This window comes from Arachis ipaensis, chromosome B9 (assembly GCF_059453495.1).
Source record: "Arachis ipaensis isolate K30076 ecotype BB chromosome B9, ASM5945349v1, whole genome shotgun sequence".
NCBI lineage: Eukaryota > Viridiplantae > Streptophyta > Magnoliopsida > Fabales > Fabaceae > Arachis > Arachis ipaensis.
Window position 1 is genome coordinate 159,134,050 of NC_142444.1, and position 140,765 is coordinate 159,274,814.

General features: G+C 35.0%; 19 protein-coding genes across 23 annotated transcripts in view; 7 read left to right on the forward strand and 12 right to left on the reverse strand.

Annotated features, from left to right (window-relative positions):
- Positions 1-15,087: 15,087 nt before the first annotated feature.
- LOC107617207 (uncharacterized) lies at positions 15,088-22,451 on the forward strand. Its single transcript, XM_016318964.3, has 8 exons — positions 15,088-18,126; positions 18,460-18,589; positions 18,703-18,791; positions 18,977-19,215; positions 19,989-20,075; positions 20,264-20,363; positions 20,458-20,650; positions 20,756-22,451. The coding sequence occupies exons 1-8, from the start codon at positions 15,895-15,897 to the stop codon at positions 21,604-21,606; spliced, it is 3,921 nt and encodes a 1,306-aa protein (XP_016174450.1). The 5' UTR covers positions 15,088-15,894; the 3' UTR covers positions 21,607-22,451.
- A 250-nt stretch (positions 22,452-22,701) lies between these two features.
- Positions 22,702-29,628, forward strand: LOC107617205 (uncharacterized). The gene is made up of 9 exons (XM_016318963.3): positions 22,702-23,025; positions 23,155-25,513; positions 25,805-25,937; positions 26,043-26,131; positions 26,314-26,552; positions 26,872-26,958; positions 27,270-27,369; positions 27,469-27,661; positions 27,754-29,628. Exons 2-9 carry the CDS (start codon positions 23,234-23,236, stop codon positions 28,590-28,592), a joined length of 3,960 nt encoding a protein of 1,319 aa, XP_016174449.1. The 5' UTR covers positions 22,702-23,025; positions 23,155-23,233; the 3' UTR covers positions 28,593-29,628.
- A 1,668-nt stretch (positions 29,629-31,296) lies between these two features.
- Positions 31,297-34,239, forward strand: LOC107617566 (imidazoleglycerol-phosphate dehydratase, chloroplastic). Of its 2 annotated transcripts, none has more exons than XM_016319346.3 (8): positions 31,297-31,682; positions 31,780-31,904; positions 32,144-32,248; positions 32,477-32,569; positions 32,954-33,028; positions 33,221-33,283; positions 33,600-33,709; positions 33,993-34,239. In XM_016319346.3, the coding sequence occupies exons 1-8, from the start codon at positions 31,448-31,450 to the stop codon at positions 34,018-34,020; spliced, it is 834 nt and encodes a 277-aa protein (XP_016174832.1). In that variant the 5' UTR covers positions 31,297-31,447; the 3' UTR covers positions 34,021-34,239. The 2 variants fall into 2 exon arrangements, with proteins under 2 accessions (XP_016174832.1, XP_020966884.1); XM_021111225.2 differs by having other exon boundaries at positions 31,321-31,682; positions 33,573-33,709.
- Positions 34,240-34,397: 158 nt separating this feature from the next.
- Positions 34,398-35,901, reverse strand: LPA19 (photosystem II 11 kDa protein-like protein). 3 transcript variants are annotated; one of them, XM_016319347.3, is made up of 4 exons: positions 35,798-35,901; positions 35,388-35,571; positions 34,885-35,297; positions 34,398-34,730 (listed from the first exon to the last, which is right to left on the reverse strand). In XM_016319347.3, the coding sequence occupies exons 2-4, from the start codon at positions 35,467-35,469 to the stop codon at positions 34,593-34,595; spliced, it is 633 nt and encodes a 210-aa protein (XP_016174833.1). In that variant the 5' UTR covers positions 35,470-35,571; positions 35,798-35,901; the 3' UTR covers positions 34,398-34,592. The 3 variants fall into 3 exon arrangements, with proteins under 3 accessions (XP_016174833.1, XP_016174834.1, XP_020966885.1); XM_016319348.3 differs by lacking the exon at positions 35,798-35,901 and having other exon boundaries at positions 35,388-35,766; XM_021111226.2 differs by lacking the exon at positions 35,798-35,901 and having other exon boundaries at positions 34,885-35,281; positions 35,388-35,524.
- Positions 35,902-35,997: 96 nt separating this feature from the next.
- Positions 35,998-42,917, forward strand: LOC107617565 (RNA recognition motif XS domain protein). The gene is made up of 3 exons (XM_016319345.3): positions 35,998-36,933; positions 38,802-39,109; positions 42,135-42,917. The coding sequence occupies exons 1-3, from the start codon at positions 36,107-36,109 to the stop codon at positions 42,491-42,493; spliced, it is 1,494 nt and encodes a 497-aa protein (XP_016174831.1). The 5' UTR covers positions 35,998-36,106; the 3' UTR covers positions 42,494-42,917.
- A 2,309-nt stretch (positions 42,918-45,226) lies between these two features.
- LOC107617774 (FRIGIDA-like protein 4a) lies at positions 45,227-48,630 on the forward strand. Its single transcript, XM_088498001.1, has 3 exons — positions 45,227-46,538; positions 47,023-47,198; positions 47,682-48,630. Exons 1-3 carry the CDS (start codon positions 45,626-45,628, stop codon positions 48,177-48,179), a joined length of 1,587 nt encoding a protein of 528 aa, XP_088354127.1. The 5' UTR covers positions 45,227-45,625; the 3' UTR covers positions 48,180-48,630.
- A 4,448-nt stretch (positions 48,631-53,078) lies between these two features.
- On the reverse strand, positions 53,079-55,198 carry LOC107616905 (geraniol 8-hydroxylase-like). The gene is made up of 2 exons (XM_016318786.3): positions 54,258-55,198; positions 53,079-53,901 (listed from the first exon to the last, which is right to left on the reverse strand). Exons 1-2 carry the CDS (start codon positions 55,140-55,142, stop codon positions 53,284-53,286), a joined length of 1,503 nt encoding a protein of 500 aa, XP_016174272.1. The 5' UTR covers positions 55,143-55,198; the 3' UTR covers positions 53,079-53,283.
- An 11,053-nt stretch (positions 55,199-66,251) lies between these two features.
- Positions 66,252-67,051, reverse strand: LOC107616734 (transcription repressor OFP11). Its single transcript, XM_021111228.2, has one exon. The coding sequence runs from the start codon at positions 67,031-67,033 to the stop codon at positions 66,428-66,430; it is 606 nt and encodes a 201-aa protein (XP_020966887.1). The 5' UTR covers positions 67,034-67,051; the 3' UTR covers positions 66,252-66,427.
- Positions 67,052-68,761: 1,710 nt separating this feature from the next.
- Positions 68,762-69,927, reverse strand: LOC107619719 (late embryogenesis abundant protein D-34). Its single transcript, XM_016322014.3, has 2 exons — positions 69,562-69,927; positions 68,762-69,470 (listed from the first exon to the last, which is right to left on the reverse strand). Exons 1-2 carry the CDS (start codon positions 69,880-69,882, stop codon positions 69,021-69,023), a joined length of 771 nt encoding a protein of 256 aa, XP_016177500.1. The 5' UTR covers positions 69,883-69,927; the 3' UTR covers positions 68,762-69,020.
- Positions 69,928-71,925: 1,998 nt separating this feature from the next.
- LOC107619157 (uncharacterized) lies at positions 71,926-73,049 on the reverse strand. Its single transcript, XM_016321397.3, has one exon. It carries the CDS (start codon positions 72,762-72,764, stop codon positions 72,174-72,176), a length of 591 nt encoding a protein of 196 aa, XP_016176883.1. The 5' UTR covers positions 72,765-73,049; the 3' UTR covers positions 71,926-72,173.
- Positions 73,050-88,132: 15,083 nt separating this feature from the next.
- LOC107616642 (C-8 sterol isomerase) lies at positions 88,133-90,004 on the reverse strand. The gene is made up of 3 exons (XM_016318595.3): positions 89,058-90,004; positions 88,825-88,974; positions 88,133-88,749 (listed from the first exon to the last, which is right to left on the reverse strand). Exons 1-3 carry the CDS (start codon positions 89,736-89,738, stop codon positions 88,468-88,470), a joined length of 1,113 nt encoding a protein of 370 aa, XP_016174081.1. The 5' UTR covers positions 89,739-90,004; the 3' UTR covers positions 88,133-88,467.
- Positions 90,005-95,395: 5,391 nt separating this feature from the next.
- On the reverse strand, positions 95,396-96,159 carry LOC107619521 (uncharacterized). The gene has a single exon (XM_016321816.3). It carries the CDS (start codon positions 95,938-95,940, stop codon positions 95,584-95,586), a length of 357 nt encoding a protein of 118 aa, XP_016177302.1. The 5' UTR covers positions 95,941-96,159; the 3' UTR covers positions 95,396-95,583.
- A 10,844-nt stretch (positions 96,160-107,003) lies between these two features.
- On the reverse strand, positions 107,004-111,011 carry LOC107618521 (Major facilitator superfamily protein). Its single transcript, XM_016320615.3, has 9 exons — positions 110,613-111,011; positions 110,016-110,254; positions 109,777-109,841; positions 109,507-109,669; positions 108,849-108,997; positions 108,501-108,755; positions 108,245-108,413; positions 108,053-108,145; positions 107,004-107,859 (listed from the first exon to the last, which is right to left on the reverse strand). The coding sequence occupies exons 1-9, from the start codon at positions 110,839-110,841 to the stop codon at positions 107,557-107,559; spliced, it is 1,665 nt and encodes a 554-aa protein (XP_016176101.1). The 5' UTR covers positions 110,842-111,011; the 3' UTR covers positions 107,004-107,556.
- Positions 111,012-112,533: 1,522 nt separating this feature from the next.
- LOC107618673 (NAD(P)H-quinone oxidoreductase subunit, putative (DUF581)) lies at positions 112,534-114,234 on the reverse strand. The gene is made up of 2 exons (XM_016320799.3): positions 112,927-114,234; positions 112,534-112,844 (listed from the first exon to the last, which is right to left on the reverse strand). Exons 1-2 carry the CDS (start codon positions 113,511-113,513, stop codon positions 112,760-112,762), a joined length of 672 nt encoding a protein of 223 aa, XP_016176285.1. The 5' UTR covers positions 113,514-114,234; the 3' UTR covers positions 112,534-112,759.
- A 1,667-nt stretch (positions 114,235-115,901) lies between these two features.
- Positions 115,902-120,041, forward strand: LOC148546935 (uncharacterized). The gene is made up of 2 exons (XM_088499446.1): positions 115,902-117,093; positions 118,348-120,041. The coding sequence occupies exons 1-2, from the start codon at positions 115,902-115,904 to the stop codon at positions 120,039-120,041; spliced, it is 2,886 nt and encodes a 961-aa protein (XP_088355572.1).
- A 12,797-nt stretch (positions 120,042-132,838) lies between these two features.
- Positions 132,839-134,281, reverse strand: LOC107616582 (non-specific lipid transfer protein GPI-anchored 26). Of its 2 annotated transcripts, none has more exons than XM_016318537.3 (3): positions 133,826-134,281; positions 133,307-133,336; positions 132,839-133,218 (listed from the first exon to the last, which is right to left on the reverse strand). In XM_016318537.3, the coding sequence occupies exons 1-3, from the start codon at positions 134,142-134,144 to the stop codon at positions 133,082-133,084; spliced, it is 486 nt and encodes a 161-aa protein (XP_016174023.1). In that variant the 5' UTR covers positions 134,145-134,281; the 3' UTR covers positions 132,839-133,081. The 2 variants fall into 2 exon arrangements, with proteins under 2 accessions (XP_016174023.1, XP_016174022.1); XM_016318536.3 differs by having other exon boundaries at positions 133,307-133,339.
- A 1,778-nt stretch (positions 134,282-136,059) lies between these two features.
- Positions 136,060-137,415, forward strand: LOC107616109 (non-specific lipid transfer protein GPI-anchored 20). The gene is made up of 4 exons (XM_016318108.3): positions 136,060-136,515; positions 136,687-136,713; positions 136,797-136,862; positions 136,945-137,415. The coding sequence occupies exons 1-4, from the start codon at positions 136,188-136,190 to the stop codon at positions 137,196-137,198; spliced, it is 675 nt and encodes a 224-aa protein (XP_016173594.2). The 5' UTR covers positions 136,060-136,187; the 3' UTR covers positions 137,199-137,415.
- On the reverse strand, positions 137,372-138,389 carry LOC107619575 (proteasome subunit beta type-2-B-like). Its single transcript, XM_016321869.3, has 2 exons — positions 138,023-138,389; positions 137,372-137,935 (listed from the first exon to the last, which is right to left on the reverse strand). Exons 1-2 carry the CDS (start codon positions 138,302-138,304, stop codon positions 137,597-137,599), a joined length of 621 nt encoding a protein of 206 aa, XP_016177355.1. The 5' UTR covers positions 138,305-138,389; the 3' UTR covers positions 137,372-137,596.
- A 1,068-nt stretch (positions 138,390-139,457) lies between these two features.
- Positions 139,458-140,765, reverse strand: part of LOC107617541 (allergen Ara h 1.0101) — a 2,447-nt gene continuing 1,139 nt past the window's right edge. Inside the window, exons 3-4 of the mRNA XM_088498002.1 lie at positions 140,543-140,623; positions 139,458-140,468 (exon numbers count right to left, since the gene is read on the reverse strand). Coding sequence (XP_088354128.1) covers positions 139,566-140,468; positions 140,543-140,623 — 984 coding nt within the window. The 3' untranslated portion in view covers positions 139,458-139,565. The remainder of the gene's footprint in view (positions 140,469-140,542; positions 140,624-140,765) is intronic.

Below are 140,765 nucleotides of genomic sequence, written 5' to 3' on the forward strand. Positions count from 1 at the left end.
CCCAAACCTCCCTCACTCCCTCACTCTCTTCATCAGATCCCACTCCCTCACTCCCTCACCCCCTCACCCCACTGCCGCCGCCCCTGCGTCCAACCCGCGCGACCCCTGCGTCCAACCCGCGCACCGCCGCCCCTGTGTCCAACCCGCCACCCTTCGTTCTTGCTATGTTTGTTTTTTCTTTTTTTAATTTTTGAAGAACATATACATGATTGATGATTATTGAACTTCTGCTTCTTCCTCTGCTCTACTTGAACTTCTGCTTCTGAAATTGTAACTTGATGATTATTGAACTTTTGGATCTGAAAACTAAAATTGTAGTTGATGATTATTGAATTATTATTTATTGAAATTGATGTGATTATTGAAATTGTTATGCTTCTTCTGCTTCTGATTTGCTGTTAATTTGTTTTGTGGGGTGATTGGGTGGATAGGGTGATAGGGTGATGGGTGATGGGTGAGGGATGAGGGGTGGGGGGTGAGGGGGTGGGCTGAAGGGGTTACAGGAGGGTGAGGGAGGGGGGAGGCGGGAGGGGTGAGGGTTGAGGGGTGGGGGGTGAGGGAGTGGGCTGATGGGGTTACGGGAGGGTGAGGGAGGGGGGAGGGGGAGGGTTGAGGGGTGGGAGAGGAGGGGATTTGTTTTAATTTTTTAATATTATTTTTAATTATTTTTATTAATAATAAAGGGTAATATGGTAAAAAAATAAAATTGAAGTGAAAAAGGACGATTTTATAACGTTTTATAACGTTGAGGATGATTTTAATAACAAAAAAAGGTCGGAGACGATTTTAATAATAATAATAATAATAATAATAATAATAATAATAATAATAATAATAATAATAATAATAATAATAACTTAAGATGCTAAATAATAAAACGTCTTACTTTATAAATTATATATAATAAAATATATCTTGAAAAAATAAAATAGATAAATAAATAATACAAGGAGGTTTTGTGATCACAATCATAAAACATAAATATAAATATGGGGATGATCTTATTTTATTGAGAAAAATATTTTTTTCTATAATGTTTGGTAAAAAATTTATTAAGTTTAGAAAAAATTATATCAAATTTGATCTAAAAAATTAGAAATAGTTACCAAATTCTTTTTTAAAAAGATCATTAGATTTTTTATGTAATCAAATTGTTAGTTTTTGTAGAATTAACGTTGTAAATGATCTGTAGAATCTAAAAAGAAAAAATTATAATTAAGTAAAATACTTAAATTTAAACGAAGTTGTTATAAGAGTTCTAAATTCATGTGCATGTATTTTTTTTTATTTATGTTGCTACTGTTTTTTTTTTTTTCTCATGTTGCTACTGTTTTTTCTTTTTTCCTCTTTTTTTTTATCTTTTGTTATTATCGTTGTCATTATCATCGCCTCATTCTCCTCCTCCTTTTTTATTTAAATTTCTTCTTCTTGTCCAACTTCATAATCAACATCATTATCATCATTGTTATCATCGTCGTCTTCTTCTTTTCCTCCTTTTTCATCATCTTTCTCTTTTATTATTATCGTCACCACCACCACGCCACTACCTCCATCTCATTCTTTTCTCATTTGAATTTTTTTTTATCTTCTCCTTCTTTAATTTGTCCTCTTCCACTTCCTACTCCATCATCATTATTGTTATCATCGTCGTCTTCTTTTTATATGTACAATAGTTCTGTTGACTAGATCAAATCAAAATCAGATTCCTAATTTCTTTCATGAATCTTTTATGTAAATAGAATTAGTTATAAATCTTTTCCTTTTTAGTTTAGCTTAATTTTAGGAATTTTATGATTAGAAATCTTTCTTTTATTTTAAACTAGTATTTTTCCCTTTTTTTTCATTTTTTAGTTATTTCTATTTATGTAATTCCTCTATAAAGAGGATGATTCTCTGTACATTTGACAGAACATTATATTCAAACACTTCAACTTGGTATCAGAGCAGGATCTCTGCACCGTGTCTCTAATTTATAGCTATGGCTGACGGTTCTTCAATCATTAATCCTGAAGAACATCACTCCTACTCCATCAAATTTAAAATCTGAACAACAGGTACTAGTTAGTGGTGATTTCTATTCATTTCAGATCATCACATTTTGACTTAATGGGTCAAACTACCTTAGGTGGTCTCAATCAATTCAGATGTATATCTGTAGAAGAGAGAAGATTGAATATCTCACCTGTGAGCGAAGCCAGCCTAACTCGCTGACCCACAATATAATGTGTGGGATACCGAAAATTTCATGGTGATGACATGATTGGTGAACTAAATGAAGGAGGATATTAGTAGTAACTACATGTACTACCACTACCAAAGAATTGTGGGATAGTGTCAAGGAGATGTATTCTGATCTTTAGAATAAATCCCAAATTTATGAACTTACTCTAAAAGTTAGAGAAATTCAACAAAGGAGTGACAATGTCATTAAATATTTTCACACATTGAAGCAGGTGTGGCAGGATCTTGACCACTTCAATAATTACAAGTGGAATTCAGCCGCTGATACTAAACACCACTAACAAACAGTGGAAGAAGAGAGGATATTCCAATTTCTTGCAGGCCTCCACGTGGAGTTAGATGAAGTTCGTGATAAAATTATTGGAAGAGCAATCTTACCCTCAATTGGAGAAGTATTTGCTGAAGTTAGAAGAGAGGAAACTCGTAGAGCTATGATGATGGAAAAAGGCAAGACTGAACATATTTTTTTGGAGTCTAATGCACTCTTAGTGGCACCTGCTGCACTTAAAAGTTCATCAAATCAGAAGCACCCCTCAAATCTTTAGTGTGACCACTACAATAAATCTCGTCACACCCGAAAAACCTGTTGGAAGATTCTTCAGCACATCTTAAAGGCAGCAAACCTGGTCCCAAAATACGTTCTACCCCAACTGCCTATGAGGCTGAAAAATCATTCTTGAGTAGGGAATAGGTTGAGCAGCTCATAAGACTGTTAAATTATTCCAGTTCTGTGTTTAGTACTCTTAGTAGTTCTTTGACTCAAATAGGTAATTTTAGTATTTCTATGTCCCTTAACTGCACCTCAAACTTGAATGCACTATGGATTGTCGATTCAGATGCATCTGACTATATGATCAGCCTCTCCCTTTTATTTAAAATTTATTTTCCTTGTTTTAGAAATGAGAAAATTAGAGTTGCTGATTGTAGTTTTTTATCTATTGCTGAAAAAGGTATAATTAAATTGTCCAAAAATATTGACCTAAGAAATGTCTTATATGTACCAAAGCTTTCTTATAATCTTCTCTCTATTAGTAAAATCTGCAAGGATTCCAATTGTGCTGTGACATTCTTTGACACTCATGATATTTTTCAAGACCGGACCTCGGAGAAGATGATTGAAAGTGCTAAGATGATAGATGAACTTTATCATTTTGAGAATATTTTGGAAGATAAAGTAGCTCAGAGATTTAGTAGTATAAGTTCTATATCTATAAAGGACCAAATAATGCTCTGGCACAATAGACTAGGATACCCTAGTTTCTCGTATCTCAAACATTTGTTTTCATGTTTGTTTAAGAATATTGATTCTTCCTTACTTAAATGTAAAAGTTGTATTCGTTCAAAAAGTCATAGAGTTCTTTATTACTCTCAACCTTATCATGCATCTAAACTTTTTCACTTGATTCATAATTATGTATGGGGTCCATCGAAAATAACAATTCAATTTAAAAAAAATGGTTTGTACCTGTTATCGATAACCACACACGACTATGTTGGATTTATCTTATGCATGAAAAATTCGAGGTTTCTAAAATTTTTCAGTATTTTTCAACAATGGTAGAAACACAATTTGACACAAAAATTTCAATATTAAGAAGTGATAATGGCACTAAATACTTTAATAAAAATCTTGGTGAATTTCTTCAAAAGAAAGATATTCAACTTCAATCTACATGTCCCAATACACCCCAACAAAATAGCATTGCTGAAAGGAAGAATAAACATCTTCTTGAAGTAGCACGTACCATTATGTTTGACGGTAATGTTCCAAAATATTTATGGGGAGATGCTGTCCTAACAGTAACCTATCTCATAAATCGAATGCCCACGTGTGTCTTAAATTACTGCACAACGTTGGATACTTTCAAAAAGAATTTTTCAGCATATAAGTTGCATTCTGACTTACCTTTAAAAGTATTTGGTTGCACTGTGTTTTTGCATTCACCTTCATATCGAAGTAAACTTGATTCAAGGGTAGAAAAATGTATTTTTATTGGCTATTTCCCAAGTCAAAAAGGTTATAAATGTTTCAATCCACACACCAAAAAATTTATGTAAACATGGATGTTACTTTTTTGGAACATAAAACCTTTTTTCAGAAAAATTTTCTTCGGGGGAGAGTCTAAGTGAAGAATTTTTTTTGTATGAATCTTTACCCACTCCTATCTTACATATTGAGGATACAACTTTCACTGATCAAGTAAATTCTAAAACAATTGCAAAACAAGATGTGACAACTAATTCTGAAATTGTGCCAGAATTAGTTGGAATCCAAACAGAAAAAGAAATACCACAATAAAAAAAGGAGCTTCAATATTATGTTCGAAAATATCCTAAGAAAACTAGAGACCAATCCATCATCTCTGTACCAACCCAATCTGAAAATCCGGAAGACGGCCCAACTATAGTACTTCAGGAACTTTCAGGTAAATCTGAAATTGTCACTTCTAATAATAACTTGTCAATAGCCTTTAGGAAAGAAATGAAGTGTTGATTAGATCAAATCAAAATTAGATTCCTAATTTCTTTCATGAATCTTTTATATAAATAGAATTAGTTATAAATCTTTTCCTTTTATGATTTTGCTTTATTTTTTAGGAATTTTATGATTAGAAATATTTCCTTTTTTTAGGCTAGTATTTTTTCTTTTTTTTTCATTTTCTAGTTATTTCTATTTCTGTAATTCCTCTATAAAGAGGATGATTCCTTGTACATTTGACAGAACATTATATTCAAACACTTCAACTAGTTCAAATTTAGAATGTACCGAAACTAAATCCAGAATGTACCAAAGTTACTGATGATACACGAACAAACTCGATTTAAAATAAGCACAGATCAAGTGCACCTTATTTAAATCTAGAATGTACCGAAATTATTTAATGATGACGTCACACAAACGAACTCAATTCAAAACAAGCACATACCAAAAATGCATTTTATTTAAATCTAGAATACACCAAAATTACTTAATGATAACTCAAAACTACTCCTCATTCTTCTTCTTCATTATCATCATTATCTTCTTTTCTTATTCATCTTTTCATTCTTGTTTTACCTTCTCATGATTTTTCTTGTTTTACTCTCTTAATAAGAATAAAAATAAGAAAAAAAACACATAATGCTATAAAATCATAAAGAAGAGGAAAAACCTAGATTTATTTACCTAAATAAGATTGCAATATATTACAAACATGTTCATTCAAGTCTAATATGAGAAGCAGTGCTCATAAAAGAAGAAATGAGAGTAACAGAAAAAAAGAAAGAAAGAAATAAGAATAAAAAGAAGAAGAAAAAAATACAGTATTAAAAAAGATATTTTTAAACTTTTATAACAAAATTTTGGTGTAAAAATTAATAACTTTATATATTATTGTTAAAAAATTTCGGTGTTATTTGTTTTGATAAATTCTGTATAATTCAAAACTCTTTCTCTTTCTCGTTCTCATTTTTTGCTATTTCTTCTTCTTTTTCATCTTTTTTTCTTCTTATTTTATTTTTTCATAATTTTTTTTGTTTCCTTCTCTTAAGAGGAATAAGACAAAAAAAAAAGAGAAAAAAATTAATGCTGCAAAATTATTAAGAAAAAAATGAGAAAAAGAAAAAAACGCAGCAACAACGACAATAGGGAGAAAACATACGAAGAAGGAGAAGAAACGTGAAGAAAAAAAGAAAAATGCAAAGAAAAAGGAATAACGCAAAAAAGAAAAAGGATATGAACGTTCACGTTCATGTATTCACGCTCTAAACTTATTTTTGTTGGATTTAGACTAATTTAATTGGATTTAATTGTCAAAAAAATTTAAATGTATAACAAGACTGATTGAATTTATTAGTTGCATATATTTTCATTGCCACAAGAAGTTAAAATTGAGACGACGATGAAGACAGCAGCAAGTGATGACTAACGGCAATGAAGGAGGCTGTCGAGATAGAGGAAAACAACAGAAAACGACAAGAAAGAGTAAAGGATGAGCACCAGCGGCGAGTAATGCCTCCGGCATGCGACACAGAAGAGGGATAGCGGTGGTGAATCACTGATAACATATGAGATCTGAGAAATGAGAAGAGAGAGTGAATTGCATTGCTTAGTTCACAGAGCCTTTTAGAAATTTTCGCTGTAAATACGTGTATAAAACTTGTTTTAGTTATGGTCATTGGGGATGCAATAAAGTTTTATGGCTAGTCAGTAATAATGCTATCCTAAACCGATTAGGAATTTATTCGGCGACATATATCTAAGAATTTTGAGTTGCATGCGGATGTAGAGGAATTAATACTCCATGTTCTCCGCAATTGTCCAAAACTCCAATAGCGAAGAATATTTGGATTAGCATTTGCATTAGCAATTTCCTTCAAACATTTTGGAGTTCACAACTCTTAAATTCGATTGATAACAATCTAAAAGAAGTTACTCCTAATTTCAATGGGGTTCTAATACCCCCCTCCCCCCCCCCCCCCCCTTTTTTTTTTGGGTATAACTTGTTATAACATTTGGTACTAACGTAAATGTCACATGTTTGAGAATTTAGATTGCTATCTGGACTCGTGTCTTTGTCAAAGTTTGAGTATGACCGAAAAATATGAGTCTTTGTTGGAGTGTTCGTATAAAAATAAGGTTTAAGTGTTTGAGTTTTCAATTATTCACATAACTTAATATCTTCTATCGAAATTTTGGATAAAAATCAACACATTGGATTAATTATAGGTTCGGGATTAGCATCATTTGGTAGCATCTTTTAGAATCACCATTACAATTTTATCGCAGCCTTTAGTGTAACTTTAGATTCTTCGGATTTATTTTTTTGACTTTTTATTTCTTTCCAATAACTACGCCTATGTTACACTTGCGATACATAACTGGTCCAAAACTAGATAAAGGAGGAGAGTTGTGCTAGGTATTCGACAATCAACATAAAAATTTAGTCAAATTTTTATAACATGGATCAAAAGCGTTATTGTACTAGAGTTAGGTCGTTACCCAGAAGCAACGCGTTGTATGGCTCGCGTACAGTGTCAAATGAGTAAGAGCCACTACATTGGTGTCCGGGTATAGTGTTAAATAAGCAAGGGTTTCTGTGTTTTTGTGAACGGACGAGGGCAAATAAGTTAGTTCACAAATAAAAAGGTAAAGGTCGAGGCGACAGAAGGTTGGGATTTAGGACATGGAACATAGGCACCGTAATAGAAAATTTATGGAGGTGGTGGATACCATGACAAAGAGGAAAATTAACATCATGTGCCTACAAGAAACAAAATAGGTTGCTGTGAATGTTAGGGAGTTGGATACTTTTGAGTTCAAACTTTGGTATACAGGAAAGATGAAGAATATGAATAGAGTAGGTATTATCATGGATAAGCAGTGGAAGAATAATGTAATGAATGTCAAAATGGTGGGAGATTGGATAATCTCTTTCAAACTTGTGGTAGAAGGAGGTACTTTTCATGTGATTAGCGCCTATGCACCGCAAGTGGGTTCGGAAGAGCAACACAAGATAATGTTTTGGAAAGATCTCAAGAGTTTGGTCCAAGACATACCTTGGAGATAAGATTTTTTTAGGAGGAGATTTAAATGGCCATGTTGGAAGAGAAGCGATTGGGTGTGGAAGTATTCACGGAGGCCATGGTTTTGGAGTGATCAATACCGAGTGTAAAACTATTTTGAATTTTTTCTTAATTTTTGATCTCTTCATTGCAAATACATGTTTTAAAAAAAGAGACGGACATCTTATAACCTATAAGAGTGGAATGACAAGCTCTCAAATCGACTTCTTCTTGTTGAGGAGAGTCGACAAAATTTTTTGCATTAATTGTAAAATTATTTCGGGAGAGAGTTTAACAACACAATATAGGATGCTTGTCATGGATTTTCAAATTGAGCAAAAATTGAAGAAAAGACATCATACGAAGAACCCAAGGACGAGGTGGTGGCAGATGAAAGGTGAAGAACAAAGAAGCTTCCTAAGACAGGTAGAAGAAGAGGCAAAGTGGGATGGGAACAAAAGCGCGAAGGAGATGTGGAGAGAGATAGTAGAAGTTATTAGAAGAACAGCAAAAGAAAGTTTTGGTAAATCTAGAGGGATAGGACTAAGAGATAAGGAGCCTTGGTGGCAAAATGCGAGGGTATAAGAAAAGATAAAGGCAAAAAGGGTGTGCTTTAAAGAGTAGTCTTTGTAGTGCAATGCAGATAATTAAAAAAAATGTAAGACGGCTAAGAAAGAAACAAAAGTAGCTGTAAGCGAAATAAGAATAGGAGCATATGAGAATCTCTATCAGTCCTTAGGCACGAAAGAAGGAGAAAAATGTATATATAGAATCGCAAAGAGCCGTGAAAGAATAACGAGAGACTTGGATCAAGTTAAGTGCATAAAGGATAAAGATGTGGAGGTGTTGGCTCAAGAAGAGACGATCAATGAAAGGTGGAAGAGCTACTTCTACGAGTTATTTAATGTCGAGTCTTGGTCGGTTATGCAAGAAGTAAGAAGATCAAAATTTCGACTACTATCTAAAGATTTGAGACTTCGAAGTAAAAGAGGCTCTAAAGTAGATGAAAAATGGCAGGGCAGTAGGATCCGACAATATCCCGATTGAAGTTTGAAAGGGTATTGGAGAGAAAGGCGTCAGTTGGTTAACCAAATTTTTTAATGAGATTTTAAGGTTTAAGAAGATGTTAGATGAGTGGAGAAATATCATCTTATTACCTATCTAAAAGAATAAAAGAGATATACAAAGTTGCGAAAACTATAGAGGGATTAAGTTCATGAGCCATACCATGAAGTTATGAAAAAGGGTGATAGAACGGGGAATGAGACAAGAGACACAAGTAACAGAGAACCAATTTGGTTTTATGCCAGACAAATCCACCACTGAAACAATGTACTGTTAAGAAGGATGATGAAGATGTATCATAGTAATAAAAGGATCTATATATGATGTTTATTGATTTGGAAAAAGTGTACGATAGGATGCCAAGGGAGGTCTTATGGAAGGTTTTAAAAAAGAAGAGAGTAAGGATCACATATATTCGTGCAATTAAAGACATGTATAATGGGGCTATAACTAGTGTGAAGACTCAAAGAGGTGTGACAAAGGAATTTTTTTTCTAGTGGTATAGAATTACACCAGGGATTATCCTTAAGTCTATACCTTTTTACATTAGTCATGAAAGTACTTACAGAGCATATTCAATAGTCTGTATCATGATGCATGCTTTTTGCCAATGATATCGTCCTTATGGGAGAGTCAAGGAAAGACCTAGATAAGAAGTTTGAGTTATGGAGAGAAGCTCTAGAAGTGTATGATATGCATAAGCCGTAGCAAGACGGAATATATGGAATGTAAGTTCGGCCTGCGAAGGAAAAATCCTAACATAGAGGTGAAGATTGGAGATAACATCATACGAAAAGTTAAGAGTTTTAAGTATCTTGGGTGCATCATATAGGATAATGGAGAGATTGAACATGATATAAATCATAGAATCCAAGCTGGTTAATGGCGGAGTGCGTTAGATTTTATATATGACAAAAAAGTGCCTTTAAAACTTAAAGGTAAATTCTATCACATTGCTATCAGACCAGCTATACTTTATGGTACAAAGTGTTGGGCAGCTAAAGAAGAGTACAAACATAAGTTAAGTGTGGCAGAGATGAAGATGTTCAGATGGATGAGGGGCTATACGCGATTGGATAGAATAAGGAATGAAGATATAAGAGAGAGAAAGTTGGAGTAGCATCTATTGTAGAAAATATGGTAGAATCGCGGCTTTGGTAGTTCAGACATGTGAGAAGAAGACCGACAGAACACTCAGTCAGGAGGGTGGATGAGATAGAAGATGGATAAGGGGTGAAAGACAGAGAAAGACTTAAGAAGACCATCTATGAGGTAGTAAAATGAGATCTACATGTAAATGACCTCTTTATAAAATAATAGAGTTTAATAACGTCATTTGATTCATGTAACCGATCTTAATTAGTGGGTCAAGACTTTATTGTTATTATTATTTATTTCTTTCTAATAAAGATATAGTAACATCCAAGTAGAAGTATATTCTAGAATAATCTTAAATTTTTGCTGAAATCATTTTGCGGCAAAATAATTTGGCTATGGGATTACAATTGGTGTTTGAATTTAAAATGGGTGCAGTGTGTGTCTTTGCAGTTGATGGTGTCAGAAGACACTTTCAACATGCGGGGGTACGTGTTGTTTGTAGACTGCAACACATGGGGGCGTGCTGAGTCAGCACATGGGTGGGCGTGAATGCCACTTGGCGAAGTTTGGTTGCACGAACCTGCAACACATGGGGGGCGTGCTGAGTCAGCACGGGGGGCGTGTTACACGTGTCGAAAGCTGGTTGGTTGGTGATCGCAACACGGGGGTAGGCGTGCTGAGTACTTTATCTATATAAGGCAACGTCCGGTACCATTTTCATTGCGAGGAAGAGTGTTCTTTGAGTATGTTGCCAGTGTAATGGAGGGTACCGCAAACGTGATAGTGTATCGTAATGGTGAGATTATACGAAATACTCATAAGGGAGTGAGGTTTGTGTGTCAGAAACTGTTTTCGTTTGTGGTTCCATGACCATGACGTTTATCGAGCTTCAAAATGGTCTCTGTCAAAGCATAGAGAACAGTATATTGAGGAAAGTGAGCAGTATATTGTACCAGAATTCAATTATAGTTTTTAGTGGTCTAATACAGTTTGATATCATATCGATCACTGACGAGGAGAGTATGCAAAATATGTTCCAGATTTACCGGCAAACTCAAATGCGACAGCCACAGATTGAGCTGTATATTGAGTTTGAAGACGTAGAGGCAGATGAGATTTAAAATGATTTAGATATAGAGGATGATAGAGCTGTAGTGTATGAAGGAATGAACAGTGACAGCGAAGAGGACTTCGAAGGCACTTATGAAGCTGGCAATGAAGACGATGATGGTGATGTGGGAGTCAAAGCAGAAATGGAGAATGTGGTGGTTCACCCCGCAGTCAGTCAACCGATGAACGTCCCACCTTTTATACGTAATTTGGATCTTGATGCGATGAATGCACCGGAATTTTCAGAATATGCAAACATAGGTACGTGATGAGTGAATAATATATTTTTGTAAATTTATATTTCGGATGGATTAATGAATGATGATTTCTGCTTTTTATAGGTGTTGTTGATCTTGAGGACGGAGAGTTCAGGATAGGAATGGAGTATAGTTCTAGAAAGTCTATCGTCGCAGCAATTAGAAGTTACACTATCTCTAGAGGAGTCGACTACAATGTTTTTGAGTCTGAACCATTGACTTTCTATGCAAAATGCAAGACGTATGGGCGTGGGTGCGACTGGCTTATCCGAGTCAGTTTGATACAGAAAAAGGTTGTTGGGGGATACAGAGATACAACGGCAGACACACATGCACCATGGGAACGATTTCATAAGATCATTCCAAGTTAGACTCGAACACGGTTGCTGAGGCTATAATGCCATTGGTTGAGAGTGAACTGTCCATCAAGGTCAAATCTATAATTGCAGAAGTTCAGTCAAGGTTTAACTACACCATCAGTTACCGAAAGGCTTGGTTGGCAAAGCAGAAGTCCATAGCCAAAGTTTTCGGTGGTTGGGATGATTCTTATCAAGCTTTGCCATGGTGGCTCTCGGTCATGACTTAGAAGATGCCTGGCTCAATAGTCCAAATAGAAATATGACCACTGTACAATGGGACTGAGGAGGCGGATGGTGTCAGAATATTTTACCACGTATTCTGGAGTTTCTATCCATGCATTAGTGCGTTCAAGCATTGCAAACCCACGTACCAATCCCGGTATTCCACCGACGGTCTAAAGTCCCAAGTCGGAAGGGGGTGTAGATCCCGCAACCAAGTGTTACGGCGGTTGCCCCATTCCTCTGTCCATCTCCCATGTAAAACTGTCCAATCATAAAGCTGCACTCTGCGAATAATGACACTATGCTCACTTAATGGAATTTTTCTTGCTACTGCCGGGGGGGCTGTGCATAGCCAAACTGACGCATCACTCGATTTGCAGGGTGCCATTCGACACACTCGAATGACAATAATGGAGCAACGATGTCACACACCTCAATGTGTCCATGTAACTCATCGAGTATGATCAACCCTTCGTACGACCGCCACACAAACTGCCAGATAATATTAGAATATTAATGTTTGGATACAACAATATTAAAGTTTGGATACGGTAATCACATGACCCTTAAATATTTACCTCATCCATGTTGTCTATCTCCTGCCTAAATACCTCTACGGTCTTTGATAACCAAGCTTTGCTCCGATATGGACGACTCCACCTGAAATACGGTTCATCGAAAAAATTAAAAAACATATCCCGTCAATCAAATATGCATTCTCAATATAATGCAGGACTAAAATAGAAATTGTTACCTCATGGCAACTGGTATCTCAACTGGTGGAAGGGACTGTCTGGGTACGGGCGCAATACACAGCAGTCGCTCCCATGCCCAAACAAACAACAAATTAAGAGGACCATCCATCTCTTTAGTATCATATCGTGATGCATGACATAGTGCTCTATAAAGATGTGCGAGACATGCTGACCCCAACTATAAGTATGTATCTGCTCGAAATCGCGAAGCAAGGGTAGATACTTCGCATGGGCATATGCGGTCGACTTATCCGTGAATAGGGTTGAACCCAACAAACAAAAAATCTGGCATCTGATATATCTTTTAATAGACTCCTCGGTATCCAATGGCTCTGAGTCTCTAATAGTTCGAACCCAATCCAACTTAATATAAGATTTCGAAGAACTACTGAGAGCCGGTTGGTGACCGAATATCGCAATGCTCTGGCTCTGTACGAAGTCGTTACTACTATCTGTCCATCCGCTCACAGGCTCTCCATCAATGGGTAAGCCAAATATATGAGTGACATTTTCCAGTGTTACAGTAACCTCACCCATTGGCAATATAAACAAATGAGTTTCTGGCCTCCACCTTTCTACCAAAACAGCTAATAAGGGGTAAAATCCTCTTATCAACCCAGTCCTAGAAACGTGGTAGAATCCCGTTGAGCGTAAGTAATTTTCAACCATCGGATTCCACGTCAGCGACAAATCCAATTTACGAACCATCAAATTCCTATTTGACTAGTTCAACAAAAACATATTTATTCACTAAATATTAATTTAAATAAATAAAAAATATTAAAAAATATATTTATAATTATAATTTACATAAATATAAAATATTATTATTTCTATTCATCCATTAAAAGCACTGGATGTCTCTTTTAAAAAATTAGTAAGTGTCTTTTAAAATTATTATTTTCAGTTTGATTTTTTTTATTACCTACCCAATAAAAATTTGGCAACTTAAAATAATACACCGAAATAAATAAAAAAGATGAAGCGCACTGAGAGAGACTTTTAAAAAACATTTCCTTATTTAAATATTATATATAATAATTAGTACAAATAATAATTTTTATTTTTAAAAAACATTAAAAACCAATATAATAATAATATTTATATTAAAAAATAAATGAACATATATAACATTTATATTAAAAAAAAAGTTTAAATAATATTTACATTTATATAAAATAAAACATATATAATTATATTTGAGAACTAAAAATATTATTCATAAATATTATTAAAAAAATGATTCCAAAATAATAATATTATATTTTCATATATTACTAACCATAACAAAAATAAAAAAATAATTTAAATACATAAAATAATAAAATTATGAACTTACATAGACTGAATGATCCAAATAATTGATGATATGATTCAGGTGTCGTATAATTACGTACCATTTCTAAACACTACAAATTAATAAATATATATATATATTTTTTTTTTCAAACAACCCTAACTCTAACACTCTTCTTCAGCCTCTCAACTTCTTCTCTCACGATCAAATTGTGAAGCATTCAACAACAACATAAAAAAAATTAACTCTTACACTTATTTTCACTCTCTCAACTTCTTCTCTCATAATGAACATATGAAGCATTCATGCATGAGAAATGGTTCCAAAAGTTCAATTTATAGAGAGACTTTGAATGAAACTTTGAACGTTGTTGATTACCGGAGTGGGAGACTCTCTCTTGTATGCAGACCACCTGCAACACGCCCTCCTGTGTTGTTCCAGACTCCTCGAAAAAGAGCAAAGACTCTGCTGACCTGTCAAGATTCAGAGACAATACGTCTCTTCCGTGTTGGCAAAACTGTGCCACACATCCCTCTAACTCACCTCACCACACCGACATGCGTATTTTCATTGCCTAACACGTCTCTGAGGCACTGTCAACACGCCTCCCACCGTGTTAAAATTGAATCCCACCATTCAATAATACACCTACATTCTCAATATTTAGTCAATACACCACCTTAACTCCCATAAAAAAATAATTTCTGTCATTTTGCACTACTCTTATGCAACTTTTTTATTTGTAGCGGTAATCCAAACTTGCTAACAAATGAGTGTAATGCTCAATCATGTTCATGTATGTAAAAAAAAGAATGATTGTGGGGATGAATTAGCTAAATTTAAACACACCAAAAATCTTCATTTAATTATTTATGATTCATTTTACAATCAGGTTTTTATTAATATTAAAAAAGAATAAAATTTCATATACAGTTATTTTTACATAAAATTAATAATTAAAAATTATTAAATAATAAATTAATTAAAAATTATTTAATAATTATTAACTATTAAATTTATATAAAAATAATTGTAAATGAATTTTTGCTAAAAAATAATTTTAAATAATTTCCTTTTCTTCCTTCTTTGAAAATTCATCATCATAGTACCCAGCATCGGATTTCCCATCGGCCAAACTGTTCGTGTAATAACTGCCTCCAACTCCATATCAGGACCGCTCCGATCATGCCACGTCACGCAAAAAGTCCAACATGCAGGGTCTACATGACGTGGTGCCATCAAGAGCGTCAACAGCGCCAGTAACCACTGAAGCAAACTTGGAAAATTGGAGGGGAAAATAGAATTCTACGTACTGCGCGTATTTTCTGTTTATTTTCCAAATTTCAATTCCACCGAATGCAAAGAAAGAAAAAGAAACGTAAAATAAAAGAGAAAAACAAAACCACTGTAAAGAAAAAGGAGGAAGGAGAGAGAGACAGAGATAGGTAGATAGAGAGAGAGCAGCGTAGTTCGGTAATTGCCAAACTTTTTTTTTACAGAAGAGCGATCACACTGCAAATCCGAACCTTAAATTATCTATTGGGTTTTTTCCCATCTTTCTTTCTCTGTGGGTCGCATTGTTCTTGAATTACGCTGCTGATCGACGTCACCGAGCGAGGTTTATTTTCTCGGTTCAATTTTCTGCCGAGGTAAGATTCTCGGCGCCTTGCCTCCCCAACAAAAAAAAAAGAGAACTCGCATTTTTGTTTTCTTTTTTTTTTCTTCCATTCTGGTAGGGTTTGGGGTTTTCTTTCTGGCGTGTGGGAGGCTTGGTTGCATTTTGATTGGTTACGATTCAGATCTGCTACTGTGTGCTGAGGGATTGCTGGTGACTTTGATTTAGGGTTTTCCCTTTAAGATTTTGTGGTGAATTATTGAGGATGATATTTTGGGGGATTTAAGCCTTTTTTTGTTTTGCTTAATTCGTATATTTTCCGCTTGGTCTGATGGAACCGGGCATGAGATCCGGTGGCCCTCCTGGGGTTTTTGTGAAGAACAGGAGTTCTTCAGGGTGTTTGATTGTTAGGAAGAAAGGTGATGGGTTGAGTGGTGGGGTTGGCAGCTCTTCGAGCTCCAGGAAGATGTATGAATCGAAGAAAGTGAAGAAGAGGCCCAAAGTTGAGCTGAGTAGAGATTCGGGATCAAGTGGTGATCTACCGATGCCACCTGCTAGAAGGCTTGGTCCTGAAACCATTCGAGTATGCAATGGTTTGAACGCATTCGAGCGAGGCGTGGCTGGTGGCAGTGAAATTGTCAGGAAGAGGGACAGGTTTGAGCAGATTAGGCGTAATGGGGATGATTTATCTGAGGAGGATGGGTTGGAGAGGATGGAAAGGAAGCGCAGTAAGATTGATGCGTTTGGTTCTGATCAATATGATGATGCTATGGACGTGGACATGATGAGAAGGAGGCATTTTGAAAATAATGGGGGTGGTTTAGGAGGAGGAAGGTTTGCTGGGGCAATGCATGCTGCTAGAACTGGCATTGATAGGGAGTTTGAATCTGGTTCAAGCAGACACACTATTGATAAGAGGAAAAACTCCTACCACAGCAGGGCAACTGGCTCATACCCAGGAGATAATGTTGACCATAATAGGTTCAAGATGAACAGGGATGCAGCTCAGCGCCCTCTGCCATTGCTGAGGGAAAAGTTTAACTGTGGAGAAACTATCAGGATTCAGGGGAAAAATGGGGTTTTGAAGGTGATGGTTAAGAAGGATAAGATGGGTGGGCCACTGGAACACTATGATAATCGCAAACCTGTAGAAAGCAGACAAAGTTTGAGGGCCGAGGGGATTGCCAAGAAGAATGTTCTGATACACCCTTCATCTTACTCGGAAGCAAAACCTATTGAGAAACAAGATTTAAATGTTAGGCCAGAGAAGAAACTGTTAGCAACAAGAAAATCATCGAGTAAGGACAGTAAGGGTGATGAGCAGGATTCAGATAACAGTGACACTTCATTGAATGTAGGCGTAAAAGGCAGTGAAGCTCCCAAGTCTTCAAAGAGAGTAGCATCTGAAGATGAACAGATTCCTAAGCATGAAAAACTCCAAACTACAGCAATTAAAGAAGGAAAAATAAGGCGTGGTAGTGGCACAGAAAAGCAGAAGCTTCGAGAAAAAATCCGGGAGATGCTTCTTAATTCAGGTTGGACCATAGACTATCGCCCTCGGAGGAATAGAGACTATCTTGATGCAGTTTACATCAATCCCGCTGGTACGGCCTATTGGTCTATCATCAAGGCCTATGAGGCACTTCAGAAGCAATTGAATGATGACGACCCTGGGGCCAAGCTCAAAGGGGAGAGCTCTTCTTTTGCTCCTATTGCAGATGATGTGCTTAGTCAGTTGACAAGGAAAACTCGGAAGAAGATGGAGAAAGAGTTAAAGAAGAAGAAGAAGGAAAGAGATAATATTGAGAGTGACAGTGAAAAAGAGCGTCAATTTAAGATATCTTCCAGCATCAAGCATGACATGAATGGCATGAATAGTGAAATCAATCCAGAGAAACTAAGCTCCTTTTTAAAGCAAGGAAGTAAGTCAATGAAAACTAAAATGATTGAAAATGCTGTCAACAGTGGTAGCTCTAAAAGCCAGAACATTGTCTCTCAACCGAATGATGGGACTGACAAATCATTTCCAGGAAACAATCCCCATGTCTTACATGGGAGGAAAAGTAGAAAAGACGGAAGATGCACTTTGTTAATTCGTAATTCTAACATAGGTTCAAGTTCAGAATCTGATGACTTTGTTCCATATACTGGGAAACGAACAGTGCTTTCCTGGTTGGTTGACTCAGGGGCTGTACAGTTAAGCCAAAAGGTTCAGTATCGTAGAAAGAAGCGAGTGATGCTGGAGGGATGGATCACAAGAGATGGCATTCATTGTGGCTGCTGTAGTAAAATCCTCACAGTTTCAAAATTTGAGCTTCATGCAGGAAGTAAATTGCGCCAGCCATATCAAAACATTTATTTAGACTCTGGAGATTCTCTTCTACAGTGCCAGATTGATGCATGGAGTAGGCAAGAGAAGTCTGAGAAAATCAGTTTCCATTCAGTAGATATTGATGGTAATGATCCAAATGATGATACTTGTGGTATATGTGGAGATGGAGGGGATTTGATCTGTTGTGATAGTTGTCCATCAACATTTCATCTGAGTTGCTTAGACATACAGGTATACATACATTTATCCAGCTATTTGCCATCTGGCATGATTCTTTAAATTCTGATTGTACAAGTCTCTCTGTCTCTCAGTGGGAGCAGTAGGGAATTTTAAAATATATTGTGTGAATAATGGTTTTAGTGGAAGAGAGACAGTTGGATCTCATTGTTGGGATCATCATTCTTTCTCAAATGTTTGGATGAAAGTTTTATTTATAATTGATAAAAGATGAAACAACTGTATTTTTTTTATTGATAGTGGTTATATTGGTAGCTTAATTTGGCTGCATAATAGTTTATCCTGGAGAATTGTTCCCATTCTGAGGAACCCGTATATTTGTTGCAGATGCTTCCCCCTGGTGAATGGCATTGTCCAAATTGCACCTGCAAATTTTGTGGAGTTGTCAGTGGACCTGTGAACAAAGATGAATTAACTATAAATGCCCTGCATATTTGCAACTTATGCGAGAAAAAATGTATGTAATTTCTATTTGTTTGTTTAGTTTTATAGTTTCTTTCAATATGCTATGATGTCCTTTTGGCACTTCTTTTTTTAATTGGTTTAGTATATGTGTTTCTGAATTCGTAGTTCATAAACGTTGTACAAAGGAGATGGACACCTTTCCTACTAACTCTGATTTCTCAGGGCCTTCCTTTTGCGGAAAGGGCTGCAAAGAGGTACCTTTACAGTTTCTTGTGCAGTAGTTTTTAAGTACATTTTATGAGTTGCAGGACCCTTCTTTCTAGGAAATATGTTTTTTAAATTCTTACATCAAAACTTGAAAAAAGAAGCAGCAGCACAATAGAAATTATTCAGGTAGCACTGAGACTTGATTCTGAGGTTTATGTTTATCCTTTTGCAGCTCTTTGAGCATTTGAAAAAATACCTTGGTACCAAGCATGAATTAGATGCAGGCCTCACTTGGTCTCTCATTCGTAGAACAGATGAAGACTCAGATGCAGCTAATAGGGGGATTAGCCAGAGGGTGGAATGCAATTCCAAGCTAGCTGTTGCACTCGCTGTGATGGATGAATGTTTTTTACCAGTTGTTGATAGGAGGAGTGGGATCAATATACTACATAATGTTTTATATAATACTGGGTAAGAACTAGTGAGCGTCAGGAATGCACCTAGTGCTTCCTTTTTCCTTCTTTTCCATATCTGAGTTACTTGGTTGCAAATTTAATTAGTTAGAAAGAGGATTGATAGATACATAAAATGGTTTTACCAGATGCATATTGTTTCACAAAATTTCAGAATTGCTTAAATATACCATCCGTTGCTGAACTTTAAATATTAACTCTTGCCGCAGTACAAACAGTAGGAAATGCTTTACATTCTGTTGTGTTAGAATTAGTTTTCTCATGATAAAATAAATCGTTAGAAAGAACAGAAAGTGGGAGGATAAGATGTTGTCAAGGCGTAGAAAGATGAGCAAATCTCTGAATAAGAAAGACAAGCCCACTTGGAATGGCTTTAAGCTGAGAATACAGAAGCCTTGAACATAAGCCTTCTTTAAAGCAAATTTATGGTGAATTAGATACTGCTTAATAGGGCATGGGATACAGTATCAGCAGTACAATGTTGGCTTTTGATAGGGTGTAACCTATTGCCAGGGCCAGTGAAATATGTCTTATGCTGAAACCTAGATAGCTGGGACATGCTACTGCAATCGCAACCTTCAATCTGTGCTCAAGACAGTCATCGTGACAGACTTTAAGGGATAACATTGTATTTGTGTAAACATTTCTTCACTGTGTTACAGATTTCCATTAATTTTGTTTATATTCCATGGCATAGTTTGTATGATTTCTTTCTTGCAACATGCATACTTCTTAGCCTAAAGAGAATTTCTGCCTTCTTTTCTGTTGTAGGTCAAACTTCAGTCGGTTGAATTATACTGGTTTTTATACTGCTATTTTGGAGCGAGGGGATGAAATGATTTCCGCCGCATCAATCAGGTATTATGCTTCAGACCCTGCCTTTCATTATCTATGAAACTTTACAGAGCCTTATACTCATACAGTGAATACTTTTCCTGTTTTTTATATATAGTCTAGGGGTTAATATGTTGAGTTTTCTTATTCATTACTGCGAAAAAAATAATCAGACTGAAGTTACCCGTGGGCTATTTCTTGTACTGTCTTAGGTTCCGTGGGACCAAGTTAGCTGAGATGCCATTCATTGGAACTCGCCATATGTATAGGAATCAGGGGATGTGCCGCCGGCTCTTTTGTGCAATTGAATTGGTAAAACTTGATGTTTACTATGTGACTTACTTTCAATATCTATATAAAATTGTCTTACATTCTTCTCTTTACCTCTCTACTTTCCTGTTGGAAGGTTCTTTGCTCTTTGAAGGTTGAGAAACTGGTTATTCCAGCGATTTCTGAACTCATTCATACATGGACAACAGCTTTTGGCTTCACGCATCTTGAGAAATCACTCAGACAAGAAATGAGGTCATTGAGTATGTTGGTCTTCCCTGGTATAGATATGTTGCAGAAGCTGCTAGTGGAGCAAGGAAAACTTGAGGGTATTATATTATAACCTTGGAAAATGCTTTTTTTTGTTTTCTTTTTCTACATTCAGCAAATTATTTGTTTTACTATCCACATGTTTGACTTTTCTTTTCCAACAGGTTTTGAGAGAATTAAAAATAGAGATGAGGTTAATACTAATCCCAGTATGGCTAGTAGGTTGGACATGAATTCCTCAGCCCTGCAAACTCCTCATGGAACCGATGATGCTAGTTCAAATCCTGACAATGACATAAGCAATGAATCTAGTGATGCTTCTCAAGAACAAAGCAACAAAATCTTGGTTGACAGGAATGTGTGGTCAAAATCTCATTCTGAGGATAGGTTATCTGATTCTGCTTCAGATAAATGCGTTTCATCTTCTAGTACCAGTGATGATGTGCTAGAATCGAACAATAAAATAGTGACAGCCTCTCCTGGTAATGATAAATTGCATCCTTCTGCGAATTTTCAAAAGGACAATTGTATGAGTACTCCTCCAATAGATGCTTCAAATTGCCATGAAAATCCAGTTTTGGGTTCCGAGAATGCTTTTTCTGACCCTGATTCTGCAGAAAATATGGTTGAACCTGTTTCTGCGTGGAAATGTCACTCATACACTGATATGAATTGTGATCCCTCGGAGCATGGTATCAATCCAGCATTGGATTTGCGTGTGGGGGGTAATGCTTTGTCTTTTAGAGAGTTTGATATGAATGATGCCCATGATGAGGCTTTTGAAGCTGATCCATCAGTGAATTTGCTTGAGGAGAATAATAAACACGTGGATATCTCTTGTTCTATTCTTAATCAAGGTGGTGAGAGTTCTTTGCGAGTAAGATATGATTTGAATGATGAAAATGCTCGTGAGGATGAACAAAATTTCGACAAAGGATTTACTTCACGGGAAATGCATATGAATGATACTGAGCTAAGTGCATCTGGTGATAGTTCTGAGACTGATCCAGCATAAAAAAATGGCCGAATCCGGTCCTGCTGATAATTTATTTTCTTCTGCTCATACTACTTTCCCCACAAGCTTTCTTCCAATGATTTAATCGCCTTGTGTGCAATCAATTTCAAGGCTTTTTTGGTCATGGCTTAATCTGGATAGTATGAATAGTTTCTATTGATTCAAGTGAAGTATAAATTGGTCCATTTTGCCTTTTTGCTTAGGATGGGTCTCAATCAAATGGTTCAAGTTGCTGTCCTGTACTTGCAACAATTCAGTAGACCCTTTGTACTGACATTAGAAGAATATTGCTGATGCTCTTCATTCATACGAGTCTTCATGATATGGATTTGGCTTTCTTCCCAAGCTGTGTGCCATTCACTATTTGGCCAAATCAATTCATCACATGACATCAGCAATCGGAGATGGCTAGATCAATTTTCGGTTTTGATTGGCAGAATTGTTTTATTGGCTTGTCTACATTTTGACGGAGGCAAGAAACTTAGTTTTTATGTTTTATTTTTATGTAATTGTTATTGGAAGATCAGCATCTTTTCTATCCATCCGTGTGATCTGTCTGCCCCAGTTCCTCCTACCAAAATTGAAGGCATTGAAATAAGATTCTCGGATAGAAACCGGAACCTTATCTTCCGGTGCACTTTGTTTGCCTCTATGATGTAAAGGGATGTTGTATGGGGTGGGGAAAGTGTTGGTTTTGTTCTGTTTCCCTCTGTAATTAAGTTAAGGTGGAGGTAGAGTTGGTGTTTGATGTCGAAATGGCACTAGATGCCGTCTCCAATAAATATTATTCTTGTAGTACTTTCTATCCTTGTTTACAATTATAGCTCCTTTGTCCTTCCTTGTAATACTTCCATTTCATTCTTCTCTCATTTTTTTTACAGTGCCTTCTAATCATATATTATATCATATTTGAAGTTTTGTTATTGTTATTATGTATTTATGTTAGCAAATTAAAGATAATCTGTGGAAAAAAATTAATTTATTTTGTCTATGCTCCAAAAAAAATTTCATGTGAAAAAAAATGGAGCAGTACGTACGAAGTACTCCTGGAATTCATAAGAACTCGGAAGTACTGTGCTTGTACGGCCGAACCAATCTAAACCAAACTGCGTGTCACGTCATCATAAAAGTCCAAAAGACCAAAACACTGCAAGACACAGTTAACGTGGCGCCATCATAAACAGCGGTAATTTCCCATATTCCACTTACATCGAATGCAAGGAAAAAAAAAAAACAATACTGTAAAGAACGTAGCTTCGTATTTGCCCTTTTTGTTTTCCATAAAAGCAGCAGTGCAAATCCCAATCTAGAAAAATAAAAATCTTTCTGTCCTCGTCTTTGTATCAATCTGGCGAATTGCGTCATCGTTTAGCATCATCCGGCAAGGCTTTCCTTTTTTCTCGGTTCGTTTCCGGCGAGGTAAGACTCTCGCCCAAACACCCCCCTCCCCAAAAAAATTTCAAATTCTACCATTTTGGCTGGGTTTAGGGCTTTCTCCCTTTGGATCTGGGGCTCTGTGCTGAGGCATCTGTTTTGCCTTTGATTTAGGGTTCTCCAGTTAGGATTTTGCGGTGAATTACGAGGGATGGTGCGTTTTGGAATTTAGGGTTTTTATTCTCTTGGTTGGATGGAACCGGGCATGAGATCCGATGGCCCTTCTGGGGCTTTGGTGAAGAACAAGAGATCTTCAGGGTGTTTGGTTGTTAGGAAGAAAGGTGATGGATTGAGTGGTGGGGTTGGTAGTTCTTTCAGCTCCAGGAAGTTGAATGCATCAAAGAAAGGGAAGAAGAGGCCCAAGGTTGAGTTAAGTAGTAGCGATTCGGAATCGAGTCAGGAGCTATTGATGCCACCTTCTAGAGGGCTTGGTCCTGAGACCATTCGAGTATGCAATGGTTTGACAGCTGTTAAGCGGGACGAGGCTGGTGATGGTGGAACTGGAAGGAAGCGGGAGAGGTTTGAGGACGTTAGTCATAACGGTGATGAGATGGGGGAGGGAAATGGTTCAGAGAGGAGGGAAAAGAAACTTAGTAAGATTGATGTGTTTGATTTCGATGAATACGATGCTATGGATGCAGACATGATGAGAAGGAGCCATGTAGATAGCAATGGGGGCGGCTTTGGAGGGGAAAGGCTTGGGGGAGCAATGCATGCTGCCAGAGGTGGCACTGATAGGGAATTCAAAACTGGTTCAAGCAGACACACCCTTAATAAGAGAAAGAACTCCCATTGTGATAAGGCAAGTCACTTGCACCCAAGAGATAGTAAATTAAAGAAGTGGGATGCAGCTCAGCATCCTCAGCCCATGCCGAAGGAGAAGTTTAAGTCTGATGAATCCATTAGGGTTCAAGGGAAAAATGGTGTTTTAAAGGTGATGGTTAATAAGAAGATGTGTAAGCCATCAAAGCACGTTGATAATCGCAAACATGTAGAAGGGCAACGAAGTTTGAGGGCTGAGGGCATTGCCAAGAAGAATGTTCTGATCCATCCTTCATCTTGCTTGGAAAAAAGCCCTGTTAAGAAACAAGGTTTACATGCTAGGACAGAGAAGAAATTGGCAGCAAGAAGAAAATCTTTGTCAAGTAACGACAGTAAGGGTGATGACCAGGATTCAGATAACAGTGGCACATCATTGAATGTGGGAGTGAAGTGCATTAAAGCTTTCAAGTCTTTAAAGAGGGGGACCTCGGACGATGAACAGACTCCTAAGCATGAAAAGACCCCAACCACAGCAGGAACTAAAAAGGAGAAAATAAAGCATGAAAAGACCCCAACTACAGCAGGAACTAAAAAGGAGAAAATAAGGCGTGGTAGTGGCACAGAAAAGCAGAAGCTACGAGAACAGATACGGGAGATGCTTCTTAATGCAGGTTGGACCATAGACTATCGTCCTCGGAGGAAGAGAGACTATCTTGATGCAGTTTACATTAATCCTGGGGGTACAGCCTATTGGTCCATCATCAAGGCCTATGAGGCGCTTCAGAAGCAATTGAGTGCTGACGACCCTGGGGCCAAGCCCAAAGGGGAGTGCTCTTCTTTTGCTCGTATCAGAGATGATGTGCTTAGTCAGTTAACAAGGAATACTCAGAAGAAGATGGAGAGAGAACTAAAGAAGAAGAAGAAGAAACAGAAGAAGGAAAGAGATGATAGTGAGAGTGATAGTGGAAAAGAACCTCGCATTAGGAGATCTTTAAGCAACAAGCGTGATATGAATGGCATGGAAAGTGATAGTGATGAAGAGAAATTAAGCTCCTTTTTAAAGCGGGGGTGTAAGTCGATGAAAAATAAAATGATTGAAAATACTGTTAACAGTTGTAGATCTACAAGCAAGAAAGTTGACCTTCACACAAATGAAGGAACTGAAAAATCACTTTTAGGAAATGATCCTCATCAACTACATGGGAGGAAAAGTAAGAAACATGGAAGGTGCACTTTATTGGTTCGTAATTCCAACATAGGGTCAAATTCAGATTCTGATGACTATGTTCCATATATGGGCAAACGAACGGTGCTTTCCTGGTTGATTGACTCTGGAGCTGTACAGTTAAGCCAAAAGGTTCAGTATCGTAGAAGGAAACGTGTAATGCAGGAGGGATGGGTCACCAGGGATGGGATTCACTGTAGTTGCTGTAGTAAAATACTCACTGTTTCCAAGTTTGGGCTTCATGCAGGAAGTAAATTGCGCCAGCCATATCAAAACATATATTTGGATTCTGGAGATTCTCTTCTACAGTGCCAGATAGATGCATGGAATAAACAAGAGAATTCTGAGAAAATTGCTTTCCATGCAGTAGATATTGATGGTAATGATCCAAATGATGATACTTGTGGTATATGTGGAGATGGAGGGGATTTGATCTGTTGTGATGGTTGTCCATCAACGTTTCATCTGAGTTGCTTGAATATACAGGTAATATGTCATGTCAAGGTTATTCTTTATTGCCTAATCTATCGTTCTCTGTACAGTTTATGCTTTCCTTCTTTTTTTCCCCCTTCTTCTTCCACTTCATCAAAGATCCCAATAATTGGATTTCATGGACACTCTTCCACCAAAGAAGATATATCTTAAAATGTTCCCTACAACCCTGTTCCTTCCAAAAAGAAGGAAGAAGAAAGAAAAGAAAAGAAAACTTCAGATAGCTTAGTTTGGCATCACAGATAGCTTCTTTCCCATTCTGAGCAACTTCTATAATTGTTGCAGATGCTCCCCCCCGGTGAATGGCATTGTCCGAATTGCACATGCAAATTTTGTGGAGTAGTCCGTGGTCCTGTAAACAAAGAAGATGAATCAACTTTAAATGCCCTACATAGATGCAACTTATGCGATAAAAAATGTATACAATTGCTCTCTCTTTGTTTGGATTGGAAGTTCCTTTCGATATGCTCTGTGCTCTTGTCATTTTTTTAAAGGTTTAATATACGTGTTTACAATTCTGTAGTTCATGAATGTTGTGCTAAGGAGATGAAAACCCTTCCTACTAACTCCGATATGTCAAGCCCTTCCTTTTGCGGAAGGGACTGCAAAGAGGTACCCTTTACAGTTTGTCGTGCAGCAGTTTATAAGACTTTACATTTTAAGTGTCGGAGAACTCTTCTTTCTAGGAATTTATATATTTTACGTTTTAACAGCAAAGAAGCAGTGAAACTGACAGAAATAACTCAGGTAGCACTATGGCTTGATTCTGAAGTATACTTTTAATGCTTTGACAGCTTTCTGAGCACTTGAAGAAATACCTTGGTACCAGGCATGAAATAGATGGAGGCTTCACATGGTCTCTCATTCATAGAACAGAAGATGACTCGGAGGCATCTAGTAGGGGAATTATGCAGAGGGTTGAATGGAACTCCAAGCTAGCAGTTGCACTGACTGTGATGGATGAATGCTTTTTGCCAGTTATTGATAGGAGAAGTGGGGTCAATTTAATACATAATGTTTTATATAATAGTGGGTAAGCAATAATATGCATATTCTTTTTTATATAATATGCATATAGTTTTGATTTGTGAGCACTTCATTCTTCTGACGTGATTTTTTCTTTTAAGAAAAAAATTATATTCATACAGTTTCTAAAACTTCAAATAGGAAGGGGTTGGTCAATCTACAAAAATGATTTTACCAAGTGGATTGGTCACTACAATCTCTATATCCCTGTTTACCATTGACCATAGTTTGCTTTGTTCCCTCTAGCTGAGTTCATATTGTTTGCTGCAACATGCTCACTTTTGCAGTTTACTTAATAGACTTATTTGCTGTCTTATTTCTTGTAGGTCAAACTTCAGCCGGTTGAATTACACTGGCTTTTATACTGCGATTTTGGAGCAAGGCGATGAAATAATTTCTGCAGCTTCTATCAGGTGCATGCTTCAGACTGTCTTTTGTATTTGGATAAACTTTAGATCCTTATTAACTCATGGGGAATGCTAGGGGACCAAAAAAGTGAAAAAAAAAAAAATGGGGAGTTGGCTAGTGTTGGTTCAATGTAGGAAAATACAAGGGAAAAATGTTAGTCCCTTAAATCTACTGTGAAGACCAAAATCGCTAACGACATGCATATACTTTTTCCATATTTATGGTGATTTCGGTTAAAAGTGTTCAGTTTGTCCTTATTTATTACTGTGAAAAAGGAGACTGAACTAACTATAAGCCATTTAATATGCTGTCTTAGGTTCCATGGGACCAAGTTAGCAGAGATGCCATTCATTGGAACTCGCCATATGTATAGGCATCAGGGGATGTTGCGCAGGCTTTTTTCTGCCATTGAATTGGTAAACATGGAAATTTTCTGTGATTTTCCTTTTATCCAATGTCTATACAAAAGTTTGACTTACATTCTTCTTTTCCCCTCTCTATTTCCCTATTTGAAGGCCCTTTGCTCTCTGAAGGTTGAGAAATTGGTTATTCCAGCAATCTCTGAACTGATTCATACATGGACAACAGTTTTTGGCTTCATGCATCTTGAGGAATCACTCAGACAGGAAATGAGGTCATTGAATATGTTGGTCTTCCCTGGTATAGATATGTTGGAGAAAGTGCTAGCCAAACAAGGAAAACTTGATGGTATTATAACCACTGCATTTTCTTTTGAACTCTAATTTCAGCTAATTACTTTTATTTGATGGTACCCATGTTTCACTTATCTTTCTCATCAGGTGTTGAGAAAATGGAAACTAGAGATGAATTTGTTACTAAGCCTAATATGGCTGGTAAGTTGGATATGAATTCCTCAGCTCTGGAAGATCCTGAACGAAGTGATCATGCTAATTCAAATCCTGACAATGAGATAAACGACGACTCTAGTGATGCTTCTCAAGAACAGGATAATCACATTTTGGTTGACAGCACCAAATCTCATTCTGCAGATAGATCATCTGATTTTGTTTCAAATAAATGTGTTTCTCCTTCTAGTACCAGGGATGATGTGCTAGAAACAAACAATAAAACAGTGACAGCTTTTCCTGGTAATAATAAATTGCATCCCTCTGTGAAATGTCAAAATCACACTTCTTTGAGCAGTCCTCCATTAGTTTCTCCATCTCCAGATTGCCATGAACTTGCTGCTTTGTATTCGGTGAATGTATGTTCGGACCCTGATTCTGCGAAAAATCTGGCACAACCTGTTTCTGATGGACAATGTCACACGCACACTGATGACGTTAATCCAGGGTTGGATTCTCAAGTGGGAGATAATGCTTTGTCTTCTAAAGAGGTTGATATGAATGATGCCCGTGATGAGGTTCTTGAAGGTGATCAATCAGTGAATTTATCTCAGGGTAAAATTACGAAGGAGAAAAATGAAGTCGTGGATGTGTCTGGTTTTGTTCCCAATCATGCTGATGAGAGTTCTTTGCAAGTGAAATCTGATTTGAAGGATGAAATTGTATTAGAGGGAGAAAAGAATTTGGACAAAGAGGTTGCATCACGTGAAATGTGTGTGGATGAAACTAGCCCAAGGGCATCTGGTGCTAGTTCTGAAACTGATCCAGCTTAAAACATTGATCTAGTCTGGTGCTGCTGATGTTTTGAGTCTACTACTGCCCATGCCACTAATCTCACAGGTTTTCTTCAAAAGATTCAATGCCTTGTAAGCAATCAGTTTTCAAGGCTGAATAGCTTCTCTATTGATTCAAGGGACAGATAAAATAAATTGATCCTTGTATCAACAAGTACGAACTAATTAAGGTTCCAAGTTGACCTCATCTCATGTCAATTATCCTTTTGCCATAATGCTTCAAGGAGCTGTTTGCACAGGATGTGTGCTTTTAGCTGAAGAGGCGTGTCAATCAAATGGTTGAGGTTGCCGACCTGTAATATGCGATGATCCTCTGTACACCTGCAGATCCTTTGTAGATGATTATGATTCACAACATTTATATCTGATGTCTGAGTCCGTAGGAGTTTATTAGTCTTCCTTCTCAACCTTTGTGTGGCATTCACAATTTGCTCACATGACATTGTCAGTTGGAGATACCTAGACTAGGTTTTGGTTTTGGTTGGCAGCATTTTTTATTGACTTGTCTTCATTTTGATGGGCCATTTACTGAAAGCAAGACACCAAAAGTTCTTTTTCCAATCCACAGCACCTTCTGCTCATTTGTTTGATCCATGTCTGCCCAAGTTCCTCATCCAGAAATTTTGTCTATATGTTCCTCAAAAGGTCTGTGCAATTCAAAATGAAGACTTAAATGGGATTTTCGTATAAAACACGAACTTTATCCTTTTGTGTACTGTGTTGCTGTAGATAACATCCTCTGACTGTATGATGTTAAGAAGTTTCTTAGCAAAGGGGATGTTTGGATGGGTTGGGAAGGTTTTGTTTTTTGTTCTTTTTTCTTTCTGTAACCAATGTAAGGTTGATGTTTGATGTAGAATTATATTGTTGTAACACTTTTATGGTCGTTTAGGATAGTAGCTCCTTCCTCATTTTGAGAGCTTTTATGTACATTATTGTTGCTCAAGAGCTGGTGGAATTTTGAAATGAACATGCTGCAGCTGCAAGTGCCAATTTTGTGGTATGGACGCACAAATAGGATTCTCTGACTTTCCCTTTCTTTTTCTTTTTCATTTGTCTGGATCTGGTATAAGGGTTTTAACTTTCAAGAGTATATTTGCATTAAAAAAAATGACATATTGATCAATGAAAAAAAAAATGACTTGTATTTTGGAGCTTGGAATAAGCTGTAGAAAGGGAATATAAAAATATTCCTATAGAATCTTGAGGAACGGGAGAATTTAATCGTAAATATCGACTAATTCTTACGAAGTACAAATCAAAAAGAAGTCTAAAAAAAAGATCAATTTCATCTATATCGAATTTGAATATCAGAATAGTAGATATAGTTCTGATTCAATGGGTTAGGTCCACTTACTTTTTTTTTAATGTTTCGAAATTTTATTATTGGAATAATCGAAAATAGCAATATAAAGAAGATATCATTATTCATTAAATAAAAAAAAGAGACTGATAAAAATGTTCTACTTTATAAATAGACTAAGTACTAAATAGACTAAGTAGAAATTGTTTACTAAAATTTGATTATCATTCTAATGAATGATAACAATAGTTTATTACAATTCAGAATTCTATTTTCTACTGAAATTAGACTCTTAGTTTTTTTTTTCGAAAAAAGAACAACAACAATATCTCTATTCTGCCTTCAAATACGAAAACTACAAAAGACCAATACTACTGCTAAAGTTTTTCCGAAATGTCTGCGATCGAGTAAATAGCTCTACGAACGAATGGATCGAATCGAATTGGAAAATGGAAAGATTTGTACAAGTTATACCCTTCGTCACCACTTTGCGGAAAATGGTTAGATATCAATATGTTAGATACCTGTGACTCGATTGGTGGAATAGTATCTCTCTCCAAGAAAGCATGTTTTTTTTACCGCCGCACAAAGAAAATATTTTGTTCCGAATGAACAAGATTTTGAGGAATTGTCCATACGTAAAATAATAATTATTGATACAGGCCCTTTCCACAAAAAAAGAGAATCTTTTGTTACAATAGAAACAGAAGTGATATTGATTATTCAAGAATCGAAGTCGATTTGCTTTAAAAAAAGAGGATATCAATGAACTTCTATGAAATGGTTTCACGGGATTCAGCCAATTGTCTTGATCGTGGGATATCATTGAAACGGTATGCGAACATTTAAATTTATGAGGATTTGAAAATACATGTAAGTTTTTTACTTCTTCAAAATTTGGACACATTAATTCTTAGGTCTAATTTGTCTCATTTTAAAAACTCTCCCATATAGGCATTTGTATCGGGTCTTAGGTTTGACAAACTCAAGTGAACAGTAGAAATCAATGTGTTCAAGTTTTGAGAAGATTAGATACTTAAATGTATTTTCAATTCTCGAAACCCAAATGTCCATAGACCAAAAATAAGGAGATTGAACCACAACCTTATAGATAAGTATAGAGAGTTAAAGACTTATTTATTATTTTCTCAAAAACAAAAAAACAAAAAAAGTAAAAAGTTTTAAAATACTATAATTTCACAGATAAATTTGTCATTTTAAGGCTTTACCTAATCTATGTTTGTGGCTTTACCTAATCTTTGTAAGGAATGATCTAAAATATTTTTAATGAATTAGAAATTTTAATTCCTTTTTTTAAGAAAAATTCCCAATAAATTATTAAGGACGCTATTTTAGAACTCTTATTTTAATGAATAAATTATTTAATGCATAATTAATTGATAGGATACTGTAATGATGACAAGTGGAAAACTGGAAATCCTCTTGCAAACAGAGGAACCGGTGAATAAATATTGAAAAATGAAAAATCACGATTTGAAAATTGCGATTTTCTCCGTCCTCTGAAATCTGAATGGAGCTGTCTGCACCTCCATGTCTTCCAAAATGCCCATCATCCCTGCTTCTCAAATCTAGGGTTAGGTTTTTTCAGAGGACGCTGAATCCAACACCCCTACATTCCAAAGCTTCAATCTTTTCAGTGAATCACCGCAGTCTCACCCGAATGGACCCTCTCATAAACGTCTCTTGTGCTGCTTTGGTGAGAGACAACAACTCTCCAGCTACATCAGCTTTGCCAGTTGACTCAGGTCAACGCAAAACCTCAAGCTTTCTTCCTTTTACCTTTTTCTCTCCTCAAATGGTGGCTTTCCAATGAGTTTGAATGTCTTAATTCATCATTTTCAGGTGCTAGAACAGGTGAGGTGAAAAGGGTCACTAAGGAGACTAATGTCTCAGTCAAAATAAACCTGGATGGTTGTGGAGTTGCTGATAGTAGTACTGGAATTCCCTTCCTTGATCATATGCTAGATGTCAGTAATTTCAATTTATGTTTGCTTCTTTGGTAGAATGTTATTTGAAGTTTCAGTTACTGCTCAAGCACACTTCCTGTTAGCCCACAGCTTCAGAACTGTTGATAAAGATTTGTTCTAAATTTCATAATTGATTTTGTCCATAAAAAGTTTGCTTCCTTCTAACTTGGAAATAAAAATCATGGCTGCTAAAAATGAGTCACATGAACTAAACATGGTTATGACTTGTGCTTTTTCAGCAACTTGCTTCACATGGGTTGTTCGACGTTCATGTCAAGGCTACAGGTGACACACATATTGATGATCATCACACAAATGAAGATGTTGCTCTTGCTATTGGAACGGTACTGCAAACACCAGCTATATGAACTGTGTTTTCATTTTTTTTGGTCTGTTCCTAGAAACTGTAACATGCTTCATTATATGATATTTGGCAACAGTATATATGTTAGTTCTCAGTTTCTTACCTTATAATAGTTAGATTTATAATTATGCACTTTTTTAAAAAAAAAATGATATTTGCATTTAACTATTATGTTTAATCTAAGTGTTGTCTATTACTCCATCTTCAGGCTTTGCTACAGGCTCTTGGCGATAGAAAGGGTATTAATCGGTTTGGTGACTTCTCTGCTCCACTTGATGAAGCATTAATACACGTTTCACTGGTAATTCGCACACCAATTGCAGAAATGATCATTAGGCATTAGTCAAAGTTTAAATTTAAACGGTGTGAATAGGATTTCATTATAGAACACATTGATGTTAATCCATGTATCAATCCCATATAGTGGAACAATGCTTAGTTGTTTCTTATTATTAGGGGAGAAGGTGTGATGTTTTCCTTGCTTAGGCATATGATAATTGGAGTAGGTTTGGTATTACATTTGCAAATTCAACAATCCGATATTATCATGCTGATTAATGTACATAAAAATAATTTGGGACTATTGAAGTGTGTGAATTATGTTCCCATTTGTTGTAAGCTTATTTTTCTCAAATAAATTTTGCTTGTTCTTAATACTTACATCCTTCTTCCTAACCTTGTCCAGGATTTATCTGGCCGGCCACATTTAAGTTATAATTTGGATATCCCTACCCAGAGGGTTGGGACATATGATGCTCAGGTAGTGCACTTTCATTTGATTATTTCATCATTGAGCTTAGAATTTTATTGAATAAGCTTTAGACTGTTGAGCCCCTAATTTTTCCAGCATAGATTTATTTTAATGTGACACTCTATTGTATTTTCTGTTGGCTATACTTTTCCCTTTATTTCTATTCTTCATTGATGAGTACTCTTGGTATCCTGTATGTAGTTGGTGGAGCATTTCTTCCAGTCCCTGGTGAATACTTCTGGCATGACACTCCACATTCGGCAGGTATTGAGACATCGGCTCTTGGTCGTTTTAATCAGCTATAGAAATTGCATTTGGAAGTATAGTTCTGCATATCGTCACAGAAGTATAATTATTATAGATGTTGTACTAGGTGGCTAGGCCTCTCAATTAGTCCTTAGCTACATGGGTTAGAAAATATAGGTTCTTTTTGCCTCATGGCTCTTTCTATGGTCTTCATTTGTTGAGTACATTTTCAAACTTCAAATTTCTCTGGTTTTATTCTTTTTCTAGTCGGTGTTCTTTTATTACAAATCTAACAACCTGTTAACAGAATACATATGTATTCCTCTGTGAACAGCTTGCCGGAAAAAACTCCCATCATATTATTGAGGCAACCTTCAAAGCTTTTGCTAGGGCTCTTCGACAAGCAACAGAGTACGATCCACGTCGCCGTGGAACAATACCAAGGTCTGATATCTTTGGACCTGATTTTATTCTACTATGAATATCTTATTTATCCACTATATAACTCTGCTGGAATTTAGAAATCGTTCACATTTTTTTGCCTCGTCCTTTCATAAAACAATCATACTCCTCTAAAGCGAGAAAGTTGGTAAAGTAGTAAGGGTCTAATTAAAAATATGTTCTCAGTTCTCCGATCAATCGTACAGTTTATGTTTTATATCTGAATGAGATTATATCAAATTTACTTGTTAAATATGTTCATTATGCCTCCTCTTTATATATGCAGTTCAAAAGGAGTTTTGTCAAGAAGTTAATTGGATTGAGCTCCTACTATCTATATAAGCGGACTTCCATAGTTCTTCACACACTTTCATCCAAAATGAAGGTGCTTAGAATAGATGTCAAAGATGATAAGCGCCAGTGCTGTGTGCCTGTATTTGTCATAAAAGTTACTGGCCTCTGTAAAACCATATTGTAGCATCCATTTACTCTTGGAGATAGAAATAAAAATCTTCTTGTATTGCTTTTCTTAACTAGTGCGTGCAGCATACTCCTTTGTCTGTCATTTTGTATCCATTTAAAAACCTTTTGATTTGAATCTAAGAAATCAAGCATGTCGTGCCAAAGACAAGGTCTAGGCATAAGGGAAAAAAAAAGGGACATGAAATTGATTCTATTTTTTCCCCCGAGATATCTAAACAACACCTCTCATAAAGGTATAAAATTAAATTGACAATTTACATGCAGATTGTAATTATCTTTATGTAAAATTGATAGTTAAGAATGTTAGATGATTTTTTTATGTTTGGCTATATTATCATCTAACGATTCTCAAAGTAAATACTATATATCATAAGATGTTGTGGCTTGAAACGGTGTGATTTGTCTACAAAAATTCCTCAGCAATATTTAGGTAGTCCAATATCTCAGACTTAACCTCCTTCGGCAATGGTGCAGATGGCCCTGCCTTTGAGTAAAAATTCGCCAAAGATCTAATTGCCTTCTCCAGCATAACGTATGATTCCTGCAAGCAATAAACCCAAAACATGATGATATATTTGATAACAAGCAGTAATAGAATAACATGTAATTTGGGATGCATGATCTTATTAACGAAGGATCTACTTTTATACAAGACATGTAATAAAATGTACTTAGAGTTGAAAGAAAGTATATACTTCTTGAACAACAGTCTGCTTCCCCCTCCAACTCCCCAAATACTCTCTAATTGACTCTTTTGCTGAGTCTGCAGTTCTTCTAAATTTGGCAATGTCATCAGGTGGTTCATTCAAAGATTCACGCAGTGTTTTCACAACCTCTCTTGCTGACTTTAAGTAAGCCTTTGGCAACACCTTCCCTTTCTTTGTTTTCTCATTAGGATCAAACAATGATGTGATGTCCCCAACAATCCCTTTGTTATCATCATCCTCTTTGTCAGATGATTTCTCTTCTGCCCACCCCATTGATGGAGATAAACCATAACAACACGCCGTGGTAACCAATGAAGCGCCAGCACCGACTATAAGCTGCCTGCGACTCGACAAAGGTTCCGAAGGAGGCAGTGCAATATTAGACCTGGATTGCACTTTATCTGTTATATTGTAGAAGCTGTCAATAAATGAATGACCTATTGCTAAGGCCTAAGTGCAATTATGTTGTTGAGTTTTTAGCACACACATACCCTCAAAATCAAATGTTTTGATCGCTTGAGCTGGTTTGAAACTTGTAATGGAACACATGGTTGCTGCAAGGATAATTGCCATCCTTCTTTGTAAATAAATCTCAGAAATGTTAAGCTACATCCACCGAATACACAAGGCTGCAATGGTATCTTACAATCTTGCTAGCGAAGCATAGCATTTCACCTTGGTTGAGTCATGACAATGAAATTCATAAGTTTCATCCACTTTGTACTACACTAAATGATTGATAATCATGTATTTTAAGACATTAAGTAGAACTTATAATGCTGAAAAAATGAAAACATTAGAGAGGAACTGAAAACAGAAGCCCATCTGAATTGACAGCAAAAAATTGAAAGGGAGAATGAAGCCTACAACTTTGGATTTGGAAGAAACGAGAATGTCTTACCCAAAATCTCTCTGCCTCAACTTCATTGGTTTGCACTAACCATAACAGATGGCTTATCCAAAGCGACAAGGTCAAAATGGTCATTACATCATATGTTTCCAATTTTACAAAATGTACCCAAACCTTTTCTTAATAACAAATTTTACCTTTTTACTTTTCGGTTTTCACCACTCACCATTGTTTCCTTCTTCCTTTAAATACAGAGACTCAGAAAAGTTGATGCAAAAATCCTAACTTCAACGGCAAAAACTTGGCTTGCAGCTGCTATTGGCAACAAAGACTAGTGTCGATAGCGACAGCCGGATAGGGATGGCCGGCGGTAACCACCCCAAGCCTCCGCCCTCCTCCTCCTCCCACCGCAAATCCCGTTGGGAATCCAACGCCAACAATCTTAAATCTCCGGCGGATCCCCAACCAAATAACGATCCCAAGAATACCAAACCCTCCCCTAAAACCAAACCAAGCAACCCTAACCCTAACCATAATCATAATCCTAGCCCTAACAAACGCCCTTCCTCTGATCACCCACTCCTAATCTCTTTCCCGGAGCCTCCCGCCCTCCCTCCGCCCCCTCCCCCGGCCTACGGATTCCACATGCTGGAGCGCCGTACCATCGTCCTTGCCGACGGCAGCGTCCGATCCTACTTCGCCCTCCCACCCGATTACCACCACCTCCCTCCAGCTCGGCCCCCCATTGACCTCCCTTCCGCCGGCGGAGCTCCATTTGATAACCGGTTCCCTAGCCCGTCCTCTCGATTCGACCGCCCTAGGCACCCTGATTACCGGAACCTGCCCCCGGAAGCTTCCGGGAAGAGGAAGTTTGGTGACGAGGATGGTGGCGGCGGACGGGACGAGCTCGCCAAGCAAAGGGAGCAGCTCTTGCGGAACGCGAATCTCAATAATGGGTTTTCTGCTGCTGGTCCCAGTGAATTGAGGCCTAATAAGCAGATAAGGGTTGATGGGGTTGTTGCTGGTGGTGGTGGTTTGGGTGTGAAGCACCACCAGCAGGTTGGTCAGGAAAATTTGAAGAAGGCGTTTCTTCATTTCGTTAGGTTGATTAACGAGAACCCCAGCCAGAAGAAGTCTTACTTGGAAGATGGAAAGCAAGGGCGAATTCAGTGCATTGCTTGTGGCAGGTTTCGTAGAAAGGATTTAGCTGAGATTTTGCTTGTTACTTTTATACTTTTATGCTTGCAATTTGTTTATAGCATTAAAAGCAAATTAAGATAGCATCAAGGCCAAAGACTCTGATGCTAGGATGCAAAAAGTATGTTAAATGTCTTTTTCTTTTTCAATAATCTTTTTAGCATGCTTAGCAAGTTAGAAAATTGATCAGCATATGGGTTGTTTTGGTAGATTATATTACCAAGGCTCCAATGGTATGCCTTGCCTGAAGTAGAAAGGCATGCCTTTAAGCTAGCAAGAGATTCTGACCCCTTCTGATGCCTCACCTCTATGTCTTAAGCCAACTTTGACTACCCTTTTAGCTTAGGCATAGGAGAAAACAAAGGAAGTATTGATTTTTTGGGATGTCATTAGTTCTAAGTTCTAACTTCTTAAGAAATGAATCACCTTTAGTTGTAGAAAAAGCAGCTTTGCTTGCTCTGTAACATTTTTCAGCTCAGTCCGCTTAGCTATGTAGTGGGATTTAATTGCCTTTCTTCAGGTTAACAGCATTTCAGTTTTGTTGTTTAATCTTTATAGGGAGTTATTTCCATAAGTAAGCAGTAGCATCCATGTTGAACTAGAGCTTATATTTTTCTGCTGTTGCTATAGCCTCTGCATTAAAAATATTGGGTTTTGTCAGGCAAGCAGTGTTTGCAAACCTTACTTAGTTCATATGTAGTTAGTTGATGATTCTGTAGGATTAATGGATCGAAGAACTCGATTCTTTCAAGAGATATACTATTAATGTTATGGTTGCTGTCTGTCTGTAGTTTATATGGCACACTGATGATTTTAATGTAATTTAATGCTTTTGGTGACTGGCTATCTTTTGCTAGAGTCGTCATTCATTGGAGCTCTTTTGTGTTCTGCCATGGCTAGAGTTTTCTAACCTGGCCTTGCAAAACTTTTTGAGGAGTTGTTTTGCATTGGATCTCTTATTCAATGCCTATTAGCCATGGTTGCAGCCCTTTATTGCTTCTAATATAACAATGCTGCTATGTTCACCTTTTCTTTTTTCTTCTAATGTTGTACTTTTTCCTTGATTTATAAATTTGCTGACCCTGCCATCAATTTCTAACCTATAGAAGTAGTGTAGCCTTCCTTGTTCAATGTAGTTGGTGTCATTATGTTACTTCTGCATTGGTTACTAGCTCTTGTGACTATCTCAGATGAGGGTTATGGAGCTGCTCACCTTTTATTTGTTTCAAAATCGATAATTGATCTGCATATTTGAAGTCCCTTTTAGACTCTGTTCCGTGCGAAGCTTACCTCCCTCCTGTTAATGGGCTTAAGCACATTACTTCTCTATTGTTGTGTTTTGTGAATACCTCTGAATTGTGGATAATTTGTTACAGATTAGAACCCTCATTCGGTATCCTTAAAGTGAGAGCTTCATTAGAGTATGAATGTCCGTATAATCATCTACAATAAAATACTTATTATTTTTGTATACATACTATGCCTTTGCAACTCATGATTTGGGAAGGACAATGGATGCCATAAAATGTTTTCAATTTTGTAATTATACAATTTTGAGGTCTTCTGTGTTTTGGGCTATATATCCTTGACAAACGAAATTTAGGTACCTATAATAGTTCATTACTTGACCATGTTATGATACCGAATTGCGGAGATTTCACCACAATTGTTTTGGTTGCATGATGCCCTAATGTAACTTAGGACGTAGATTCTCTGTTTGCTTAGCACAACTAGATCTTTGTTAGCTGTAAATTTTAGGTGTTCAATGGTTCTATATTAGTTTTCCTTTTGTAACTTACAGGTTATGGTATGAAACCTGAAATATATTCTTCAATGCCCTTGATATGACAACTTTCAGGTCAGCTAAAGATTTTCCAGATACTCATGCTCTCATTATGCACACTTACAACTCAGATACTGCTGATTTGCGTGTTGATCATTTGGGGTTACACAAAGCTCTGTGTGTCTTAATGGGTTGGAACTACTCAAAGCCTCCTGATAACTCAAAAGCATATCAGTTTCTTTCTGCTGATGAAGCAGCAGCAAATCAGGATGATCTGATCATGTGGCCGCCACTGGTGATTATTCATAACACAAATACTGGAAAAAATAAAGAAGGACGTATGGAGGGTTTGGGAAACAAAACAATGGACAATATAATTAGAGGTAGATTGTTCCCCTCCATTCTTTTTTTATCTTCTCTTATAATTTCTCTCTTAAAAAGCCTGAGTAGTTCAGATAAATCTGCCTTGCATGCATGCATGCTCACTTATAGCAGTTTCTGCCAGAAATCCTCCGTGATCTTCCCCAATATGACTTGGTTAGCCAGATCTTTATTAAAAGACTCTTATGGCATTATCTCATTATAGACTAACGAGATAAGAGATCAGTTTGATTTGGTAGTTGCTTTAAGTTGAAATTAGGCCAACTTTGAGAAAGTTGAAGTTATGAACCACTTAAACCATCTTTGACACAAAAGAGAGTAGAGTTACATCTAGCTTTTGAAATGGTTGCCAATCAGCGTCTTCAGAGGGCTAAGATTTACTTTTTGTTTATCTATGCCCCCTTGTTGCTTGGACTATATTCTTAAACTGTCTTATTTGCTTGTTTGTTGCATTATGTAGCTGGTAAGCCAATATTGGCTTTGTATATCTGTCCATTTCAATATTTGATAGGAAGTCCGGTGTAGCTGGAATTCTGTGCACATAACCACCTTTCCCATCTAGTGGTATAAAGCCTGGTGGTGATTGTTATGACTCTGGTGTAATTACTTGTTATGGTTGCTTTATCACTTGACTAGTATAGTTGTTTTAATATTTTCTGCTTTTCACTTTATATTTTTTTGTTTTAGTCATGCATGCAGCTTCCAGATTATGAGGAATTGCGAGTCCAAAATAGTTTCTGTTCTTTTAAGAGTTCTTGGAGTTATTTCTCCAAGCTTATTTCTTTCATTTTATTACTATTTGTTCACTTTGGATGGAGTTGACCTGTATTATACGTTTTGCGTTCTTGCTCTGGTTTTGTTGTTGAGGTAACCAATTTGTTCTTATGCAAGGATGGATCATTTTGTTTGAGCTTTCATTAATACTCTTTTATGTCCGATTTATTCTTATGAAAGGCTGGTTCATTTTGTTTGACCTTTCATCAATTCTCTTTCATTGTGCTACTCATCTGCATTCACGGTTACAAGTCAAGGGACTGATTTAGGTTTAGAATACAATAATGTAAATCAGCTTTTTTGAAGCTGTTTATATTCTCCGATTTTCGTTTATTACTTCTTTGAACTACTCTGTAGGAGTTGATCTTGGTTTTGCAAGTTTCAATGTCTTCTTGACATGCTTCATCCTTTAATTATATGCTCTTACAGTCTCAATGACTGAAGCATAATTTACACAAACACTAACTTGTGACCTCTAGCAGTATTTGTGTACTGGCTTTTATAATTTTGAAGTTTCATTCTACTTTACCCCTTATTTACTTTGATAAGAATTTGGAAAATTTGACATATATGATGATTTGTTCATACATTTCACTTTTAGTAGAGTAGATGGATTGTAGTCGATAGAATCATTTTCGTACATTAGGTAATAGCCCAATTTCTCTGTAATTAATCAAAATACTAACTTTATGGGGGTTGTAGTCAGAAATGTTGATTTTGCACTGATAGGATGAATGCATCTCAATAGAATGATAGTCCTTTTATTGGGCACTTTGACAGTAGTCCTTGCTCTGTTAGAAATTTAGGATTAAGCTCCTCGATAAGATCAATCTTGAAATGAGAGATGTAGAAGCAATACGACTATGCCAGTCCTCCAGACTGGATTTGATTTGTTCATTTGATGATGAAGAATGGTACAATTGTGTAAGCCTTTTTGTGAAATGTTCACATAGATTTCCAGAATAGCAGTGTCCACTTGTGTCATCTGCAATTTGCTGCCATTGAATTTTAAGCAGATGACTTCTGGCATCAGTGGCATGTGGCCAAATCTGATGTAAACTTTGTAGAAAGTGTGGCTTTTACAATAGATATGGATGATGGAAAAAAAAATGGAGTGATATATAATAATTGAAGGAACTACCTGATCCCTTATTTGGATTATAGATGATCGTCAATAAATTAAAAGTGGACAGACATTTTGATGACGTTGATATTACATCCAACTAAGTTGGTGAACACTGACGATAATGTGGTAGTATTTAATACATTATTCTTGTTGATTCATAGCATTGAGGCTATATATTTTGTGAATTTTATATCTATTCAATATTATACTCTTGCGTTGATTTTAATTAATGGCAAGAAGGAAGTGATCTGAATTATAGGCTTTCTGACCTGTTTTTTTTTTTTTTTAATTGTTGTGATTGTCGTGAATCCTAATAATGCAAGTAGAGCAGGTATTGTTTTGCTCATTCTTGGATTCAGCCTGACCTGACTGTATTAAATTAATTTTCTCCTCTTTGATGAGTGAAATGGGAATTTTGTCTTTTGCATATTTGTTTTCTCCCTCTTGGGGGATTGTTGATTTCTTATTTAGTTATTCCCTTTATTAAATCCCCTTATCACGGGATCTGGGATCTGTTAAACCCTTTACATACCAGTAGGCAGTAGCTTTTGAGTTCAGCTGATTTTAGTGACTGACACTAATTTTATCGTAGTGCTTACCTGGTATTATTTAGTTGTTTTGAGTAGCATGCGAGTTAATTCGTTTATACCTGTTTACAGTCCTATGTTTTAGTCATACTATATATCTTGATATTTGTCCTAATGGGGACACTGGTGGATGGAAATTTGTTGAAGGTAGAAAAAAATCTGCATTTTCCTTGTAAGTTGTAGTACATTCTCTTTATCATCTAGTCATAGCATGATTTAGTATCTCCCACAGTTTTCCTCCTTTACTCCTTTTGCTTCCCTCGTTTATTCCTTCCATCAGTGTCTCTCCGATAGTTTTCCTAACAGACCATTATGCTGGGCTAAAGTCTACTCAATGATGCAAGTTGCTTGGAATAGCAACATTTTTTGGCCATTGCTGTTGTCATTCTTTCAACTTTCGGTTTGATATAACCGCCAATAACTTATTCTTAGGAAAAGCTAGCTGAATCATTGGGTTGTGGGAATCATCCAGTCAAATATTTGATAGTGAACTTTTGACAATATATATCTTCCATCTGATATTCATGCATAATTTTCCAGAGCTTGGATGTGTGAGTGGCAAATCAAAGTCATTATACGGAAGAGATGGTCATTTGGGCATAACACTGGTTAAATTTACTGGGGATCAATCAGGCCTTAAGGGGGCCACGCAGCTTGCAGAACACTTTGAGAAGGAAAAGCATGGGCGCAAAGATTGGGCCCGTGTACAGCCTGTCATAACATTTGGGAAGGAGGATGAGAACAATCCAAACCTTGTAAAGGTGGATGAGAAAAAAGGAGATAAAAGGAGGGTGTTGTATGGCTATCTAGGAACTGCTTTTGATCTTGACAAAGTTGATTTTGACACAAGGAAGAAGGCAGTCATAGAGAGCAGGAGAGAATACAAACAATCCGTGTAGTTTCTATGAATTATACATGGAATAGCAGTGCACTTGAATGAAAGAATTGTGGCTTCTTCTGGAAAAAAGTCTTTCCAGTTGAATGATAATTAGTCCTGATTCTTGAAGATGATAAATGCTGAATGTTATGTTATGTTGTATTGATCGTTTTCCAAGGCTGCAATAGGATGCCAAGTTGCCATCATTTTTTATTTAGTTCCCGGTGGTATATTCTTAATACTATTGAAGCATTAGGAAGATGTGTTTGCCTTTTCACCATTTGACACCGTGGAATGCACTCAATTTTAAGTCAAATGTTCGGAATTTTTAGACTTAGTATTGTCCTATCTTTTCCCCATGTTGGACGGGAACTGTTTGCTTTCGTTTTTGTTACCCATTTTGGTCATAATGTCATGGAAATTATTAGCTATGATTTCCCAGCCAATTTCTAGTTGATTTGCTTGCATGAATCCCTCTAATCACCTTAACCCTAGTTGATTTATAATTTAATTTTAATTTTTCCTTTTACTTCAAATTCTTGGAGGTGGCATTGGGAGTATACACTGGTGATGATGAATTGATGATGATGATGAATGATCCTTGTAGTCTAGTTTTGCATTTTAAGCTTTCCCTAGATGAATCCAATGTATAAATGGAATTTTTTTTTTTTTTTTTTTTTTTTTTTTGGATTCTGTGGCTGTTATATAGAGTCGCCTTTATATAATGTGTTCAAATGTGTTAAAGGATTATACCAAGATCATTGCATGTTGTGGTGTTCCATGCATGCTTATTAGTTATTACTCGTCTACAAAGTGGTTTTTATTGGTTTTCCGTGTAACCCAGTTATTGCCACATGGTGCTTATGGAACAGCAAATTACACACACGTAGATAATGGGTAGGAAGATTATTTTAATCTATGAACAACAGTGATTGGTGTAGAGAAGGATCATCACCACAAGAGAAGGATTATTGTTTTTTGTAATTTATATTCCTAAGGAGTCCAATTGGCCAATCTGGGTAAGTGGTTTCCCTACATCGGAGATGGACTTGGGCTATTATGTAATAGGTTTTAACCAATTATGGACTTGGGTTCTCCCCACTAACATGATCCAGTGCCCATGAATTCGTTATTACCATCCATCTATGTTAAATGAAGAGATTATTTTATCAATTAAAATGACCGAAATTCACCGGAAGAAAAAATTTTAGATGATGTCATATAAATAAGTCTGTAAATCGCAATAATATGCGGCACTTTTTAGCTTTTAAAAAATATATATGTATGTTACGTTGATTTTTCAAAAAATAAAAAGAAAATGTAAAATGTAAAGAGAGATGATTCTGACTTGTGAATCTCACATGTGTGTGTGACAGTGTGAGAGGTGGTGAATGATAGTGGCTTATCTGAAACAGGAACATTGCATTTGTACGCATGCCTGTGTCTGGTTGCAGGTTGCAGACACTGAGTTCCAGCACAATGTGTTTTGTTTTTTTAACCCTTTCAGATTAACTGCTTTAGATGCTGTTTCACTACACTTGCACCTCTCTTTTATTTTTACTTTTTCTTTTTCTGACTCTTCCCATGTGGCGCTCACCACTCTTGTCTTGTCCCACACACTCCCCACCCACCCATTCTCTCTCTTGATCTCTCTTCGATTTCCGCGAAAGTTCTATTACCACTCCTTTGCAATACCCTCGTACTACCCTTCCACATTATACTATTCCATATTCTTGTATACGCAACTCGTTACACGCTGCTATTAATCATTGTATTTTGTGTGTATCTTCTATTTTTCTTATTTCTTTATTCGTTATTCCATTCTGTTCTAATCTAATCTTGCCTCTTTTAAGGTTATCGCACATTTTTTTCCATATATTTTATTTGCACTACATTCTTTGCTATTATGACAATTTTTATTATTTTAGTACGACACAAGTATCTAACTGAATGCATCAAGGCTCAAGCTTAGTATATCCATAAATCGGGAATAAGTTGATACAACTCGTATTAGCTGGACTCTTACGTAATTAATTAATTATACATGTTATCCATGCATGATGAAAATCTTAATTCCAGGTTTCAAGAGTTAATGGAAGGAATTAATAGAAAAAAATAGTGTAGCCTTTTTATCTTGTTAAACATCTTAATATTCAAATCAGACATTTTTTATTTTAAAAAGTTTACAAGACGCATTAGCTTGACTATTACGTAACTAAAATTGATTATCGTACATGGTTAAAAATTATTAATACCAGTTTTCAAGAGTTAATCAATGTAGTCAAAACGAAAGAAAATAGCAAAGCAGATGTATAATTAGTTACATAGTTATGAGTTGAGTATAGTATGTCTATGATATGATATAAGACTATTAAAAATCTGAGGTGATGGCATATGATAGATATGATAATACTACCAAAGTGGAAACATAGGTTTATCCTCATCCCATATTGTGCTTTTACCAAATTAACCCCACCCTCCATATCCTATTCATATGTAATGAAAGGAGCGTTCAAAATCAATCCGAACTGAATAAATAATAACTACTAGTTTTTTTTTGGAACTGAATTCTAATTCCAATTACATAAAATTAGGAATATTTGATGGAAGTGTACAGACTAAATGTTTGTTAGTTGCTTACATTTTACTATTTTTTTATACTTTCAGTGTTGCTCTAACACTTCTTGCAATTTTTAGAATTTTTTTTAATTAATTAAAAAATCGAAAAAATCGAACCAAATTGAACTGCATAATTAAAATAACATTAGATTGAATGTGTTTTTGTCAAGATTCCGAACCAAACCAAAAATCGCAAACCGAACACCCCTGATGCACCACCCCTCTACTACCTAGACTGTACACCAAGGCCTCCAATGCGCACTAGCCGCGCATTCTAGCACCGCCCCTCAACTACCTTTTTCAGGACACATAACCACGTGTCCCCGTCTCTTCCGTCCACGTCACCAACCTTCGTTGTTCCCCAATTTCTCTCTCTCTCTCTCTCTAATTCCTACCTTTACTCTTTCTCTCTCTCTGTCACTTCTTTTCTCTTTCGTCGCTCGTCTTCTCTTCTTCTTCTCCATCTTCCTGTTTCAGCCACTCCAATTAGGGTTTCCACAGTAAGTCGCAAAGCGCAGAAACAACTACCACGGCCATGGGGTCCATCCCCGATCCCGGCGAGCTGAGCGAGGTTGCTCCTCCGCCGAGCTTCGACGAGTTCCAGCGTCAGACCTCACTTATGACCAGCTGCACACTCCTCTGGAAGGAGCTCTCCGACCACTTCTCCTCACTTGAGAAGGACCTAGTCAGCAAATCAGAAGCACTCAAGCTCAAGATTCGCACCTTCGACAACCACACCGCTCAGTCCCTAAAACTCCTTGACCACCGCGAGTCCTCCATCGAGGGAAGCGTCCAGATCGCCCTCCGCAAACTCGACAACAACCGGACCGCTGCGCTCTCCGCTCTTACCGACTCTGACTGCGGCGACTCCGCCGCCGGCGATGGTGAGGTGGACAATGGCGAGGGCCTAGTGCTGAAGCTGAAGTCATTCTGCCTGAGAATGGATGCGGTAGGGTTTTGGATGTTCGTGATCGGGAAGAAGAAGGAACTGGAGGCGCTGAGGTCGGAGATGCCGGTGGCGCTGTCGGAGTGTGTGGATCCGGCGAAGTTCGTGCTGGAGGCGATATCGGAAGTGTTTCCTGTGGACAAGAGAGGAGGGGAGAAGGTAGGTAGCGGGGACCTAGGTTGGGCGTGCGTGCTGGTGCTGGAGTCGCTGATCCCGGTGGTGGTGGACCCTGTGATAGGGAAGTCGAGGTTGATGGTGACGCCGGCAGTGAAGGAGAGGGCGAAGGAGATCGCTGAGACTTGGAAGGCGAGCCTTGAAGAGAGGGGAGGGATCGAGAACGTGAAGACCCCTGACGTGCACACGTTCTTGCAGCACCTTGTCACCTTTGGGATTGTCAAGAAGGATGACTTAGATTTGTACAGGAAGCTTGTCATTGGCTCCGCCTGGAGGAAACAGATGCCTAAGCTCGCTCTTTCCCTCGGTCTTGCTGATGAAATGCCTGGTACTCTCTCTCTCTCTCTCTCTCTCAAAATGAAAGATGACTATAGAAATGTCAAGTGATACTACACAGTGAGCAATATTGTATTTGTTTAGTTGAGTTTGATTTTCAGAAGATAGTTACAGAGTGTCTCCACTATTCTGTCACAGATTTCTGGTCTTCCTTCCTCATTCAGGGGAAAGACATGTAGCTGATCTCTTTCGTTTTGGCGCCATATTAATTTAGGAGGTCTTTAAATAACATGATTTTAAGTATTGTTTAACCTTTTTCTTTCACTTATGGAGTGACTCACGGAATTTTAGCCATAGGATGTTAAAATCAGTGTGCAAGGGAACAAATAAAAAGGTGCTGTTAGTTAAGCTATCTAGTGGTTAAGCTTATTCGATTTCTGCCTCTTGTGTTTTGTGCATAATGGCAATTGGTCATAACTATAGTCTGTAGTGCATGTGGTACTGAGTTCTAATGTTTGTTGATATATGCACTGCAGATATGATTGAAGAGTTAATCAGCAAAGGCCAGCAGCTTGATGCAGTGCACTTTACATATGAAGTAGGTCTTGTGGACAAGTTCCCTCCTGTTCCGCTACTCAAATCTTATTTGAAGGATGCAAAGAAAGTTGCATCATCTATATTGGAAGATCCTAATAATGCAGGCCGAGCTGCGGTAATTTACTTTTATGTTCTTAAGTAACCTACAACTTGTCAATATTTTTTCTTTTTGTAGTCTGCTTGTTTGATGTATTTTAAACCAAACTGTCGTTTTGTACACTGTTAATAGCATGTCTTTTTCCTCATTGAACTGCTGATTTCAACATCTTTTGATTTTGGATCACTGGTGTTATTGATAGAGGTCCAGAATTTTTCCTTTTCTTTTATGCATATAGTATGAAGTTTAGAAAGACTGCATTAGATGCATATCTTAGAAAGGGGAAGGGACTGTTAAATCCTTCAGAGTTCAGTGTGTTAATATTTATTCAGTATTGATTTAATTTCTGATTCTTCTCATTCATTTGTGCTGCTTTTTCTTATTTAGTTGGAAGAAAGGGCTCCAAGTGGTAAAAATGCCTTGTTATATTTTCTATACTTATCTGAAGCAGGTTCACTATTTAAATTGACTTCTTTCTATGTGCTTCATAAAATTTACCAGACCCTAGCTGCAAGAAAAGAGCAATCTGCCCTCAGGGCTGTGATTAAATGCATTGAAGAGTACAAACTTGAGGATGAGTTCCCTCCCGAAAATCTGAAGAAGCGACTTGATCAGTTGGAGAAGGTCAAGACGGACAAGAAGAAACCAGTTGTTGTCCCTGCCAACAAAAGAACAAGAGCAAGCAACAGCAATGGAGGCCCAATGCCTCCTGCCAAGGCTGGCCGTTTGACCAACGCATATGTGTCATCTTTCCCTGCTGCTCCGGCATTTGTTAGGTCTCCATCACACGGGCAATACCCAGCTGCTCTTCCAGCATATCCTTCCCCACCACACATGTACGGAAGCAGAAGCCCCCCAGCAAACCCCTATGCTGCTTACTCACCGGAGCCAGCACCAGCTATGGCAGGTTCATACCCAGCTGCATCAATGAACTACCCTGCATATGGTGGCTATGGAAATGTTATGGCACCAACTTATCAGCAGGCTTACTACCGATAGACATGACATCCCCAAAGATGGTAACCACTGATATGACGACCTTGATCCCATTTACTTTCTCAATGTTGTTTGTAATCACTAACCGTTTTAACGGTAGAAGTTCTGTGTGTTAATTATAACTACTGTCCCACTTCCTGCTCTGCATGGCGAGAAGTTGTATTTCTAATGTTGATCCCGTAGTACTAGGCGATTGTGGAAGTAACTAGGACGGCCAAGAAACATCAGAAAACTCATCTACCAATGTTCGGTTTAGTTGTAGAAAGACTTACTGTTACTATGTTTACAATTATATATGCTTATCCTGTGATCGAACTTGAAGGAAAAAGGAGAAAAAAAAATGAAAAGGAGGAGAGTAGGAACGTTCAATATGTTTCTTGGCAGCTGTTGACTAAGGTATAAAGATCTGTGAAGGAGATAAATGATGAAATCTCGTCTGAGTTTAATGTTTTTTAATTTCGGGTGCCCTACAATCATACTCTTCTTCCTCTAGCACTGTTATTTGTTTTTACATGCTACTTTTTGGCGTTCTTCCAAATGAAGGGTGATGATGATGTGGGATGAGAACCCTGTGTAACAAAGGCTAGGGAACAAAAGTTCGGAGAAACTTGCCAGCTAAATCCAGTATGTAATTTATAGTGGTTGTCAGAACAGGATGTGTCTTTCTTAAATATCGGGTAAAGAATTTGCGGGAATGAGTATTATGGTGGAAAACGAATTTAGTATCTCACACTTGATTCACACCAGAAATATATTTTATTTTTCAGGAATTTAACTAATTCCAACGACTCCAATCAAAAGGAATCAATGAGGGGCTTAGGTTTGGTGAACATAATATAATGTGTCGTGCCTAAAAGTCTACGCTAAACAAAACCTTAATGGTGGCCTCATCTTTTTTTAGCAATTACTCTGACTTTTAATCCCCCTTCGAAAGGGAAGCGGTTGGTAGGGGATGTGCATGGCCCGGTCCGATCTGAAGATTTGGTTCGGTCTGGTCCTGAACACTTTAGGGGCTATTTTTGTGTGATTTCACCGGGTCTAGGGTCGGATAAGGGTCTCAAAAATAGACCCGGTCATTATTTCGGGTCGGGTTCAGGCCATGACTCGGTTCACTATAGGTCGGTCCGGTGGCCTAGTCATCATACACAATTAATATTTTGTTATTAGTGATGGATGATGGCTATTCTTATGTGGAATTTAAGTATTGTAAACCTTAATATTTTGTATTATTAGTTATTATAAGACTATAAGTTAATGTTTTATGTTTAAAATGCATAAAATTTTAGACTAATGTATAATATTGTGTTATTTATATTGATTTAAATATTTGGTGTTATTAGACAATATTAGTATTGATTATGGATTTATGGTTATGCTTTAATTTTAGAGAAGAGTTGGTTCTTGTTATATTTTTCTAAGTGAATTTTACCATGTCAAATAATGGTTGGAGTCTTGGAAATTTGGATATTTTCACATGCTAGCTTATAAGAAGGTATCAAGGTAATATAATGTTAACGGCCCGATTTTTACCCGTATAACCGTGGCCCGAAAGTGTATAGGTTTCATCGGGTCTAGGACTGGGTTCGGGTCTAATAAATAGGCCCGGTATATATTTTGGGTCGGGTCAGTCACATCCAACCAGGTTTCACCCGACTCATGTACACCACTAGTGGCTAGCATCAGGAGCAAATCTTGTTCCTTGAATCCTTGCATTGAAGTAGCTTTTTGGTCGTAGATTTACTAGATTATATGGTAATTCCATGTTCTAGTTAGTATTCCGTGTTTTAAAAATTTGAAATTCCAAATCTCTCAGAATGAAATCATCTAAAAGAAAAAAGACAAGAGACGAAAGTGCTGAGGTCGCAAACAGGCGAATACTTTCAAATACAAGAAACTCCCTAAAGTTGATCAAGTCTCACAAGTGACGGAAGTGAGTGTTACACCCAAATAGTAGCCATTCCAGTTTTCTTCACTTTAGATTTCAAAAGCCTTATTTTGTGCTTGCTTTAATATGTTGATAAATCATAAGTGGTTGCTTCTAAACTTGGTGGTTGCTCCAAACCTCATGATCTAATTCATTCATGCGTAACTTATACCCCAAGCTAGGGAGAAAAACAACGGTAGCATCATATATCATTGATATTGACATCATATTAATGTGAAGAAAATTTTACATGGGAATAAGGTTCGTGTACGTGTTTCATAATTCAAAGCATTTGAAATTGGAACATCTTGATCGTGCTCATCAACCACTTTGAATGGTGTGAATTGAAATGTTTTCCAATATGGGGTGACATATGAGATATGACACGTGTGGTGCTGCTTAATTGGTGGGCTGATTTTTAACCTTTTTCGATAGATTTAATGTCCAAAATGGTCCTTGGATTTCAAATCGCTATTCAATTTAGTCATCGACTTTTTAAAATGACCAATTAAATTTTTGAAATTCGAAAAAGTGCATCTCCATTAGTCCCTTGCAGAAGTGTCGTCTAAACGTTGATGATGTGGCATTCCAACCATATGCTGATGTGTACCAAACTTGAATTTGATTCAAATTGGTACCTGAAATTACTTAATAATATCCAAATTAGTCCATTTTCAATTATAAAACCCTAAATCCTCAAATTATTGTCTTATCTTCTTCGATCTGTCTGCTGTCTTCTTCTCTTCTTCAACCTCTCCGCTATCTTCTTCTCTTCTTCAACCTCTCCACTATCTTCCGGTTCATCTTGTTTTCTCGTCTACATGAGTGATGATGGGTGGTGGGGAGAGAAGTCAAAGTAGCTCAAGTAGGAACAACTAACTCTGTAGGGAGACCTTATGGTAGCAAAAGAATGTGCAACAGGGGAGGTAAGAACGCCATTTTCTATAATTGCAGACTTCGGATGGTGATGAAGTACTCAACGACGACAGAGAATCCTGATAGACTATTTTATGGTTGTCCAAACTATGAGGTAAGGTTATGGCTTTAAAGAAAATGTTAAGATAGTTTCACTTTGAATTTAGATTCACATGCGTTTTTTTACTTTGCAGTATGGAATCAATTGTAATTTTTTCTGTTGGGTTGATGGAGGTGAAGAACCAGTTTGTGCAACACCCATTTCACAAAACATTTTGCATGAGTTCAATTGAAAAATGACAAACTTAGAAAGTGATGTTAAGACCTTGAAGATGATGACAATGGTTACCTTCTTAAAAGTGAAAAATATATTTTAGTTTAATAGACGAACCTGTAAGGATACATATAATTTAAATTTGTGTTGAACTTAAAATTAATCCAACTACATTAACTTGTAATTAAAATAGTTTTTAGGTAAGTGTACTGATGTTGTAGTTCAGATGAATATGAACTGGAAGATAGCGGAGAGGACGAAGAAGAGAAGAAGACAGTAGAGAGATCGAAGAAGGTAGAGAAGATAATAATTTGGAGATTAGGGTTTTATAATTGAAAATGGATTAATTTGAATATTATTAAGCAATTTCAGGTACCAATTTGAATCAAATTTAAGTTTAGTACACATCAGCATACAGCTGGAATGCCACATCATCAATGTTTAGACGGTATTTTTGCAAGGGACTAATAGAGATGCATTTTTTCGAATTTCAAAGATTTAATTGGTCATTTTAAAAAGTTGATAACTAAATTGAATAGCGATTTGAAATTCAGAGACCATTTTAAGCATTTACTCTTTTCCGATATAAGCATTATCAACATGCTTCTTTCTCAAGGAAATCTTCCATTCACTGCTATGGCAATTTACCCCTATTTTAGGGGTGTACATGGTCCGGCCCGGCCCGAAGACCCGGCCTGGTCCCAAACACTTTAGGGACTAATTTAGTGTGATTTCATCGGATCTAGGGTCGGGTAAGGGTCTCAAAGATAAACTCGGTCATTATCTCGGGTCGGGTCCGGGCCATAGCTCGGATCACCCGAACTCGGCTCGGTGGCCCGATCATCATACACAATTAATATTTTGTGTTATTAGTAATGGATGATGGCTATTCTTATATAGAATTTAAATACTGTAAACCTTAATATTTTGTGTTATTAGTCATTTATAAGATTATAAGTTAATGTTTTATGTTTAAAATGAATAAGACTTTAGACAAATACATAATATTGTGTTATTTGTATTGATTTAAATATTTGGTGTTAGACAATATTAGTATTGATTACGGTTACGCTATAATTTTAGAGAAGGGTTGGTTCTTGTTATATTTTTTTTAAGTAAATTTTACTATGTGAATTGTGAAATAAATGTTGGAGATTAGGTGATTTTTACATGCTAAAGACCCGGTTTTTACCCGGCCCAAAGATGCGTAGGTTTCATCGGGTCTAGAATCGGGTTATGATCCAAAAATTAGACCCGATCTATATTTCAGGTCGGATCTGGGTTAAGCCAAACCCGATGTGGCCCGGCCCATGTACACCCCTACCCTATCTCAATAGATTTTACTTTACTTCTTTAGGGGCAATGTGATTAAACCATATCCGATATCTCTGTCTTGCCCCTTTTTTTTCCCATAATGTATTGCAAGTACTAATCATATTATTCATTTTGTCAAAATTACGTAAAAATTATCTAAACACAAATTATAGATTAATCTAAGTTTAATAAAACACTAACATCCATTTGCAACTACTAATCCAAACACGTGCTCATTTTATTAGTTAATGCATTGCCGGCCAACATCACTGTTTTATTCAACAATGACATACTAGTATATATAGATAGGTACAGCTGGACCTCTAGTCAATTATTATTCTAGTGTCCATGGTGTAACGGGTCATGAAATATTTCAGCAGTTTATCTTAAATCTAATTTAGGATTTTTATTGAGTAAATTAAAGTTGGTGGATTTTTATTGACCAAGACTTAATGAAAACCCGAGATACTAATTTGAAGTTTGAAATCATTCTTTTACATTTCCAACTTATAACAACTGAATTATCATCTCTATGAAGAAATGATGGTTAAGATCAAGTAGAAGGAAATATAATTAAAATTAGCGAATAATTCTTACTTTATATTTTCTGTAATCAAAAGAATATAATTTTAAGAATAATAACACACCACATGCAAGCATCACAGCACAAACATTATTGATCAGTTGCTTATCTTGATTGGAAAAACTTTAAGTGGTTGAGCTTTTTGGAGGGTAATTCCAAATTTCTCAGTCATGTCAATATCTTCTAATCTCATTCCATGTTGAAGCTTCCAATCAAAGGAGTTGATCAATGAACCCAACATCAAATACAACATCCTATTAGCCAATTGTAATCCGGGACATATTCTTCTTCCAGCACCAAACGGAACCAGTTCAAAGTTCGTTCCTTTAACATCAATATCCGAACCTATGAACCTCTCCGGAGAAAACAATGTTGGATTGTCCCACAAGCTTGGATCCCTTCCAATGTTCCACACATTAACCATCACTTGAGCATCTTTTGGGATGGTGTAGCCACCAATGTCCACATCAATCTCAGCTTTTCGTGGCAACAAGAATGGAACTGGTGGGTGCAGGCGTAGCGTCTCTTTTATTACTGCTTGTAAGTATGGTAGTTTCGAAATATCTGACTCCTCAACAGGGACACTACCATTGTTGCCAACTATTTCTCCTAATTCCTCTTTAGCCTTTTCCATAACTTGTGGGTTACGAACTAACTCACTCATTGCCCATTCTAAGGTAGATACCGTTGTGTCTGTTCCGGCAACGAATATATCCTATCAAAAACAGTTATTCATTTGGTCAAAATGGTAATAAAAATTAAAAACTCAGATACAGTCAACTAACTTTATGAGAAGTTGACAGTCGAAAATTGTTAGATAATAATTTAGTTAAACTGCGAAATTATTTAATGATTCTTAGCTATAACTTCACGTAAAACTAAACTAAGGTGAAAATTCAGGTGCAGTCAACTTCACATGAAGTTGATACCTGAGAATCTTAGATGATTTGATTGATTTGACTAAATTTTCATCTAACAGGTATCAACTTTACATGAAGTCGACTTCACCTGAGTTTTCACCTTAAACTAAATGTCCTTAAATTTCCAAAAAAAATAAAATAGCACACTTACATGGAATAGATGTGCAATGAGTGTTTTATCAATCAACTTGTTGTCCTTGGAAATGGTGAGTAGAGAATCCAACATGTCATTTTTGCTATGAAAACCATTTTCTCTTAGCTTCAATCGTTGGTTAATCAAACGGTCGAAGATATCAAGAACCTTTGTTACGTTCTTAGCCTGCCTTCGGTTAATGCCTTGTGGGTCAATCGTCTTCAACATGGGGAAGAAATCAGCCAAGTTTGGTGTTCCAACAAGGTTTGTGATGTTGGTAACCAGATGCTTGAACTCTCCCGCTGCATCTGTAGAGTCAATCAAATCTATGGAGAAAATGGTGTTAGATAACAGATTTATGGTAGCCTTGAACCCTAGTGTTCCAATATCGACAGCTTCACCGATTTGGCTGCTATGGTGAACATCATTAAGGAGTTGTTGCATTTTGTTACGCCTAACATGTTGGCTATCATCAAGATTCTTGTGGGATAATAGTTGAGTGTTGCATATTTTTCTCATTTCGCGCCAAAGGGGGGAAATGGGAATAAATGCAAAGCTGTAGTTTTCATGGTTGAGAACCGACACGGATTGTGGAATTGGTCGGTTTGACAAGTGGTGGTCATGGGTTAGAAGTATCTCTTTCGCCATTTCGGCGGAAGAGACTACTACTGATGTCTTTTGTCCAAGCTGCAGACTCATTATTGGACCATGAATCTTCGCCAGCTTGGACAAAGACAAGTGAGGCTTTTCCCCCATGTCAAGGAGGTTTCCGATTATCGGAAGCCGGGAGGGTCCCGGAGGAAGCTTGTAGTTAGGCTTTGTGGATTTTGTAAAGAGTAAACAAAGTGCATGAATGGTCACACATGCCAATACAAAGATCATTGTACAACTTACAAAGTCCATTTTTGTGTATAGGATAATTCACAGGAGATGGAACGTTCGTTATTGCTTAGCTTAATTTATAGCTGATGATGATGACTGTTTGGAAAGATGAATTTGTGTGTAGACAAGACTCATTCTACCCGTTGATTTTCAGCCTTTAAACCACTCTACCAAATAAATATTGGTAGCAAAAGTACGATATAAATTGGTGGAAATTCAGATACAGTTGACTTCACGTGAAGTTGATTGTTGAGAGCTGTTGGAAATTCAGGTGCAGTTGACTTTACGTGAAACCCTAAATCCAAATCAGTCAAATCATCTAACAGCTCTCAATTATCAACTTCACGTGAAGTCGACTGTATCTGAGTTTTCACTTATAAATAAATACGTAAAAAGAATATAGCATGAAATTCAATCAAGTCTAAACCAAAAAGATTATAAGAGTTTAGAATGATGTTAAATTATTAATTTGACACTACAAATTAAATAACACGTCACTATGTCTGTTTGTGTGTGTTTTTTTCCTTAAAATTAAACCTGAATGTCTCAAAACAGAGACTGTGTACTGTTTGGATTAAAGAAATTATGCGAAGAATGTCGTCAACCCCCTTGTTCAACTTAATACGAATAAGATATATTTTTTTAAGAATAAAATTTAGTTTTTTTTAGTCAACCGCTAAGAAAATATAAGTTCGAGGTCTCATCAGAAACGGTCTTTCCCAGCAGGCTAAAGCATAACAATGAAATTCTTTTGTTGAAAAAACGCGCTAATAATAGCTAATTGCCGCTTTATATGAATGTGAGAAGTTGCACGGTTGCACCCTTGACCCTTGTATAAAGATAATAATTTAAATGTTTATAATATTAAAGATTATATTAAATAATTTAATTAAATTATCTAATAATTTTTAACTATCATTACTAATCACCGAAGGAAGCCCTTAGATAAAGATGTCAAAAACGTCTTTTTTTAAAGATGATTTTTAAAAATTTAAATTTAACATATATAATCAATTAAATTGTATTATTTTTATTAAAATTAGACTGGACAAATCAATTTAGCAAAAAAATTAATAAATTAAATTTTTAAACCGGTATAAATTAATATTTTTTATAAAAAATTACTATAATATTCCTATTATAAAACACAACTAAAATATTCCTATCATATATATATAAATTTTGAAAACTTTAAATTCTAACCCTACAACGATAGAGAAAAAAAGAGCTAAAATTTAGAATTCTCAAAATTAATATATATAATAAGAGTATTTTAGTCATTTTATATAATAGAGGTATTGTAGTCATTTTTTATAAAAAATAATATTAATTTAGACGAATTCAAAATTTAATTCATTATTTTTCGGTCAAATTAATTTATCTAACATAATTTTAACAAAAATAACATAATTTAAGTAATTATATGTGTTAAATTTTAATTATTAAAAATATCTTAAAAAAGACGTTTTCTGCGTCTTTATGGAGCATCCCCATCACCGAATTGTTATGCATAACTCCAAATATGTTGGTCATTAATAACCCAAGTGTTTGCAAGCAAATTCTTCCTTTCACTCTTTCGGTCAATACATTAATTAGTGGTGAGCACGGGTTGACTTGGTTTAAATTTAAATTGGTTCGAATTTAGAATAAAATTAGAATCGAATCAATTGAATAATAATAAATTTAGTTTGGTTCGAATTTACATTTTTTTTGTATATACCCAAACTAAATCAAACCGATTAAAAACGAATTAGTTCGGTTCGAATAATTGAATACCCGATAAAATATAAATTTATAAAATAAAAAAACAAAGTTTGTATCTTAAAAATTCTATAAGTACAATAAACATATAAAATTAATAGAAATAATCCAAACATATTAAACACTAAAGACATTAAAATTCTAACATATTAAAAAGCATATATTTCAAATTTTTATTTTTTTATTTAATTAATACATAATCAAATCTACGAATTGGTTCAAATTCTGTACTTTTAAAACCGTTATCTAAACCAATTATTAGAAAGAATCATTGGTTTGATTTTAATTATTAAAAAGAGTCATTACTTTAATTCGGATCGAACCCAATTACCTATTAATTCTAGAACCAATTTAATTAATTCTATTCGAATTCAGACAGATAATTAAGTACCTGCTATCTGTATTCAACCATAATATTAATGTTCAAAACAAACTTCTTCACAAACGCAACCAAATTCCTGTGTCTTCCGGGTCAATCCAATAACTATATTATAATATTCATTTTTCTAATCAAATTATAGTTTTTTTTTATAATTTTATCAAAAATAATATTCATCTATTAAAATTAGTTATGTATTTATATATAAATATATATAATATAATTTATTTTTTATATATATTTATATTCTTACATTTATTTTAAACTGACTTTAATAAATAGGTAATTTTAATATATATAGTATAATCGTAATATTATTAATATTATTTTCTAGTCCTTCCCACAATAATTAAATTCTTTATCTCACCGCAATCTCCATCTTCCTGTAACTTTCATTTTTTTTTTTTTGGCTCCACAAGAAGTCAGGTAGTCAACGTCATTTATAATCTGCCAAATTCTGTTCAACGATGTTGAAATGTTGCACAAGTCTTTGTAGCTTTGAAGTGTTACACACGTCTTATTAGTCTTTTGTATTAAAACGGGACTGCACACGTCTTATTAAGTTATTAGTTACTTCTGCAAAAATCTATATGCACCAGCCTAGAAGTTCTTTTTTTGTGGAAGAGAGGGAAGATACTAAAATGAACAGGTTTCTGTAGGGTATAGGGTATGGGCTACGAGCCCATGATAAATTTGTTTCTGACTCATCACCTCTATCCAATGTTTGGACTTTAACTTAGGCTTTTATTTGAAGTAAAACTATTTAGCAAGGAAAATTGTAAATTTGGACAAAACCAAAAATGAAAAATACAAAACTATGCTTTACAAATTGGGCTCATAACCCATACCAAAAGAAAAAAAGTAATAGACTAATAGGCCTAAAGATTGACTCATTTCATTTGAAATATGTATGTACTTCATGAACCCAAACAGGAACTAGAGGTGATGCTAACAGAAAATCTGATGTGGACTTCATAAACCAGATCGCGTCTTGATTCTAAACCTGAAGATCAATCGAAAAGTGAAATTAAACATCATGTCATGAAGGCCATAGGAGCTTGTCTTTTGGTGCTAGAATTCAACGCTTTGAGAGAGAAGATCGATTGGGGTTTGGGCGGGTTGGGTTATAGGTTCGAATAGGGTTTGGGCTTAGCCCTGAAATGTCCCAAAAAAAAAAAAAGAAATGTGTTGTATTGGTCATGGGAAGAGGATGGAAGTTACATAGTCAGAACAGGATATCATGTGGCTAAAACGGCAGGTCAAGAATTGAACCAAAGAAATTCGTCAACAAGTGAAGATAGAAGGGACCTATGGAAAGAAATATGGAAAATGGATGTCCCACCAAAAATAAAAATGCTGCTATCGAGAGCAAGTCAGGATGTATTGTCAGTGGATCACAACCTGTATAAGAGGAAGATAATACAAAGCCTAATTTGTCAAGTTTGTTCTAAAGAAGTGGAAACAGTACACACTTTCTTGCTATGCGATTAGGTAAGAGCTACATGGTTTGGGGCTGAATGTCAAAATATTCCAACTAGAGAGACAATCACATCTATTAGGAATTGATTGTTGAAAAATATAAGAAAAATTAGAGCAGTGAGAGGTGAAGAACAAGAGAAGAGAATCAGCAATTTTGGGTTCTTGATGTGGAAAATATGGAAGACCAGAAACGACAAACTATTTCAACATCTACAAATAAGTCCAATGTGGACAATAAAAAAAGCAAATATTATGAAAAATCTTTACTGGAAATCAAAAGAAAAACAAGCAGGAATGATGCTTAGAGAAAAAGAAAACAGAACAAACCTGGTAAGATGGAGACCTCCTCCAACTGGATGGCAGAAGGCAAATGTCGATGCTGCATTCAGGAAAGAAAAGAGTTCTGGTGCAATATCTGTGGTAGTCAGGGATAACAGAAAAAGAATTGTGTTAGGCTTCACAGGAAAAATTCAAGCAAATTCAAGCATTGCAGCAGAAGCAACAGCAGTTAGACAAGCCATAATCATAGTTAATAATCTCCAAATGGAAAAGACTCTAATAAAATCTGATAATTTGAAACTCATACAAGCAATTAAATTCAAGGGTTCAATAGAAAAAATTTCAGCAATTTTTCAAGACATTGATATGCTAATGAAGTAATTACCGAAAAAAAGGGTTAACTTGAACTCTCAAAAACAAGAATCTCCTCTCCCATGAAACAGCAGAAGTGGGGACATTACACCATAACTGAAGCACTCAACCACCTGCAGATATCCACAGAATCATCATAAGTGAATTCAATTTGATTAAAATTTGAGGATCAACAAAAAATTAAGCTTTAATAAAAAAGAAACAAAGTGCCATACAATTGAGGACCAAAACGGTACAGTGAATAGAAGCTTCTCGCAATGGCCATGGCAAAGCACTGCATCTCAGTTTAGAATGGATGATCGCAATCTTTGACGCACCAGATTCAGATGGAGTCCTAGCACAGTTGCACGAGTAGCATATTAAGTGGACATTGAAGGTGGTTGGCTGAGGGTACAATTCCAATTATAAAAGATGAAGGCAAGGTAGAAAAATAATTTTCTCTGGTTTATAGTTCAAAATGCGATAGTGTTAACATGGGAAGGGGTTAGATCTTGGTGTGTTTTTTTTTTTCCGAATCTTATGGACTCAAGTCCAAAAAAAAAATAGAAATGTGCATGGCAAAATTTTGATCTAATAGTCATCGTGTATGCATTGTAATAAGTATGCTCAAATTCAAAATTTAGCTAAATCAAATAGTAAATAGAATTTTTAAATATTGTGTGTAAGTGTGGTATGAGTGAATTTATAATGTCCAATTCATTTGACAAAAAAAAAAAAAAAACCAAACACACTCTTGAATGTATTATGAATACAAGAAAAATTAAAATAAAATAATTCATTAAACAAATCATCGATACAATGAAATCAGCAATGCAACTTGTACACACACAAAAATTAACAGAAAGAAAGACAAAGTTAGTTTTTTATTGTGTTTGATTCAACATGAAAATCAATAGAATCATGTTTAGAGAGAAAAATTAGCAACCTCCCTCTGCGTGCAAAGAAATTAAAAGAAAATAAAAAAATACGTGGCAAAAAGAAGTACCTACCTTAGATTTGTTAGATTTGTTTACACCGGTATAATATCGTCATCGACTTGCTACCTAAGGTGGAAGTCGTCTTAAATAGAAGAGTGGGGTGATTACTCTCATATTTAGGTATTGTTCTTGTGAGAGTAACATGGACGTGACCTCGGTTGGAGGAGTCTACGCCGAGTCGCCGAGTTATAAGCTGCGATAATTCAAGCTTTTTGTCCAGAGAGATACCATGTCACGGAGAATATGAATAAGGAGGGATGTACCTGCAAAAGGCATTTCGATGTTTAAATTAGTACTGAGAATTTAGTGTATTCGTTAAGGACAAGATATCATACTTTTGTAGGTTGAGCATAAAAGGTCGGTTACATTACCGTTGATCATCTGAAATGAAGAGTAGTTATTAGATTTTAATAAACAATAAATATTTGGTCAGATAATTTTATTCCATGATGTAGTCTGTTGAGTTCTGATTGTAACGCATAACACCGAGTTATAACGTAACTGTCGAATTATGGTGTGTAATGCCGAGTTATAACATAGAATTTGTAACGACCGTATCAGGTATAATTAAAGAAGTTGAGACATTCTAACAACTAGTATTGTTGTATTTATAAGATCATAAAAATAAATAAAAAAAAAAGTTCGTTTTTAAATTGAAGACAAAAATGAAGGCAAAAGATATTTGTATTTTTTAGGTCTTAATGTCAGTGAAATTAAATGATTTAATTGAGTTTATGATTTAAAAATAACTTTAAAAACTATTATAACTCATTAATAAATACAACAAAATAAACTAAAGTAATTTTTTAGATATTTTTGACAACTCGATGAAATGAAACTCTGTTTAAGAGTTCCATCAAATACTTTGCCTCCTTTATTTTATGAAGATAAATGGTGTGACTCTTAACATACAGTTTTACTTTATTTGTTTAGTCAATATACGATTCGTTGTCTAACAGTTTCGGAAAGGCGATGACTGAAAGATGGACCAAAATACAGTGACTATGCATGATATGATACATTCCATTCAGTGCCTTGTTTCAAAGATTGAAGTGACATGTCTCTCCAATTAATTTACAGGTGATGATCATCACATCTAACAATCATAACACACAGGGCGGCCACTGAGATTACCTGTCCGAATTCAAACCGAATTAATTAAATTGATTTTGGAATCAACGGATAATCGGATCCAACTCGAACCAAATCAATGACCTTTGTTAGTAATTGGTTCGAATATCGATTTTGGGGATGCGAAATCTAAACCAACTCATAAACCCGATCATATATTAATTAAATAAAAAAATAAAAATATATATATGATTTTTAGTGGCTTCTAGTGAGATTATTCACTATTAATATGTTTATAATTTAATGAGTTTAGTTTTTAATGTATTTGGTGTTTAACATATTTAGATTATTTATATTGATGTTACATATTTATTATACTTGTTGAATTTTTAAGATAAAATTTGATTTTTTTTATGAATTTCAAAGTCATCGGATATTCAATTATTCGAACTGAACCAATTCATTCTTAATCGGTTTGGTTTGGTTCGGATACATATACAAAAAAATACAAATCCAAACCAAACCGAACCAATTATATTTTAATCGATTCGATTCTAATTTTACCTTAAACCCAAACCAAATCGACCCGTGTTCACCCCTACATCCGTCACTGCACAGGGGAATGAAGCAAATAATACATAATAAGAATGAAATAGTTTACCGAAACTATTATTAAACATCTGCCGACCCTGCCTAGCGCCTTCAATTACGAATTTAAAAGCTTTATTTTATGGCTAATTGACAATTAGAAAATAAATTTTATATATTACCATAGCTGGATGCCATTATACATATTAATTAAGATTTTTAGATATGTGTTATTATAAAATTATTACATGTTACTTAAACAAGTTTGATTTGTCGGGCGACATACAAAATCAGAATAGCAAGAAACCAAAGCATGGATAGCAAGCATGCAATGTCCTTATGCATGCAAACAAAAACAGTGAGTGGCTATAAGTCTATCCCTTAACTATATAGAAGAAAATTGCTGTTGGAATATATATAATTATCTTATAGAGAGCACTCATTTCCCAAAGTCGTAACATACATAGATTAATAGCAATATATATATATTAATAAGAAGACAATGGCGTTTTTGTCACTTCCAATCTTGATGTCTAAGAAGTAATGCTCAGAATAAGAATAGTGCCTGCCTATATTGTTAAGATCAGCAACTTTTATATTTTGTAATCATCAATTGACTATTAATAGTATTTTTTAATGATGTGAGATTATATTTAATGATAAAAAATTACTTACTTTTCTTTTGATGGTTAAATACTAGTCACAAAACATAAAAATTGCTAACCCCTAAACTTTCTCTTAGAAAAAAATGAATTGACAAATTAATTAACAGACCAACCGAAATCTTTGCAATCAGCACCTATCATATAATATTTAAAAATTCTAATATTCTCGTGTAATAAAAAATGCTAATATTTTCATGTAATGAAGTTTATTTTAAAGAAAATGTTAGAGAATGAATATAATTTATTGTTTTTAATCAATAATTAACTAAAAATGTTTAAAAGTTTTTTAGATTACTAAATTAAAAAATTAAACTGATAATTAAAAAGATTCACAAAACATAATAAATTCTGTTGGGTCTTAACAATTTTTTTATTTTAAAATTTATCTGTAATTGATAAGTTAAATTAGTCACATTTAATTTGGTTTATATTAGTTTATATATTATATTATCCACAACCGCTAGATTTATTTTGTCATGTTCTACTCTTTTCAATTATTTATTGCATTAAGGCTTTGAAGAGTGTAGGTGAACGGATACATTTCTAATTCTGTATATATGTCCACAATATATGCGTTTATTAGAATATAATTGATTCTCAATTATATATCTTCAAGATAATTGGTCTTTTTATTTTACATTAGAGTAAAGTATCGTTTTTGTCTCCAACATTTGGGTAAGTCTTATTTATGTCTCTAACATTTAAATCGTCCTATTTGTATTTATAAAAGTGATTCAATGTTATCCTACTATCAATTATACTAACAAATCATATTATATTTTTTAATTATTCTCACTTGGATGTATCCATTCTCAATTAGATCTCACTTGAATGTGGTCGATTTTAATATTATACCCACTATTTGTGTTTAGATTCAATTATGTCCCTAGAAAAGTGAATTATGTAAATGTTGTAAGAATTAGTTTCAACATTTGATGAACTATTTTTCGGAGTAGATCATCGATTCTATCCCAAATATTTGTATTCTAATTTCAAAAAGAGATTTTTAAAACTTGCGCTCATGATGTGTTATTGACGGCAAGATAACATTGAATCACTTTTACAAACGTTAAGGATACAAATAAGACGATTTAAACGTTAGAGACACAAATAGAATTTACCCAAACGTTAGGGATAAAAACAATACTTTACTATTACCATTATTATTCTCAATTATTGGAGGAGTCATCACCATGTCAAATGCAGCCCAAATATCAACTTTTCGTGCTTTTATTTAAATAAAAAATATTAAATAAACTATTATTTATTTTATATTCTAATCAATACTGACTAATTTGTTTTATATCAGTCTCTATATATTTATTTATAAATATATATATTATTTAATTTATTTTTAATATATATTTTATACTAATAATTCATTTTAATAACTAATTTTGATATATACTGAGCATTAGTAGATATAGGAAAATACTTGCTTACTCATTTTTATAATTAGACTCCAACAAGCATTTTATGATTGAACATTTGAATCTTAGCTTTGATGCGCTGGGTTTCATCTTTGGTAATAGTAAAGTATTTAATCATAATCCAAATTCATTTTGATTAAGATACGGCGATAAACTCATACGCAAAGGTTTGGCTACCCCACTAGATCTATTGTCTTTATTTCCTAATTGGCGGTATCAAATGAAAATTGAAATGTTATTGTTTCATCACATCAGACCAACTTCTCAAATATAGTCGTAGTATTCATATATTACGAAAAAATTCGATAATTCAATTGAGCTATTTTTTTAAAATTAAAAATAAAAGAGACTCGAATTTATGACCTCTTAAATGAATATGGGAGACTATGTCAATTGAGTTATTACTTACGGATTAATATTAAATAACATAAAAGAGAAATGATAAGAGACCAACACCACCGATAAAAAAAATTTGATTAGTATTAATTTAAATATTAAAAAAAAAACAACCAAAAAAATATTGTCGCCTATAATGTTTCTATATATTTTGTTAAGTTCAAACTTGAAACACACGTTACTATGATAAAAGACAAAAATAATGCTTCTCCTATACCCATGCGAAAGGATTCCGAATTTGAACAAGAGAAAACAAAAAATATGAGCAAACAGAGTATAACATTTCATGTGAACTTTATCTTCTGTGTTAGTGGTTTGAAATTCACAGGAAACATGCATTCTTGTACCCCCTGCATTCTTTGTGCTGAAAACAAGAATATTAATCATAATATTAGAATCTTGTACACAAGGCCTTCCCTCTACTCATTGTCACTAATTATATATAGTTTATTCATAGTTCTATATATATAAATAACTGTTTCTATGTATATATAGTTACAAGCAGTCTTCATCATTCACTTTTTTATATGTAATAAATAACAATGTTCTTAATTAGTTCACCAAATGAGGCTTGAAAAACTATCACCCAATATATGATAGTTAATTAATGTGGCATATTAAACTCGATTATAATTCCAAATGAACATTGACATATAATAATTGTGCATACACATAAAGACAAATGGTCTGGTGATAGTATAAAACTACCTAAACCAACTACTACCTCTAATCTATATATAATTAAAAAGTTAAAAACACTTGCTTTAGCAAGAGTGTCCATTATTCTTTTGCCGTATATATGGTAGTTGTTGAAGTTCTCTCTTTGGATCCTCTTGCTTTGTCCCCAACTCTCCCCTACATGGCATATAAAATAAATAGCAATAATTAAGCAGAGTAAACCCAAAAGTTAATTTGCATTCTCGTAAGTCATAACACAGCCAAACATTTTTTATATTCAATGCAAATTGAGTTCTTCAAAGCTAGCTAGCTCCTTGCTTGTGCTGCCATTACCTACCTACCTTCAGCATTTGTTTTTGAAGATTTTATGTACCCAATTTGACGATAAGATTATTTAAATTTCAAAACAAAAATAGAGCTTGTTTAATTACAATTTGGCATATATATTAGTGCATGATAGGTAGAATGAAGCAGAGAAGAGAGAGTGAGCATGAATTGATCATGATTATTCATAATTGATTTTTGTTCATTTGGGGATTATTGGGTAAGCAAGCAGTGTTCCTTGATCACTAGTACTTCCTTTAATATTGGTTTTTGTTGTACTTGCCACCTCCAATAATATCAACTACTGCGCCTCCCAACGTTCATTAATAATCTCAATCTTATTTTTATTTGTTTCTACTTCTCCGGTGAAAACTCAGGTGAAGTGACTTCACGTGAAGTTGATATCTGAAAACCGTTAGATGAAAATTTAGTCAAATCAGTCAAATTATCTAACGGCTCTTAGATATCAACTTCACCTGAAATTGACTACACCTGATTTTCAATCCTACTTCCCCTCTGCAACCTAATTATGATATGACAATATAATTATGAAAATTAAAAAATAAAATTATAACTTTATAAGTAAAAACTCAGATACATTTATGTTTATTATATAAATTTATTAGTTAAATATAATTAAATAATTTGATATATTTAATTAAATTATTATTTAATAATTTCTAACCGTAAAAATAAATGTACATAAAAAGAGTACCATATATAGTTGCCAGTTGCCATTAATGGAGGAGCACAGAGACAGACACCTCTGCATCTGCATGTCACCTTCCCTTTTTCGATTTCTCAAACTCAATTAATTACATACATGCCATTACAGAGCGAAACCCAAAAGCAATTAATTAATTAATATTATAATAATCCATGTCATGCATGAATTGACTCATTGTTGCTACACCAACTGCCCTGAGAAACTAGAACTATGCCGATGGTTCTTGAGTCTCCGGCAAGACTTGGATTTCACTACCGGCGGTGAAGGCAACGACGACGAAGACGACAAAAGGTCAACGACGAGATCGGTGAAGGCGCGAACAATGTACCTGTGGGTGTGTGATGGATTGAGAGCCAGGTAGCACAAGAGAAGATCGTGGAGATAGTCCCAGTCTTTGTTCACATCCAAACCCCGCCGTCGTGAAGCAATCATTTCTTGCATTGAGCGGAAGAAATCCACGTAGGGGTCCACCGAGTACTTTGGAACCTTCACTCCGCCGCTTGGTATGGAGGCACGCGTGTCCGGGGACTCTATGATGGAGTTCGAGGTGCCCGGCGACGAGAAGAAGAACCTGTCGGAGGCGAAGAGTGAGGCCAAGTCAGGTGGGTCTTCGGAGGAGTGGGAGGTAGTTAAGTTGGAGGTGCTTGTGGGAGTGGACGGTGACGGTGACGGAGAGAGGATGGTTGGATGGTGCTTCAGCTTGAAGAAGCAGAGGTGAAGGTGCTTTGAGAACAGCTTTGACATCTTGGATCGTTTTGCAATCTTACACTCTCTCTCTTCCTTCATTCCTCTCTTATAAATACATACATCAAATTATGTTACAATATATATAATAAAAGGTAGAAACTCAGGTGTAATCGACTTCACGAAGTTGATAGTTGAGAGCCGTCACGTGGAAACTTAAATGCAGTCGACTTCACGTGAAGTTGATAGATGAGAGCTGTTAAATAAAAATTTAGTCAAATCAGTGAAGTCGACTGCACCTAATTTTCCATCATAATTTGTTAAATTTAACTAAATTTTGATCTAATAATTTTCGATTATTAATTTTAGATGAAGATAACTGTAAATTTGTTTCTGTCTTATTTTTATTATGTCTCAACATATATACAACAACTAAATATTGCAATAACCTATATACTTTTGACCTAACACTACTTTATCACATCATGCATTGCATCCAAGAATTTCTTAAAGTTTGTACTTATATTGATGGTAGTATGCAAATAATTGATGTTGATAGTAAAATTGATATCAGTGTACCGGTAACCGAGAGATACAGACAAGAACTAGGGATATGCATACATTTTAGGGAATATATGTTTGAATAATATTAGGTATTATATGTCTATACATTTTACGGTGAAAAATACGAACGAACGTATATTTGAAATAAAAATTAAAAAACGTGATCGCTACACAGGACTACTCATGCACATGGTGGTCCCTATTGAGGATTCAGAGACCGACCGATTCTTGTCCCTGTATATTATTTTGAATTAAATGGAATTATAACTTTGATTGATTATCACATATATGTGAAAATTTTGTTTGGATAAGTAGTAGTGAGTAGTAGTGTTTAATTTGAATGTACGTCCAATAATGAAATATATCAAGTAGTGTGTGGTCGCACCTATCTGTCATTTCAAATCTGATTGAAGAAATTTTGTGCGCATTTCCATGACCATACAATGCAAGAGTTTCAGTGCATTAATTCGATTGATCCAGGGATTCCTTTTTTGTGAATTTCCTAAGTGCATAATTACCATTTTAGCTGAGTTGTGATACTAAGATTGAAGATTGAATGATATTATATAGGCTTGGCCAAAATGAAAAGAAAAAAATAAAATAGCATGGATGGAGTGCATATCTGTGGGAGCAGGCAGGCATGCAATGCAAAAGTGTCTGAGTGGGATTCTAGGCGACAAAAATGGGCGAGTGAGTGTTCTGAATCTGAGGTGGTAGTTTTGTATTTGTATCATTCCCATGTGATATTGTAATCACGTGATCATCGTCCTTCCCATCATTTCCTACTTCTGCCTAATACTAGCAACTAACACAGGGTCCCCCCTCCTCTTCCAACTTCTAACCTTTTCTGCTCTTTCCACTTTCTTTTAAATTTTTATGACCTTGTTCAAATTGCCTAATAATGCAACTGTTTTTCAAAATGTGTATATGCTTAATACACCTTGTTGAATACTTAAACATAATGTAATGTTTGCATTACAATTCAGTGACTTATCAATAACATAATTCATTGTTTATCAAGTTGTATGTTAACTTCAGGACATATCTTCTGGTTTGGAAAAGTACAAAGGATTTAAGGCATCATTCATGTGATACCTTTTCAGCCTGTTTATTTTTCCTTCTCAATCTCATGGACCTGCAATAAGGTTTGATTACTAGGCCTATTGGATTGAGCCCTTCTTAGCTAGCTGAGTGTCAATGTTGCTTGGGCTTTTTCACTATGGTTTCAATTGAGGAAAAAAGAACAAGAAAAAGAAAAGCATGACCTTGGCTAATAGTAGAGGCAAATAGTTGATTAGAAATTAAGCAAGCAACAGAACATCAACATGTGACTACTACACACATGATATGATCATATATGATTACAAAAGCTCTCTAGCTTACAAACAAACAAAAATATATTTAGTCTGATGCTTGAAAGTACCTATAAAACCCAAAACATAACATAATACATATACACAGAAAGAGTACTAGAAACGAGTACTATACCATTACCGACCCCAACTTCACATATCGTTGTATTATATTAAACATTAACGTTCTCATTGAGCCGAGCAGCTGCAGCCACAGAAGCCGCCACGCCACCAGGGGTGGTGCCACCGGTGTTGTTCCTTGCCTCCGCACTCGCAACTCCTTCAGCATCCTGGTGCGTAGCAGCCTTATCAGCCGGCAGCTTCGCAGTGGCGCCGGTCAGGATGTCGGCCAGCTTGATCTTATCTCGGGGATTCCGGCACCCAGCATTGAAAGCCACCGCCGACTGAGCCATGGCAGCCAACCCTCCCGGCTGGATTACATTGCTCCCGGTTGCCCTCACCTCAGCCGCTTGTATTGCGGCAGCATCACTCTGCTCCACCGGCTTGCTCCCCACCGTCTGCGCGGTAGCCTCCAGCGCCTCCCCTATGGTTATTGCACTCTCTCGAACCGCGCTGGCCCGGCTAGACTGAACCGGTGTCGGCTCAACATACTGCCCGACAACCTTAAAATCGCAGGGGAAAAAAGACATGGATATAACAACATAAGTTGAAATCGAGATGAGGAGAGAAAATAATTAAAGATAAGAACAGAACCTGTCCACCAACTGATTCGGTTACAATGCGTCTTCCGGGGGCTTGCATATCAGTGACGGTGACACCGCGGTCTCCGGCGACCTCGTTGACATCATGGTGTCCGACGAGGCCAGCCTGCTCGTTCAGGGTGGCGGCGGATTGCATGGCTGCTGCTGCTCCTCCTGGCTGGGTCTTGCCGAGAACGCGGGTCTCAGCGCTCTGCATCATGGCGGCGTCTTCGGGTTTGACAGGCTTCTGTGCTAGTTCGCCGGAGACATTGAAAACGTCGCCGTATTTGATGGGGTCAGATTCTTCGGGGCGCCTATGCTGTTCCTGGCTCATTATTTTCACTAAAGTAGCTTCAAGCTTATATTATATGACATGCAATTTGCAGAATAAGTATATATATAGGTTTTGACGGAGGTCAAGAGGTGGAAAGGGGGTACACGTGGCACAGTATGACACCTGTCATCCATTAGAGTGATATGCTAATAGAACGTGGCATGCTCTTCTCGCACCCATCTAGCATTGGTGTTCTAATTTTTTCAAGACTGAATTCCAGAAGAGGATATATATGCACAATACCATTTACACTGACAAAGTTAATTTTTTTTTAAGAAAAATATAGGAAAAGAATAAAAATATAAACCATGTGAATAATAGATATATCGAATGCTCATTTTATTAGATGTATGAATAATTATTCTAATATTAAGATTTAGATAGATAATTTAAGAATGTAATATATTTTTATTTGATTAATAGTTGTTCAAATTGTTCAAACAAATTATTAGTTAACATAACCCTTTTTTTTATTATCATACAAGAGCCTCATTTCTAGCTGAATAGCCCTTCAACAGCACTTCGTTATGTGGTATTTAGTATTTTAAAATTTCATAATATAATATTTGTGAATTTGTAATATCTTATGTTTCTAATCATACTCATAAATGAATTGTAATATTTGAATAAATATTGGTGGAAATGTACAGGAAAAGAAATAACAGACCATTGTGATATTAAGCAAGAAAAGTATTGTGAGTTGAGTAATCATGGTTCTTTCAAGGAAAGTGTGTGATTGGGCTTGCAAGTTGCAACTAACGTGATTTCGTTGCATCTATATATGGCTCTGTTGAGTTTAATAACATCAAGGAAGTTAATCATCTACGATCATTATGCAAGAGAAAAAGCAATGCACCAAGACAAGATATAGTTCCCTTTTCCAACTACAATTCTAGGAAGGGGCATGATCTTCCCTTGGTGCCACATCACCATCCCCTTTGTTTCCACAAAGCAGAGGTGTTCATGGAGTATACTGGCAGAGTGGAGCAAAGTGACTGAATGCACTCTTCCCCATCACCAAGGGTGTTGTTTGACAAATCCGAACCAGAATTATGGAGTGACGATGGCGGACAGGTGCCAAACAGTGTCAAGCATAGGTGTTAAAATCGTGGATAAAATTGAGACATCGTTTATATTTATTACATATTAAATAATAAGTACATAACTTATAGTTAAGTACTTTAACCTCAATCACTGGTTTAGATTTTTAAAATACAGATTCAGTGACCAAAGTAGTCATATAACTCACTAATCCAGTAATCCCCACCGTAGTAGCCCCCGTAACAGATCAGAAGACCCGTGCTGTATGGCACTTGACATGTTAATATTGGTGTCTTCGCTCTGTTCTAAGCTGGTACAGCAAAATTCATGAATTGGTAAACATTAAGAAGAATAATTTTCACCTTCACCCAAGACATTCAGCGAATTAGCTTTCAAAACACATTCTTTCATAAAGATGTTTCCAACGCGGTGCAAAGAATATGCTTGGTGCTTTTGAACTAGACGAAGCAACAGAACTCTGTTTTTATGTGATGCCTTCTCTTTATGTGTGTACAGAGTAGTACTACTACTATTAGCCATTTTTGTGAAAAAGCACATAGCAAGCTGAAATAAATGTTACGTGCAATGTACTGAAAAAATAAAATAGAACTAACATACACCCATTCCCATTTAATCAAATGTTATATTTCATAATAATTGGACCTAATCAATCTTCAAGTGAACAAAAAATGATTAGTCTATAGACTAAAAGGGATAATATGTTGGCGTGAACAACAAACTTTGGGTGTCAGAAAAGCAACACAAATTCATGAGTGATCTTCTTTCTTGATCATTCAAATGTTCACCACCATCAAATATTAAATCACAAAAGTCTAGAGCTAATACCAATTCAACTTGCAGCAAGAGAAAAGCACTCAACTGAAGAACAAACAAAGTTAACTAGTCTGAGAAAACAGAGTTGCCTGTGTCAAAAAATATGCAGATAAATCCTAATTGAGAAACAATCAAACAGCATAGACACCGAATGAATGACATCATCCATTTAACTAATCACGAAGATTGCCATTGCCATGAATATGGCCATATAGACCATTCTTACAATGTGAAGAACCAAAGAAAAAAAGACAACCCTTTTTTCCCCTTCTGATTCAACAATAGCAACAATCAAATTCACAGAGAGAAACCAGTTCCAAAGATAACAACCTGAAAATCTAAACTCACATACTAAGGCCGCGTTTGGAAGGCACCTTTTATCATCATCATCATCACCACCATCAGAACCACCTTCATCACTGTACAAGCACAAGCCTACCACCATTACCCATGCCCCTACCGCCATCACTATCCTCAACATTCTCCGTCGCTTCCTCTTCTTCGTCTTCGCCCTTTGGCACCGTGACGATAAGCTCGCCGTCGACGAACACGGCGCTCGCAAGCTCCGGCCGCGTTGATTCCGGCAGCCGGAACCTCCACATGTCGAGCTGGAGATCGTCGAGGGAGAACTCCACTGGACTACCGTCTCTGACAACGATCTTGGTGACGCCGGGATGAATTTCTACGGCGTGCGCCCTCACGTCACCGATTCCGTCAGTCTCGGCGACAAAGCGAAAGCAATCGGGGGCCTCCTCGATGGCGACATCGGCGTCGGACCGAAACGGGAGCTCCAGGACGCGGCTGAAGACGTGCGGCAAGCGACGGAGCTTCTTTCCGGCGGCGGCTGCAGCGTCGACACCGAATTGAATGGTGATGTTGCGCTTTCGGGGACCAACGGGATGAACCTTCATGGTAGTAGCTCTGGATGGGAACGCAACAGAGGATTGCAGCGCCAAGATTAACAACAAAATCAACCAATACCGATGAAGAATCGGAGAAAGAACCATAAAGGAACAGTTTTTAATCGTTTCAGTTATTTTCCCCTCTTTCTTAATTTGGGGGAAGGGCTTCTTGGTGTGAAGAAGGCCTGAACAAACCCTAACCCTAATTTTCGATACGATCGAGTATTCTGAAGGGGGGGAAGTGGATTTTTTATTTGTATTTTTCTTTTGAGCGCAGAAAATTTTTGGGAGTTCGGAATTGTGTGAAGGGATGTGGTGAAGAGAATGGAGAGAGAGAAATAAGTGGCGAGATAAAGGAGAATGGATTGATTTGAATTTGATGTTACTGTGTTGCCCTTCTTCTTCTTCTAATTTACTAATAAATCTCTCCATCAATTATTATTAGCAATTATTGTTAGAAAAATAATTATCAATTAACTCAAAAAAGGAAACACCTTGCCCAATGAAAAACAGGAATTACTGTATTATTAGAAACAACTGATAATTCTAGATACTAATCATTATCAAGTCATTCCTTTTTACCAAATTAACAGCACTAATGTGTTACGATATTTAATTTAGAGCTGCTTGTTTTAATTCCACAAATTAAACTAAATTAATTAGTCGTCAGTTTCAGGATTTTCTTACTCCTATAAAATTTATGGATTTAGTATCTATTAGCACTTGGGGATTTAGAATTATCTATTAATGATGATCATAATAAATTTTAAAATTTTATGCATATATATATATATATATATATATATATATATATATATATATTAAATTAGCTAAATAAATTTTTAAATATTAGTTAAAACTTATGGTACTAAATTTCATAAGAAATCACAATTATTAAGTACAGTAAATAAAAATAAATTTTTTTAATTTTTTAATTAAAAATATAAAATATAATTTTTAACTTTTTATATTTTTTAATTTCATCTATAAAATATATAATAAGAGATTATACTTTATCTCTTCAAATAAAAAAATAATTGAAAACATCTAATTCCAAATAAATATGTCACTACCCTTTAAGTTAGAAATGCCTATACTCTATAACAACCACCAAATTAATAATATTGATCAAGTGGACGAGATCCTGGTGATAAAATAAAATCTATTTTTTTATTTTTTGTTTTATTAGTGAGACTATAGTTTAGTTTTTTTTTTTTCATAATTATAAATAAAAAGATTCAAATTTACAATTTTTAAATGAATATATAGAGATTATACCATTTAAATTATAATGGTTGACGACCAAATTTAAATGGTCAAGTTTGTTGAGTTTCATTTTAACATAAAGTATATGCTCGACTTTTTTACTCCTATCATTATTTACCTTTGAGACAAGAAAATGTAGTTTGCTTTAAACTAATTTTATTGCAATAGTACTGTGCTATCTTTTAATAAATAATAACACGTTGACTTTTGATCGAGTAAAAACATGATCCTATATACTAAAATTTAATTTATTAATGTCATCATATGATATCAACATAAAATACAATTTATATAGTGTTAGTAAATTGAACATTGAAGAAAAAGAAAGAGACGATTGAACATAATTTAGACTACTCTGTTTTACTGAACTCATTCAATTTTTTTCTCTTTTTCTTGAATTTTAAGTTGCAAATATACTCGTAAATATTATGTAGCTGCAATAATTTTCCTTACCACAGGATTGAAATATCCAGTTACAAATCATTCATCAATTTTTAATTACTGTATTTCCCAATAAACATTTTAATGCTAATCCATATGTGAATTAGTAATCACACATGGAGCCACATGGTACCAAATCTCCAGCTTAGAAGCTGGTGGATATTCATAAGTAAAAATGAAATCATATATTGAAACCTCTTATCAAGATTCTAAAGAAGAAGATAGGTGAGATTGTTGCTAACTGCATTAGAAAAAGATAGGTAGCATGAAAAAGGAAATAAAAATAATAATACTTCCCATTCATTCTTGCCAATTTCTTCTGTGGTCCTTTTCCAAAGTCAAGTTCTCCCATGGCATGTTTTCTCAGTTAATTCTAATTGTTTTTTTATTCATTATGGAGACATATTCAATTCAATATTAAAAACTATAAATTTTTACATGAATCAACTATGTTTTTGCTCACACACATGAAATCCAAAATAGTTGGTGTTATGTAAAGATATCAACTTTTCTATTATGCTAGTGATTAATTATTATTTCGACCTTTTTTAACACCAAAAATTACTCCCACGTTTAAGTTAATGTATATTTAAACAATCGTGTTAAATATATATTAAAAATTATTAGTATAAAATATACATTGAAATATAAAATATATATTAAAAATAAATTAAATTATATATTTATATATAAATATATAACGATAAATTTTAATGTGTAAATAATATTTTTAATATTTAAAATAGTCAAATTTATTTATTTCAATTTTTCGTAACCGATTTAAAATTGGATTTTATAGAATGTAATTTTCTGTTTCGTAGTTGTTCATATCTTGATCCAGAATATAAGCCAGGTCCAAATCAAGACAAGAGACCCAATCCAAAAGAATGGCCTTCACTTACTATCCGACATCCACTAAGAAGTCGGAGTCAACACCAGCAAAGTAGTCAGCACTTATCCAAGTGAGTAATTGCCTCCTTAAATCTCTCACCCACTTCTAGAAGAGAGATTCCAACAACCCTAAGATAAAGGGACGGTTATTCACCATCAGAAGTGGAACTACTTCAACGGTGGTTATTGGATACTCTCCATAAATACATTGTCTCACTCAGGTAAACCTAAGTTCCAGTACTCTAAACCTGCTTAACCCCTTGCTGACTTAGGCATCGGAGTGTCTTGCAGGTACCACGCCCCCACCTATTCTAACACATACATACAACTCGGACGGCGGCTCCTAGACGTGAACAAGTCGGAGACCACCCTCCTCTAGCGCTTGGGCCTTACCAACAAGTCCAACCACCATCCAGTTCTAGGTAAGCCATAGAACATTGGCGCCGTTACCGGGGACCTAGAAGAACAACCAGTGATGGCAGACGACCAGCATGAAGATGGACACACCGCATCGGAGTCTGTGTAAGAGTATCAAGATACAGTCAACAATGACAGAGCAATAATATCTCTGCAAGGAGCAGAAAGACAACATAGAGAGGGTCCCTCAGGCAGCGTCCAAGACTCAAGAAGAATCTCCTCTGAGGTGCACAAGGCAGAGAAAGAGGGACAACCTCACTCTGCCGATCTCATGGGGTTGCTACACGGCCACCAAAGACAGCTAGAACAAGAGATGGAACGACAGCGCGAAGCGGAGAGAAACCTAAGGAGAGAAGTCGAGCGACGAAAAGAGCTTGAAGAAAAGCTCTTAAGGCTGGAATCTAACCTCCGAGATAGGGGCTCTCGCCCTGATCGAGAAGACACCCCATTGGGGGGAGAAGATCCGTTCAGTGAAGATATCATGAGGGTTAAGGTTCCCAGAAGCCCTGACATGGATCTGTATGACGGAACTACCGACCCAAAGCACCACCTCAGCAACTTCAAAAGTTGGATGTACTTGGCCAACGCCTCAGATGCTACTCGCTGCAAAGTCTTCCCGACTACTTTAACGAAGGCGGCGATGAAGTGGTTTGACAGTCTCCCCCCAGGTTGGTAACTAGCTTTGATAACCTTTCACGTAAATTCCTTACACATTTTTAAATTCAGAAAGACAAAGTCAAGCATGCACCTAACCTACTAGGAGTAAAATAGGAGGTTGGAGAACCCCTGAGAGACTACATGGAAAGATTCAATAAGGCATGCTTAGAAATTCAAGACCTGCCCACTAAGGCAGTGATAATGGGCCTCGTAAATGGACTCCAAGAGGGACCCTTCTCTCAGTCCATCTCGAAGAGACACCCGTCCTCTTTAAGTGATGCACAAGAAAGAGCTGAGAAGTACATCAATATGGAGGAAAACGCCAGGCTACGAGAACCCAGCTGGCGACTAGGACACCCCAACCAATCAAAAGAAAAGGAGAGGGAGCCCAAGAAGAAGGAAGAGGTCGGGTCCGAGAGGCCCAGAAGATATCATTCCTACACTCCTCTACGAGTTTTCCTAGTCAATGTCTATATGAAAATTTGTCATACTGAAAAGCTTCCTCCCCCGCAACCAATCAGAAACAAAAAGGGGGGGGGGAGGCGCAATGAATACTGCGAGTACTATAAGTTGTATGGACACTACACTAATGATTGCTACGACCTGAAAAATGTGATAGAAAAACTGGCCAAAGAAGGTCGGTTAGACAGATATCTCATGGAAAGGTCGGACAATCATGGAAAAAGAAAAAGAGATGATGAAGGTCACATACGAAGAAGTTCGCCCCCACAGACCCCTGAGCGACGCATACATATGATATCCGGAGGCTTTGCCGGGGGAGGTGTAACTAAATCATCTCGAAAAAGATACTTGAAAGAAGTCTACCAAGTCGGGAGTGAAGGACCCGACCTCCTAACTATTTCATTCACCAAAGAAGATGGACAAGGCATTGGGCCTGGACATGATGACCCAGTAGTGATCACTATGATTCTCGCCAATGCACACCTACATAAAACTCTGACCGTTCAAGGAAGCTCAGCCGACATTCTGTTCAAACTAGCATTTGACAAGCTGGGATTGGACGAGAAGGAATTAAGGGCTTATCCTGACACCCTCTTCGGGTTAGCAGACGCCGCCATCAAGCCACTGGGCTTCATTTCCCTGCACACTACTTTTGGAAAGAGGGTGAAATCGAAGATTTTAAGCATTGACTTCATTGTTGTCGATGTAGCTTCTACCTACAATACCTTAATAGGCAGAACAATCCTAAATCAGCTTGGAGCAGTGGTTTCTATCCCCCATCTTTGCATGAAGTTTCCAATACCAGAAGGGATATCCACCATCAGAGGAGATCAGAAGTTGGCGAGAAAGTGTTACAATGAAAGCCTTAACCTAAGGGGTAAAGGCAAAGAAGTCAATACCATCGAGCTCGGAGAAGTCAAGAGTTAAAGAAGAACTACGACCACAGCCCGGAGGAAAGATCGAAGAGGTGCGGATCGGACAAGAGGTCGGAAAGAACACTAACATAGGAGCCAGTCTAACAAAAGAACTGAAGTAGAAGCTGACACAGCTCCTATAACAAAATTCTGACCTCTTTGCCTGGAAAGCTTCCGACATGCCTGGGATAAACCCCGAGCTCATGTCACATAGATTGGCTGTTCATCCGGGATCCCGAACTGTCCAACAAAGAAGACGGAAGCTAGGAGCTGTGCGGGCTCAAGTGGTCGAAGAGTAAGTACAAACCCTACTGGAAGCAGGCTTTATCAGAGAAGTCAAGTATCCGGCCTGGCTGGCAAACGTGGTGCTGGTCAAGAAATAGAATGGCAAATGGAGGATGTATGTCGACTACACGGACCTTAACAAAGCGTATCCAAAAGACCCATATCCTCTACCAAATTTTGATACCCTAGTGGACTCCAGATCAAGGTATCAATACTTGTCATTCATGGACGCATACTCGGGGTACAATCAAATCTCGATGTACAAGCCAGACCACGAGAAGACATCATTCATCGCGCCCAGAGCAAATTATTGTTACGTGGTCATGCCATTTGGATTAAAAAATGCAGGGTCACCCATCAAAGGCTGATGAATAAGGTGTTTGCACCTCATTTGGGAGATTTGATGGAGGTGTATGTAGATGATATGCTGGTGAAAACCAAGGATGACGCCAGCCTCCAGGACGACCTCTCGAAAGTCTTCGCCACCATAAGAGCACACGAGATGAGACTGAATCCCGATAAGTGCACCTTCGCAGTGGAGGCTGGAAAATTTCTAAGATTCATACTAACACAAAGAGGGATTGAAGCTAACCCCGACAAGTGTAAAGCAGTCCTGGAAATGAAGAGCCCGACCTGCTTAAAGGAGGTCCAGCAGCTGAATGGCCGACTTGCAGCTCTATCCAGGTTTCTAGTAGGATCAACATTGAGATCCCTACCGCTTTTTCTCTACTGAGAAAATGGTGCCAATTCGAATGGACTCCTAAATGCGAAGAGGCTTTTCAGGAGTTCAAAAGATTTTTAAGCCAACCTCCCATTCTTACCCGGCCAAAAACAGGGAAAGAACTTGTATTATACTTAGCTATCGCCGAGAAGGCCGTAGCATCAACGTTAATACGAGAAGATGAGGTCGGACAACATCTTGTCTACTTTACAAGCAAGGTTTTACAAGGCCCTGAGCTGAAGTATCAAAAACTTGAAAAGTTTGCAAACGCCTTGATAGTAGCATCTAGAAGGCTTCGGCCTTATTTTCAATCTCACACCATAAAAGTTCGAATGAACCAGCCCATGAAGCAAATCCTTCAAAAAATAGATGTTGCGGGCATAATGGTTCAATGGGCTATAGAGTTACCCGAGTTCAACTTGAAGTATGAAACTCGGACAGCCATCAAAGCCCAATGCCTCATCGACTTCATGGCCAAATACGCAGGAAATCAAGAGGAGACCTCCACAACCTGGGAGTTGTATGTGGATGGTTCCTCCAACAAAGTCGGAAGTGGTGCATGCATAATACTGACTAGCCAGGAAGGAACTCAAATAGAAGTCTCCTTGAAATTTGAGTTCCCAGCCTCCAACAATCAAGCATAATATGAAGCCCTAATTGCTGGACTGAAGTTAGCTAAAGAAGTCGGAGCAACCAAAGTAATCGTCTTTAGCGACTCTCAAGTCGTGACTTCTCAGATTAACGGAGAGTACCGGGCTAAAGACCCAAATATGAAAAGGTACTTAGAAAAAACTATGGAGTATCTTGGGCGATTTCCTGAAACCGAGGTGAGACACATAACTCGGGAGCTTAACAGCAGAGCAGACGCCCTCTCTAAGTTAGCAAGTACCAAACCAGGGGAAAACAGTAGAAGTCTGATTCAATAAACTCTACAAGAACCCTCAGTCACGAAGATATAAACCAAGCTAGACGTCTTAGAGGTTTCCATATTAGACCTCATATGGATGACTCCTCTGATCGAATACTTAAAATTTGACATATTACCGGAGGAACAAAAAGAGGCCAAGAAGATTCGGAGGGAGGCACAGAATTACACAATGGTGAAAAGCGTCCTCTACAGAAGAGGAATATCTACACCATTGTTAAAATGCGTCCCAACTTCTAAGACAGAAGAAGTGTTAGATGAAATACATAACGGCATCTGCGGCAACCATTTCGGGGCAAGATCTTTAGCCAGAAAGGTTATCCAAACTGGATTCTTCTAGCCGACTTTGCAAAAAGATGCCACCAACTTCGTGAGGAAGTGTCAACCATGCCAGATGCATGCTAACTTCCACGTCTCTCCCCCAGAAGAGTTAATTAGAATAACTTCTCCATGGCCTTTTGCAAAATGGGGACTGGACCTACTTGGGCCTTTTCCTCAGGCGTCTGGACAAGTTAAATATCCCATAGTAGGAGTAGACTATTTCACAAAGTGGATTGAAGCAGAGCCTTTAGCTACCATCACAGTACAAAGAAGTTGAAAGTTTCTTTAAAAGAATATCATTACTCGGTTTGGAGTCCCCAACTCTATCACCTCAGATAATGGTACTCAATTTACCGACTTTACATTCAGAAATTTAGTATTTAACATGAAGATCAAGCATTAGTTCACCTCGGTCGAGCACCCCCAAGCAAATGGGAAGCCGAAGCTGCTAAAAAAGTTATATTAGCAGGGCTTAAGAAAAGACTTCAAGAAGTAAAGGGAGCTTGGGTCGAAGAGCTCCCCCAAGTATTGTGGACCTACCGGACTACACCTCATTCTACTACTGGAGAGATACCCTTCCGACTCGCCTATGGCATAGAAGCCGTGATCCCTATAGAGATCAACGAGCAAAGTCCAATGGTGAGATTTTACGATGAGGTCGGCAATGTTCAAGCTCACAAAAAAGAACTTGAATTGCTCCTTGAAGTCCGAGAACAAGCCCAGATATGAGAAGCAGCGTTGAAGCAAAGGATGACGAACAGATATAACAAAAAGGTCATTTGAAGAGGCTTCGCCTTAGACGACTTGGTTCTGATCAGAAATGATATCGGCGTAAACAAGTCGGGCGAAGGGAAGCTCGCCGCAAATTGGAAGGGACCCTACAAGATAATTGAGGTCTTAGGAAAAGGATACTATAAGGTATCTGACCTAGGGGGATCAGAGCTTTCCAGATCGTGGCACGTCTACAATATGAAGAGATATTACAGCTAGAAGCGAACCTCCCTCCCTGATGTACTCTTTTTCCCGAGTTCATAGTTTTTTCCGAAAAAAAAAAAAGGGTTTTCCTGAAGGGAGTTATAACGAGGCATCACAGCGAGGGTTAGGGCGTAGAAATTGCAACCCCTTAGTAGCAAAAGCATCCTTAAAATTCCATATTAGATTTAGTAATAATATATCTCTTTATATTTTCCTCTTATCTTTCTCTCTAAAATTTCCATTCATCATTTCTACGATATGCACTGACTTAAGCTCGAAAAAACGCAAGAATATGTTGACCGACTTACATGGTTGGCAAGATAAAGCGACAAGGTACAAGTCAATGTAAAGAGGTTATAAAAGTCGATCATGACAAATTCAGACACAATATAGCTAAACGACTTACAAGTTGAAAAGCCAGAGTAGAGTAAAATGTATCACAAGAATAACTTAAGTCATATAAACGATCCAATAGGCAAAGAAAAATTGAACGTACGAGGCCAAAGTAATGGAAAACAAAGAGATGCGAGAGTTCCTTAGGGAATCTATTATAAAATTTTTTCATAAAGACTTTGCCAAAGAAAAAGATTACTTAGCAAAAGGTTTTCCCAGAACCGGAAAAGCTTCACATAATTAAAGCTTTCTGTCCAAAGATCGAAACAAATATTTTTTACAAAAATTTGTAAGAACCTTAAAATCATTCAACGGAAACAAGAATTGTTACTTTGTTAAAGGCCCTATCCAAAAGGACCAGAAACAAAAAAATTGTTGTTAAAAGACCCTATGAAAAAAGGATCAAATATCAGGAACCACAAACGCAAAATATAAACAAACAAATATAAAAAGAGTTCAAAGGACCCACAAGCCGGGCCTTAATAGCTTCAATTACTTCAGACCAATGAGGGGGTTTGAATCATCACCAAGAGAGGAGGTCGGAACTCCAGCCGTGGAAGTCAGAGGGGTCGGAGGGATCTCTTCGGCATTAGGAGCTGGAATCACCTCAGGAGTAGTCGAAGAATATGGCATATCAACCTCACGATGAGGGGATTCTATTACACGATGCCCCGCCATCTTCAGCACATAATCTGCAGCAGGACGAGGAGGAAAAACAATGGCACCATCAACAACAACTTTGTCAGGGTGCAAAGGAGACAGATCCAAGTCGGGAGCCAGAACCTGAACTTGTTCCTTCAGCACCTCAAACAACACCTCAGTACCATCCGCCACAGACTCCTCCAGGTCCTAGTATCCCCCCCAAGCTTGTCCAGCTCCTCATTCAATTCAATTTTATCCGTAAAAAATTGAACGTAATTCTGTTCGGCCTTCTCCTTCAAATCCTCCGCCATGGCACACTGGCCCATCATCTTCCTCTCCCTCTCCTGGGCCTGGGATAGCTCTTCCTTTAGCTTATTATTCTCCTCCTACAGCCTCCTCTCTTCCTCCTAATACATGGCAACCCTCGCTTGGAGATCCTCCAAAGATTTTGGGTAGTGCTCAAATGAGTTTTGTCAAATATATCAAGAAGGGAGATGCAGACCCCCAGCAGTTCAAATTTCCCCCTGGATCAAAATATTAAGATGATTTCGGATAGCAGCATCATCCATAGCAATCTGGCTGTATGGAAGGATGTGCTTCCTAGTAAACTTAGGGCCATCAAAACCAGCGTCCCTAACAATAGAGGAGCCGCTTTCCATGGTCTTACGGTTTTTCTTCTCAGGTTCCGAGGAGGGTGGAACAAGGGAAGCAGGAGGAGGAGGAGGAGGAGGAGGAGTAGGAATAGGATTCACCAAAATAGGCCGAGAGAAAGAGGTCCCCTGACCAAACCCATGAGGAGGAGGGGTAGTAGAAGCTCCGACTTCCTGTGTAGCAGCTCGGGCGCGAGCATTCTTCTTCGCCTTTTGTACCTTCTAGCAAGCTGCTCTCTACCCTTTTTTCACCATTTCTGAAAAGAAAAGAAAAATTGATTAGCACACAAGTCGGGAATAAATTAATACAAGTCGAAGAAGTGAAATGTGGCTATAAGAGCAAGAAATGAAGGACTACCTAGCTCAGCCCTGACAGAACTCGGAGATTCAAGAAGAAATTTCTTGGTATCCAGGTTTGGAGTCCGTCCCCAAGCCTCTCGAAAGAACTCAACAATAGCCTCCTCTACCCCCATCCAAGTATGCTAAGCTATATTTCTCTACGGGAGAGGCTTCTACCCAGTACAAAGGAAACCGGGGCTCATTATTCTCATCCAAGAAGAAAGGGTGATGGCCTTTAACGGCTTGGACTTTGAAAAATAAATTTTTAAAGTCGTGGAAGGATTCATCAAAGATGAAAAAAACTTTCCAGCCTTGAATGGCTCAGAAAAACACCCATTGTTGTTTGTTTTGTTTACTGAAAGGCTTAGTCAAGTGGAAAAGATAGAAAAAGATTTTTAAAAAGATCGGAAGGTCAAACTCTCGGCTGACAAGCTGGTAAATTTTCAGAAAATTCCAGGAATTGGGATGAAGTTGGGAAGGAGCTACCCTACAGTGGGACAGAACCTCCACTTCAAAGTCAGAAAAAGGCAAGGTAACCCCTAAACGGGTAAAAAGACATTCATACGTAAAAATAAAGTGGGGATCAGTATCATCATTTATCCCACAACAAACTCGGTCCTCAGGATTAGGGGCTACCAACTCATATTTGGATTCGTCACCAATAAGGCTACAGACCCTATGGTGCTTCCTGAGTTTAGTTAGGAAGACGGTATCCACTAAAGGGTTCTCAGAAAGGACGGAAGTATCTACCCATCTCAAGAGGGTCTCAGGAATTTGGGAAGACACTTCGTAAAAAGAAAAAAAATGTACGTGAAAAGGATAATACCTACATTGCGCAGAAAAAGAAGTCATAAAAAAACCAGTCCATAACGAAGAAGTTCTTTTCAAACAGAAGGCAAAAGCAAATAACAGTCATAGAAAAAGAGATCCTCGCAAAAGGGAAAATGCAAAATTCCAAAAATGTTCCTACTACGAACAGTAACAATGCCACACCAAAGAATCTCGCTCTCAAAACATGCAGCATATCAGGTAAAAAAGCAAAAAGGAGATACAAAGAACTAACCTTTTGTGAAGAAGAAGATAGAAAGACAAACACTGCAATGGAAGAGAGAAAACCTGAGGATCTTGTGAGCAAGGAAAAGAGTGAAGGAGCGAAATAGTTCTCAGAAAGCAAATGAAAGAAAGGAAAGAAAGAAGATGGAAAGGCATTTATAATGCACCAGGGGCATAATCATAAAAACGGTTCAGTCATTAAAAGAACACGCTGTTACCAATGTAACCGCCCGCCCACGTGTAAATGCAAAAGCTAAACGGACGCGACGTTTGATTAGACGCGACGTTTGAAAATTCAAAATTACGTCGGTTTCAAAGACTAAGAACCACGTTAGTTTCCCGATTTGAAAGAAGAAATCGACTTAAGCATCCCCGAGTTCAATTAATACTCGAATCCAACTCATAGCTAAGATATCGGACTCGAGTAGGGACACTGTTCATATCCTGACCCAAAATATAAGTCAGGCCCAAATCAAGACAAGAGACCCAATCCAAAAGGATGGCCTTCACTTACTATCCGACCTCCACTAAGAAGTTGGAGTCAACACCAACAAAGCAGTCAACACTTATCCAAGTGAGTAACTGCCTCCTTAAATCTCTCACCCACTTCTAGAACAGAGATCCTAACAACTCTAAGATAAAGGGATGGTTATCCACCATCAGAAGTGGAACTATTTCAACGGTAGTTATTGGATCCTCTCTATAAATACACTGTCTCACTCAGGTAAACCTAAGTTTCAATACTCTAAACCTACTTAACCCCTTATTGACTTAGGTATCGGAGTATCTTGCAGGTACCACCCCACCTATTCTAACACATACATACAACTCGAACGATGACTCCTAGACGTAAACAAGTCGGAGACCACCCTCCTTTAACGCTTGGACTTTACCAACAAGCCCAATTACTATCTTATAAGGAGAGTAATTAACTTTTGCCAATTTATTCTTTGGATATTAGGCTGAATTCTTATGAACAGATCAATTAATATTTATAAAATTTTAGAAATAGTTGCATAAATTAATCCCTAGTCAAAATCAATCTTACTACTATATATTTTATTCCACTATGCAACTCAATAATGCAAATGCAGATATACTTGTTCTACGTCATATAATGGAAGGTTATTAGTCTTTCGGTAATTGAATATAGTTATAAAAAAGCTAAAAAGTAGATGATAACACTAATCTTTTGGTACTTGGTAAAGATGATAACACTAGAGAAGTTGTGATAGGTGATAGCTACTTATCTAGAGTTACTCAAAAGGAATGTGTATCAAAGTTGCTAATAATAACGCGTTTGGATGTATGACGTGCAATAAAATTCTTGGATGAAAGTTACACGCAAAAATTTTGTTCGGCACAATACAACATTCAAGTGAGCTACTATTCAATTTGGCTACTGAATTTGTATATAAATTTTAATTTAATTTTTTAAATTTTAATTGTATCTATATTTAGTCTTTAAATTTTACTAACAAAATTTATATTAATTTTTAAAATAATTTTCGATATATAAATAGTTAGATATCACGCTAAAATTTGTAAAATAATGTTCGAATGTCGTTTTGATTTTAGCTCTCAAATAACAACAAAAAAAAACGATGTCAAATCACTTGTTTTTTTTTTTTTAAATTCAATAAATATCATTTATAATATTATTTTTAGGCTATTTAATTACCAACAAAACAACATTATTTTATGTCGTATACAATTACCTAGCTACTTGAATGAATGGGCGTTTATTTCCAATAGTGTGTATAGTGTTTCCTATACAAAATGACTGTTGTTAGACCTTGCTCTTAATTCAATTTCGAGAATGAAAGCATATAATTTTTTGTTGTGTGAAGACACATGAAGAAGGTGGCATGATCGTCCCCATATAAATAAAGAAATTAAGTGTAACTGTTCATTATTATTGTTATTGTATGATCTGTGAATCTCACAAATTAATCAGTATATGTTTCTTTTCAAGGAAAGCGTGTGGTAGGGCAGCCTCTACTCCAATAAGAGTATACGACTCTCTGCATATATCTTTTTACCCCATCAACACGCACGGAATATATAGGAGAAAGAAACCACTGCTTGCATTGGGAATCTATTTGACCTTACCTTTTTTTGTCAACTTCTTTTCAAATTTGCCTTTAGTTGAAGACACTTGCCATTTAATTTTGCCATTTAATTTCCGTTCAGAAAGTATATAAATGGTAGGTAATTGCTTTGAAATTCAATATCATTTTTTTTTGGTGAAGAAAACGCGGTTATAATTTTGTTTTATGCTTATCCTAATTTACAAATTTGTGCAATTTGATGTCAAATTTATTTATCTTATCAACTCAAAACCTTATATAGTAAGGAAGAAATTCATAACATAACTGAGAATTTAGGTAGCATTTGTTTTGAGGTACTGGAACAGAGATTGAGAGACTGAAACTCAGTGTCATATTTGTTGGCTCAGAGACGGATACTAAAATTTCTGTCTCTGTCTCCAAAATTTCAGTATTTCAGTACCTCCAAAAAGTGGGGACACAGGAGACTGAAATTTTTAGAGATAGAGACTGAAATTTTAATAACATTTTATATCTAAAATACTCTCATTTCAATTAATTAATTTCAATTTTATCCTTTGTACAAATTAAATTAGAGCTTCATTCTTGTTTCAATTTCTGTCTCTCACTTTGCACCAAACAGAATATTGAGATTTATTTTAATCTCTGTCTCTAAATTTCTGTCTCTCAGTATCAGTCTTTCAGTCTCTGTTTCTCTACCAAACGCTACCTTATATTACTGGTCAATATTAGGAATTATTAATTTCCTAATATTTTTGAAAAATATTAGAAAATTAATACTTTTTCACCAATATTAGCCAATATTTAGTTAATATTTTATTTTTATATTATTAGAATATAAAATTTAAAATTTAAGATTTAAAATTTAATATTTAATATTTAAAGTGTTGATCAAATATTAACAAAAAAATAATAAATTTTATTAATTATAGACTATAAGTTATGTTCCTCATTTTTTTTCTACTTCTCTCATAATAATCCACTACCTATATAATTTTGGCATGTGTTCATCTTTGAGGAAAAAAGATAAAATATTATACTTTAATTCAAAAATATTATATACATATAAAATCAGTCACCAAATTATGCAATTTAGTTTGGAAGTTTGAGACTAATGGCATGGAGCTTTAGAGTTTAGCTTATGAAACCCTCTCCACTAATTAACAGAGTTTGAAGTAACGCTCATTTGCAAAACTAGTTCGAGATATTAACGGAAATTTGCATTATAAAGGGAAGTCCAATCGCATGAAATAAACGTGTGTGTTCATCTGTTATTTCTGGTAGACCACCCATATTGTCGACCTAACTGTTACCGCACCGATGTTGGCATTTTTCAAGACTAAGAAACCCATCTCTCCTATGAAATCATGTGACCTAATCATGAAATTATTATTATTGGTTCCTCCTACGTATATAATTACAAAGCATAATGTATAGCCGTAAAGTTACACTACGGTCATATACAAGAACAACAATGTGTGACATACCGACATAGATTTCGTTTCTTCTACAATTTTAATTTTTTTTTGTTGCCATAGTGTATTTTCATTCTTCAAAGTTGCAATCCAATCGGCTAAGGACTAATCCGTCGTGGATCGATAAGAGTTTAATGCTAGCCACAATAGGTCTCTGACTCCGATACTTGTGTATATATATATATATATTGTTTTGTCAGATGGATTAGACGGCCCCTAATTCTAGACATTACTCATGTATTACACACTCACACAACACACTCACACACACTACATGAGTTCATTTAAGGATTCATTTTCCTCTCATATGACTTGAACCCGGGTGCAACTTCTTGTGAGACAGCAAATTCTGCCCCTAGCTCCAAGTCTCTGCTGCGACTCTGATACTTGTTTAAACAGACGAGTAAGTTGACCATTTGACCAAATCAGTTAATTTACTTTTTTTAATTTTTTGTCGGATAGCATAGCTTTCAAACACCTTTTTGGGCAATACCCATATTGGGCCGTACCACAAATCAGGCCCAACCATTTGTTTACTTATGGTGTTTGAACTTCCATTAAAAAACAACTTCCATTACTAACCAAAAAGAAAAAAGGCCTTCCATTAAAATAGACCAAACCAAAAAAATTGAAAAACTTCGATTGAAAAACAACAAATACACATTGAAAGTTGAGAATGTAATTTCAGTTTTTGACCAAATCACATTCTGGCGCCGCTTTCCTCTAAAACAGACGTGGCAAATTAGACTAGTCAACTAATGAGTATCGATCCATGGTTGAAAGAAAAAATGCAAATTAAAAAGAACCTTAGCAAGAAGAAAATGAAGCTTCTCATAAGAAATGAGAACCTGGTCCATGCTAATCTTTATTTGATTGATGATAACTCCAAAATGAGCTTTGCTTGTTTAGGCTTCAAGTTGGGATTTTAATCCCATTGTTTGCTCTGAATTCATTGTATAAAGTATCCTCCACTGCAGCAAGCATCCAAAAACTTTTCTTGACTCTGCCAACAATTCTTGAGATCCTAGATTTAAGGAAGTCCAGTGCTGCTGAATGCAATCTGGTGCAATAGCTTCTTTGATATTGAAGAATCCATGTGTTGGGATGTAATTGAACCACGGAGGCACCCCATTTTGGTTGAACCCATGAAGCATTGGCCTTTCTAACCAAGTAGCTAACATGTCCACCATTCCACTAAATCCAGAGTGAGTGAGTCAAATCAATAAAGTATTAGAAAAGCATAGTTGAGAATCATTGTTAATTAGTTACCTCAGAGAGTCTTCCAGATAAGATAGTGAATGTTGTGGAAGAGAAGCCAGTTGTGAGCAATCCTGATGTCTGCAAAGGCCATCCCCATACTGTTACTTCCTCAATTGCTGATTTGTACAATGTGCACCTTGAATTCAATAGTACACCATCCTGTGTATATGCAATTTCAGTTCTCAATTTTTATTTTTTATTTTCCAATGAATTAATGACGAATAATAAATAATAAATAATACCTTGCTGATTTTCCAGAGGGAATGAACATGGCTGCAATTAGAAACCTTTCCATCAACAACACTTGCCAACTCTTTCTGCAAAAACCTCAACTTTCCATTCAAATCCTGCACATGCCAGCATTTCTCACCAACCCTTTTCACCAATTCAGGTGACAAGGCAGGGCGAATGATCCCAGAAACAATCTTGGGGAAAACAATATCTGCGCACAAAAGGAACCCTAAACCCAGTAGAATTCTCAAGATATTGAGACCAGTGAAACACCATTGTTTTCCCTTCTTCTTGTCCTCCTTCTCGTTATGGATTTTCTGGTTGAAAACCAATGATGATCTAGCAGTGGACTTAATGGCAGGTGTAGAAGATGGTAGTATGTGAGAAGCAGTTGACTTTGGTGTGGACAAATGGGAAGCGTCAAAGGAGATTGGAGTTGGAGTACACTCAAGATTGTTGTTGGGTTTGGAAGCAGAGAGCTTGGTGAGAGAGCTTTTGTGAATGCTCATTGGCATGAGATCAAGGGTGGCATTGATGCTGGCCAAGCAAATCTCGCAGCTGCAATTAGCATCTTTCTTGCAACCAGGGTAGTAGCAGCTGCTGTTGTTGCTGTTCTCAAGGTGCTCTTCTTCTTCTTCTTCTTCTTCCATTGTGGCGGCGGTGGATTTTGAATGCAAAGGGACCCTTCTCATTGCTTCTCTGGATCTGATCGTTATTTCCCCTTTACACTCTTCTCAGTTTTCATTTGGTTCTTGTTAGAAGAATCGTTCAACTTTTGAGTAACTTTTCAAATTTGAATCCCAACGGTCGTATTTGTTGCCATTATGTTTACCGTTTTTTTGAAAAAAATACTCAAGTAAAATGACATACATACCCTTGATGATGGATCCAATATATGGGCTGACCCCATTTGCCAAATGGGTTGATTAATTTCACTAGAATTTAGTAGTGAATTACAAGAAGGGAACTTTTTATTTTTAATATGGTGAAAGGAATGGTGTATACCTGAGTTATGGGGGTGTATGGTGATTCACTGGCGTATGATGGCTGTCCAAGAGAAATCAGACCGTCCGATTAGAGGTACTAAAAACCCTGGGTCCGATTTTTGTACTTGCAGAAAATCTTGGATCCGATTTGTGTACTGGCAGAAAATCTTGGGTTCGATTTGTGCCCCTCTCTCTGCAATGAAATCGGACCCTCCGATTTGTGTACTTTTCACAATTTTGAAAAACACCAAAAATTACAATGTTAAAGTATATCACCACTTCTACTTCCATAACAAAAAAAATTAGCCTACAAGAAGTTGATATATACTTGACCTTTTAATTTAGTTTTTTTGTTTCACATGCAAAAGGTATCGCTCGGTCAGTTAGGTCGATGACTAATCCATCACGAATTGAAATTTCATTTAAAAGTTTGCGTTTATTAATAAATTATTTTATGCACAAAGCGAAATTCAAGTAAACTATCCATTTGACTAACTTAAGTTAGTTGTTAGCCTTTTAATGATGAATAATAAAAAACGAGAGAAGGATGCTTGAAAAAACAGCTAACATGATCGATCAAGCACAGCATTATCCGTGGCATAATGTTTTGTAACTGCTACTAATTAATAATAAGTAGGTCATGGTTTCCTTTCTAATTTGTCCCTTCAATAAATGTGGTTGCATGCTAACTACTAAGCTAGCTAGCTAGGACACGTACAAATGTGAGGTCATTAGATTACAACTCGTCTCACTAAGGAAACTCAACAATGCATGTTGGAGAGTGTCAAGGGGGATTGAAAAAAAAATACCAACTTCTACTCTAACAATGACCTTACATTTATTAAACTGAGTTTACCTGTGTTTGTCAGGTTATGCATCTTCTCCTAATTCACATTGTGAGGTGAAAATTGCTCACTGTTATCCTCGGATTTCGTATATTTAAATATACTCAAAGAATCTCTAAAAGAGATTTGAAAAATGAAAATTGACCTTTACCTAGGTGCACCATGAAATGGACCAATAACTGTGTTACCATTATTATGTCTTCCATTGATCCCGAAATAATGTAACATCTACTTTACTCTTTTTTTTTTTTAGTTTTTAATACATTTGTTAAAATAAAAAATCTAAAAATATTTAACTAATGATAATCTTAACATATATTTCTAAACACGTATTAGTTATTTTATTATGTTTTTGAAATTCTAGCAAGGCAATTATTTTCAAAATGACAACTGACAATTCATTAACATAGAATACGGAAAAAGCTCAGTCAGCATTTAATTTGATTGTTTTTTTTCCCTCTCAATATTATAAAGGGGTATGAATTGAAGGGAAAGTTAATGAGCAACGAAGAGTTTATTGATGGTGTGCTAAAACAATGAAAACAGCGTGGGACATGAACAATTATCGAAGAGATTGCACAATCAATGTTTCCAGATAGACTCCAAAGAATTCTCACGAGTGAGGCAACTCTTAGCCTACTCAAGCATAAATGCCATGTCCTCCATAATTGGGACATTGCAAATTCTAGTACCAACCCATCTGTCCCTCCATATCTATTACCTATCAAATACTCCATCAAAATTATTCAAACTTTAATTATTCTGGCAAAGGGTTATATTAGGTAATCAATAATTTTTTTTAATATCATAAACAGCCATCAATCAAATTAAAATACATTACACCTCTAAAGAGTCCTGCTATGGAGCTAATGGAATATTTATACAATGTGTATAATGGGCTATTTATTTGGCCTAATATGAGTTAAAAAATAAACATCACTCATACTATCCAAAATAACTATCCGGGTACTAAGGTCATGTCATGAAACCACTCATCCTAAGAGCTTAAACTAATGGAAAAAGATAACACTAATGATTATATCTCTAATACCAAATTGGACATCCCTAAACTTCCATTGTACACATTGTACAACTATTCTATTGGCTCCCTATACTTCCTGAGTCCTGCTAGGGAGCCAATAGAATATTTGTACAATGTGTACAATGGGCTATTTATTTGGTCCAATATGAGTTAAAAAATAAACATCACCCATACTATCCAGAATAACCATCTGGGTACTAGGGTCATGTGATGAAACCACTTATCCTAAGAGCTTAAGCTGATAGAAAAAGGTAACACTAATGGTTATATCTCTAATACTGAATCGGATATATTAAAATAACCATCCACATACCTAATGAAATGAACATTCGATATATCCATTATTCACATTGTTTAGTATTTTCATTATCTACCTATACTTTTCCTTTTGAAAAATGTTATGCCTTATGCAAACTTCCTTAAATACTACTCCCACCACTACTACTACTTCTAGGGTTCAAAGTTGTTTTTCTTGAATTCATATTATTGAATCTTATACTGTAGTCGTTGTGCTTGTTAAATATGATTTGAATGGGATATTTAATTTGTTACGTTCTATTGCATATTTTGATATGAAAACTTTCTTTGGCTCTCGCACAAAAAACAAACAAACAAAGAAACATGTGAGTAAGTTCGATAAGTATATTTAGATTTGAGACATGTCCAATATGCAAAACAAAGAAAACTCTAGATGGATTGGTTGGATTGAGAAAGTACCCGACACCCATGACCCAACCAGCAAACTCAGGGAGGGTAAGTGGTAACCATCTTCTCCTTCCTCATTAATGGAAATTAGTGCATCACACACATTTTAGCTATAGCGGTTAATGTTGTTAAGTACGAGGAGCGCATAAAATTAATTTCACATAAAAAACAAAAATATAAAAAATAAAAAATTTATAAAATGAAAAATCTATTAACTTAACATCTTAAAATTTTAAGTTTGATACGATATCTTTTCATTTTACATTTTGACATTAGTTAAAATTATTGGAATATCGATATACTTAATAGCTCAAATGGCATAGTCTCCCCATACTCAATTAAGAGGTTACGGGTTCGAGTCTCCTATCTTTGGTAAAAAAAAAAAAAGAAGTAAGAATAAATTATCATTTGTACCTGTAAAAGATACAGATGTTGACAAATGTACCCATATAAGAATAAAACGATAATTATAACCACAGAAGATGACTTTCGTGTGCCAAGAGCACCCGAACGTTGGTTACACAATTGGTTCGTTAAGGTATTTTTGGTACACGGAAACTAGCTTCCATAGGTACAATTATCGTTTTATTCTTATATGGATACATTTGTCAGCGTTTATATCTTTTATGGGTACAAATAGTAATTTATTCGTGAAAGTAATTAATAAGATGAATCATGAAGGAGAAAGAAGGGCGTTTGAAAAAGAGTTTCCACTAGCATTGAGACTAAGATTCTATTGACATCGTGTTTGGTATTCCTCAAAAGAAAAGGTATATAAGGATTTGTGGTCAACATTATTACCCTTGTTCCTTACGGAAAATCAATAACTTCTTTTACTACATGAAAGGTATATATGGTGTTGAAGAATCGAATTCCACGTGCTTAAGAGCTAGTGATGACCAACATTATTAGCTTGCCACCCAATTATGAGTTTATAATTCAATCAAATCTTAATTATATTAGTTGATTACAAATCAAGTACCACAATTCATACGCCATCCATCTTTATCCACAACCAAATTGGTGTTTTAGCCACTTGATATATGTTTCATTAATTACTTAATGGAACTTTGTTGATTAATTAATTGCATAGCTCAGCATGAAGAAATTAAAACTATCATCATATTAAGCTGCCAAGTTGCAATGAAGTCAACGTTCATATAATATGGTAGCAATATAATTGAGGGGGCCATACAGTGCAAAAGTTGACAGTAGATGTTATTTTATTATTTATATTAATTCTTGTATTTATTTTTCTTTTTTCTTAATTTAGTATTATAAAGATTTTGATTGAGTGTATATATGTCATGCATGACAAAAATATTAGCAGATCTATTATATAAGATTTTCTTCCTATAAATTTAAATTAATCGGCCTTTACATTTTATTTAATAATGGAAGAGAGAAAATTAAATGAAGTCAATGTATGAATAATTACGAGTATATAATAAATAAGGGTAATGTTAGGAAGATAATATTTGAAATTATTTTATATAATATAATATCTATAATTTTTATGCATAACATATATAATTATATATTTATTACATCTAAAATTGTATAATTATATTAATAATAATTAATAAATATTAAATAAGATAATTTTAAATTATTTGGACTAATTTGTTATTGTTTTTAAAATATAATATTTAATTATTTTATTAGTCTTTATAATTTTGATAAATTTATAATTAAGTCTTTATATATTTTTTTTAGTTGAATCTTTATATTACTTTTAGTTTTGTAATTAGACCCTTTAATGTCAAAAGTATTAAAATTAATAGAATATTTCTCTCAGAAAATATGTGATAAAAAATCTAATTAGACTCTTAATCGTGGATATCTTCAATTTGTAAAGAAATATTTTTTTAACTCTAATATTTTTTTATATTATCAATGACTTAATTACAAAATAAAAAATAGTATAAAAATCTATTTAAAATAAAAAAATAAAAATTTGATTATAAATTTAATAATTAAACCTAAATAATATTTCTCTTTTTCAAAGGTTAGGAAGTAGGGAGAATAGAATGGTTATAAATTACATCATAAACCTAACAATATACTTACTCTTGGTTAAATTGAATCTCACTTAACATGGAAAACAGGTTAGCTTAGTTCCCTCGGTTGTTTCGAGAAAAAAGAAAAGGAAATAATATATCTAGGCAAAAAAGTATTTATTTTTTGGATTTTGCTACGTGTATACTAAAATCAGCCACTAAACTCAGCCAACAATATAAAATATATGTTAGAATATAAATACACATTAAAAATAAATTAAATTACACATATATTTATACACAAATACATCTGATTTTGGTGTATAAATAGCATTTCTCTTATTTTTTATCTCTCTAAGAATGATTTCATGGTTTCCCATTTTCTGAGTGGACAATAAATTAAAAATAATGACTTTTGACTTCGTATAAAATTAATAATTACAAATTATTAGATAAAAATTTAATTGATTACTATAAATCATCTAATAATTGGTGAGACAAGTTTTTGTTAAATTAACATAAATAAAAAGAGAGGGATCAATGGAGCTGCAATAAACACGAAAAGTAATTAGGGAAAACCCAACCTTCCACTTCATCAGAGACACAATACCTTGTTTTTTAATCACCCAAATCAGCTTCTTAATTAATATATGACACAAAAAAAGAAAAAACTGATTGGACCGAGAAGCATCAAAATTGTTCTTCTTCTTCTTCACTTGTTCCCAGGTGTTGTACGTTTCCATCAACACAAAAACAAATTAAAGAGATCGATGACATAGAAGGATTAGCGGAATATAATTAATACCAAACTATGATCTGAAATAACAGCCACTGTACATGAAAATCAGAAAATGCTAAAATCTAAATATGAATTATTATTACTCCAACAAAAAGAAGAAAACAGAGCATGCTCTGTTTTGTTGTCGTGCGTGCATGCAGATGCAGAGTGCTCTGTTTGTTTAGTAGAGTGAGAAGGTGGAAGAATCACCGACTTGAGAAGTGGAGGTTGACCTGGAAATGGAATACTTCTTGGCGGAGGATGCCGGAGAAGTAGACAAGTCGCCGGACCTTCTCCTGAGCATCTGCCGCATGCCGTCGGCGACTCTAACGGCAGGGTTGGACTTGAACTTGCGGCAGAATGACATGTGAGCTTTGACAGCTTCATCGATGCCTCTGCTGACTTCGTCTCTGACTGCTTCTGAGCACAAGCCGCAGAGCCATTTGCCGTCGAACTTGGACTTGACTTGGGTGATGTAGTCTTGCGTGCAATCCTCTTTCAACCCACAACACTCGCATTTCACTGATTCTATCTCCATCTGAGTAGGGTGAAGGGTTTTGTTTGTTATGTTTGGTTTGTTTACTTCATGATTTTTGTGTTGCTTCAACAAGTAGGAAGTGTCTGTTGTTCGTTCAATGAGGCCTTTTTATTATGGTGCTGCGCTTTAGAGTTTAGAGAGAGAGAGAGAGAATGGCATAATTTGCTCCATGTTCTAAGGGACATCAGCAGTGGAAAATGTGACAACGGTGGTCGGAGGGGACCACCACCTTTCTACTCCTCAATTCTTTAATCCTCTTATTCATACCCCATTCAATTATGCTACTTCTACATAAAATATTAAGAGAGGAATGCTAGGGCAGTAATTTTTGTGATTTGTAGCCATTAAATAGTCATTAATGATGGTTTTAATGGTATGAGATTAGTGTGAAATTTCATCAAATGACTCACTTTTCTTTGCTGATTATATGCTGGCCAAAATTTAACAAAGTTGTTGGTCCCTAGACTTTTCTATATTAAAAAAAAGAAAAGTCTAGGGGCAAGCAACTTTTGTGTTTTTTGGCCAGCACTTAATCATCAAAACAAAAGTGAGTGATTTTTCACCATTAGATGTAATCTCACACCATTAAAAACACTATTGATGGCCAATTGATAGTTACAAAACACCAAAATTGCTGGCCCCTTAACATTTATCATAAAAAAAAAAAGTCAAATCGACCCTGATCTTTTTATTTGTGAACATTTAAATTTTTAAAAATTTAAAAATATATTTAAATTTCTGATTTCTTTAAAATTTAGACTTATTAATCTTTAAATTTAATTTGTCTAATTTTAAAAACTCTCACGTATACATCCGTATCAAGTAGGTCAATACAACAAGAAGCACATTTAATATTAAATATCTAAGTTTTGAAAAAGTCAAAAACTTAAATGTATTTTTAAATTTTTAAAAATTTAAATGTTTACAAATTAAAAGGTTAAAGATATATTTGTCTTTTTGTCTAAAATAATAAACTAATCATTTGTATAAAATATATAGAATAATATTCATTTTTCTTAATAACTGATTTTAATTTTAGTGTAAAGATAATATTTTTTTATATATTATCGTACTTCTTGTTTATTAAACCAGAAAACCGGGGAATCTTTCTTGATACCTCTATAATAATGTATGTATAACGGGGTGGGGCCACAAAGGAAGTGTGCCTTAGATTCTTCTTTTAACATTTTTACTTAATTTTCTATATTTCTTCTCACTTTGGGTAGTTTAATTAATGAGGTTAAGTTAAACTCATGACTTGCAGTTCTACTTTATCAACATATCAAAAAATCACTAGCATGATTATGCATATATAACTAAATATATATAGGTGGTGTAAGTCTTCTAATTACTTCGTTTTAAAGTGCTTCTTTTGGTTAATATATAAGATTTGAAATGTCTTGAATCTATCCATTTAAGGCTATTTTGACTTGGCTAGCAGGGTCTATTTATATGTTCCTCGAAAGGGAAAGAAAAACCGAGTGAAACTCAAAGCACATGGCAAGGTATGCATATAGCCATGAATGCTGAGTGATATAGTAATGATTTTTGCCATAATGATCCTTTTGATCCCTTTGGACCTTTGCTTGCTAAGGTAACAAAGTCACAATCAATACCAAGCAAAAAATAGTAATTCAAACCTTTATTGACCGTATCAACTCCAGTTAATATATCAAATAATAGCATGCAAATTTTTACATTTCAATACAATACCTTATATTCAATTCATGCTTAATAAAATGTGGCTTTGTTGTTGAAGATTTTAATACATGATTTTAATTTGTATTTTTCCTTTTGAAATATCTCACCTAAAGTATTTCAATAAATTATATAAGGCTAAAAAGTATTGATAATATATGAGTGCATACAAAAGCTAATTTTATACAGAACTATTAACCATGATTTGATCACTTTAACATTATTTGACAGTTGAATATGACACAAACAATAAATTAAAGAATAAAGTATCGTTTTTGTCCCCAACGTTTGGGGTAAATCCTATTTGTGTCTCTAACGTTTAAATCGTTCTATTTGTATCCCTAACGTTTGTAAAAGTGATTCAATGTTATCCTGCTGTTAATTACACATCATGAGCGCTTTAGTTTGAGTTTTAAAAATCTCTTCTTGCAGTTAGAATACAAATGTCTAGGATAGAATCGATGATCTACTCCGAAAATAGCTCATCAAATGTTGAAACTAATTCCTACAACATTTACATAATTTACTTTTATAGGGACATAATTGAATATAAACACAAATAGTGGGTATAATATTAAAATCGAATACATCCAAGTGAAACCTAATTGAGAATGAATATATCAAAGTGAGAATAATTGAAAAAATAATCTAATTTGTTAGCATAATTGATAGTAGAATAACATTGAATCACTTTTATAAACGTTAAAGATACAAATAGAACGATTTAAACGTTAAGGACATAAATAAAACTTACCCCAAATATTGGGGACAAAAACGATAATTTACTCTAAATTAAATGAATTGACTAAACACTGCTAGATTTTTGTATGGTGTTCAAAGTTGCAATAATAATACATCTACTCTCTAGCTTAGCTTGATACGTATGTTTCTACCAATAAAACCATTTCTCTTTTCTTTTAATTAAGTGAATAAGTCACGGGTTTCATTTCTAGTCACCAGAAAAACCTACATGCAATGTTGCATTTCTCCCCAACAAGGAAAACACACAACATTGCCCTTTTGTCTTAGCAAATTAGTCCCATTTATTCATCTTTGGATAAGTGGATATATATCAACCTTTAAAATTGATCTACATGGACACATGGAACACAATTTAATCACATGATTCTAATTTATTATGAGCTTATTAATCCACCATATTTGATCATTTTTAATTTTATATGACGCCACACTGACCATATCATAGCATCATTGAAAATAAAATTATTATTATGATTACACATTTGCAGTTCTAACAAAACTAAAATTAATGTAAACATTGTTATGTGTGTGTGGTGTGGGGGAAAGCATGGCTTAGCTTCCTTACTTTGATGTTGCTTTCACCTGCAATGTGGTATCCAATAATGTTGACTTAATTTCACAAGCAAATAGATTTGGACTTGTCAGAATTTAGTAGTGCTTGAGACGCGTGGAGAATCACCCTTTTCATGATCTCACAACCTTCATTTGTTTTTATTGCAAAATAAAATCAAGTCAAAGTCAGTTTTTGGTGTACCTTGGAAGAGGATGTACCTAATTGGACCACAGAACGTGCATGTTCTATTCAATGTTTGAAGCCCCTCCCCTGTGACCTAGATATCTGTTTCTGTAGTTTTTCGCTATAAGTTTCGATTTAGGTGGAAATTCAATTGCAATCGACTTTACATGAAATTGATATTTGAGGGCCGTTAGATAATTTGACTGATTTGACTAAATTTTCATCTAACAGCCTTCAGATATCAACTTCACGTGAAATCGACTTCACCTGAGTTTTCACCTTCGGTTTAACATTTATTATTTTCATTTCTTTCTCAAAACACCAATATTTTTTTCTATCAGTATTCATTAATTATGGTTATCAAAACAAAAACATAAAATATTGGTTTGAATTCTAATCTCTGGGAGTCAAATCTACTTCTTTTACGAGTATTAGTTTTACGTGCATTAATTTTTTCTTTGTTAGTAAAAAAAATCGCCAAATATGCAGAACCATAAACAATGCAAATGATAGTAAAATAATTTGATCATAAAATGAAATTAATGTACATTTCACAGAATTTCAAAATGTTTAACATACAAAGAATCTTCACAGAATTTTAAAAAATGTATAACCGCTAATTCATCAAAATAGTTTTATTTCGATCACGCTACACTTACGTTAATGTTTGCATATTTAGCATTCATTAATTGTCGCAACAATTAATGAATGCTAAATAAGGCAAGGTATAGTTGTTTTTGGCTGATTTTCTTTGGTTACCAAATATTTTCGATTTACATTAATTGATCTTAAGCACTAAATCTTTTTAGAAAATTCTAGTACCTTTGGGTTTTAATATTACCACATTGACATTGAAATGATGAATATAAAGAATGAGAGTGATCTGATCATGAAGGGCCAGATCATTATTAAGCCACAAAAATTAAAGTAGTTAGGTTCATTACATGAGAAGCATCATAAATCATAATTGAGATTTGAGAGGGCTAACTTCTCAAAGAAATAATTCCACATATTAGGTAATAATTTTAGGACCACATTTGTTGTCCAAAGCCTAAGATATGGAATCACATTTTTTTTTATTAGATGGGTCTCAGCTTGGTAGGATTATATATTAATTTTAGTTGACACAATTGAGAGCACCTAATAGCAAGTAAAAATTCGTTGTAAAAGGACACAACAAAATTATTAAATAAATGTCCATGTGAGTCTTTAGCCATGATTATCCCATTACTATATATGAATTACATAATATCATCATGATGTGCAGTAATAACAAAATGGTAATGTTAAAGAAAAAAAAAAGTTAAATTTGCTTTATTTTTAATTTATTAATTTTAAAAATAATTAATAAATATTAAATAAGATAAATTTTGATTATTTTTTACTATTTTTTTTGTTATTAAATATTTTCGATAACCAAATATATTGTTCCAATCCTTAACTACTATTCTACTAGATATATATGTATTTGTGACAAAAAGGTTTAACAGAAGCTTGGGTATAATATTATGCATATAATATTACTTGTACGTATTATATATATTATCAAGCTAATAATTCAGAATCCATAGTTTCAAGAAATTAAAATATATATTAGATGGAACATGAGTTTCCCTCAACAAAGTTAAGCATTTTGGAACAGTTAGTATTTCATAATGAAGACAAATCATAGATAGGAGCCACTCAAATAAAGATTTCTAAAACGTCTTTTTTTAAAAATATTTTTTAATAATTAAAATTTAACATATATAATTAATTAAATCATGTTATTTTTGTCAAAATTAGGTTAGACAAATTGATTTAACTGAAAAAATGGCGAATCAAATTTTGAACTGGTATAAATTAATATTATTATTTTTTAAAAAATAACTACAATACTTTTATTATAGAAAATAATTAAAATACTCTTATTATATATTTATATATATATATATTAATTTTAAAAATTCTAAATCCTAATTCTACGATAGAAAAATAAAGGACTAAAATTTAGGATTCTCAAAATTAATATATATAATAAAATTATTTTAGTTATTTTTTATAATAAGGTATTGTAGTCATTTTCTATAAAAAATAATATTAATTTAGACCAGTTCAAGATTTGATTCACCATTTTTCGGTCAAATCAATTTGTCTAGTCTAATTTTGACAAAAATAACACGATTTAATCGATTATATGTGTTAAATTTTAAGTATTAAAAAACATATTTATAAAAAAACGTTTTTAGACATGTTACAATCAAGAAACTGTAATCTAGAGATGAAACCAAAGTAAGGATGGGAGCATGCAAATTAAATAATTAATCAAGTTAATTAAGCTTGTTTGCATATATGATCGAATGTTTGGTTACTTTGTTGAGAAGCGAGGGAGGAGCATCCAAATTATGAATTGGTCCACATAAAGAAGAAGCCAAGACGATTTCATTGATTCCAAAACAAGGGGTAGTTTGTCTGGTAGGTGTAGCACAACTACAAGGACTACATAATGGTGTGTCTAAGTAATGTTTTCGAGTCACAAGCTACTTACACCATTAACACTGCCATCACAAAATCTATGATAGAATTTATGCAACTAGATAAGGTTAAAGGTTGTAGGGAATTTAATTGTTAATGTCTCCATTTTACTCTATATGGCAAACTACATTATTCATTATTACTCCAAGCCTATAATATTTAAAGTAATTATTACTTATACAATCACGCACTTCATCTTTTGTCAATTCATTTGAATTGAACATTTTGCGGCTATGGTCGGTTTCTTTTACATTTATCTAAATTGTATTATTATATATTCCTTTCCGAAAACCCAACAAGTTTTATATTCTATGCTTTTTGTTTGTGTGCTTTGTTACTTGTTTGTTGTCCCATATGATCCAATAATATTATTGTGGATATGTTCAAATCCCTCATGCAAAAGGGAAAAGTGAGTCTAACCCTTAAACACTTTTAAGGGTTATGTGAATATGGAAGTAATGTGTTTACAAAAATATTATAAGGCAGATAATAGACTATCCCATTGTTGTTGTTGAGTTTAGAATTCCGAATGATAAATGATTTGTTCTCCGATCTAGGGCTGGCAATGAGTAGGGTAGAGTAGGGTTTGGACTCTACCCTAACCCTACCCGCGAGTTGAAAATTTTATTAAAATTTTATCCTACCTTACCTGCGAGTTGAGAATCTCTCAACCCTAACCCTACCCTACCCACAGAAATATCAAATTTTTTCAAAGTAAATATAAAATTCAACAATTTCAAATTTTATACATATTAATAACATAAAAAATAAAAAACTAATGCTCTAAATTAATAAATTAACTAACTAGTTTAGTAGTTGTTCATTTATTGTAAGTCGTTACATAAGTGAGGTTATGAGTTCAATTCTTACTTTCTTCACTATATACTTATTTTTTAATAAAATATGTGTTGGTACACCCTAAATCCGTATCCTACCCTACCCGTAGGCATACACAGACCGTACCATACCTTACCCGCAGCAGGTCGGGTGGCCTACCCTATCCGAACGGGTTGGACTGAGTTGGATACCCGCGGGTAGGGTATAAATTGCCAGCCCTACTCCGATGCATATCGATAGTGCATACAAAATCTAGCTAAGAAAATGTGATTGGCTGCTTAATATAAATTATTCATCACATGGCATTACCCTAACTCATTTTGTATTGAATTGAATCTGTGTTATTAGTATTCATTTTTATTTGGACACCAAATTAAATCATTTTTTATATTTCAAGAAAAAAACAAAAATACATGTACCATATTTTTTGAAAAAAAATAATTTATATGGATTATTAAGTTATTTTTATTTCTCATTTTATGTGGACTATTTCCCTAGATATGTGCTGTAGTCCTATATATATGTGTGTGTGTTTTGTTGAGAGTTGATGAGTCAATGATTTCTCACATGGGACTTGTTTGGAAGTATGTTGAAGCATTTGTTGGAAGTTCAAAAATTTAATGGCCTTCACATGGCAACCCACATGGCACTTACCTTCCTAATGTGGACACATTCTTCTTTTGTTTTCCCTACTCAACCACTAATCATCGCTTAATCAATCATTTAGCACTTGCTAACCAATACTTTCTATTTCATTCTTATGAACTAATCATTGTTATCTTAACACGCTCTATATTTGAAAGCCATTCATTGAAATTGATTAATTAAGTTTTTCATATAGCTAGATGGAGATGATAATTATTCATTGCAAAACTCCAAATCAATGACCATTATACTTTAATTAATATCTGTGGCTCTGCCTAATCCTATCATCATTAGCAATCTTATTATTGTCTCTCAAAAATTATAAAGGCAGCAACCAATCAACCACCTCCACAGCAAAGGTGCATGTATGTAGAAAAATTATTTATATGTTCTATCAGTTTTCCTTTTTTATTTTTCATTTTTTGTATGATTTTAATGTTACGTGTTTAAATGTAAAATTGATTACGAATGCAATTATAGATTAAATTTCTTATATTACACTCTCTAGATAATAAGACTATTTTTTGAGCTCTGCACTAATACTAAATATTTGTGCATTGAATTATTTTATTTTATTCAGTAAGTATTATTTTTTATCTTTGATCATTTATTTAAAAGTCCACCGAATTAATTGAATAGTTGGAGATCGGTTAAAATTTTTCGAATTGTAAAAGAATTTTTTGTTTTTTAAGCAAATAAATAAAGACCAAAAATAATATTTATTATATTTAATTTTAGAATAAAATATTAAATTAGTCCCTTACGTTTAGGCGTAATTCTGTTTTGGTCTTTAAAATATAAAATATTCTATTTGAATCTAAAAAAATTTTATTTAACTTTAATGTAGTTCCACCGTGAGGTCATCAAAATTAAATAAATAATAGAATATCCTACATGAATACATTTATTTATCATTCTTCTTACAATTTAAATGAAATATTTTTTAAAGAACTAAAGAGAATGACAAATAAATGTACCGTTGCATTCACGATTGATTTTATATCTCTGAAGCTTGTACTTATTTTTCAAATTATCGATCTTGTTCTTATACTGCTTTATGTATGACATTCTGTTAATTATTCAACTTTGACCTCACGATGAAACTATATTAAAATTAAATAAAACCTTTTTTTATTCAAATAAAATATTTTAAATTTTAAAAGCTAAAACAAAATTACGTTAAAATATAAAAGGTCAATTTAATACTTTACTCTTAATTTTATTTTTCAAAAAATCTTGTGTGGCAAGCCAAGACTCCTGACATTAAATTAAAGAAAAAGTCTTCGAAAACGGTTATCATCTTTCACTGACCAATGAGATTTATTGAACCAATAGCTTCATCGAATTGAGAACAAAATCCAAATGACCTTTTAGACATTATTGGCTCTGTAACTGTGTATCACTGATTTACTTTATTATGTGGGGGCAGTGGGGGCATCTTACATATAATGTGAATAATAGTCCGTAGAAAACAACAATAAAGAAATGACAAAAAATCTAGGTGGTGATGAAACTATTAATTAAGTCAGAACATTTATTTTCCTTTTCTTAAGGTTCATCAGTAGTGGGGCACATACCTACAAGTATTTTATTAGGGCATTCGTGATCATTTTGTTATTATTATCAATCTGTCGCTAATTATTATCTGAAATATTATTTATGGGTATTAGTAACCATATTCAATCATATGTGAGGAATCTCAACTGGCAATACCTAAAAAGTAAAATAAACTAACGAAGCTGCATGAAACAACCTAAGTAACGACATAATTAATAGTAGTTAATTGATTTATATAGAGAAGAACTGAAATGCTTGCTTAATTGTTCATGCATACATAGTATATATATGTAGTTCAAATTGAATCCATCGTTATCTGTATACAAACTCAAAAGATCTAAGAAGATATTATCTTGTGTATTGGTGGCATTATTAGTTCTTATGATTTGACGCATTATCAGAATCCTTTGGCCCATGATACAGTTGCATAATAATAATAAGGTGGAAACTCAGGTGCACTCGACTTCACGTGAAGTTGATACTTAAGAACCGTTAAATGATTTGGTTGATTTGACTAAATTTTCATCTAACAACTCTCAGATATCAACTTCATGTGAAGTCAACTTCACCTGAGTTTTTACCTAATAATAATAATAATAATAATAATAATAATAATAATAATAATAATAATAATAATAATCTGAAAATAAATGCCACATTATAACAACTTGACTAAACCTAGAAGATGGGATTTCTACAGCTGGCATTTCCCCATCAATAAGGATATTAAACATGTTATATATCTCATTGAGGTCTTTTGAATTTGAATAAAAAAAAAAATAAAAAGAGGCAATGCCTTTTTCTTTATGATATATAAGAATTTATGTTATATATGATACTTTCTCTGTCCATAACATTTTCCTTTTTCTTTCATCTATATATATTCTATGAGGAATGCTAGGGGCCATCAATTTTAGTGTTTTGTAACCATCAATTGGTCATCAATAGTATTTTTAATGGTGTGAGATTACATCTAATGTTGGGAGATCACTCACTTTTGTTTTGATGGTTAAGTGCTGGCCAGAAAATACAAAAGTTGCTGGTCCCTAGACTTTTCCTTATTCTATTTGTATTTATCAGATTGAAATGGTGGAGTGTATGAAATTACATTGTCATTAAAACACTATTAGATGGATGAATAAAAATCTATAAAAATAGGATCATGCATGCAGAGACAGAGACTCAATGCTAGTTGTGAAATTAGAAGAACACCATGCATGCATGGTAAATATATATGTTGCAAGAAGATAGTGCATTATTTTGTTTAGGCTAATGATGGTGATAATGGTAACACATATGTGAATAATGTTGAAGCAAGAATGGCATGGCTTGGAAGTAGGACCCAAGATGTGAAGAGAGAGTGGAGAATGACAAAGCAGAATGAGACCCACCATGTGCAAGTGCAACACTGACTGTAACATCCACCACCCGCCACATGAGAACCAATGAAAGCCGTCATATCCAAAACTACGTGCGCTCTTCCTTCTCCACATTTTAGATATACAATTTCATCTACTTTTGTTTTATTTTTTGTCATCTTATTGTTTCATCACAAAGTTGGGTGCATATTCCTCGCCATCTTTTTATCTTTCACCAAACATATTATAACATAAACACGACAAAAGGATACCGTCTAAGAGTTCGTGTAAATCGTGCATTGTATTGTATTATTGTTCAATCGGAATAACATATATAACGGTTGTTAAAGTTTGTTTGGATAGGGGATTAGGAAACAGTTCGTATTCCATAAATATTTTCCATTTGGTTCCTTGGCTCTAGATTTTATCTCATTTTATAGGTGAAAACTCAGGTGAAGTCGACTTCACTTGAAGTTGATATCTGAGAGTCGACTTCACGTGAAGTTGATATCTGAGAGCCGTTAGTCTCTCAGATATCAACTTCAAGTGAAGTCGATATCTGAGAGCCGTTAGTCTCTCAGATATCAACTTCAAGTGAAGTCGACTGCAACTGATTTCCACCTATTTTATATATGTTCTGTGTTAATATAGGAAAGAGAACATGGACGAGAAAATGTTGCAAGAAAGCCATATATATTAACAACCAACCAGTTGGACACAATTTTAAAAAGTTTTAACCAATTCTTGGCGACACAAAAATTTTAATTTTACAGTAGGAATGAAACAAAAACAGAAAAGATAAATACTCACGTTTAATGCTATAATTTTATTCATGTGAAGTTATTATTTAAAAACTATAAAATAATTTGATATGTTTAACTAAATTATTATTAAATAACTCTGAATTATCAACTTAACTTTACATGAAGATGAAGATAACTGGGCACTTAATTAAGGAACTCTGAACTCTCGGACCAATTCAATTTCAATACATCGTTTTTAGAGAATCCTTTTATGTAGAGAGTATTTGTTTCACCCTTTTTTTTTGGGTTTTTTTCTGGACATTGAGAACGTTAAATAAGCATCAGCACACGGCCAGGGATATTACTACTCACTATATACAGCACATGTTGTGAATCAAATTTCACTTTATAGGGGAAAAATAAAAATCCTACAGAAACACTACAAGCTACAAGGAATTAAAAGGCTAGGTACCCCATAATACTTCTGAAGCAAATTTCGCTTTGTCGTGAGAACTGAGAAGCACTGCTGTGCCACTCCACAGCACCGGAAGTGAAGACTTGTTGGTTGGTTAAGAAATGTGATATGAATTGTGATTAAGGAACTTGAAATGCTATTTTTTTCCCCTCTCAAAATCAGTCATGTTTAGTTCTGAGTGAACTAACAAAACGAGAATATGGGTGGCAACTTTATCCTCATGCTATATGCAAAACTCCGGGTGTGTATGCGTGTATGAACAAAGCCAGTGGCAAACAACCACCGCGAGAATCAATTAGACTTCATCTCGACATCGGCATTATTGTCCTTCAGATTTTCATCAGGATTATCCCCGGGGAGGAGGCCAAGAAGAGGCAAGGGTAATAATGAGCTGAGGTTGCAAATGATTATCAGAGATGCCAAGTTATCAAATTTGTCTTTGGTAATTCCAAATACTTGAGTCAGGCCTGCCCCTATCAATCCCCCAAGAACGCTCCCGCCGTTAGATACTGACATCAGAGTTGCAAAAAGGGTCGCCTCCATTCCCTCAGGACATAACCTTGCTGCTAGAACAAGAACGGGCATGAAGGAAGCCTGAAATACACAAGTAGTAAGATCAAATAGCCTTAATATATAAAATTACATTAAACCACATTAGACTTCAGCTGCAGTCGTAGAACAGATTTCCAGATCAAATAATGAAAGACAATCGAAATTCGAAACTTATGAAACTTCATTATTTGAATAAACACACAGGAACTAATTAATGAATGAAGATAATGATAACCTGACTTAAAACAGTGAGAATTAATGAATCCCCAATTGCAAACCACTCATCACTTATTCCAAACTTCCGGTTTAATCCAGTGACCAGGAGAACCTGACAAGAGAGGTTAAAGACAACGTATAGATATTTAGAACAGTATTCTAAAAATTCAGATTAACAACATATAAAGATTTCTTGAAATATAAAAGTAACCTGGGTCATCCCAAGAGCTGAACCAAAAATGGTAGTTGCAAGGAATATTTTACGCAAAGGCACACTCTTCAGAAATCCGTTATAAAGTCCAACACCAAGCAAAGATGCGATGGAGGTAACAAGCTTTACCCGTCCTAAAAACTCGGGGGTAAAACCAAGAGAATTCGTGCTGAAAAGGGTAACAAAAAATATTCAAGATGAAAGAAAGTGGCATGTGCAGATAATGTTCAAAAGGATAATGATCATATTTACATACGTAAAGAAGAACATTGCAGAGTCAGACTGTGGAGTTGCTTGCCACAAGAAAATAAACAATGTGGGAAGAAGGACACCAGGCTGTCGTACAGTACCCCACAGCTGAATAATGTTCTGCTTTGAACTTTCCAAAAACTCAGAACTGGCAAAAGGAAGACTATTCCCTCTTACTGTACTGAGCATAGGTTGTTCTTTTACAAGAACCGCAACTGCAGATGTTATCAGTGGAAGCAATGCTGTCACACCAAAAACAAACCTGGAACATTATATACTTATTAGAAAAACATAAAATAAAAATTGTATACTGCTATCAATAAACAGAAGCGCCTTCAATCACTTCTTTCAGTACCTTACTCCATAAGTATCCACCAATGACCCACTGAAATAGGAGCTTACAATTCCACCAAAAGCTGAAGAACCCCAACACAAAGACTGAAGAGATCCCGAGGTGCTTTGTGACTCACCACGTGCCCTCTCCACAACCATTGAATCTACAACCTAAAGCATAAATTTAGTTTCTGACATAGTTCTCCGGAAAATTTCAATTCATAGAAGACGCTAAAACACTAAAGCCAAAATACCAGAGACAAACTAAAATGCTTCTAACATTGGGACAGAAGAGACTGAAATGGTGGGTTTATGAGATGTGACGTTGTATTTGTTCCTGAAGCACATTAACAGAGCTAACAGTATGACTACAGTTGTTAGTTAGTTTCCGTTCTTGAAGCACAGTGACAAAGTTCGCATTATATTTTTAATAAATCTGGTTCAAAAACAATCTTTTTAAGGGCTAAGTTGGCTTGTTAAGGTCATATAAAGTTCTAAATTATCCCACTAAACAATTTTTCGTGTTGTTACTCCTGTCCCCAAAGTCCTTTACCATGATATACCTATTGATACAGGAACATACAAAGTGTAGATAACTACAGCAGAATAAGGAGTACTCTTCCTAAGTAATAAATAATCCACAAAAGGTACCTTTAAATCACTAAGCAGGAATTACTCACCACGTCTGAGAAGGCAACAGAAAGAGATCCAATAAGTGTGCAAAAAGCAGCGCCATATTTGCTGTCAACAATGGTAGCCATCAAGCTCCATGAGAGTGCACCGAGCAACCCAGACAGAACTAGGTATGACCTCCTTCGATAACCAAAAAGTGGGACAGAATCACTGCGAGCAAAATTAACAGATTTAGTTCCATGGAGATATACAAAAAGGAAAACACAATGAATTGCCCACTTAAGTAGGAGGGAAATAAGGATGCAGTTAGAACTTACCTAATAAAACCGTATAGAGGTTTGACGAGCCATGGTAATGCAGAGAAACCAGAAATCACAGCTGTCTAGTGAATATATAGAAATTGTTAGATCCTTCAAATACTAATGTAAAACTGATTCAATCCCACCACCCTCCAACAAAGATTAGAATTTAAGCAAATACATGTGTTGTTTCTACATTTGATCCAAGCAAGGGCTCAAACTTAATTGATTACACCCCTTCAACTAAGAAGACATACCTCAGCAGGATCCAGATGTAAATCATCCTTTAGAAAAAAGTTGACAGCCAGCCTTGCAAGGCCTAAAACACCTTGAACAAAGTATACCATAGCGACGGCGATGTTATCCGGGGATAAGTCTACACCAAACAATGTGATGTTTCTCATACGGTATTTATTCTTTCTAGGAACACTTGTTTTACTATTGGAGCAAGCTTCCAGATCTGTCTCGGTTGTTAATGTATCCCCTTTTCCTGCACCTGCATCAATCGTGCACAAACAAGCACAAGCAGAATACACTAATTAAAACAAGCAATCATAACAATGCAATCAACCGATCAGTGTCAGCTAATCCTTAAAATTCAGCATAATCTAAATACTAATATTGGTTGGCAGAAATGGTTGAACTAAGAACTGTATTCAACGACCACATAGAAACTTTATCTACAGTATCAATTTCCCTCTTTTCACTATGCTATCATCAATTAGCAATGAAATATACTAAAATCTAGCTCGAATTTCGTAAGGCGGAAACTTTTCGAACCAAGGAATAACTTTAACCTGAATTTCCACAATAAAAAGAGTATAATCAGAAATTTCGCGGTGGAAGAAGCTTACCAGTTCGGGAACCCAATAAAGACTCGGCATCGTCGCTGCCAAGGCGGAGAGAGGACCCTGACCTCGAAACGGTGACGGACATTTCAGTCTCCGGGGGTTTCCGACGCGTTCTCCGGCGGAATCGCGGTGGATGAGCGGGGCGTGTGGAAGAGGAGAAAGAAGTGAAGGAATAAAGGGGAAATTTGGAGGGCAAAAAGGGGATTAGAGATAACATATATACGGATGACATTATTATCAGTATTAAATTAAATTAAATTAAATTAAATTAAGGTTCAAATTTCAAAGATGTTCATGACGGTTTTTTTCTTTCTTTTTGTTTTTTTTTTCCCCTATTAGTATTCTTCGTTGGTTTCTTTTCCATTTGAGTTCAGTTCAGTTTCGATATGAACCCATGAATATGATAAGAAGATAAGGGTATGTTCTAGGGCCTTCTATTAGTTCAAAGTCTCTTGGGCTTGAGAAAGAAAAGAAATAACCGGTTGTGAGATGGGTTTGAAATCACTGTCACAAAGAGGTCCAAATCAGCATAAACAATTATTTAATGAAAGAGAAATATTAAGTCATTAATATTTCTTAATTTTATTTTATTTTTGGACCAACATTAGTAAACTCTTTAAGGATAATGCGGTTAATGAAAATAAGTAATAATAAAAATAAGACTTAGGATTATGCTTTATATTTATCTTGACCTCCCCGGTGGGAAAAGGAAATTAACAAAAGAAGGTAACTAATATTTTACTAGTTATTGTTTCGTTAGTTTTTTTCTTTAAACAACCAAAAACGGGTCCTGTTACGAATTTACGTTAGTTTTTGTCTGTTTAGAAAATGGCACAGAATCATTCCACTGAATAAACTCAGTAAGCTGCAGCTGAGGTACAGCACAGTTAGTATACCTATCCGTCTTATACGATGCTATATCCGGATTCAAATTCTAGTTGGGGCTAGTTGTTGATTTAAGAACCCATGATACTTGTGGTAGTGTGTATGAGTGTGTTGTGTGTGTAAAACATGGGTGTAATATCTAAGATTGGGGGCTGTCCAATCCACTTGACAAAAAAAGAAAAAACTAAGTAAGCTATTCTCTCGTAAAGCTTGATGCAAGTGTTCTATATTCTCAAGCGATGATATAATGTTAATGTTATATATGTATATGTTATATATTTATATAAAAATATATTTTAAGTAAATGTTGAATTAAGGACCTCTCACTAAATGTAAAAGATCTTTAGTCACTAAAAGAAGATGATTAATTAATAATTTAATATTTTTTTTACATAAAAATCAGTTATATTTTAAATTATCATCAACTTTTATAATAATATTGCATCTTTTTTGTAACTCACAGATAAGATCGAATACCCACAGATTAATAACGGATAGAATTAGGGTTGAAATATTCTCATCCTGCAAGACACAAGTAGAATTAGGATCGGCTCCAAATCCTATCCTACTCTACTTATTACCATGTAGTTAATATTTTTGAACAATGTGTAAACAATGTAAATTAATAGGGTTAAAAGAGTAAATTTAATTAGTAGCATTAAATTAAAGTGTAGTGTATTTTTATTTAATTGGTAGTTGTTCATATTGCTTAAGATAATCATTGTTTACCTAGTACTCCCCTTACATAAATATCTAACTATATGCTACTACATAAATGAGAAATGTTTATTGCTTAATAATATGACAACTATCTCTCATCCTATAATTTTTTTCTAGCGAAATAAACATCCACCATAAATCTAGCTAGGTACCAAACAATTTGAAAAGAAAAGAAACTACCGAAGATGATGTCATTGGTTGTATATGTGAGTGATCATATTGTTTGTTATTCACCTTATTATTACTGTAGTGTGTAGAATACTTTATAAAACAAAGACAGCAGAGACTAGAGTGTAAGGTGAAGCCATAGATAAGAGTATAACACAATAATCATCACTACCATATTTGAATTGAAGGACAAAAATTGTGGCAAGCCAAGCAATCCCCTAATTCATGATTTCAACAAAAATAACCTCTAACTTTTTAATTCAAACCCCCAACTCTATTTTCTACAGATACAATTTCTATATATAGTTTCAACCTAGAAATTAAAACTGAAAATGGAAGAGGAAGTTGATTATTATTGATGGTTGAGAGTTGAGGAACTAAGTCCCATAAACAGCCTCTTCAGCTTCCTCCATCAGCATCCCCTGGTAACGGCATTCATTGCTGCAAAATGCTCTCTCACCCCTGAACATGGATTGAATAACTAAATCACTTGGCACAGTAAACTAAAGCAGTAGTTGTAATCAGCATTAGACATATCACATACCTGTACATGTAGATGTCTTTACCATGCCCAAGATTCTTGTTGCAGAGAAAGCAGACAGTGAGAAAAGAGTGAGAAGGATCAAGCTTGGGTGAAACAGAAGGGGTACTCTGAATGATGCAGTTACCGAATATGTGAGTGGTCCTTGGGTTAGGACCATGGCAAATCACGCGTGTGTAGTCCTCAGAGAGTTCCATCAGTTCCAACTCGGTGGCAGATACACACCCTTTGAACACCCTCTCACCTTCTGGTGGTAAGGGAGGAATCTGAATCTTCAGCTGTGAACCAAACACCACCATTCTTGCTTCTGCTGTTTCATCAAGAAGGGCAACACCAACGCCTTTTGAATCCAACTTTTCAGAATAACAACAACGCTTCTTGTTGTTCTTGTTGTTGTTGTTGTTGTTGTTGGTTTCTGACCAAAAGGGGTTCTTCTTGAAGCCCGAGAATGGCTTGCTGTCAAGTATGGAGGTTGGGCTCATCATCATGCTCTCTGTTTCTTGGAACACTCCCTTTGATGTGAAAGAGCTGAAGAAGGAAGATGATGAGGATGATGATGTGAGCTTCTTTTGTTTCTCAGAATCTGCCATCACTGATCGCTAGCTAGTTACGTTGTTGCTATGGACGATTCAGCATAGCTTGCTTTTATATCACCAAGACACTGGCATGAATGAGTGAGCATGAATTCGATGACTAAATAAGCAAGACGAAAGCTTCACTGAAAAACTGGTACAGAAAGGTGAAGAAAACTTAGCTTAAACCTCTGTAACCTCCATCAGAGAATAGAATTAGAGTGAGTGGTGATGATGAAGACGTGCATGCATCACAGCATGAGAGAGCAGAGTTTGTGAGTTTGTTCCTTCTTTTGGGTACCCTTTATTTCTCGCTTTCAACACTTGCAAATTATTACCTTTGCTATTGCTAGTAACACCAAAAACCCACTGGTCCCTATAACACAAAGTTGGTGACTTTTTCTTTCTGGCTGTTTATTTGGGCACTAGTTCAATGTTCCATCATGAGCACCCCCTGAAAAATTGGCAGAGCAGAGAGAAAGCGGTTTGGTTCGTTGGTGGGTTCTTTGTAAAATCTCAGCTAGCAATGGCTATCTTTATCTCTCTCTCAATAATATGTATTCAGCATTGTACACACAACACACTTATTAGCTTGATCTCAAAAATAATTTATATTTAAATTCATGTTTCAAACAGTGATTTTGGTAGGGCCAAGCTAAGGTTGTTGTTGAGCTAGTGGGAGTTCACGGATCGGAGCCATCATTCCATAGAGCTATTGCATCCCATTCCCATCATGTATGCCTCATTGTCCTTCCTGCGTCACCTTAATAATAGAGAAATATTATTTTTACACTAAAATCAATCACCAAATAATTATTTATATTAGTAACTGATTTTAGTAACTAATCTTAGTGTATACTTATTATAGTCTTTAATAATATTATTGATAATTTCCTTTATTAAGTTTAGGAGTGAGCACGGGTCGGTTTAATTCGGATTTATAGTAAAATTAGAATCGAACCGATCAAAATGTAATTAGTTCGATTTGGTTCGGATTTATATTTTTTTGTACATATATCCGAACCAAAACAAACTGATTAAAAATAGATTGATTCGGTTCGAGTAATTGGGTACCCGATGACTTTGAATTCAACAAGTATAATAAACATGTAACATCAATAAAAATAATCCAAACATGTTAAATATCAAATACATTAAAAACTAAACTCATTAAAATCCAAACAAATTAATAATGAATAATCATTGTCTAATAAAAAAGTCATATATATATATATATATATATATATATATATTTTATTTAATTAATATATAATTAGATTCGCGGGTTGGTTCGGATTCCGCACTTCTAAAACCGATACTCAAATCAATCACTAACAAAAACCATCGATTTGGTTTGAATTGAACTCGATTACTCGTTGATTTCAGAACCAATTTAATTTCAGAACCAATTTAATTGGTTCTGTTTGGGTTTGGGCGGGTAATACCCGTGTTCACCCCTAATTAAGTTCCTTGAGACATATATGTGGGCAGGGGGACCCCGATGAGACCCAGTTTGGCATGTAGCCAGCAGAGGGTTAATCATGGTTCATCATAACACGAAGCCGGTAGAACCATTCCCAACCCATCACTCTGACCCCAGCTATAGCTTCCCCTTAATTCCTTTCTTTCATCAAGCTTCAAGAGGTCAATAGGTGGACCCCAGAATCCGTGTCACCACTCACCACTTCAAACTTGATTTGGCATCTTTTGTTGTTTGCTTCTTTTAATTAAATTCATCTCATCTTCCTGCTAAGCTTTAGTATAATATATCATAAATGATAATTCATTATCATCGATCGATAATCATAAACAAAGTAAAAGATGCAATGATATGATAGCTTTCCATTATTATATATCAAATCATATGGTTGGTCACTACTAGCTAGGTGGGGATTTCTCGAATGATTCTACTAAATAATGGAACCTTTACGATATTACCTGTTGCTCTTAGGCAACAAAGACTGATCATTTGCCTACGATTATTATAATTTTTTTTACTTTACTTTTATGATAATGTATGTTGTTAATTAGAGTACTAGCTATTATCTTTGGGATTCTTCCTGTAAGGCTGTTGATACGAAATTTGATATATATTAAACCATTCTTCTACCTTAGCCCATGACAACAACAAAGAAGTCTCACAGCCCACAAATTCAACCCAACAGAATACATAAATTTAATTATAATTTTAGTCTTTATTATCTTTATCTTATCTTTAGTTGTTCTTATCTTCTTATCTTATCTTTATTTGCTTTTATCTTTTATAGGACAATGCTCTATATATATTTAGTCACTTCAGTACAATTCAATCAATCAACAATCAATAAAAGTTCTTTTCTTTACTTTTCCTACTCTTTCACAATTTTATTATGGTATCAGAGCTCTTCTTGAGCTCTGTTGATATCCATGGATAAACCAACCGATTCAGATCCTAAAACTCCTTCAACTCCCCCGCTTACCATGAATAATCAACCTTCCAATTTAACTCAAGATACAACCAATCCCTATTATATTCATTCAAGCGAAAATCCTACCTCAGTCTTGGTTACCCCTGTTCTCACAGGAAACAATTACCATTCATGGAATAGATCCTTCACTATGGCTATTATTTCCAAAAATAAATATGGATTTCTTACTGGTTCTATCTCCTCTCCTCTACCTGGGGATCCTCTTTTCTCGGCTTGGGAACGTTGCAACAACTTGGTCTTATCTTGGTTATTCCATTCTTTGTCCCCTTCTATAACTCAAAGTGTCCTCTATTTTGCCACTGCCTCCTCTGTCTGGACCGATTTGAAAGAACGATTTGCTCAGAGTGATCTTCTCCGAATTGCTGAGTTGCAAGAAGAAATCTATGCACTTAAGCAGGGCACTCTGTCTGTCACCGAGTTCTACACATCACTGAAGTCTCTTTGGGAGGAACTCGACAGTTCTCGCCCTCTCCCGGTCTGTTCATATCCAGCAACATCTCACAAATCACAAGATTTTATAATTCGCTTTCTTAAGGGATTGGATGAACGGTTTTCGGTGGTGCGATCTCAAATACTTCTCCTAGACCAATTACCTCCAGCAACCAGAGTTTTTGCATTGATCATCCAACATGAACGACAGCTACAAGTTACTGCTGGGATTCTAGACGATCCACGTTCCATCACTGCCGCCGTCGATTCGCGGCACCCCTCACAAGGTCGCGGTCGCGGTCGCTTTTCCTCCGGCAAGGGTCGCGGTGGTTTTCCCTCCAGCGCGGGACGTGGTGGTTCCTCTAAGTTCTGTACGCATTGCGGTCGTAGTGGCCACACGATTGAAGTCTGTTATTCGAAACACAGGTTCCCACCAGGGCATCCACGTCACTCTGGTAGTCCACATCACTCCGTTGCTGTCGCCGCCGCCACTCCTTCAATCGCCCCTCCAGTGTATGATGAGAGGGCAGCCCTAGGTCATGTTGAAGGGCATACCCATCAGCCGAATCCAAACCCAATTTTGGACCTCTCACTTGCCCAACAACAAGCTCTCATAGCACTTCTCAAAAAGACCGAGTCTCCCTCTTCAGAATATAGAGATAATAGTTCATCAAATCAAAATGGGTTTTTGCCTAATCCGAGTACTCATTATCTTTGTTCTTCAAACACATTTTCTATTTTAAATAATTTTTCCAACAAAAATACCTTTTTAAATTCTTGGATTATTGATTCTGGTGCCACAGACCATATTGCATCAAACTTATCTTGGTTTATTTCATATTACAAAATCTCTCCCATTATCATTCACTTACCAAATAACACTAAAGTCACTGCTTCCTATAAGGGTGTCGTGCAATTTTCTTCATCTTTAATCCTTCATGATGTTCTTTATCTGCCTTACTTTAATTTTAACATTATTTCCATATCCAAAATTACTTCCAATCTTCAATGTCAACTCACTTTTTCATCTTCTTCTTGCAATTTACAGACCAACACTTTGAGGACGATTGGCTTTGGTAGAATGAGAGAAGGCTTGTATGTTGTTGAAAATACTCTCACTCACACTCCATCAACTTCACATTCCATTCATACTATCAAAACAAAATCAACCATTACACCATCCGAGCTATGGCATTTTCGTTTGGGTCATCTTTCTGAACAACGACTTAATTATTTACATAAGCAATTTCCTTTTATTTCTATGCATTATGATAAAACTTGTGATATTTGTCATTTTTCTAAACAGAAGAAACTTTCATTTTCTCAAAACTTTAATAAAGCTAATGCAATTTTTGATTTATTACATTTTGACATTTGGGGCCCGTTTCGGCAAAATTCTATTCATAATCATAAATATTTCTTAACTGTCGTTGATGATTTTAGTCGCTTTACATGGGCTATTTTGTTAAAATCAAAAGGAGAAGTGCAAAATCATGTAAAGAATTTTATTACTTTAGTTGAAACACAATTCAACTCTAAAGTCAAAACTGTCCGTTCCGATAATGGACCAGAATTTATTTTACATGATTTTTATGCTTCCAAGGGAATTATTCATCAACGTAGTTGTGTTGAAACCCCTCAACAAAATGGACGGGTAGAACGCAAGCATCAACATATTTTAAATATAGCTCGTGCTCTTATGTTTCAATCTAATTTACCATTATCTTTTTGGTCTTATGCTGTTAAACATGCCGTTTATTTGCTTAATAGAGTTCCATCCTCTGCAATTAATTTTCAAACACCATTTGAGATTTTATTTAATCATCCACCAAATTATCATGACCTTAGAGTTTTTGGTTGTTTATGTTTTATGTCTACCCTAATGACAAATAGATCAAAATTTGATCCAAGAGCTAAAAGGGGTGTTTTCATTGGTTTTCAAAATGGTTTTAAAGGATATATCATTTATCTTTTGGATGACAAAAGAATTGAAATTTCTCGAAATGTTGTATTTGATGAATTAGTCTTTCCTTTGGTTCACACAAATGACCCAATTTCTCTCTCCAACCTAAATTCTGAACCAAACAATTTTTCTATCAACACACATAACCCAAAAATACCAACCCTTCCAGTTGAACCCTCACCCATACCCATTGACCCAACTCCATCTAATCCTTTATTCTCTCCAACAACCTCTCCTTCTTCCTCACTATCGTGTCCTAACCAACTTGAATCCATAACAACCGAATCTCTTTTGAGGCCCACACCCTCCTCTTCTTCTGCACTAGACATTAGTCCACCATCACCTCCTCATCCCCTGTCACCTTCCTCACCACCTGAGCAACCACATCCTCGTCATTCTGATCGACCTCACCGACCTCCAGCATATCTCTCTGATTACTTGTGCAATTCGTCTCTCACCTCTACCAATCAATCTTCCTCAAAGTGCAGGTATCCTTTATCTTCAGTCATGTCTTTTTCTTCTCTTTCATCTTCACATAAAAGGTTTCTATTATCTCTACATTCTGACGTTGAGCCAAAGTTCTTTAAAGATGCCAATCAACATCCCAATTGGCGTAGTGCTATGAAAGATGAGTTGGATGCTCTTGAGTTGAACAAAACTTGGCGTCTTGTTGATTGTCCTACAGGTGTTAAGCCGGTTGGCTGTAAATGGGTCTATCGCATCAAACGCAAGCCTGATGGTTCAGTCGATCGATATAAGGCTCGCCTTGTGGCCAAAGGATTCACCCAAACTGAAGGTGTTGATTTCTTGGAAACCTTCTCTCCTGTTGTCAAGCCTGCCACCATTAGATTAGTCTTGGCATTGGCCTCTATGAAGCATTGGCCCATACATCAGTTAGATGTCAATAATGCTTTCTTACATGGGGATCTTTCTGAAGATGTTTACATGACTTTGCCACCTGGGTTCACATCTCCTCGCCCAAATCAATGCTGCAAGTTACTAAAGTCATTATATGGTCTACGACAATCTAGTCGTATGTGGTATGACAAACTTTCTCATCTTTTGCTATCCCATGGATATCAGCAGACTTTATCTGATTATAGTCTATTTGTTAAATTTACTGGTGCTCAAATTTGTATACTTCTAGTTTATGTTGATGACATCGTTCTCACCGGCGATTCTATTTCTGAACTTGCTTCCATTAAGTCTATTTTGCACCAGCACTTCCGAATTAAAGATTTGGGCCCTTTAAAATATTTTTTGGGTATTGAAGTAGCTCAATCAGCAAAGGGAATTTGCTTATCTCAGAGAAAATATTGTCTTGATCTTTTGGAGGATTCTGGTTTATTAGGTGCTAAACCTGCCTCTGTTCCAATGGATAGTTCCACAAGATTATATCAAGACAAAAGTCCCTTGCTATCTGACCCTTCTGTGTATCGCCGTTTGGTTGGGCGTCTTATCTACCTTACCACTACTCGACCAGACATCATGTATGCCACTCAACAATTAAGTCAATTTATGGCAACTCCTACTGAATCTCATCTTCAAGCTGCCAAGCATGTGTTACGATATCTAAAAACTAGCCCCGGCAAAGGATTTTTTTTTTTTCAAGAGGATCAGAAATTCAGCTTCTCGGCTTCAGTGACTCTGATTGGGCCGGATGTCCTGACACTCGGCGATCTTTAACAGGCTATTGTTTCTTCTTAGGCAACTCTTTAGTCTCTTGGAAGACCAAGAAACAAACCACCGTTGCCCGCTCATCCACTGAAGCAGAATATCGTGCACTTGCCAACACAACTTGTGAACTTCAATGGATAATAAATCTGTTACAATTTTTACGTATCTCTCCTATCCGCCCACCAGTTTTATATTGTGATAATCAAAGTGCTCTTCATATTGCTGCTAATCCAGTTTTTTCATGAACGGACCAAACATTTAGAGGTCGATTGTCACTTGGTTCGACAAAAAGCTCAAGTTGGAGTGATGAAACTTCTCCCCATTCCTTCTTCTGGGCAATTAGCTGACATCTTCACAAAGCCTTTGTCTCCTCAACCCTTCCATCTTAATCTCAATAAGCTTGGAGTTCTCGATATCTTTCATCCTCCAGCTTGCGGGGGCATATTAAACCATTCTTCTACCTTAGCCCATAACAACAACAAAGAAGTCTCACAGCCCACAAATTCAGCCCAACAGAATACATAAATTTAATTATAATTTTAGTCTTTATTATCTTTATCTTATCTTTAGTTGTTCTTATCTTCTTATCTTATCTTTATTTGCTTTTATCTTTTATAGGACAATGCTCTATATATATTTAGTCACTTCAGTACAATTCAATCAATCAACAATCAATAAAAGTTCTTTTCTTTACTTTTCCTACTCTTTCACAATTTTATTAATATATTTCATTGGCAAATGTATATACTGAGTCAGTAATCAAATAATAATTCAATTCATTTAGAGTGAGGTCAATTCTACAAGAATTGATTGATTAAGCAACTTTAATCTATTAGTTATTTTAGTTGAATAAGTAAAATAATGAGAGTTGAGTGAATTACAATGACACAAATTTAAATGACTAAAAATATAAAAAGCAAAAAGTAAATGACTAAAAAATAAGATTAACTTGCTGGAAGATAAATGATAAGGAAATTAAATTACTGGAATGTAAAGGAATTATAAAGGAATAACAATCAGGGAGAAATTAAAGCAAGTGAATATGAGTGAAGGAATGCTAATAGGTAAAGGTTATTAGGGATCGGAGATACTAGAATTTCCTGAATTAATGAATCTCCTTTTTCTCTTGATCATGCAATGTTAGATCCATGGCAAGTTATAAGTGATTGAATCTCAAAGTCTTAGTAATTCAATCTCTCTTCATTTGATCAATTGCCAAGTCCTTGATTTAATTGCTTATGAAAAAAAAGATGAAAATTGATTGTTAACCCAAGCCACACAACTCATAGGATCCAAATATCAAAGGGATTATATATATGTCACGTATCCACTTTTTTGGTAGCATCCGATTTGTAACTACTCGTATTAGCTCACCCAGTAATAAGTGCTTAAAACAAAGCTCTGCCCTTTGGCACGATCATAGACGCAAGCAATCTAGCAAGTTCGAACGAAGACAAGTTCTTTCCGAGGTCCTATGCTATGTACCGTACCGATCTCAGTGACTCAATTTCCATTCCTAGGGCAGGTGCCCTGTTCTATCTCTTTTATAGGTCTTGCGGCAGGTAAACAACGACTTTAGATTCTGCTGTGGGGGTTGAGGGCCTTTCCCTTCTTGGGGCCTTTCGGTCTACTTCTCGTTTCTACGCGCACCAGTTTTCGTTCACTTTGTTTCTCTTCGATTCTGGTTCGGAAAACCCAATCTAGAAATGCTTATCTTATATGGCACCATAGGTCTTAGTTTCGTTTCCTATATGCGCGAAGGCTTGGTCCTTATACCGAAACAATTTCTTTACATATGATATGGCAGGGGTGAAGCTATCTAGGCGATCGCGAACTGCAAGAAAAGACCGTAAACAGGATTAGGAAAACTAGATTGAGGAAAAAAGAAATAATAAGATGCGGGAATGATAAGTTCCCTATTCATTAAAGTAAAGACTTGGACAACCGGCCTACATCAGATTCATTCTTTTTGGGAATTCACCACAGCTGGGGGCGCACTGCCTCGAATCCAGATCAAACTCGTTGTGAGAAGAAGGCTTTAAACTAAATTATTATAACTCTTAGGTCAAGGTTATCATAAAATTCTAATAGATCCAATTTCTTTTCCGATGGAATTGGATTTTTGAAGCACAAAAGCCTTCTCTTAGACAACAAAGATGAAAATCAAGAAGAAGAGAAATTGAACATTAATTTATTCTAATTTAATTCATTCCAATTGTTGTAGAGTTCCTCCCCCTAATGTGGGATTTAGTGATTCATAGCTCCTTTACGATAAACATAAAAATTGGAAATGTAAAGACTGAAAATTAAACTACAAACTAAGTACAAGTAAAAAGTAAAAAGTAATATGTAATCCCTGTTAGGGAGTCTTCCTTATAAAGCCCCCCTCTATTTATACTAATTCTAAGCTTCAAGTGTGCCTTCGAAGTGTGCTTTGAAATTGGGCGTTGTGGACTTGAGTTTGGAGGCACTTGGGGAGAGGTTGGCGCTGCCCAAATCTATTGGAGGCATTCTGGGAGGTTGGCGCTCAGTTGCTGAGCATGAAAACGAGCGCCAGGACTTTTTCTTTTTTGTTTGTACGTACGCATGCTCGCAGAAATCACCATTGTGCGTACGCACATCAGGGTGTGCGTACGCACAAACCTCAAATTCTTCTTGGTGAAGTATTGAAAGCGCTCAGTTTGCTGAGCGTGCAACGAGCACCCAAGTGAGCACCAAAATTACCTTTTTGTGCGTGCGCACAGGCTTGTGCGTACGTACTTTTTGTTGAAAATATATTTTTTGTGCGTATTCACACTTCTAAAAATCTTCAACTTTCAAAATCGAAGGCGCTGGGCAAGTGAGTGCCAGGCCTGCTCCCAGAAGTGTTCTTGGCGCTTGGTCGTTTGAGCGTGGAGACGAGCGTGGAAATGAGCGCTGAGGCATGCTCCAGGTGCTCTTTGGCGCTTGCTAAATGAGCGTCCAAGTCAGCATTGGCCTCTTCATTGCTGGCGCTTGCAAGGTGAGCGCCGCCTTTGCTTTATTGCGGAGTGCTGGGTTACTCAGCGCCACTTTGCGCGTGCTATCATTTTTTTCATTTGTGCGTACGCACACTTCTCAAAACTTTGGGCGTTAGATTTTTCAAGGCAACTTTTAGTGCTGCTTCATTCTTTCTTTCATTGTTGGCGTTGGTTATGCTGCTCCATGGCTTTGCTTTCTCCTATAATTAACCAAGGAAAGTGCATCAAAATTTTGATAGTTCATAATTTAATACAAATTTTTTTATCCTATCTCAATGCAATGAAATCCACCTAATCAAATCAGTTTTTAAGCACCACTTCTTGCGTTATATAACTCTTGTACTTTCATGAAATGATCACAATTTCACTAATGCTTGATGAACCAATACATGCAGAAATATTTTATGAATCCACTTGTTTATTAACTAAATTTGCATGAAAACAAACTAAAAACTACTAAAATAACAAATTAAAACTACCTATGATGCACATGCATCAGCTGTATCGTAACTATGTTTGTATGAAAAAAATTTCAAAACCGAACTAATATTTTTAGTTATTAGTAGTTTAATTTTTTTAATCTAAAAATTTAATAATCTATTTTTAGTTTATATTTTTAATTAAAAATTATTAATTAATTATTAACTAAAAATAATAAATTTTTTGGTAGTTTTCTAACATTAGTCGGTTTGTATATGTATAATTAACACGTTGTGTCAATGAACTTTAAAAGCTATAATAATGACTAATCAGGGTTTATTAGTTTAACCATGTTTATTAACCGGAAATATCTTATTCGTATAAAATGGATATAGGTTGAAATATTCAGAAGATGATCATCTTGTTAGGTCGTAATAATGGTTTGTTTGGTATCTACTTGCTCTAATTATTGTAGTTAAACAAGTTAATAACAATGCTCTATTATAGTATATGGTTATATATAGAAAATAAAACTTAGAGACAGTACCTGCTAATAGTTTCGCCGCACATTATTATTTTGTATACTTGTGTAGGTAATATATATAGCTTCCAAACAGTGTTTCCTAATTATTAATAGCAGCATCTACTTGTGCCAATATCTTAGTAATTATTAATAGTGTGAAATTATATTTAATAATATAGGATTGGTGATGTTGTAGACTTTCTCAACTAATATATATATGTATATATATATATGAATAATCTTTCCAACAACTTGGTTTCAACCGCAAAAGATTATTAATTCTTTCCTTTGTATTACATCATATAGGGGTGGCAAAGCGGGCTGGTCCGCCCCAACCCGTCTCGCCCCGCCTAGGTTCGCCACATAAACGGGGCGGATCGGCCCGTTCTGCCAATTAAAATGGGTTCAAAATGCTAGCCCGCCTCGTTTTATGGCGGATTGGCGGGTTGGCGGGCTAGTCCGCTTGACTCTTTTTTGTTTTTTGAAAAATAAAATTTATTAAAATTAACCAAAAAATAATAATTAAAAAATCAAATACAAATAAAAAATAGTCAAATTATAATATAATTTTTTTATTATTTTTTTTAATTTTTAAATTCAATAAAATTATTCAAAATAATATTTGTCAATAGAATCATCTTTATTTTAAAAAATAAGTCACATAATTTGAGCATATATACAAAATTGTAAAATAAAATAAATAAAGTTAATAACTCAAAAAAGAATAAAAACAAAAAATAAAAAAAGTGTTTAAAAATTCTATAATTATTAATTTTATAATAGTAATCACTCTTTTATTTAATTAAAAATAAAAAAATAAAAATCTTCAGCCCGGCGGACCGGTCCGCCCTGCCCCGCCAATTTGGCGGGCTCCAATTCCTAGCCCGATCCGCCTTTTTTAACGGGTTGGTCCGACGGGCTCGACCCGTTTTGCCACCCCTAACATCATATATATAAATTGCGGTGAAAATTCAGGTGAAATCGATTTTACGTGAGTTAATATCTGAGAGTTGTTAGATGAAAATTTAGTCAAATCAATTAAATTATCTAACAACTCTTACGTATCAACTTCACGTGAAGTCAACTGCACCTGCGTTTTCACCATAAATTGCTGGATAAAAAAGAAAGAGATAGAAGATATACAACACAGTATTATCATTTATCATGCATGCATGTATGTGTTAATGTATGTATATATGCAGCTATAAGATTAATAATTGGAAGGGGCAGATGCAGTTACACTTTCTGATATTGAACTGAACATGATTCGCTTGATCCGGTTGGTATATATATATAGTAAGAGAATTGGTTAATTAGCTAATGTTGACTCTAAATTATAAAATATATAATTAATATTAGTCACTTAATGTGTTTCTATGATAATGAATTATATTAAGTGAAAATTAAACTAAAAGTAAAATTGTTAATTATACATTCACTACTTTCAAACTCAAAATGATGATGTAACCTTATGTAGCAGCACAAACCAATGGTCCTTTACGTTTGTGCTTTCTTCATTATAAAAATCTAAGCGCGTTTTCAAGTAGATCACAGATTGTATTTTACGTGTATTTATGGCATCACATCACAGAGACAGTAGGCTAAAGTAGAATTTAATTTGATGATTATGAAAAATGCTACTTGTACAATATTAATCAGTCTTTAATTAATTTTTAATAATATTTAATTATGTTTTTTTTTTTTACATATAAAAACTATTCTTACATATAGAAATATTTAAATCGAGTTACATCTTTTACGAAAGTATATATAATTCTAATACTTTAGAGATGATGATTCTCGGTAATTAAAATATCTAAAGTTTTACGGTAAATACTTTGCTCATTAAGTCATATAAAAAATATATCATACTATAATAAATATAGTAGAAAGCTTATTAACATACCTTTGTTTTGTTAATTTTATATTTTAGTGTGTCACTAAACGAGGACGACTAAAGAAATCATTTATCTATTTTTTAAGATTTGCGTGAGTGATGCTTTTAGAGATCTTTTGAGTAAATAATTAAATCACTTGTTTTTTAAATTAATTTTTGAAATATTTGTTTAATCAAATTAAATTTTAAAAAAAATTAAATTAATTATATTAATCCTCTAGTTATATTAATATGACATCACAGTACATACTGATAATCTTAATTAATTGTTAATAATATAATATATTTGACTTCTTGAAGCATTTAAATTGTTTAATTTAAAATTAATTTAATCTAATTTTATAAATTTATTATGTTAACAATTAATTAAAATTATTAAATATATATTATGATATTACTTAACATATTATATTAATAAACTCTGACATCATAAATAACTAAAATAAAAAAAATAATATGATCATTTAAAATTTTTAAATTTAATTAAAAAATATTTTAAAAATTAATTTAAAAAATAAATAATCTTTTAACAAAACGAATTTGACGAATTAAACATCTTTTTCTGCCGACTAGCACAGAAATATGGGATAATATCATACACACGAAATTTGATGAGAGTACAGTTAGAGGGAACACCACCAAAAACAAAAGCTTTGGTTGCATAGTCTTGGGGTTTGTACTCCAATCATAGCTCCTAAATTTTGAGAATGAAAAGCACCTCCGTCTATGGGCCCGTGCCGAAACCAATACATTTATTTCGTGAAAACTGAGGTGAAATCGACTTCACGTCAAGTTAATATCTAAGAGTCGTTAGATAAAAATTTAGTCAAATTAGTCAAATCATCTAACGGTTCTCAAGTATCAACTTTACGTAAAATTCACTGCACCTGAGTTTTCACCATTTATTTCTCTCTTGCCAAAATCAACCAATTTAGCAAACATCATAACACATTCATTTAGAAACTTAATTATATGTTTGTATGCGTTTTCATGATTTCACCATCACTAACTATAGCATATTAGTTAGTGATCGTTTGGTTAATTATGTTTGCCAAAATTGTAAGAAGACTGATGAGGAGTCGCTTAATTATTAATGCATAAACCTGTTTCTATCAAGAAAAATCAGATAAACACTGATATATACACGTAGGCCTACTATTTCATCTGCTTTTAAGAAGGCTTCAGCTTCAATTGATCCATGATTACAAAATCTGATCCATACGACCGAAATCAAAAGTTGATCAACCAATAGAATTGAATGCCTTGTCATAATTCATAAAGTAAAGATGAGTAGTCCTAAGCAACATGGTTGGTTATTATCTACTTATCTTGTTAATATATCCATTGAAGCATAAGGGTTTAATTATTTTCAGATCTCCAAAATTGCAAATTGCTTTACAAGTTATCAGTGAAAGCTTATCCAGACCAAAATAATGACTAAAGAGTATGATATATCCATATCACTATATATATATATATATATGGTCATCCTTTGCTTAATATATAGTTTTGAGATTTGAATAAGGAAATATTTTTCGCTTTTTATTTTTAATACGGAGGAAAGTGTGGGGTGATACAGCGTTATAGAAAATAAGGGTGCTTTTTCTGCATGTGGTGTCAGGGGGCTGAAATCAGACCGATAAATTTAGAGCAAGAAACTCGAACGGTCCGATTAAAGGGAATTTACAAAAAAATATTTTTTTAATAAAACTCGAAGGGTCCGTTTTGATTAAAAATAAAAAATAAAAACGGAGGGTCCGTTTTTATTTTAAGAAAAAATTAAAAAAACAAAAATTGTAAACGGAGGGTCCGATTTGATTTTAAGGAAAAAAAAAACTAATCAGACGGTTCGATTTGTGGTCAACGAATTTTCTAACAAAGAATTGGGACTTCTCTGTCCCACACCTGTGTCTAACACCTGTATACACCATAACCAAACACAACTCACACACTCCTCCAGTATAAAAAAAATTAGCCAATATTTCTACCCATAATTTCTTTCTTTCTTTCTTTTCTATTTTTTCTGCATATACCATACTAATTAATTGATTATCATAATATCACACTCACAGAAATCATATAAAGATATACTTTATTTGATGAAAAATGTTCAATAATGTCTGAATTTTAAAAGCACACAGATAGACCCATAATTTCTTACCGCATCTATATAATTTTTTTTCGGGTAAAGTATATTTTTTGTCTCAAAAGTTTAGCAAAAGTTTTAAAAATATTCATAAGTTATATTTTGTTTCAATTTTGTCCTAAAAACTTTCGATTTGCATCAAATATACCATCGAACGGCTAAATTTTCAAAAGATTTAAGATTAATCTAATAATAATGCATTAATATTATGTTTGATTTGCTTGTATTGATAGTTGTTCTTATTAAATTGTTGTTGAATTTGTCCTTAAGTTTTTTGAAAAAATTAGTCGTTAGGGGTATATTTGATGCAAATCGAAAACTTTTAGGACAAAATTGAAACAAAATAAAACTTAGAGATATTTTTAAAACTTTTGTCAAATTTCAGGAACAAAAAATATATTTTATCTTTTTTTTTCACTTTTTCTTTTATTACTCTATTTGATGTATCTTACCTTTTTTAGGGATGAGGTTTTATTTTCTTGTCATGGCTCTCTTTTACAGGTGTGGGTCTCACTCAAACATTAATTTGAGCGTCACGGTTAGATATTTTCAATATTTTAATGTATTTATTTCCTTACACTGTAGTCTTGTATAAACATATGGAAAAAAATACAGGTGGTAACATATTATCTGCTAATTTATTGTCAATAATAATTAATTATTATATTTTAAATACATATACAAAGAGATATATTCAGAAAATATATTTATAAAGACATTTTTATTAAATACAATTATAAAAAAAATATTTTTATTAAATGTATCTATAAAAATATTTTTATTAAACACAATTATAAATAAAAATTAGTAGAAGTTGATAGAAATATTGTTAGTAATGTAGCAAGATTGAAACATATGAAAAGTTTGACAATAGAAAAAAGGAGAATTGAATGAGAATTGAATGCATTAACGATAAATTAAACAATTATATTTTCTTTCTTTTTTCCACGGTGTAGTTGATAGTACAACACCATAGATAAGCAACAATAAAGTTAGGGTTTTGCTACGGTGTAGATGGATAAATTTTTCTACATATATAGAAAGCCACTTGTCAAAACAGGATGATGTCCACCTGGAGTCAATGCCAAAGGATGTTGAGCATTGGGGCCACGCCTGCGTTGGGGTTTATTTTTGCAGGAGACAAATACTGTGTTTTTGCAGTTTGTTGTTGATTATTTGGTTTAATTAGTTAAAAATGGGTGTTTATGTGCTAATTAAAAAATCATTAAACTAATTATTACCGTTGTTATGGGTAGGCTTACTGATTTATGATTTTGGATTATTGACTTATTTGTTAATTATTTTTTCTTATTATTATTTAATTATTTTTTAAAATAATCAATATAACATTATTAGCAAACACAAAATCTTAACCAACCAGTTATAACTCAAATGGCATAATCTCTTTATACTCATTTAAAAGTCGTGGGTTCGAGTCTCATTATCTTTGGTTTAAATAAAAAACACAAAATCTTAAAATGTAAACTCATATGGGTAATAATTTTAATTTACATAAATACTAGATAAAAATAAATAAAAACTTAATATACTTTTAATTCATGACTTTTTTGTGTTAGGATTTTTTTTATATCCTAAATACAAATTTTAATTTGTTGTGCAAAGTAAAATAAATAAAAATATAATTTTTAAAATTACAAAATAATTATGTCTTATTTTATAATATTATTATTTACAATAACAATTTAAATCAGTTGAATAAAAAATATTATTATTGAGATATTGTAATGGTACGATTAATTATAAATATGGGATAACTAATTTTTATAATTTTTTTTAAAGTTCAATAATACTCTAATTTACGTATTTAAAAGTGTCTTATCACACATGTATACGCTTATAAAAAATTTTAAATTAATTACATATTTTTAAATTTGTATACTGTATGCGGATATAATTTTTATTAACATGCGACTATAGATTATTTATTATGTTAATTATCTACATGTTGTAAAATTGATTATTTTTTGCCAATTCTTTCAAAATATTTTAGTTATTATGCGGTCATTTTTAATTCAAGTCATTAGTAGTTTTCACAGGTTTTATTATAACTTGATTAAAAAAAATGTGTTAGAACAACAGCTTTATGAGAATATAAAAAAGCTGTAATTTTAAGAATGGTAGGCTCCATATTTTGTTAATCAAATTTTAATGAAACCTGTGAAAACTGCTAATGACTTGAATTAAAAATAACCCCCTAATAACTAAAATATTCTGAAAGAATGGGCAAAAAATAATCAATTTTACAATATGTAGATAATTAACATAATAAATAATCTATAATCGCATGTTAATGAAAATTATATCCGCATACAGTATACAAATCTAAAAATATGTAATTAATTTAAAATTTTTTATAAACGTATATATGTGTAATAAGACACTTTTAAATACGTAAATTAAAATATTATAAAACTTTAAAAAAAATTATAAAAATTAATTATCCCATATTTATAATTAATCATACCATTATAATATTTCAATAATAATATTTTTTATTCAACTGATTTAAATTGTTATTGTAAATAATAATATTATAAAATAAGACATAATTATTTTATAATTTTAAAAATTATATTTTTTTTTTATTTTACGTTGTACAACAAATTAAAATTTGTAATTAGGATATGAAAAAATCCTAGCACAAAAGGTCATGAATTAAAAGTATATTAAGTTTTTATTTATTTTTATCTAGTATTTATGTAAATTAAAATTATTACCGATATGAGATCAGATTATTTAAAATTATAAATTATGCCATTTTAATTATAACTCGTTGGTTAAGATTTTATGTTTGTTAATAATATTATATTGATTATTTTAAAAAATAATTAAATAATAATAAGAAAAAATAATTAACAAATAAGTCAATAATCCAAAATCCTAAATCGGTAAGCCTACCCATAACAACGGTAATAATTAGTTTAATGATTTTTTAATTATCACATAAACACTCATTTTTAACTAATTAAACCAACAATCAACTGCAAAAATACAGTATTTATCTCCTGCAAAAACAAACCCCAACGCAGACGTGGGCCCCATGCCCAACATCCTTTGGCATTGACCCCATGTGCACATCCTCCTGCTTTGACAAGTGGCTTTCTATATATGTAGAAAAATTTCTCCATCTACACCGTAGCAAAACCCATAAAGTTAACTATTTTTTTGGTGACTATAAAGTTAACTATTTAACACTATTGTAAAAATAAAACGTTAGTTCTAAAGAAGAAAAAAATTAAATCACTGTCAATAACGAATCTGATTTTTCATTTATAATTATAAAAGATTATGTATGTGTATACGTATATCTAATTATACAACTCGTTATCTCACTTTTGAATTTGTCTAATGCATGATAATTAAATCAAATTCAACTTAGCGCATAATAACATATTTTTGGAAGATACATTTTTATATTGTAGGGTAAGTAGTGCAGCTAATCTAAAATTATTGAAATTGAAAAGGCAATAGATGCTTAAAATATTATATTGACAGGGATGGTAAAGCAATTTTAGCAAAATGCTATTTGTACACTAAAATCAGTCACTAAAATTAACCATCAATGTATTTGTGTATAAATACATGTGTAATTTAATTTATTTTCAATATGAATTTATATTTCAACATGTATTTTATTATGGTGACTGACTTTAGTAACTGATTTTAGTATAAACGTAGCATAATTTCAGGAACAATTAATTAAAAGATGAATAAAAGGGGGTACTAGCTACTTGTCATGACGAAAGCTTGATAGCGACCAAATATAGAAATTATAATATAAGCCCCACTAATATATGCATACATTTCAATCTTCCCATGTAGACGTGGGTCATAGAAAAGATAATTTGTACCATACTTAACGTATTTGGTCCATTCATATGTTGAATTGTGAAGTCTAAGTTAGTAAGAAAAAGAGCAATAATTACATTTAATTTCAATATATAGGTAGGTAGGGGAGCAAAGAATCAAATTAAAATGACAGAATGAGATGTTATATTTTATGTCATTTTCTGAGGCATGTACTTACTATATTGAATAATAGATCTACTTCGAAGTTGTACATTGCGTGACTATGAGTTTCACCCTTTTCCACGCACGTATATATATGCTAGTGGTTAATATAAGTTCTTTATCATCATCATATTTGTCTGGTTCTGATCTAATTTGCATTTGGGAGTCCGGGTAAGTCATTGAAGTTATTGAATAGGATTATATTAGATAATTAATGATTTTTTTGAACAACATGAACAATCATTAATAAAATAAAAATATATTATACTTTTAAATTATTCACCTAAATTTTAATATTAGAATAATCATCCATACACTTAGTAAAATAAATATCCAATATATTTATTATTCATATTGTTTAGTATTTTTATTGTCTATTTATACTTTTTCTATTTAATAAATACTTGAAACATAATAAATTATTGAAATCGAAAAGTAATTATTAATTAAAATACAAAAATAAAATTTAAAAAATACTTATTATAACAAATAGAATATAATTTTATATTGTTATTTAATTATAACAAAATTACCGAGTCGGTTTTGATAATTATGAAATATTGTGTTAAATCATAAACCCCACACATGACAATAATGTGTAGCCCACCAGCATGTGTAGTTTTTTGTTTCCTTTCTCTAGGCCTAAGATGGGCCAATAATGGCCCATATATTTTGTCATATCCACAACTGCTTATGGATTATTTGTGATTGGTTGTTAATAATGGGCCCATCCAGTGCCAATTTTTGATTAAAAATATCTAGGCTCTATCGACCAAAAAAAAAAAAAAGTAAAAAATAAAAATATTTATAATAGGAAGCATAATACAAAACCATGTATATGTATCCCACACTAGCTAGCAGCTAGTTAGAAGTCACAAAAATGAATATATAACCTAAGGAAAGTCGGAAACTCCATAATAACGACAACATATTCGAGAAGAAAAAAAAAAAAAGAAGGTACAATAGTAATAATCATGACCAATATATAAGAGAAAAACTATAATAACTATGAAGGGGACTAAAACTATGAAATCAGTATATCCTGAAAGTTGAAGCACATGTTGCAGCAAAAACAATGAAGAGCATAGGAACTGATAACTTGATTGAATTCCCACTCGAGAATCCGCCATCTGTAGTGGGTATCGTCCCGCTTCCAGCTCCACTAGTTCCTGCAAATTTAAAATATAAACTCAATCCAATTATATTTTTTGCATGTTGTATGATGAATCAGCATAATGTATTCATTGATGTATGTACCTGAATTTGGAGATTCTGCTGGTGAAGCAGCTGCTGTATGTGTATGTTCACAAATAAATAAATGATTCATATTAATTAGCATAATACTCATCTTACTAGTGATTTAATATACGAAAATATTTGGTAACCAAAATAAATTAGCCAAAAACAATCAAAACTTGTCTTATTATTTAACATTTATTAATTATTATAATAATTAATGAATACTAAATAAGACAAATTCTGACTGACTTTTTGTTTGTCTGGCATTAGTATTTGAATAGATTATTATATACCGAGAAAATACTCAGTTTGGTCCCTGAAGTTACACTCGAGCCTCAATTTAGTCATTGAAATTTCAATTGCCTCAATTTAGTCCCTGAACTTTTCAAATTTTAATCACGTTAATCCCTATAGCGGTTTCCGTCACAGAGTCAATTGAAAAGTTTGGGACTAAATTGAGGTAATTAAAATTTTAAGGACTAAATTGAGACTCGAGTACAAGTTTAGGTACCAAATTGAGTATTATCTCTTATATACCTTTGCACTGGCTAACGGGTGGGGTGTTGACTCTGCAAGCACCAGGCAAAGCAAGAGCCTGAGTTTGGTTGATACTGATGCCAAGGGACGATGAAGCTCCTCCGCTAAGAACCTGGCACAGGCACTGTGGTTCTGATCTCACTACATTCGAAAGCTGTGAGCAGCACCCTGAACTTGGTGTTGATGATCTCCCTTGAATGTAGTTTAGGCATGGTGACAGGTTCACCAACGCACTTGTGCAACTCGATTGCGCCGCCGCTCCTCCCAACATCATGCCGATTGCCACCACCACCAGTATCTCTACTTTCCCTTGTGCCATTGGAAATTAAACTGCTTGATAATAATACTCTTCTATTTGATTGACTGGGATGGTTTGGTATGAGGAGACTTTATGGCTTTTTATAAAGGAAGATGCAACAGAAATCAATGTGAAAAAAAAAAGCAGGTTTATGTGGGTGAACTACCTCTCAATGATGGGAAGTAATTAAAGGTACTTGGATTTAAGGGTACGGTGCTGTGAGTTCAAATGTGAGAGAGTTGGACACTTGGACTTTATGGAATAGTGTTGCATTGCATGGAATGATGGAAGGTTCCTAATCCTAACACAGGTTTGTTTGGTATGTGGATGAACTACTTTTAGGACTATGGAGGAAGGGAACTGTGTCACCATTTTGTGAGGTCTTAAATTAGACTTTTCAAATCACATTCACAACTTAATAACAACAACGTACAACTCACAGCGTGTTTCTTACACTTGTTTCATTTGGGAAATTTTGCTTATTCACCAAATCCAAACACCGTCTAGGTAGGGACGTGTAACTATTAAGATGTACTAACTAGAAATGGCCATGGCAAACAGTTTTAATTACCACTTTGGGAGGAAAGAAAAGTGTAGAGGATCATTTAACACGTCTGCATAAGTCAACACTTTTTTTTTTTGGGTACATGCATAAGTCAACACATTAGTTAATCATTTTTCTCAGGGTACCGTTTTCATAAGATGCTACACACTTTAGGCCTGTTATGAAAGTTTTAGGCCATGGCCCAACTCCAAGGACAAAGTCTGTTATAGGCCTTGTTCGTAAAATGTAATTCTTTACGGTTTATCCAAGCTTAATCCCGAAAAAAATAAAAAAGTTTTATGACGTAAATATAAAAAAAATATCCACCAGCCTATTTTAATCAAATAATAGAAATATAAATACATAATCTATAATTTTATATCAATAAATTATAACTAATATTTTTTAAAAAATATTTAAAAAAATCAATTTTATATATTGTTATCTATCAATAAATTATAAATTTTTTATTTATGTTCTACATCAAAATTATATGTAAAAAATAAATATAAAATTTTAAATAATTAAGATCATATATATATAATCGAGTCAACTCACGAGCCGGCTCATTTAATTTATGAACTCAATTTCAAGCTCAAATTTGGCTCACTAGCTCACGAACTTAGCTTATCGAGCTATTAACGAGTCAAGCTCGAACTAGCTCATAAGTTGGCTTGACTCACTTCCAGCCCTACTGTACACTTTCTAAAGCATAATAGGTTTTGCTTAACAAGGTTTTCAATATAAAACTTTCGTTGATAAAACAGAATTAGACAAAACAAATTGATTATAGTTTTTGGTCATTCTCGGGCTTGGGCCAAAACTTGTTATTTTAATTTCCTCAAAAAACTATGTGGTGCTACATGGTAGCCTAGGTCTACGGGCCACTCAACTTGGTTTGGTAATGCCCATGAACTTGGGAGTAGTGAGGCGCTGACCAATTCACCATGACCAAAAGAAAAGGGGAAAAACCGAAAAGGAGCCTCGAGCATCCAACTAACAAAAGGCCAGTGTTTTAGTTTGAGTTTATTTTTTATTGTCCAATAAGCAATAGAGATTAGAGAAAGAGGATTAGAAGATTGCGTTGACTTGTGGAAGCGTGTTGGATCGGTATGGGAAAAAAATAAAATATAGGGAAGGATCAATAAAGCAAGCAAAGAAAGAAGGAAAGAGAAGAAAGCAGGAATATAATCTAGGATTGTGTTAGTCTTGGGTTATCCACTTTTGCAGCTGAACTAATACAGAACTTAATGACTTGGCTGATGATAAATGTTGCATTATAGACACAACATTCTGTGACACTTGGGTGAACATAAGCTTTCCACTGAGGTCAAAAGTCAAAACATACTAATCCCACCTGCTTCAAATTCTTTCATTTGGCTCTAATTAGTCATGGTAGTTGAGCTTCTAAACCAAATTTCATGCTTAACTTGTTGATTTCCTATGTCTATAAATTCGCTTAACATGCTCTTACCCAACCATCAAACTTGGTCTTGACTCTCTACACATAACACACAAACATGGTAGCAAGAGTTGTGGCTCTAGTACTAGGCATGTTGATGGTGACAAGTGCACCATCCTACGCCCAAATTAGCACACCATGTAACGTCTCGGCGCTAAGCACAGTGTTCACACCATGCGCGGGCTTCCTCACAAATAGCAGTGGCAATGGCACCTCGCCAACTGCCCAATGCTGCGGCGCCCTCAAGTCGATAACCAGTGGCGGTATGAACTGCTTGTGTCTCCTTCTGACGGCCGGCATTCCTTTCAGAATACCAGTCAACCGATCCTTGGCCATCTCTCTTCCTCGTGCCTGCAACATGCCTGCTGTCCCCGTCCAATGCAAAGGTAAATTTCCTTCCTATAGTTAACTTCAGTCAAAGTTCTTAAATAATTTAACAGATTTGACTGAATTATATCTAACGACTCTTAACTATCAACTTAATATGAAAATTCCATCTACTTTTTTTTCAGTTTATCAATACCGCTAACTAAGTGATGTGCTTTTGGATTTTGCAGCCTCAGGTACACCACTTCCTGCTCCAGGTACGTGATGCCAGAATTGTTGCTAAAAAATTCTTATATGAGCCTTTCTTAATCTATCTTTTGAATAATATTTGATTTCACAGGACCAGTGGCTTTTGGACCGTCTCCTTCATCACCCTCAGGATTTACTCCAACTCCTAGTCCTCAAGGTTAGTGCCAACTGCCTAATCCTATTTAATTAAGAGCATATTTTATTTAGAGTTATCTGATGTGTATCTTTTGAGCATGCAGCTTCTTCTTCTTCTGATATCCCCCCATCACCATCGAATCCACCTTCTCTGGCACCAGAGTCTGACACAACTAGTAGCTCTCCTCTTCAAAGTCCCGCATCTCCATCAGTGGATTCTGGAACCACAAGTACACCAGCTTCATCCACGGAAAGTTCCCGCCCTGGTCTCACTCCATCATATGCCATCAAACCTTTCAATGCGCCTCCTTCTCTTCTATTCATTGCACTTGGAGTTGCTGTTCTCAAATTCTACTAGGTTTCTCTTTCTTTGCGTATTCTCAAGTTCATGTACCTATGGAATTGATGTTACTATGTATTCTTTTGCGGCGTGGCTGCTCATATCACCTTCTTTTTTCGAATCGAAGCTATTTGTATTGTAAATTTGTAATGTGTATTATTATTCTTATTGAGGTTGTTGTACGTATGTAATTGGGAATGGAGAAATAAAGTTCTTATTAATTATTTTTTATTAACTTTCTTGAGAATTTTCCTTTCTTTTTCGGTAGTGTAAGAAACAAATCCCAAACGAAACCAAGATCACACATTCCCACACAAATAATAATAATAATAATAATAATAATAATAATAATAAAAATAAAACAACAGCAAATTATGTCAATGAGTTATAGCTCAAATAGCATGTTCTCCTCGTACTCAATTATGAATAAAAGTAGGTGAAGCTGAAGGAAGCGATTGACGCCACGCACACTCTCTGGCTCCGTGTTGGTCAACAATTTTGATAACAAAGTTTGGAGGTGCCACAACCAACCTGGACCTGATTTCCGTGATGCATTTATCTACTAAATCAATAGCTTCTTGCAGGGACATGCCAGCGTGGTAGTGTGTGTCCATGATTGACAATGAAAAATAGGAGGCATAACCAAAAGCTGCCTTGTCAACCTTGTGAAGTGTTGCTAAGTAGTCAATGTAGTATAGTGAAGGGCCTGTGTGGTTGTCGTAACCAGCAAGAAGAATGTTCACAGCGTAGGGGTTCTGAACAAAAACCACACCCACCAGCTAAAGTAACAAAACATTGATTTATTATAAAATGAGGGGGGTTTAATTTACCGGTTTAGTTACCTTGCGGAGAGCAGCAGCTAGCTCGGCGCGGGTGAAATTGGCGGCAGCGGAAGTGGTCAAAGGGATCCCGTTGCGGAATTGGTAGAGAGCCACGTTCTTGAGTATGTATTCAGTGAACTGAACCCTGTCACCGCCCTCACCACTGGCGGCCATGAGCTTGTGAGAATCAAGTTTCATGATCTTCTCCTCGTTCGTCTTGTGAACCAGTATGCCGTGCACCGCCGACGTGTCCGCCACCACGATGGCGAACCCCTTCCCTACCAATCCGAATACGCACTCCATCTTCTACATAGCTTCTCATTTCTCCGGTTCTCCCTGTTTTAAACAACACTCACTCTGTCTTGAGCAACAAGCACACAATACGACTAGTCAGATTGAAGCCAGGGCCCACCTTCTTTTTTTTGGCATGTAGGGCCCACCTTCTTTTCTGCAACCATTGGCCCAATGTTCGGCCCAACTAATACAATATGAACCAAAAATAAAAGTTTTAGTCAAATATGGTTAAAGTTAAACTATTCAAAAATTTTCGACACACTCAAATTGACATGCGTCACCTTCGTTACAACAAAAATCCATAAACAAACGGAAGACGCGGAGTAATGCTCCATTTTTTATGCGATTCATGAAATGCTCTCATTTGCTTTCCCTTTTTCCTTTTTTGGTTAAAACGATTAACGAAGAAAGGCCTCAGCATTATATTAGCGTTGTTTAGTTCGTGGCTGATGATGAAGCAATTATTTAGCTGTATTTATATAAATCCATGCATGGTGATGGGAGGATTGTTCTTCAAAGACAATCAAAAAGCGTGAATAAATATATAAAAAATGGGAAAGGAATACTATAACGTTGTTGCATTTTTCATGGCCATGATGGTTTTCCTGATAGTGGGCGCTAATGCGGTAGACAATTCTCTCAAGGCTCAACAAAACAGATGCAACGACTACTGTTTCCGTGCTTGTGTTTTCCCTAGTAAATTTTGCAGGTGGTGGTGCGGTGGCCGTTGCCAGAACCCTATAGGATGTAAGTTTATGCATGACTTTCTTGCAATCTCTCAATAAGATTCTCTCTCATTTTATATTCATGCTAATAAATCATATCTCTTCTTTTGGTACAGTTGATAGCTATAAACTTACCGACCTCGACGAAGGAAAGGGTAGTTACCCTGTCCCAACTGAGGAGGACTACCGTAGGTATTCTGAGACCCATAAGTCATGAGAGAAATGATTAACACTCAAATATGTTTGTATCTACTAATTAGTAGATAGGATCGATGAGATATGTCTCAACAAGTATTCCATTTGACTTGTTCATGTAAATATTCATATATATTTTGGCAGTCTATATTTTTTAAAAGAAAATTACATAATAAGAGGTCTTTGCCGTTATGATGTATTTAATTAGTTTCGTATAAATAAACAACCATAAGCGCCACACCTTTCTTGGAGAAACAACGCACAAACGTTTTTATTTATTGATAAGTTTTTGGATAGTAGAGTACAAAAGCGTGATCTTATTATCGATACATAACAAGTTGCCTCCATTCTCAGTTAAAAGCCTTCAAAATTGAAAGGAGTGGACCCTTCCCTCCTTGGTTTTCCTCCTCTTGATCCTCTTTCTCAGGAGACTCTTTCTCAGGAGACGACGGAGATTGAGATTGAGATTGAGGACGAGCACTCACAAAGTGAGATTCCTTCTGGTTTTTGATGAGCTTCTCAACTTGTTCACCCGACCCAGGGAATGCTAAATCCTTCGCTTGCTTCTCTATCTGGTCTATCACATTGTCCTTATCACCTGCAAGGAAGATTCTGTGGTTGTTTTCAGCGTTGATACCGAAGCCAAGCAGATGGAGTTCGGAGGAAGCGTTGATGGCTACTGGATGAGCTGCTGGCATGATGAACACATCGCCTTCCTTCAACCTCGCTGTGTACCTACGCACCTCTCTGTTACTTCCCTCCTCTTCTTCGTCTTCGTCCTCCTCTTCTTCCCGCCGTCCCCTCTGTTGTTGCTCTTTTCTTACAGCCACGAGTTCAAGGTTTCCAGTTCCTTTGTTGACGACGACGATAACCATGGCCTTTGAGTTGAAGTGTGGGAGCATCAAAGCTCCTTCTTTGATCTCTACACAGGTGAGCATCATGTCCAGGTCCTGAAGCTGGGGGTTCTTCTTGTCTGGCTTCACCTCAAATAACTTCCCAAAGTTGTTAGAAAGATCGGGCTCGCCTTCTCTCAAGTTGATTGGGTTGGTGATATCTCCCTCTTCTTCGGAGCCTTTCTTTGAGACGGATTTAGCGTGCTTAGTAAGTTCTTCAACGTGCTCCTTTGACACTTTGACTATCACTCCTTCATTGTTCTCACTACTCCGAGTACTCCATCGCCTCTGCCCTCTCTCCTCTTGCTCACCTCCTGCATTCTCTTCTAACAGCACCCTCCGTATCTCATTGAATTCCGCCTATGTATATATATTATAAGTTTATTATAACATGATCGTTATTTTAATTCCATAATTATGATACATTTGCTTACATTGAAGGCGGCCTCCAACGTATTCCTGCTGAAGCCCTGCAAGTAGGATGATTGGTCTCGGCTGCTCGCCGGGAAGAAATCCTGTGAAGCAACATGTAAGATGATAATTGAGAATTGAATATAAGAAAAATCTAGGACCAGTAATTTGTTAAATTCTGACCAACATGTATCAAAAAAAAAAAATGAACCATTAGATAAAATTTTACACCATTAAAATCATTAT

Excerpts from the sequence above, each read along its gene's own strand:
- LOC107617566 (XM_021111225.2), top strand. The coding sequence starts at position 31,448 with ATGGAGCTGTCTGCACCTCCATGTCTTCCAAAATGCCCATCATCCCTG. Across the intron at positions 32,249-32,476 it reads TTGCTCTTGCTATTGGAACG|GCTTTGCTACAGGCTCTTGG; the intron begins GTACTGCAAACA and ends CTCCATCTTCAG. Across the intron at positions 33,710-33,992 it reads CGCCGTGGAACAATACCAAG|TTCAAAAGGAGTTTTGTCAA; the intron begins GTCTGATATCTT and ends TTATATATGCAG.
- LPA19 (XM_016319347.3), bottom strand. The coding sequence starts at position 35,469 with ATGGCAATTATCCTTGCAGCAACCATGTGTTCCATTACAAGTTTCAAA. Across the intron at positions 35,298-35,387 it reads CAAAACATTTGATTTTGAGG|ATAAAGTGCAATCCAGGTCT; the intron begins GTATGTGTGTGC and ends ACAATATAACAG. Across the intron at positions 34,731-34,884 it reads AGCAGACTGTTGTTCAAGAA|GAATCATACGTTATGCTGGA; the intron begins GTATATACTTTC and ends TATTGCTTGCAG.
- LOC107617565 (XM_016319345.3), top strand. The coding sequence starts at position 36,107 with ATGGCCGGCGGTAACCACCCCAAGCCTCCGCCCTCCTCCTCCTCCCAC. Across the intron at positions 36,934-38,801 it reads CAGTGCATTGCTTGTGGCAG|GTCAGCTAAAGATTTTCCAG; the intron begins GTTTCGTAGAAA and ends GACAACTTTCAG. Across the intron at positions 39,110-42,134 it reads AATGGACAATATAATTAGAG|AGCTTGGATGTGTGAGTGGC; the intron begins GTAGATTGTTCC and ends ATAATTTTCCAG.
- LOC107616905 (XM_016318786.3), bottom strand. The coding sequence starts at position 55,142 with ATGGACTTTGTAAGTTGTACAATGATCTTTGTATTGGCATGTGTGACC. Across the intron at positions 53,902-54,257 it reads TCATTGCACATCTATTCCAT|GATATATTCGTTGCCGGAAC; the intron begins GTAAGTGTGCTA and ends TGTTTTTGATAG.
- LOC107618673 (XM_016320799.3), bottom strand. The coding sequence starts at position 113,513 with ATGGCAGATTCTGAGAAACAAAAGAAGCTCACATCATCATCCTCATCA. Across the intron at positions 112,845-112,926 it reads AAAGACATCTACATGTACAG|GGGTGAGAGAGCATTTTGCA; the intron begins GTATGTGATATG and ends ATCCATGTTCAG.
- LOC107618521 (XM_016320615.3), bottom strand. The coding sequence starts at position 110,841 with ATGTCATCCGTATATATGTTATCTCTAATCCCCTTTTTGCCCTCCAAA. Across the intron at positions 110,255-110,612 it reads TTTATTGGGTTCCCGAACTG|GTGCAGGAAAAGGGGATACA; the intron begins GTAAGCTTCTTC and ends CGATTGATGCAG. Across the intron at positions 108,756-108,848 it reads GTGGATACTTATGGAGTAAG|GTTTGTTTTTGGTGTGACAG; the intron begins GTACTGAAAGAA and ends ATAATGTTCCAG.
- LOC107617205 (XM_016318963.3), top strand. The coding sequence starts at position 23,234 with ATGGAACCGGGCATGAGATCCGATGGCCCTTCTGGGGCTTTGGTGAAG. Across the intron at positions 25,938-26,042 it reads CAACTTATGCGATAAAAAAT|TTCATGAATGTTGTGCTAAG; the intron begins GTATACAATTGC and ends ACAATTCTGTAG. Across the intron at positions 26,132-26,313 it reads GCGGAAGGGACTGCAAAGAG|CTTTCTGAGCACTTGAAGAA; the intron begins GTACCCTTTACA and ends ATGCTTTGACAG.
- LOC107616642 (XM_016318595.3), bottom strand. The coding sequence starts at position 89,738 with ATGAGAAGGGTCCCTTTGCATTCAAAATCCACCGCCGCCACAATGGAA. Across the intron at positions 88,975-89,057 it reads CCCTCTGGAAAATCAGCAAG|GATGGTGTACTATTGAATTC; the intron begins GTATTATTTATT and ends GCATATACACAG. Across the intron at positions 88,750-88,824 it reads TATCTGGAAGACTCTCTGAG|TGGAATGGTGGACATGTTAG; the intron begins GTAACTAATTAA and ends CTCTGGATTTAG.
- LOC107616734 (XM_021111228.2), bottom strand. The coding sequence starts at position 67,033 with ATGAAGGAAGAGAGAGAGTGTAAGATTGCAAAACGATCCAAGATGTCA.
- LOC107619521 (XM_016321816.3), bottom strand. The coding sequence starts at position 95,940 with ATGGAGATAGAATCAGTGAAATGCGAGTGTTGTGGGTTGAAAGAGGAT.
- LOC107616109 (XM_016318108.3), top strand. The coding sequence starts at position 136,188 with ATGGTAGCAAGAGTTGTGGCTCTAGTACTAGGCATGTTGATGGTGACA. Across the intron at positions 136,714-136,796 it reads TACACCACTTCCTGCTCCAG|GACCAGTGGCTTTTGGACCG; the intron begins GTACGTGATGCC and ends TTGATTTCACAG. Across the intron at positions 136,863-136,944 it reads TCCAACTCCTAGTCCTCAAG|CTTCTTCTTCTTCTGATATC; the intron begins GTTAGTGCCAAC and ends TTGAGCATGCAG.
- LOC107617207 (XM_016318964.3), top strand. The coding sequence starts at position 15,895 with ATGGAACCGGGCATGAGATCCGGTGGCCCTCCTGGGGTTTTTGTGAAG. Across the intron at positions 18,127-18,459 it reads TGAGTTGCTTAGACATACAG|ATGCTTCCCCCTGGTGAATG; the intron begins GTATACATACAT and ends TATTTGTTGCAG. Across the intron at positions 20,076-20,263 it reads ATTTCCGCCGCATCAATCAG|GTTCCGTGGGACCAAGTTAG; the intron begins GTATTATGCTTC and ends GTACTGTCTTAG.
- LOC148546935 (XM_088499446.1), top strand. The coding sequence starts at position 115,902 with ATGGATAAACCAACCGATTCAGATCCTAAAACTCCTTCAACTCCCCCG. Across the intron at positions 117,094-118,347 it reads TGGGTTTTTGCCTAATCCGA|GATATATCATTTATCTTTTG; the intron begins GTACTCATTATC and ends ATGGTTTTAAAG.
- LOC107616582 (XM_016318536.3), bottom strand. The coding sequence starts at position 134,144 with ATGGCACAAGGGAAAGTAGAGATACTGGTGGTGGTGGCAATCGGCATG. Across the intron at positions 133,340-133,825 it reads ACCCGTTAGCCAGTGCAAAG|CAGCTGCTTCACCAGCAGAA; the intron begins GTATATAAGAGA and ends ATACACATACAG. Across the intron at positions 133,219-133,306 it reads AGCAGAATCTCCAAATTCAG|GAACTAGTGGAGCTGGAAGC; the intron begins GTACATACATCA and ends TTAAATTTGCAG.
- LOC107617774 (XM_088498001.1), top strand. The coding sequence starts at position 45,626 with ATGGGGTCCATCCCCGATCCCGGCGAGCTGAGCGAGGTTGCTCCTCCG. Across the intron at positions 46,539-47,022 it reads TCTTGCTGATGAAATGCCTG|ATATGATTGAAGAGTTAATC; the intron begins GTACTCTCTCTC and ends TATGCACTGCAG. Across the intron at positions 47,199-47,681 it reads ATAATGCAGGCCGAGCTGCG|ACCCTAGCTGCAAGAAAAGA; the intron begins GTAATTTACTTT and ends AAAATTTACCAG.
- LOC107619157 (XM_016321397.3), bottom strand. The coding sequence starts at position 72,764 with ATGGTTCTTTCTCCGATTCTTCATCGGTATTGGTTGATTTTGTTGTTA.
- LOC107619575 (XM_016321869.3), bottom strand. The coding sequence starts at position 138,304 with ATGGAGTGCGTATTCGGATTGGTAGGGAAGGGGTTCGCCATCGTGGTG. Across the intron at positions 137,936-138,022 it reads TAGCTGCTGCTCTCCGCAAG|AACCCCTACGCTGTGAACAT; the intron begins GTAACTAAACCG and ends GTTTTTGTTCAG.
- LOC107619719 (XM_016322014.3), bottom strand. The coding sequence starts at position 69,882 with ATGAGCCAGGAACAGCATAGGCGCCCCGAAGAATCTGACCCCATCAAA. Across the intron at positions 69,471-69,561 it reads CCGAATCAGTTGGTGGACAG|GTTGTCGGGCAGTATGTTGA; the intron begins GTTCTGTTCTTA and ends TGCGATTTTAAG.